Source organism: Vitis vinifera, chromosome 13 (assembly GCF_030704535.1).
Source record: "Vitis vinifera cultivar Pinot Noir 40024 chromosome 13, ASM3070453v1".
In the NCBI taxonomy this organism is placed as follows: Eukaryota; Viridiplantae; Streptophyta; class Magnoliopsida; order Vitales; family Vitaceae; genus Vitis; species Vitis vinifera.
Genome location: NC_081817.1, coordinates 3,082,392 through 3,206,863, shown reverse-complemented (window position 1 = coordinate 3,206,863; position 124,472 = coordinate 3,082,392). Strand labels below are relative to the sequence as shown.

The window sequence follows — 124,472 nt, the reverse complement described above, 5'->3', positions numbered from 1 at the left end:
TATCCAATTTGTCAAATTCTATCCCTTTCTATCATACTAATTTTTTGTGGAAGTCAAATTTCTTTCTAAATCAGGATCTTTACTTGATTAGTGACACATAAAAAGATAAATATCAATGATATGTTCCAATTGATAAGGTCTTTCAAAACCGTTAACCCTAATTGGTGTATCATCTACAAGGGGAGTAGTGAGACTATTAATCATCTCTTCTTATGTGTCCAATCACTTTGGGTTTTTGGCCGTGGGTTTTTGACCGAGGATAAATTGGGTTTGATTTTTTCATAGACAATGATGGATTGGGTTCAACTAAACAGTATTCACGATATAATGATGATTTCCTTCAAGTGTTTTGGGAATTCTAATAAAAATAAAACTCTCTAAAGAATTACGTGTCTCTCTTTGCTGTGGATTATATGAAGAGAAAGGAACACTAAGTTTTTTAAGGATACTTGGAGGACATTGGAATTGATATATGATTGGCTTCCTATATTTTTTTTTGGGTTTACTATGCAGACATTTTTAAACTCCTTCCTTTGAATGTAATTCAACTTAATTGGTGTAGATTTGCACACCTTAAGGTTGAGGCTATAAGGTCTCTAGATTCATTATACATGTATAAGCCTTATTTTATTTTTTTTGTATAGCCCTCCTTATTTAGAGGAGATTTACTCGGTTTTTTTTTATTAGGTTTGTACATATTATGAAGGACTTCTCATCCTTATTATGTTTTTCTATTTTAAAACAATTTTTCACTTCAAAAAAATTGAGATGCTGATTTTTCATATCATTTACAAGATTGAAAGTTTATATGATATACAAATATGAAATTACCATCCAAATTGCTATCTTAAGGTCATGTTGGATGTGCAGAGAGAAACCATACCCAAGAAATTATAAAAACATTCTGATTAAAAAGGATAAGATAATAACTATATTTAAAAAATCCTTAAGTTTTTATTTTATCCTTCAATTTTTTATTGAAAAATGTTATAAGATATGAATTAAAAAATTGTTAAAAAAACATTTTTATCCAAAAATAATAATGAAGATGATTAAACGATTTTGCATTTTCATTTTTGATGACACCAGTACATACTTTTTATGATAGTGGCTTCAGATAATGAGGAGACACAGACCTTTTTGACTGTTGGCTCTCCATCCCTCTATACTGCTTCAACATACATCAAGCTTATACCGCTACTATCATCAACTCCTGTGTTGATGAAATAATGGATATGATGAGTTTCTGTTTGGCTCCCCACAAAAGGCATATTCAATCCAAGAAAATCTTCAACTTATTTGGTTAATTTCTTAGGAATTTGCTACTAAGATTCTTAGATACATAGAAATGATAATAACCAAGAAGAATTAATTGATTTAAAAGATCAAATAATCCCAAATTTATAATGGAGAATTAGATTTTCAAACTGAGGATTAATCAAATAAACAGGGGAAGAATGGGGCTTGTAGTGGGTTCATTAATCTCCACTTTCAACTACCAACCTCAACCAAACAGCTTTCATCAAGTAAAAATCGAAAAAATTATATAAATAAATAAATAAAGTCCGAGGTAATTCCAAATTTCTGAGAACAAGAATCTCAGCAAAGAAAAAGTTCATTGAATAGAAAAATCGAAGTCGAAAATCAGAAGAAAAAAAAAAACAGAAATGTGAGATGGAATCAGTAGACAAAAGCGGGACGAATGACCCGTCATCTGTGGAAAGCATCTCTACGGTTGTCTGGCCGCTGCCCAAATTACTACTTTGAAATAGTAATCGGACTTTCTCTCTATGCACCGTTGCTTCATTATGAGAATCCATGAACAGGGCTTCTCTCAATCCACGCAACAAGTGCAAATTCATTAAAAAAGAAAATAAAAACAAACAAAGAATTAACATAATCATACGCATCATCGTCATCGCGAACAACAATTAATATGAGCTTGTAAATCTGGGCTCATATCAAGTGTATTTTTGGGAATGATTCTGTCATTGTGGGCAAACCCTAAGTCCAACGAAGAAAGATAAAGACGACAACGATGATTTCAGAGAGACGCCAAATCCTTCATACGAAGGCGGCATCTTCATCTTCATTTTCGCGTCATTTCCATCTTTCCTGCAAATCGGATCGAGCTGAAACCCCACTCTAGCCCTCTCTCTTTGTAATCACAGCCCATACCCTACACTCAAGAGAAAAAAACAACTACAAAACTGCAAAATAAAAAAACAGACTATTGAGAAAGGAAGGAGAGAGAGATGCGGCAGATTGGGTTTAGGGTTAGGGTTTTGCTGTCGCAGGCTGAGGAAGAGGTGATGAAAGTATGTATTTATACTAAAATATTGGGACTTTAGGGCGTTGTTTGGGCTCTGCGTGTTTTTTTTTTCAGAGATAAAAGAGATAATTTCCAAAAATTAATAATAATGCCATAAAAAAAGTGATAAAATTTAAATTTAAAAAAATTTCAAGCTTTAACAGCACAAAAATTATAAAAATTAAATTTAAATTAATAAATTTTGAAAACAAAAAAGGTTTGGACGTGGAATACATGGAGGGTAGAAGTGTAAAAAAGTGAGTTGGTCCACTTTTAAAAGAAAAATTCACTCGACTAAAAGTGTGTTTAATAGTAATGGTAAAAAGTATTTTTATTATTCTTAAGAATTAAAAAGATGAAAATTTTTAAGTTAAAAAAATAAAAAATAAAAAGGCTTTTTAAAATCATTATTCAACATACTCTAAATTTAATATAATGATTTATCATGGAAAAATCAAATCTTAAACTTCAATTTGATTTATTTTAAATTATTAATTGGATACACAATGTATAGCATATTTTTTAGCATCTTCGCAAATAATCACAATCACCCTCTAAATACACGACCTTCCGTCAAATGAGATATTATTATCATATTAAACTACTAACTTATAAGATTTGAGTTCACAATTTATATCATGCTCTCTAATAAAATAAGGCATATCGAAAGAAAATTGTGGGGTATGAGTGGCAGTGATCCCTTATAGAGGACATAGCACATTAGAGAGCGCCTTTAAACCAAGAATAGTCTTAGGTGGTGTTTGTTTTTTTACTTAATTTTAAATAGAACTTTAATACTTAATAGTATTAAATATTAGGTTGTTTGTTTTTGTAGTATTTTATTTCTATTAAGTATTAAAAAGTAAAAAAATCATTATGTTATTTTTTCTATTTAGTAAAAAGTTTATAATAAGTCATGAAAAAATAAAAAAACAAACAACCTAAATTTTAAAACTAAATGATTTTCAGCAAAAAGCCAAAAAAACAAACACCACCTTAGTGATTATCTTTTTGTGTCATTTACAAATGAACCTTTAAACACTATAGAAAGGCCATAGGTTAAACCTCATTGGTTGATGAGGTCCAATTAATGGGAAGTTTCCAAGCACTTATCAACTATTTTTATACTAATATTCTTATGCTCATAATGTCATACGGCAGTGGATGGTGGTGGATCCTTTAGCGCCAATACGCTCCCCTTCTCATGATTTAGTCGAAATGGGTTTGATACATGCACAATCTATCCCACCTCGATGAGCCTCCGACTCCATCTTTCAAGCCAAAGCCCTTAATGTCTCAAGAACTCTTCAGTAGGAGGGCAAATTATGATGGTGCACTAGGGCCATGTAGGATCTCGGGAACCTTGCTTTATATGCTCCAACAAACATAATAACATCATGTAGGACATCTCCGAGGAGTGTGGAAACCAACTGGAGAGGTCATATGGTGATACATACTTAAAGAACCCCCCACATCCGCACCCATACCTCACCTCTTCCCTCCCGCCCTTCACAAAATCAAAGACGTATGCGTTGACACCACCCTTACGAGTGGCGAAGTCAATACCACTTTGCGAGAGAGCAATCTAGTGTTGATCTTATATAAGGGATCAAGTTGATATTACCATATGGGAGTTTAGGTCAAAACACTTGTAATAATGTGAGTGGAAAATCATTTGATAAATACGACAAATGAAATAACTATTTTTAATGAAACCCTTAAAAGTCATAAGCATGTTTGATGATGTTTTTGAAAACTTTTAAAAAATAATTATTGAAAATAGTTCTTAAAAATAATTATTTAGAAAAATAGAAATTCTACTTTAAAACCAAAATTTAGAAAAAGGCTATTTCCATTTATTCTCTCCCTAAAGTCCATATGCACTTACATGTGATGAAAAAGAAAAGGTTTTTCAAAATATTCTACTTATTTCTATTGTTTCTCATAATACAACCTTATAATTTATTTAAAAAAATAACCTCCTTTTAGGATAATTTCTCAAAATACTCTAAAATGTGTTTCCACACGTTTACGTAAAAATAATTATAAACCAGAAACTCTCTAAAAATAATTCAAGTTTCATGCACTTATCAATAGTACATAAAATAATCAAATGTCGTACTTATATCATTAAAAGATAGTACTTGAATAGTAAAAAATACTACATTTGATCAAAAAGTACATGAAATGGTAATTATTTTTAGATAACTGCTTAAAATTTGTATTTTATAAACTTGGGTTCCTATTTTATCCTTTTTTTTTCCATATGACTATATGAAAACACACTTTTCCCGGCAATTAAATTTGAAACAAAAATCACTCACTCATATTTATAATCAACTCAAATATGAAAAACAAGATCATGACATTACTAATCAACTAACTAATTCTTAAAGTATAACCCCTATTCAAATAACTTCTTAGAAGTTAAAAAAAAAAAAAGGACTGTACAACCTTTTTTAACAAGTTTTTCACTTCTCTATTTCTTTTACTACTAAAAGCAAAAGGTTAGAACATCCCAATAGACCAACAAGGTATTCACAGACAAAATAAAATAAAAACCATCATCAAAAGAACCCAAATCTCTGCGTAGCTCTCTTCATCATTGTTATCCATGCATCATTTTAGTCTGAAAACATATAAATGTAACCACTGCAAGATCAAAAAGAATTGTTAAGACAACATCTAAGCTAGATTTTGTAAAATTCATATTCATCAACTACCAAATAGTCTCACCATCACATTCCCCACAAGAGTGAAACAATAGGACTCTTATCATTTGGTGAAGTTTGAGTTTTAATTATAATTGCATTGTATGAATACGGTTCTTATCAAACGGTTCAAAAATAAAAAATAAAATTTGTAGTACTTACATCGGAGATGCTGAAGTTAACGCTTTCTTTTACCCTTTTGAGTCTTCCATTGCTTGATTACGTACTCAATGGTCTCTACCAAACTAGCTTTCTTTCCCTCCTTGTAGTTCCAAAGTTCAGGAACTTCGTATCTCCCACTTGGATTGTACTCTTCCAATTCCAACAGTGCTTTGGTAACCGCCTTGTATGCTGCTTCACCTAAATCGTTTCTCAACTCTTTCAGCTCACCATCATCTTCATCGATCTGCATTCCTTGGTCATTATAATCAACACAACATGATGGTGAATGTAGAACTTAACAGGGCATTGGATACCCCCATGTTCATGAAACATTTTAGATTGTTTTCATACCATTTAACAAAAATATAATTCTGATAAAAAACATAAAGCCATCACCACAATCAATGGTAACATTAGAATGGCAACATATTCAAGTACCATGTATGTAGCACATTCTGGAGAATGAATTTATAAATTCAAATCCCAAGCAGTGCTGCAAGGTATCTATCAGATTTAACACTGGATTTCCAGAGAACTTGCCCTTCATTTATTTATTTATTTTGATAACTGGACCCAAACCTCATGTGCTGAGCACACCCACCACAATCAGTATCGAGTAATCCTAGAGTTCACAGCAGTAGGAATCGAACCTATGACCATGTACCTCTACCACACATCCCAGCATTCACCCTCACCAACTAGGCACCCTGACGGGTGAACTTGTCCTTAATTTATTGTACCATTCAAAATGAATCTGTTAGTTTTATTTAAATGCTGCCACACAGAAAAACAGTATTTAAAGGCAACTGCATGCTCCATAGAAGTAAAATATTTGCCTACCCCCATTGGTCAAATCCATGGAAGGAAGAATAATAAATATTCCTATCTAGCTGTTGACAGTATTCACATATTTGTTAATGTTTTCATCAATTTGAAAAAAGTACAATGATATGTCTAGTGTAGGTGCATAAACATGCCTGTAGACTTCCATTGATGATCTTAAAAGGATGCCAGGAAGAATCCTTTACTCTATGCTGCCATGTTGAGCACATTGTAGTATATATAATGGGCAAATCTCTGTTGGGGAACTTCTTTGAGCATGCATCGTGAAAAGGTTTCATATCAACCTCCCCCATTTTTTTAACTCCGAGCAACGATCTGCTATTTTGCATATCGTACAAACCCTGCAAGGCAGACCAGGAGACCATTCCATTTAGCACCTTGACTTGCACCTTCCATTCATCAGCATACTTTGAAAAATGAATTTTAGAAAAACAAAAAGGTAGTAGTGTATCAATTTGAATCCATTTGCAATTATTAAAGAAAAATATTTGCAGGAAAAGAGATCAGGAAGGTAAACTCATACACTTATCAATTCTTTACGGGCATTTTGCAATTCCCGGTTACTCATCTGCTCTTTAACTATCAAAGCCTCATTAATGCTTTGCATGTGTTGTAGGTCATCTGTCTTTTCCTCCAATTCTTTCCTAAGAGCAATGCACTGATCCTTCAATTCACTCATCATTGGGTTTTGATCTGTCAACTGCATCAGTCATACTCCACCAAATTGTGATGTTAACTTCTAACAGAAGATTATGACCAAATGAACATAGGAAAAGATCAATCAAGATCCCAATCTGAAATTTGCAATAGAGCAAAGCTAAGGAATGAAAGTAGGGAAAAACATAGGATCAGGTGAAAAAAAAAATTGCACAATTTGTACTCAGACATGTAATGATTGCTTCACTTCTAAGCAACCAAGGAAGCCAATGTTCTTTATGAGTGGACACATGCAAAAAACACAAGGGACAAATAGTTTTTCTAGCACTTGTACAAAAACAAGAATCAGTAATGTAGAGGGCAAAAGATCCACTCCAATATAAAACACAATCCTCAAAACCATTATCAATGAATTAACCAGCAATGTTATAGAACACGAGAAAAGGATTCAGCAAAGCGTACAACAAACTAGCTTTAGACCTTTAAAGTGACATTCTCTCATGCAGTTTAGGGGAGATTAGACCTGGTTGACTCATCAATACACTTGGAGAGGAGAAACTAATTTTTCATTTCTTGACATTTTATCATACATCACCGGTAGAGCCAGATAGGAGGAGAATATCAAGCATATATTTGAGCTAGTTTCATATGGGTATGGAAGTAGCTTAAGCTTTGCTTGGCGCTTTGAACATTCCTAAAATTCATTCTACATCCTGCAAAAGACTTTCTCAAAGCATTGAATGGGTTTTGAAGAAGGTATATCCATGGAATTTTATGGATCATATTATATTATGGGGACTCTATTGTATTCAAATGCTAAATATTGAAAATGAATTTATGGTCATAGGAATAAGTAGACAAAGATTCTACATTAGATTTACATATTGAGGCATAATTCTGAATGCTTTTTGGAACTTACAGTTTGAGATGAAGCTCAAGGAAATAGGGTTTTCCACTTTCAACATATATCTCAAGCATATTTCAATAATAGACAAGTAAAATTACCTTTTTTTTCTCAGCCATAAAAGTTCTCCACTCCTGGTCCAACTCTTCTGCCTGTTGCTGGAACACTCTGTTTTGATGTTCCATCTCATGCTTAAGCTTTGCATTTTCTAACTGCAACTTCTCCATTTCTAGGGACATTATTAATTATCAGACAAGAATTTGTGGAACAAAAACTAGGAAAGTCCAAATGCTGTGCAACTCTGTGCTAATTAAGACACTAGATTTTCAGAAATCAACTACATAGATTAAGAGGAGTGAAACACATAACATGAAGCAAAGATAAGAGACCTGTTTCACAAACATGTTCATGAAGCATGTTTTATTCAAAAACAAAGTTTCAGAAACAGAATCTGACATCCTAAAGCAGCTCGATTCTGGGAGAGGAGCAACTTCATAAGGTTGGCTCATTTCAGGTACTTGTGCTAGAGATATAAATACAGAAGCATACTATTAGATAGTGTACAGTTATTTTAGTTATTTACTTTTCTTTTCTTTTTCCTTATTATACTGTGGGTCCCACTAGCATGTATATATATACCCAAGTCCAATGTGTATTATTAATAGTTTTTAATAACAAAAATTAGGGATTTTCCCTTTTCTCTCTTTTCACATGGTATCAGAGCATAGGGAGAAAAAATCTAATTATTTCTAGTTTATCCGTGAATCAATTCTGGGAAACCTTTCAATGACCGTGTTTCATTCCGGTCACCTTCCTCATCTCCTAAGGCTTTCCGGTCAACCGTATTGCCATCAGAAAACCCTCACCGCCGGCGACTTTTTCCGACGAAGTCCTTTTCCGACATCGACCATACCATCAGGTACGCAAGGAGGAGATCTTCAAGTTTTGTTAAAGCGCCGGAGGGAGAATCTCAGTCACACACCGGCCACGCGCGTTTCTTCTCCAGTGGCCCAAACCTCACGCGCCTGCGCGTGAGGGCTCGTGGAGCACTTTCCGGCAACGCGCTTCCACCTCTAGCCTCGCCTGACGCCGTCTAACCACTCTCCATCTGTGTTTGTGCCATCCGAGCCCTACAAGTGCATTTTTTGGGTTTTTTGTCTCCGTCAGCCCTCTAAACAGCCTTTCCGGCGACCTCCGGTGACTTCCTCTCCACCCCAAGCCCTGCACGTGTCTTAGGAAGTGTTCTTCTACCCTTCCAATAGAGCCACATTTGTTTTTCTTTACTATTTGATCTCTCACAGCCGCGGATCCTCGGTTTTTCTTCTTTCAGCCACGATCTGAAGCCGTATTAGGGTTCTCTTCGATCCAAACATATTTCGTTCTCCAAATAAGTAGATATAGCTACTAAAAGTTCCATTTTTTCCTCTGTTATATCTTAATTTCCTATGATTACTTCGGAGAAATTGGTTGACAGTGAAAATTATTTGTCCTGATCTGCCTTTGTGGAGCTTTGGTTTATGGGTCAAGGTTATGAGGATCACCTTGTTACGCAGGAGGCGGATATCCTTGAGGTTGACAGAGTACAATGGAGGAAGATAGATGCACAGTTATGTAGTGTGTTATAGAAATCAATTGATCCTAAGATTCTGCTTCATCTTCGGGCCTACAAAACATGCTTTAAATTTTGGAATCAGGCGAAAGGGCTATACACGAATGATATCCAACCCCTTTATAAGGTGGCTTCTTCTATTGTCAATGTCAGACAACAAGACATGGATTTATCTACTTATTTTGGCCAGATTGTCTCTCTTAAGGAAGAACTCTTGACCGTGATGCCTCTTACTACTGATGTTGGGGATCAACAAACACAGATTGACAAGTTCTTCATGGTTCTTATGCTTATTGGCCTCCGTCCAGATCTTGAGACCATCCACAATCAGATTCTTGATAGTTCCTCCATTTCATCCTTAGATGATGTGTTTGCTCGCCTCCTTCGTATCTCCTCCACTCAAACTTTGTCATCTGATAACACTTCAGATTTTTCTCTATTAGTTTCTCAAACTAACTCTCGAGGAGGACGCAGTAATAACCGAGGTCAATGTCCTCATTACACCTATTGCAATAAGTTTGGCCACACTTGTGATCAATGTTATCAGTTACATGGGTGGCCTCCCCGCACTGCCCACATGGCCCAGTCATCTGATCCTCAACCGCCTCAGCCTCCGAGCTCCTCTACATCTCAGGGTATTTCCCTCACTGACAGTGAGTATGATGATTATCTCCTCTATCAGGCCACCAAGTCAGCTTCTGTTATTTCTATTGCCCAGACTGGTAATGCTTCTGCTTGTCTTACCCACACATCTTTTCTTGGACCTTGGATTCTAGATTCTGGCGCTTCTGATCACATATCTAGTAATAAGGATCTTTTCTCTTCTCTTACTACTATCTCTGCCTTACCTACTGTTACCTTAGCTAATGGTTCTCAAACTGTGGCTAAAGACATTGGTTTGGCACATCCTCTCCCTTCTCTACCTCTCACTTCTGTCCTTTATACTCCTGAGTGTTCCTTTAATCTTATCTCCATCAGCAAAATCACTCGTACTCTTAACTGCTCTATTACTTTTTCTGACAAATTTATGACCTTACAGGACCGGAGTACAGGGAAGACGATTGGCATAGGACGTGAGTCTCAAGGCCTCTATCACCTCACCTCGCCTTCAACTCCTGCAGTTTGCATTTCCACTGATGCTCCCCTCCTCATTCACAATCACTTAGGCCACCCTAGTCTATCCAAGTTCCAGAAAATGGTCCCTCGTTTTTCATCTTTGTCGTCGCTTGCATGTGAGTCTTGTCAGCTTGGGAAACATACTCATGTCTCGTTCCCAAAGCGTTTGAATAATCGGGCAAAGTCTCCTTTTGAACTTGTCCACACTGATGTTAGGGTCCTTGTCGGACCGCGTCTACTTTAGGATTTCAGTAATTTGTCACTTTCATTGATGACTATTCTCGATGTACTTGGTTATTTTTAATGAAAAATCGAGCTAAGTTATTCTCTATTTTTCAGAAATTTTATGCTGAAATCCAAACTCAATTCAATATTTCTATTCGTGTGTTACGTAGTGACAATGCCAGGGAATATTTTTCTGCACCATTTACTTCATTTATGTCCCAACATGAGATCCTTCATCAGTCTTTATGTGTTCATACTCCTCAACAAAATGGGGTAGTTGAACGTAAGAATCGACATCTTGTTGAGACAGTCCGTACTCTCCTTCTCCATAGTAATATTCCTTTTCGCTTTTGGGGGGACGCTGTTCTTACAGCATGTTATTTAATTAATCGTATGCCCTCATCTGTATTACACGATCATATTCCTCATTCCTTCTTTTCCCTGACCAACCACTTTATTTCCTTCCTCCTTGTGTTTTTGGTAGTACTTGCTTTGTTCATATTCTCACTCCTGGACAAGACAAACTTTCTGCCAAAGCCACAAAATGCATCTTCTTGGGATACTCCAGACTTCAAAAAGGTTATCGTTGTTATTCCTCTGAGACTCATCGCTACTTTCTCTCCGCTGATGTCACCTTCTTTGAGGACTCACCATTCTTCTCCACCTTTGAGTCTCTTTCTGTTTCTGAAGTCTTACTCCTTTCTATTATCTTCCCACCTGATGCAGTGCCTTCTCGCCCACTTCATGTTTATCATTGTCGTCATCATGTCGTTGTTCCTCCTTCTTTGGCCGAGGCACCTGCTGACTCACTTCCTATCCCTTTGGCTTCTCCTGCCCCGGCTTTGCCTCCTTCTGCTGACTTTCCCATTGCTCTTCAGAAAGGTAATCGATTTACTCGTAATCCTCATCCCATTTACAATTTTTTAAGTTACCATCAATTATCTTCACCCTATTCTGGCATTTGTTTCTGCTATATCTTATGTTTCTCTTCCCAAGAGCACCCCTGAGGCTTTTTCCCATCCAGGTTTGCGACAGACAATGGTAGATGAAATGACTGCTTTACACTCCAATGACACTTGGGATCTTGTTGTTTTACCCTCTGGTAAATTTACAGTTGGTTGTCATTGGGTCTACACAGTTAAGGTTGACCTTGATGGTTAGGTTGATCGCCTTAAGGCCCGCTTAGTTGCTAAAGGCTATACTCAGGTTTATGATTCTGATTATAGTGACACTTTCTCTCCTGTTGCCAAGATAGCTTCTGTTCGTCTATTGCTCTCCATGGCTGCTATGCGTTCTTGGCTTTTTTATTAATTAGATATCAAAAATGCTTTCCTTCATGGGGATCTTGCTGAGGAAGTTTATATGGAGCAACCACCGGGTTTTGTTGCTCAGGGGGAGTCTAGTTTAGTGTGCAGGTTACGCCGTTCTCTATATGGCTTGAAACAATCTCCTCGAGCATGGTTTAGCCGTTTTAGTTCTGTTGTTTAGGAGTTTGGCATGTTTCGCAGTACAGCAAACCATTCCGTTTTCTATCATCATAACTCTTCAAGACAGTGTATTTATCTGGTAGTTTATGTGGACGACATCGTCATTACAGGCAGTGATCAGAATGGTATTCAGAAATTAAAGCAACACCTTTTCACCCACTTTCAGACTAAAGACTTGGGGAAACTCAAGTATTTCTTAGGGATTGAAATAGCTCAATCCAATTCCGGTGTGGTTCTTTCCCAAATGAAGTATGTTTTAGGCATCTTGGAAGAAACCGGTATGTTAGACTGTAAACCGGTAGACACTCCTATGGATCCAAATGTCAAACTTATACCAGGACAAGGGGAGCCTTTAGAAGATCCTGGGAGATATCGGCGACTTGTAGGTAAACTGAACTACCTCACCATTACTCGTCCAGACATTTCTTTTCCTGTAAGTGTTGTTAGTCAATTCCTACAGTCACCATGTGATAGCCATTGGGATGTTGTAATCCGCATTCTTCGATATATCAAAAGCACACCAAGCCAAGGTGTGTTGTACGAGAACAGAGGTCATACCCAGGTTGTTGGTTACACAGATGCAGATTGGGCTGGCTCACCCAGATAGACGTTCCACTTTCGGGTATTGTGTTTTTATTGGAGGTAACCTAATATCCTAAAAGAGTAAGAAGCAAGATGTAGTGGTCAGATCTAGTGGTCAGATCTAGTGCTGAAGCCGAGTATCGAGTTATGGCTCTGGCAACATGTGAACTCATATGGCTGAAACATTTTCTTCGGGAGTTGAGATTTGGAAATGATGAATAGATGAAGCTCATCTGTGACAACCAAGCCGCTTTGCATATTACATCCAATCCAATCTTCCATGAAAGGACCAAAAACATTGAAGTTGACTGTCACTTCATTAGAAAGAAGATCGCATTAGGATGTGTGGCGACTAGTTTTGTCAATTCAAATGATCAACTAACAGATATTTTTACTAAATCTCTCAGAGGTCCTAGAATTAAATACATTTGTAACAAGCTTGGTGCATATGACATATATGCTCCAGCTTGAGGAGGAGTGTTAGATAGTGTACAGTTATTTACTTTTCCTTTTTTTTCCTTATTGTATTGTGGGTCCCACTAGCATGTATATATATACCCAAGTCTAATGTGTATTCTTAATAGTTTTTAATAACAAAAATTAAGGATTTTCCATTTTCTCTCTTTTCACACATACCTTTAGTATATGCATCATGCAGCAAACGTTTCTCCTCCACCACACTTTTGACATTTGCAGAGGCCTGATCATATAGATGCTCCATTTCTAGCAGCCTTTGGTTTCTGGAATTGATGTCTTCAGAGAGATTCACAAAAAGCCTCTGAAGAGTTGCAGCAGTTTTATTATACTTGTGCTCCATTTCCAACAACCTTTGATTTTTGTAATCTATCTCCTTTGAAAAGAACATAACAAGTTCATGTTGCTTCTTTAGCTCCTCTTTGTGGATGCATTTCCTCATGGGTTCATTGAGGTATCTCCTGCATAAGTGAAAACATAAATATTAAATGATCAAAAAATTTTGAATGACTAAGAAACAAAGAACAAAAACTTTGTTGGTTATCTATTAATTTTCTATAAAAGAAGGAGCTGCACCACTGTCAATTGAAGAGTTCTTTTCCCATCTCCCTGCTGCTGCCATTCATTTTTATTTGAAATACTACCCTTGCCCTTCCCATAGAAATGATTTGAAAAATGGAACAATATATCCACATGGGATCCTATAGGATTGGAAAGAGCTCAAACTGAAGAGTGCCACAAGTGACTGACTGATCAGGGTTTTCAATGCTCACATAAAGCTGATTTATTTTGTTTTATTTTTCTTTAAAAGAAAGAAAGAAGGAAATCTGGGGAGAAAAAAACTGCTGTCAAGTGTTCATCAATTTGTCAGAGGTAACTAGTGTTCATTGCCGGTGTTCTACTCACTAACCACTTGAAACACTTTCAAGATCAAATAAGTATCTTTTTACCAACATATTTATTCCACCTTCTCTTTAAATGGCAAGACCTAGTGATTATATAGCAGTGATTTACAGTTAAAACTATGACAGCGGGACTAGATTTAAGCAACAAGCAAGCAAATTTAAAGACCCAACTCACCCTTTTCTCAAAACACCAACTTGAAAGTATAAACATGATCAAGCAGGGAACCCCAAAACCCACTTCTGAATGAAACCAAACCATTCACAATCAAAATCCTATATACTTCATAAAATGTTTTCTAGAGATCAAGCACCACAATTCCGCTTGCAGAACTTCATATCATTCACAATCAAAATCCCCCACATTTCAAACCCTACATTTGACTCCCAATATATATATATATGAAGCATCGCAATTTCGCTTCAGAAGTTTATCTAAAACCTTCAAAATATCCAAAACCCCACAAATTCTGAAACTCCCAACAATTGAAACACAAAATCGACACCCCAATTTCCAAATGGAAAAAAAAATGACTTTCATCAAAAGGAAAAGAAATTATACCCCGGCTCACCGCAATGTGAGTTGTTTGAACTCATTTCTGCTTGACTTCTTGCAGATTTCAAAGAATTCGATGGAGAAAATGATGGTGGGTGCTGCATATCAGGAAAGAAACCCCCGAGGCTCAAATGGCACAAGTAGAGCATGCCATGTGTCAGGGGGAAGACTGAAAATAGTATAAGGGCCCCATCTGGATTTTGGGATGCCTCTTTCTTATTTATGCTTTTATCTCATTTTCTATCCAGTCCTCATTTCTATTTTTACCCTTTCTCAAAATTTTAAAATGATATTTAAAAATTATTGAAAAGAAATGGAAATATTAAAATAAATTATTGCTTCAAATTTTAAAATTTTTTAAAGGAATTTTGAAAAAGATAAGATAAGTATATATATATATAATAATTTAGTATTTTTTTTAAACAAATAATAATAATAAATAAATAAAAAACAAAGTATCCATATGGGTCAAGCATATATTTAAATTTTTTTTAATGATTTTATCATTTTTCTCCATCTCATTCTTGAATGTCTTAAAAAAAAATTAAGGATCTATTTGATAATTATTTTCAAAAATAATTATAAAAAAATTGTTTTTTAAAATCATTTTTTTAAAAAAAATTTATGATATTTTGTAAAATAAAAATTTATTTTGAAATCTAAATCATAAGATATCACAGAAAAGACGGTTGAGAAGGTGAAAAGGGGCACCTGACTGCAGAGCCCCTCCTTCAGTGGATTCAAGACGCAGCAAACCACAATGAAGAGGATGATACAAGAACAGACCCTGACAAGCCTCAAATTCATGCCGATTTTGGCCCGAACCGGAACCAAAAACAGGGGCTTTTGCCAACCCAGTGAGATACACTGTTTATTGTACCTGCAGAAGAATGACCAGCACCTAACTAGACCTACACTGCATGTCTCCCATCTGTTCACTAATAAACATAATACAAACTTCTGTGAAACTTTGGGAAGTCTGCAACTTTAATTTAATGCAAAGTTCTGGATTAAACATGGAACGGTCAAACAGATATGTCCACATTTCTTATACACATTGCTGAGTAGCTTCATACTAAATGTTAGCATGAATGCAGTCTCTTTCCCAGCAGGTTATGTCTCATGGGGAGAGAAAGCCCTACAATTTGAAAGTTGATGATTTACAAAGATAGATACTTAAAACAAGTTCAAGGATGTCATGAGACTGAAGCTCATTTGTCCACCCCATGACACGTCTTCCAGTTGTGGAGTACATTGCTTCAACTCAGCACTCACTCAGTAAGTTCCTGTAACAACATCAATATTTTCATATGAGAAAATTGCGGAAACAAAAAAAAAATACCGGCTTCTTTCACTTAAATCAAGAGGAGTTAGGAACTTACATTTGATTGTGACTCTAACATAGGTATAGGTTGAACATTCATTTTTAGAGAGAAAAAAAAAACATGCAGTGATAACTTCTGAAACAAGATTGAATACCACACAAGGATCAATGCCAAATTGTTCAATTGTGTATTCTTGTAGTTAAACAACTTCAGTCCAATCACTTAAAGACTCTTTTCTCAATACTTCAATTTGCATTCATCAACAACTCTGAATTCTCTCTACAGACACAGATATAACTTACATACCAACCTTTAATTTATCCCTCTCTTGTCTCTGTAAGTTTTCCACTTCCTCAGTATAAATGCAACTCCCTCTTGCAATGTGGCCTTCCTTCCTTCTCCATAGTTCCACAACTCTGAGATTATATACCTCCCACTAGGATTGTATTCATTTATTTCTATCAAAGCTGTTCTCACAGCCGTGTACACTTCATCACCCAACTCATCTCTTACGCTTCTCAACTTTTCATCATTATCATCTATCACCCCCTGAACCAGCAATTAGAGAAGTTTTAAGAAAATGATGACATAAAGGGAAGCAAGGAAACAAAAAGCAAGCAAAACAAGAAAGAGACATAAGGATATCTTGGAATTTGATACTTTTGACTTTGAATAGTTAGATGCAGCAATATCTACAAATGGGGTCAAGAAACATTGAGTGCCTTCTAAAGTTCATAAATTCTCATATGTCCAGTTGCCTGTCATCTACCAGCACGTTTGAGGTATCCTTAGTAACCAATTGGACATAAGTGAAACAATTAAACAAATCTTTATGAGAGAAAATAAGCAACCTGTGAAACATGACATTGAGCCCAAAAGACACTTATTTCACATACTGCAATATGTTTGCACAAGTATGTTGGGAGGACCATGTATAAGAATTGAAACCTTGCATGATGAGGATGAATATTCAAGATATATATCAAGAAAGGGAATTAGTATTAATTGTAATTAAAGTAGGATTATTATTACTTGGAATTAAATTAGGATTAATATTTGTTGGAGTCTAATTAGGATTAGCTAGTTGAGTTATAATATAATTAGAATTTGAGTCATGATAGGTTATTAGAGTCCTAGTAGAATAGGTTATTAGAGTCGTAGTAGACTTTGGATTTCTTAGAGAAGCCTATAAATAGGCTAATCAATGTAAATCAAAGGAATGAATTTTGATGAATAATATTATACTTTCTTTCATTGCAAGGTTGCAACTCTCAATGGTGAGACTCCATTGATTTTCTTCTAGGTGAGACTCCTAAAAGGTTTTCCATCTTTTCTTCATTGTTTCTTCTTTCTCTCTATTTCTTATCTTATAATTTTCTCTACCATAAAGTTTATTCCTTGTTCCTCTCCTTACACCCTAAAAACAAAACCCTAGCCCACCTACCCTTGAGTGTAGGCAACCATCCTAGGGTTGTCCTACATCAATTTTGGTATCAGAGCGAAAATTCTTGGCATGAAGACATGTGTAATTGAGGAGTAGAGCAACGTATGCAAACATGGTTGAAGGCTACAACTTTTTTATGCAGCCATTGGTGAACATACCAAGGCTAAATGAAGAGGAGGATTGGCGACGTACTAGCATCTTCCAAACTCGTGTTGCTTGTCAAGGGAGACTATGTACTTTGATTATTGATGGAGATAGTTGTTCCAATCTAGCTTCAGAGGAGCTTGTTGAGAAACTTAATCTAAAGACAGAAGATCATCCAAATCCCTATCAAATAGCATGGGTAAATGACGCATCTATTTTGGTGAGTTCTCGTTGTCTAGTGACGTTTAATTTCAGTAATAATTTTGAGTTATCAACATGGTGTGATGTTTTGCCGATCAAAGTTGCCCATATTATGCTTGGAAGACCATGGCTTTTTGATGAAAGGGTCCAACATGATGGCTATGAGAACACTTACACACTTGTGCGCAATGGGCGAAAGAAGATCCTTCGTCCAATGAAGGAAATTCCACCACATAAGCAACCAGAGGAAAAAGTAGCACCCTTGAAACTAAAAGAGCCATCAAATATTCTTATTAAAAAGCAAGTCGAAGTTACTAGAAAGGACGAAGAAATCATCAATGATGAATCCAGAAAGCAAGAGGTGATGAAACTAATCTTAGATCAACTAATAGAAGAGCTCAAAGAAGTTGAAGAAGTTTCAGAAGAATCGATGTTTGACTTCCCAAGGCCAAACATTATCGTGAGTGGTGGCAAACATGAAGAATCTGCTGAAATTTCTTTTGAATATAGGGAATTCAAGAATCTTATTCTTCCACAAAACAATTTACAAGAAGAGTGTAGGAAACAACTTCTCACAAATTTGTTGAAGACACATAATTATTTCGAGAATTATCAACTTGTTGTACAACATCAAAAAGTTTTTCGAAGTCCAATATTTGTCTTGAATGAAATTGAACAAGTTCAAGAGATCTTGAGATCTTGTCTTACCATGGGAAAGAGACGACGAAGAAAGAAAGGGTGGAAGGCATTGCTCGGAATTTCAATTGATCGTGGAAAATCACTAAAACTTGAGGTCGAGTTTTTTTCAAGTCAGGGGGAATTGATGAGGATGAATATTCAAGATATATATCAAGAAAGGGAATTAGTATTAATTGTAATTAAAGTAGGATTATTATTACTTGGAATTAAATTAGGATTAATATTTGTTGGAGTCTAATTAGGATTAGCTAGTTGAGTTATAATATAATTAGAATTTGAATCATGATAGGTTATTAGAGTCCTAGTAAAATAGGTTATTAGAGTTCTAGTAGACTTTGGATTTCTTAGAGAAGCCTATAAATAAGTTAATCAATGTAAATCAAAGGAATGAATTTTGATGAATAATATTATACTTTCTTTCATTGCAAGGTTGCAACCCTCAATGGTGAGACTCCATTGATTTTCTTCTAGGTGAGACTCCTAGAAGGCCTTAGTGAGACTCTAAGGTTTTCCATCTTTTCTTCATTGTTTCTTCTTTCTCTCTATTTCTTATCTTATAATTTTCTCTACCATAAAGTTTATTCCTTGTTCCTCTCCTTACACCCTAAAAATAAAACCCTAGCCCACCTACCCTTGAGTGTAGGCAACCATCCTAGGGTTGTCCTACATCATTGCAACTCAAACAAAAACAGGGCTAACACATTTTTCCTCATGATATGTTTATATAAGAACATTTCCTCTTTATATTCAGGTAAAAAGAACAATATCATGCCTGCCATACATGTAATTGAGAATTTCTGCAATGATTGCAACTCTCAGGTTGAAGCAAAACAGGCCAACAAGTGCAATGCACATGGCACCCATGCAAGTGCACAAGCATTTGTTAAAATAAAACATTAGACATCTTAGTCAAAATGAGACAAATAGTTAGCATAGCCAGATCTACCAAATTGATACCTGATGTTTCCCTTCAATCTCAACAACTTTAAAAGGATGCCATTCAGAATCTCTAAGGAATTCCTCCCACAAGGAGCACAGCTCCAAAGCTCTCTCCTCTGGTTCAGCCACACCATATTTTCTCTTGCATGCTTCATGGAATGGTTTATTATCAAGCTCTCCCATTCTCTTAACACCGATGTGAGCACGACCTGACATTTCTTTCAAGCCCTACAAAGAAAATATATTAGTCCTGCCTCACAAACTAGAGAACCCTGTTGTAAGGGGAAAAGAGCTTCAAGGAAATATCTTATAAGCGACAAGCAAAACTCTTCCAATTCAACTTTCATAATTTAGGTAACCTACATAAATTAAAGTTATAAAATGAAAAATGAAGTAGCAACAAAATAACTCACAATTCAACACAGATATCATCTCAAGGGTTCTTACACTCAAGGAATGCATAATGATGATTCATTAACTACATGATTTCTGATGTATTGATCTCCTAATTAGTAAGGATCATGTACACATTTTTTGTCATTCCATTCCATCAGAAATCACACCTCAATTATCTACATCATATAAATTACCTTATTAACCTTACAACTACTTTCAATGGTAAATGGTAAGCAACACAACTTTGCAACACAGCAAATGGCAGAACCCAACTTGATCATTGCATCTCAAAGCACATTTTTTCCCAGATCTTGTAAGGCCATCTAAAGTGGAAAATGACCTCTTGGTTTTCCATGTTTGCAATTGTTCAAAAAGAATAATAGTAAGAATAAGGTAATATGTAATAACAGAGACAAAAGAAACACTTACACTTATTAATTCTTTACGAGCTTCCTGCAGCTCATCATTGCTTTTACGTTCCTTCACTATTAGAGTCTGGTTCAATGCTTCTAAATCTTCAAGTTCTCCTTCCTTTTCTCTCAAAACTTTAAGCATTGAGTCCATCTTTTTCAGAATTTCCATATCACCATCATCACCCATGTGTTTCATGACATTTAATGTCCCCCTTAGTCGCTCAATTTCCAACTCCAATGCTTGTTTTGCATCCAGCTGTTTTTCTAGTTGAATAATTCTTCTATGAAGATTCTCCTTTTGCTTCTGAAATTGTCATGGTCACATGATGAATTATTAAATTTCTAAAGTCAACACAATGTTCTTGTTACCATTCAGCATCTGAGAACAATTCACAGACCTTCTGATCTTCTGCTAGTTTATATACTTTTTCGTCAGCTTTCTGTTGTTCCACGGCTGCCAATTGAAGAGAACTATTTTTCATAACATTCTGAAAGAAAGAAAAATCAGTATCACAAACTAACTAAAAAATTTCATATGATCATAAAAAAAAACTCTATCTGCAGCTGCAATACTTCTGCAATAAAGCCAATCAGTTTTCACCAGGAGTTGTTTTACAAAGTATTTTTTTAGAGAAGAAGAATGTGACAAATTCCCCAAGAATAAATTCATTCAAGAAAGAAATAAAAGCTAGTTGGAACACACCCTGACATGCACATGCTTACATGAAGACAAAACAGAAGTGTCACCACTTGACAGTTCACACAGATCTGAAAGAGCAAAAAAAAAAAAAAAAAAAAAAATCAGATTACCCTAGTTATTTAGTAATTTTTATTCAGATATCAAAAACGTTAAGATCAGATGGCTATGATCATCACATGGGTTAGGAACTCATCCTAAACAGTCTTGATGGCATGCATCATGTATTATATCCTATGACCAGATTGCTATTGACACCAACACCCAACAAACATGGCTGCATATGATAGGATTGTGTGTGTCCATGTGTATGTGTGTAATGTGTGTATGAATGGAAGCATACTGTTGATGATAGCAGTGCATCAGATACATAATCTCTTTGGACAATTATGCTCATTTGAGTCATATGGGAAACAAGACGTCCTCCCCTGCATTATATAGGAAACTGAGAGAGGCACCTATTATGGAATCAGATAGAAAAAAGAGAAGGCATAGCTTTCCTTGATCATGTCTCAAAACAACCTAGATCATGAGAAACATGCCATTTACTTCAACAAAGGTTTTGAAGTTGGTCTGCTGAAGAAGGAAAAGGAAGGTGCTAATCATCAAGAAAGAAAGCATTGATTCTGATCACATATGATCTGATAAGTTTCTAGTAATTGACAACAATTTTTGTCTTATCTGGTTAGTTGATGGCCTTCATCCCTGAAAGCTTTTTAGCAGTTATACTGAGACCCTCATTAGCGATATGCAACTTGGGGTTCAGTAAAGAATTGAGATATTAAACATTCAAAATAATGAATTATTCCAACTATATAGTTCCTGTTCAATTATCTTACTCTTACTAGGTAGGTTTTTATGTCTTAAAATTCATATCAGGTTGCCTGAATGTGGCAAAATTCAAGGAAAACAAGCTCCAAATAAGCATGAATACACCTTGGGGTTCAGTAAAGTACTGAGAAGTTGAAATATACAGAATACTGAATCTTCCTTCTATCTATACAATTTCCGTTCCCTTTTTAAGAGGTTTTACCTTTTAAAAAATCATATAAGGTTGCAAGAATGTGGTGAAATTCAAGACAAATAAGTTATAAAGAAGAATGAATAAGTACCTTTTCAATCTCTTCACAGAGCTTTTTCCTTTCATTTTCATTATGAGCCTCGCGTTTTTCCAACTCTCTCCCACGCAAATCTAGCTCTCTCTTATGAGATTCCAGTTGTAACTTAAGCTTTTCATGATCATTAAAAATCTTCTGGAAATGATCCCTTGCACTCATCTGTATCTTTCTTATCTCTGAAAATGTGAAAGTACTTAGCATAAAACAAATTATTCTACAATGTAAACAAGCATAGCCTAAGTTAATATCTTTTTTTGTTAATAAGAAACATAAACCATTTTTTCTAGAATGGCATGTACCAGAACAAGATAATACAGTATAAAAAAATTCAATTGATCAAATTTAAGCTAAAAATCTGCCTATAGAAAAATAAATTTAAGCTCAACTTCACCAAATATCATGGAAGTGCAGCTGAATTGCCTGGATGATGTGACACATGACATACAAAACAAGTGCCAAAGATTGTATTTTCTTGATTCAGTTCTGGTAAGTAAAGAAAAATAATCTTTAAGCTCAGTGCACACCTTCGTTATAAGCTTGATGAAGCTTATCTTTCTCCTCAATTAAATTATTAAGGGAGACCGAAGCTTCACTGACTATACGCTTCATCTCTTCTAAGTGCTTGTTCTTGACTTCAATCACATTTGTCAGGTTAGATACAAGCTTACTTTGTTTCCGAGCTTCTTCAGCCATGATATCAGAAATGGTCTTAAGATCTCCAATCTTGCGAAGGTGTTCTCCAATGATACTTGCTGCTTTGTAATCATCAGCGCGGGCAACCCAAGCATAAAGACCAGATCCTCGACCATTACTTGCAATCCAATCCTTCTTCCCATGATGATCTGCCTCATATTCCTTCTCAAAGGACATTGCATTATGTAACCCAGGCCAATCTTTATTGAATTCCACAGCAGCACATCCAGAATGACCTCGATAGTTCCATAGTGGATGAACTCTTATGGGGTTGAACCCTCTAGCTGTTAATTCATCTCTCAGCTTGGAACCACTTCCTCCTATATATCGCCCATCCCTCAACTCAGTTGGAATGTTAACCACAACTCCTGTCCAAGGCCACACGAACATTTCATCATGATCACAACCCAAAGGAGCCTCAGACTTAGGTTTTGATGGACCACCTGATGGGCCATCTACATCCATAATATCCTTCTCCAAGTATTTTGCCAATGCCAGATGATTTGCCTTATCTTTCATGCTTCTCTTTTCAGAACTAGACTTTCCCACTCCAATCGCATGCTGGAGGAGTTCCTTATATAAATAATCTCGCTTTTTCTTCTTCGAGCAATAAGGGCAAGAAAAACTTTCACCAGAGGTTTTAACATGGTGATTTCCATTCTTCAATTCCTCGTAGGATTTATCTTCATACTCTTCTATTTCAGATTCACTTATGTCCTCTTCCAAACTGTCATCTGACGAATTTCCCATTGTCACAGAAAGGAATCCTTTACAAGAAAAATCAAAACAAAAGCCAACTATTAAAAAGAAATACTTTTTTAGCACAAATAATTACTTATGTTGCAATTGGGAAATGAATTCTGAAGAACCAGAACATATAACAATAAAGTAGAAATAAAATAACTATCTTTATCGAAGATATCAATTGTCTTAAATCACAAATTATTAAATGAAAAGATAAATAAATTCAAACCAATTCATCCATAACAGGATGGATTTTAGAGTCTATTTTTGAGATTGAAAATGGTACTGCACCTGGGTATCAGGTTAAGAAGAAAACAAATATGCATAGAGAAATAAAACCCATACAGAGACACATGGTGATCACCTTTTTACTATTGAATAATCATGGAAACAAAATATTCTAAATGTGTGATCAAATGCAGAATTCTAAGATGTGTTCAAACAAATGGATACTTACTGCAACAAAAAAGAGTAGTTTGTGAGATGTTTCCTGTAAACCACCTACTAAAAAACATAGGAAATAAATTGCCTTTCAGCTTAGCAAGGACTTAAGCAGTATCTAGCATTTGAAATAAATACTTTACATGGTTTTCTTTCACCAACATATGGCACTAGATGTTCTGTTTGGTTGCTGGGAAACTAAGGGAAGGTAAAAAAAAGAAGCGGAACCACACATTCTTTGTTCCTGAAGAAACAAAAACACTACAGTCAACAAAGTCAAATAATACTAGAAGTATTGCTTGAGTTGGTTTTCTCCCTTTCCAAGGAAAAGAACACCAAAGGCAGACAAATTGAAATTGTGGAGGAAACCAATACAAGTAGGAAGTCAAACCCATCAGACCTTAATTTCACTTCTTTTTTTTTCCCAAATCTTTTCGACCCTGGTTTAGTCCACATTGCATATCTGCGGTTACAGATCACCGTTCTATACTATTTCCTTTCTTTTCCTTCCCTTGCTCTCTTGTTTTCTCATCAACCAAGCAGCATAAATTAAAACATCAAAGAAATTCGAAAACTATACAGTCCGAGTCTCATATACCTTAGCTGAAATGCATGTTCAGAGCCTAAAAAACCCACAAATCAGTGGGAAAATGAGTACATCAATAAAAGGAGCCCAAAAAAAAGAAAAAAACAACAACCTTGAGCTCCATAATTTGAAGCCGAAACAAAACAAAAAATAAATAAATTATAAAAAATTAAAAATTAAAAATGCAACTCAGAATGAGATCACTTGAACGGATGACTCCTTGTACCACATGCATGCAAAAATTGGAAAGCTAAAATGCAGAGAAATTACCTCAACTGCAAATAACTGAGTAGATCTGCCTTCAAAGATGGGATCTTTCAAGGCCACTTGCTTCGGACGTCATGAAATTGCAGAAAACTGCTTGAAACTTCGGGGAAACTAGGGTTTTGGGGTTTGAGTTTCAGCCATTGATGGTGGTTTAGGATACTGAGACTGGAGCAAGGCGACAAATATGCAAATTTCGAGTGCCTCTTGCACCCAGAAATGAAAACTGTACGCGCAGTTCAGCAGCGCGTTCTGCCACGGCCGACTATAACCAATATTCAAGTACGGTGTACCATTTCTTTTATAGGGAGAATTGTGTTTTGGGCCCAGCTGGGCCCAAAAATTAACAAATGGTCCATATATGTTACAGAATTAATAGAAAGGCTATGAGATATTGAGTGACCTATATACCCTTCAAATTTCCAAGTCAGATTGCTGTAAATTAAAAGGGAGAATTGTGTTAAATGTGAAATGTCATGTCACCTTCGCTTCTATCAGTACTCTCGATGAAACCTCTGAACTGAGCGGAGCTTATCAATGGCGTCCCAAATGGCGATCCTCTCCAGAGCCCGTAAAACCCTCCTCAAAACCCTAAACCACCACAACAATCCCTTTAAAGCTTCCATTTCCACCTTCACATTCCTCTCCCAGGAACCCCAACTCGCCGAGCCCAGCCTTCCCCCGCCATCTCCCACTCCACTTCCTCCCAACCCCGCCTCAGGGAGCCCGCTCTACAACGAGAACTGGCGGAGCCCCATCCCCCAGGCTCAGTCCATCATTCCTCTAGGATTTCTACACCAGTCCTCTTCGTCGCGGCTGTAGGCGTTGTCGCAGACGCTGGATGTGCCGAGCCTGATGAACGTGTTCGCCGACTGGATGACGTCGCAGCAGTGGGTGGATATGAATCAGCTGTTCGAGTTTTGGATTTGGTCGCTTGATAAGAATGGGAAGCCGAATAAGCCGGATGTGAACTTGTATAACCATTACTTGAGGGCGAAGTTGATGATCGGCGCCTCGGCTGGGGAGCTGCTGGATCTGGTGGCGCAGATGGAGGACTACGCCATCATTCCTAATACGGCGTCGTTTAATTTAGTGTTGAAGGCAATGTATCAAGCCAGAGAGACCGAGGCCGTCGAGAAGTTGTTTCAGCGATTATGATTCTTTTCTTCCGCTTATATTCGCAGTGTTGTTTTTATTGTTTTTCAAGAAATGTTTTAGTATTAATGTTGATTTTTGTCTATTTCTGAAAATGGAGCGTCAAAATTGTCTTTCACTTACCCCCATTTCCAGAAAATTAAGGTTGTTCCTTCTAGAAAACAAATTATCATTGAACTTTTTTTTCTTGGGAAATTGCATACACAAAATTTGAATATGATATGCTTGATTAGTGGAGAATGAAAATGAACTTGGTACCTAAGACATTTGCATGGATTTTTCCATTTTAATTTTCACATAAAATTGTTATTAGATGCCATGGATTTGTTAAAGCTCCATAGGTTAAGATATGGGTCAAGAATTTACAAAACCAGATAAGATTCATGCTTGGGGAGATTGGCCATAAAGAAAATTTATGAAGGTGACCGATAAAATAGTTTATTTATTAAGGCTTCATTAATGGCAAGATTTAATTACTGTTTGAGTTGAGGCTAAGATATGGGATAAGAATTTACAAAACAAGATTAGCTTCATGCTTGGGAGATTGGCCATAAAGAAATATTTATGAAGGTGGCTGATAAAATGGTTTAGAGAAACTCTCATTGGTGATAAGAAATAGGATAAGATAAGTAAACCTCTTGATTATTCGTTATAATAATCAAAGACCTCGTCATTTCTCATATCTTATGTTCAACTAATAGGATATGATAAGTGATGAGATAATTTATCCAACTTTTTTTTTAAATCTCATGAGATATATACATCCCATGGATCTGCCTATCAAAAAAAAAAAATATACATCCCATGGATCCTAAATTCGTTCCTCTCATCCATTTTCTTCATTTTTTTAATGGCACTTGGTATATTTTTTATTTTTAAAAATATCGAATACGGATATGCAATATATTTTCCTTTTTATTTTTCATTTCTTCTACAAATCAAACATGAGCATATTATAACATCTCTGATTGGATATAATGAACTAGAATATCGTTTCTATCCGATATAATATCCAAGAACATCATATTCTACATTGACAATGATCTTTAGGATATGTATATATTATCCTATCATGTTAGCCAAATGTAGTCAAAGTGTCTTGCAAAAGATGGTGAAACCTGTTTACGTTAGATGTTGGCTGTAATGGTTGGATATTATCAATGAAGTACATATTATTGACTTAGTAAGGAGCTTTCAATGGTAAAGATTCATGGAAGAGCATCAATCAAGGGTGGGATGAGTTCATGAGGTTCATTTCCTTCTCTTTGGGTGATTGGCGAAGAGTTAGGTTTTGTCATGATATATGGTGTGGGGAGTTGCTGCTGCATGTCCCCCAACCGATTTCTTCGGCGAGCGAGGGTTGTGAGCAAGTCAGAAATCAGAAAAGCCTTGCATCTATTTTATCATCATCATCATTTCAAAATCCAAATGACGGTGGGTGTAAATTATTTTCTCTCACATTTTGATTTGATCATATTCATCTTGGGTCATAGGAATGAAGCATGAGGTAAGTAAATTGAAGAAACTTACAGTGAATATTTTCGAAAAGATCTCCTATTAAATGACATTTCACCTGTTTAAAAATTCTTCACTTTATAATCTGGTTGTTGGCTGTATAGTGTAGGCAATAAATGGGTATGGTGGAGACGGTGAGATGCGGGGATTAGTTAGCACACTTATGATGAATAGGAAAGTAAATTGGGTTTCATTTTCCCCCTTTTCAGTCAGCCATGACATTGGGATGTGGTTAACCCGGCTATATGCACTCTTTAAGTTGTAGGTAGGTCGAATTCCTGCAACTGTACAAGACATTTACACCAACTGTACAAGGTATGTACACCAACTGTACAAGGGTGTACAAGGGTGTGTTTCTTAAGGGATTTCGAGTGATTTTTAAGAACTTACTCATTTACTTTTTCCAATCATGGGGGACATTCCTCACACTTATTGGTTGACAACATACTCATTGCATGCATTTTATTTGATATCTACCATGTTAATTCATTGTTTTATCTCCCCTACATTACTTATGCGTATGAACGGAAATGAGGGTTCATTTTTTCCTCATTTTCCCTCATCCACGAGGATGGAAACATTGTTGCCCCACTCATATGCACTTGTTCGGTCGTCCCTTTGGTGGATTGCATAACTATACAAGCCATTTACACTAACTGTACAATCCAAATGTGCTAACTGTACAAGTGTGTACAACCCTACCTATATTGAAGGATTTCAACTTTTTTTGAAAACAATCGTTGCTCATTTCCTTCTTTTTTTTACTAGGGGGACATCCCTCACAGTCATTCCTCATTTCTCTTCGTACACATTCAAATGCCTTATGGTAGCACACTTATGTTGCATAGGAACCTAAATTGGGTTTCATTTTCCCATTTTTCACTCAGCCATTTCTTTGGAATGTGGTTAACCCGCCCATATGCACTCCTTCAGTTGTATTTAAGTGGAATTGCTCTAACTGTACAAGGCCTTTACACTAAGTGTACAATGGTAATGTATTAAATGTACAAGGGTGTACAAGGGTGTGTATCTTAAGGGATTTCGAGTGATTTTTAAGAACTTGCTCATTTACTTTTTCCAATCGTGGGGGACATTCCTCACACTTATTGGTTGACAACATACTCATTGCATGCATTTTATTTGATATCTACCATGTTAATTCATTGTTTTATCTCCCCTACATTACTTATGCGTATGAACGGAAATGAGGGTTCATTTTTTCCTCATTTTCCCTCATCCACGAGAATGGAAACATTGTTGCCCCACCCATATGCACTTGTTCGATCGTCCCTTTGGTGGATTGCATAACTGTACAAGTCATTTACACTAACTGTACAATCCAAATGTGCTAACTGTATAAGTGTGTACAACCCTACCTATATTGAAGGATTTTAACTTTTTTTGAAAACAATCGTTGCTCATTTCCTTCTTTTTTTTACTAGGAGGACATCCTTCACAGTCATTCCTCATTTCCCTTCGTACACATTCAAATGCCTTGTGGTAGCACACTTATGTTGCATAGGAACCTAAATTGGGTTTCATTTTCCCATTTTTCACTCAACCATTTCTTTGGAATGTGGTTAACCCGCCTATATGCACTCCTTCAGTTGTGTTTAAGTGGAATTGCTCCAACTGTACAAGGCCTTTACACCAAGTGTACAATGGCAATGTACTAAATGTACAAGGGTGTACAAGGGTGTGTATCTTAAGGTATTTCAAGTGATTTTGAAGAACTTAGTCATCAACATTTTCCACTCGTCGTGAACATTCCTCACACATATCGGTTGACAACACACTCTTTCCACGTATATTATTTTATTTGTACAATGTTAGTTCATTGTTTTAGTTCCCCCACATTACTTAGGCGTAGGAACCGAAATGAGGGTTAAGTTTTTCCTCCTTTTCCCTTATCCACGATAATGGAAACATTGTTGCCCCAACCATATGCACTTGTTCGGTCATCCCTTTGGTGGATTGCATAACTGTACAAGCCATTTACACTAACTGTACAATCCAAAAGTGTTAACTGTACAAGTGTGTACAACCCTACCTACATTGAAGGATTTCAATTTTTTTTGAAAAAAATTCGTTGATGGTGGTGTTTACTTATTATTGGTAAGTGTTATGACAAACAATTTCTGTCTCCCTCTATTCGCCTTGTTATCTTGGGTAACAACACATAATTTCAATAGTCCAGTTTGTTGCCTTTATGAAAAACTCTCATTTGATGTTGATGTGAGGACAAATATCTTTGAGGTATCTAATTCAACAGCTTCATGCAAAATCAGATAGTTAATTCACATTCTATGGCTTTAGAGGTTTATTTTCTCTTAATTTTCATCCTTCCAATATTCTTAAATTATAAGTATGTTCACTTCTTTTGTTTGTAAGACGGATTTATGACTCTGCATCAATGGAAAATTATGTGCACAGTATGGAGTGACGGATAATAGGAGAACTCAAATGAGTACATGAGGGTGTCGAATTGCACCTTTTCCTTTTCGTTTTTAGATGAAGCAAATAAATGATCTTTTATCCTTGAACTAATTGTTTTTCCCTTTATGTGTGCAGGTGGGTTGATTCTTGAAGTGGGAGCTTTGTCACGATTAATACAAATACTTCAAAATAAGAGGCTTAACATCAAATGAAAGATGAGAAGAGAAAAACAAAGAAGTCTAGATGATCAAGATAGTTTATTTTATAAGAAGCCAATCTATGTTAAGAGTTGGATAATAAGATACCAACCTTCTTTTAAGTTTTTAGATTGTAACTATTTTCATCAAATAGTATCATATACGTTTCGAGACATGTAATTATGCATTTCATTCCAATTAAAATTCCAATGTATTGAACTTAAATTTTGGTTATTTCGTAGTTTGTCAGCACATGTTTCTTGTTTTTAAATTTTGTTTTTCCTCCGTTTATATTGGTTGTTGGACAAATAATGATTCATTCTCATTTCATGTCATTCTCCAAGTTTGCTGAAGAATTTCTTTACTTGATAATTTTATTAAGTCATTAAATACATTAATCATGTTTGTTAAGATAATTTCATAGCCCATATTTTTAATATTAAATTCATTTCATTAATTATTTACTATTTATATCTCTATATCATTTTATATGTACACCTTCATATTTATTACATAATTTTTATAGTCAATATTGTGTAGTACTATATGTTTGCAAAACTTTAATTATGAATATGTAATAAAGCAGTTACTAATTAAAGAGTAATAAAGATAAATGCCAGACTCAGCCGGTACTATAGAAATGTCGACCAGTTTCATACCCGTTTCACCAACATTATTTGTTAACTAATTATTTTAGTTCACCCGTACTCGATCGGAGCACGTTCGGCTTCTGAGAGTCCAACAGTTCACTTCAACCGGGAAGAGAATGCTTATGGATGCGTTATATTGGTTTCTGCCAGAATCGGCGAGCAGTTCACGACTGCAAACCGATATCCAGTCACCCAGTATTTATTTCATGGACAGAGACCTGGCAGCACATACTTAGCCTCGACCGGTAGTCAACCGATCATCGTACGGCCGTTGACCGGTCATAGACCGGTCTATGATAACCGGTCGACCGGTTGTTGCCCTTTCTACTTGCTATGAATATCGTTGACCGGATGTCGACCGGTCGATGGTAACCGGTCGACCGGATCCATCCTCGGTCGACCATCTACGGGTAGCTCATAATTAATTTAATTCCCTTGTCAATTTAATTAATTTGATTATATTTTTCCTCTTTAAGCCTTCATTTGATTTTTCCTCTTATTAGGAAATATATCAAAACTTGTTTTTAGGAAGTCAGCAATTACTTCAACCAATGGTACACATTTATGAATTTAATCCAAGTATGCCAACTCACTAATAAAATAGTTCCAAAATATGCAAATTTGTTAATTTTTTAATAGTTATTAATTCAAAAATTTTATGAGTTCTAAAACTATTTTGAGAACTCACATTTCATGAGAGAATGAAATATTTTTTCTTATATTGGATGTTCTAAGAAAATCAACTTGTTAAACAATGCAATGAAATGACTAATATTGGTAATGTGGGATTAGAATTTTTGGTTATGAGTCATCATCCTAGTTCTAACCAAGTGATCAATTCATTCCATTTTCTTAGGCTATGTTTTGTTATAAAAAATCTGAGTAAAAAAGTTGAGGAAAGAAAATAAAAAGAGAGGAAAAGTAGAAGATAATAAAAAAGTGAAGAAAAATAAAAAATGGATTTAAAGTCACTAAATTATTTTTATATATTACTTCAAACTTATTTAACTTATTTTAACTTTTCTACATTAAGATTAAATTAATTGAAATGCATAAATTTTTTACTAGTGAGAAATATAATTTTTTTTTCTATTTTCTATCATATAATTAAACATGAGAAAATCATTTTTCTTACCATTTTTCTTTCATTATTTTACTATTGATATCTAAAGGGCTCTAGTAACTATACCAACATTTAACATCCTTGCCTATCCTTCAATCTCAAGATGAATGCATGATAGTAAACAAGAGTCCTTGCTTGTTATAGTTTGATAAAAATCGTGAACCAATCTTGTATAGAAGAATGAGGGTGGCATTGTAAATGACCAAAAAAACATTTTCTGTCATAATCTAATACATCATTACAATGGAGCCTTGAAAAACATGACATTATGAAACAATACATCATTACAATCGAGTATCGCTGACAATAGCAACCTCCTCCATACGAGCCCCAATAATAGGTAGATGTCGAATAGGAGTGTCTGGTACTTCTTCAGTGCGATGGAATGACATGTCATATCGGGCATAGGGTGAATCATGCTCGGCCTTGGGAAAGTCATTCGCTGCATAGTCCGAGTGACCAGCAGTAGGGGAATGTACACTTCTTTCTCTTCGAGCATCCAATCTATGGATCAGACCACGCATGATGCCAAGCTGCTGCTGAATGCCCTTTTGATATGAATTTATTGCACATTCTGCTGCATAGTACTTCTCCAAGATTTCCTGTCACATGTTAACGAATTAGCATAGGCAAATTTAATTTCAAACTAGTTAAAAGAAAATTGATTAGAAGTTATTAACAATATAGCAATGATAACCAAATTGTAATGTGATTCAGATGGATTGAATGTGTAAAGTAACAAGTAGTTTTAGCGTACATCACCTCCGTAATGGCCATAGAAGAATGAAATGATTGTTGTAAGCTTCAACCTTGGAAGAATGGGCACTTGGAAATGGGTGTTATAGCAGTTATTGATGACCTGAAGAAACTAATAATAAAGGGAAAGGTCAATTGACTATTTCGACAATTAATCTGTTTGATTAATTTGGTAATGGTGTTCCATAATCATAGTTGTAAGGAAAAAATAAATGAAATACATAACAATATGGCATTTTAGGAAAACGCTTACAGTTTGGAAGCAAACACGTGTATGATCGATTATCCAACTGGCAACCAGATAAATTACTAGATAATAACCATATGGACAACGTGTGTAACAAGTATATCTAATTGAGGACAAATTGAAAGACAATTTTTATGACGTCTTAGAAATTGATGGCACATTGAAATAGGTGCAACCAAAAGATAATGCGATAACAGGACTAATTCACAACTTGGAAATAAATATAGGGGAAGTCTCGCTTTATTGAAAAAAAAAAATTTGTCACCCCAATACGTAAAATAATGTAACAGAAATTGTCATCCTTAATGAGGCTCCAAATAAGAAATGCTCGATAATGTAGACACAGAGATGGAATTAAATAACAACTAAAAAGAAACCACATTCAAAGTGCACTTTCAATTAAGTTGGTTACTAAAAGCAACTCTAAATAAGAAAAATTCCAAAATAGTGCATCGTGCCTATAAATAGGGCAATACATAAAAACGAGAATCAACAACCCCATACCATATACCATACAACAATACATAAAAATTTGAAGGAAGATTTTAGTATATTGTAGTACTTGATGCATATACAATATTTCTAACAAAACCAAGCATAGAGGTCCTCTTGCTATGAGGAGTATCCACCGAAAAACACTGAAATTGAGTCCTGATATTCAACACTAAAATTTTAAGTTTGGGAAAACCCAGCTTTTTTCATAGTTTTACTTCCAAACACTTAAGATCATGAGGGAGGAATAATTTTGCAGCATTATCACATCCAATGTCAAGGCAAAGGCAAATATCTTGTAAGTTCAGCAGATCAAAGTGATTGTGCCTCATCTGGAGCCCCAAGACTCGACCAACCTTCTAGTTAGGATGTCAATTAAAATGCATTTTACTTATTAATTGTGGTATTATTCAAAAAGGGGTATTTTTATGCTTCTTGAGGTGATGTCTTGCCCCTCAAACAGAATTTAAAACCCACAACACATAAATTCATTTAGCCATCAAAAGTTCTGATGAAACAAGATTCCTTTCTATATATGTAGTAAGCATGCAAGTACATATATTTATGCATATATTCAAAACGAGTATTAAAACACTTTCTTGTGCTCATGTCTCACACATGTCTTTTTCCGAAAAGAAGGTTCAAAACAGAATTTCTAAAACCACAAACCATATGTTCATTTTAGTTGTTAAAAGTTTGCAGAAACATGAGCTCTTTCCATATATGTATGTGCACAGCATGCTTAGGTAGAATATATGTGTTTATGCATATAACACCATAAACAAGGAAAGGAGCCATCAACTAGCTTACTTCTTTAACCCAAAGAGTCAATCATCAATCCTCACTGGAAAAGAAAATGAAAACAGAGAAGAATGACAACAAAAAAATCAACTAAGAAGAAAATTGTTCCTGTTTACAACATTGTAATAGTCCAAAGTTCCACTGTACATGAGCTAGGAAATTACACCACTCACAGATGTTTCAAACACCCAGATAGTTACCCAACCCAAATTCAATTCAAATGAGAGTTCTCTTGATTTTCTAAAAATTGAAAAGCAAACAAAAATACAATCAACCACCAAGCAGTTGGGAGGTGTGGATCTTGGTGGGCTGTTGGGGGTAAAATTACAGATTTACAAATCTCAACGTTAAACAAAAATCGGATATCTAATATCTATATCTATCATTATAATTTTTTTATGAAATGAATAGAAAAGAAAAGAAAAACCCTAATCCAACCATAATGGAAATGGATGATGAACTTGAGTAATCATGCTGGAATACAGAAAGAAGAGCTGAAAACAGGAGGCAAAACACAGACCAGGTGGGGGCCAGCAGGGTTACAACTTATATTTGCCTCATCAACGTTTGGAAGCCCAAGCTTTGGGGGATGTACGTATCCGGCCATCAGTGGCATGCACAAAATAGAAATAACTATCCTCGAACCTGTAACAGTAAAAGAGATATTTAACATGTCATAAAAAATGCTAAGTACAAATAAGATCCTATGATGATTTCCTTTAACAAAAACCCACAAATCAATAAAAAGTAATTCAATAACCTTGCTTTGTTGAGAGTGATACATGGCCTCTCTTCCTCTCGACAATCATCCAATTCTCAGAATTTGCATTGACTTCGTATAATACCTCATCCTGTTGCACAAGGAAAGGGTTATGTCATCCGTTCGAAAAATATGCACAACAGTTCCTCTTAAAGTCACATATCCCTTACAGTAAGTAATAGGATAATACCCAAACACAGTTTTAGATTTTAACAGCAAACACAAAATACCCCAACTTGAGTTACTATCTAATTTTTCTTAACATTGAACCCAGGTAAAAGAACTTCGGATATTGTGATCGGAGCATTATGACTTTCATAGATCAAGTGCTGGAGCTAGTGTTACCCTGGGAAAAGAATTTCATATTGTGAATAGAGCATTAAGACTTTCATGGATCGAGTGCTGGAGCTAGTGTTAACCAATTGAAAAATAGTGCTAGAGCTAGTTTTTAACTAAAAATATAATTATCTTGATGAAAAAAATTAAATTAGGATGCCACAGACAACTTAGTTTACTTTAGCAAAGTCGGAAAAAATGTGAAACATCAGTGTATTTAAGGATACTTCACTTGAAAATAAAATAGGAGGAGATTAATAGATAAGCCATTTTTTTCACAAATGAAATGACTAAGGCGATGATTTACCACAGCATGGCACAGACTTAGCTTGAGAGTGATCATGCTCTCAAAGTTAAACCCTAAGTACCAAAGGAACACCTGGTGTCCTAAATTAATCAATCATTTTGAGCAGTAATCTAGAATGAAAAGTTTTCTCACTTACATTGTTTTGAGAAACTGCATTCTCATCAAAATCCTTCAACCTTTCAACTCTCCATTTCATGGTTACTAGCTACCCAACTCTAAGGCCTCCTGAAGAAAGAGGAAGAAAACCAACTGCAAGGCACGGATCCATCACATGTCTCTGTAAAACAAGAGCACTCCTGAAGATTAAATCCTGTGTAGAACCCTCAGATCCAGCAGGTTCCATAGTGACAGGCGTATGAGCTCCGATTGTTCTATTACCAGCAATTCCATATCTGATGTTCAACACACTCTCTGGTTGTGGTGCATTGGCTTCATCCTGTGTAGAACCCAAATCCGGTGGTGATCGTCGACACCAATGGATTGACAGAGATGAAAAACTCCATCGTTTACACCTAAAATCGGATGGTCAGGAAACTCCAGATGAAGATAGGATTAGGGCATTCTTTGGGCGGAAACGAGGGAACACTCAAGAATGTGAAAACGCCTCTCAATTTTGGGGAAAACGAAATGGAAATCCAACGTCGATTTTGTTTTTAATCGGATGGTCGGCAAACTCCAGATGAAGAGAGGATTAGGGCATTCTTTGGGCGGAAACGAGGGAAACACTCAGGAATGTGAAAATGCCTCTCAATTTTGGGGAAAACGAATTACAAATCCAACATGGATTTTGTTTTTTTTTTTAACATCAGCCAGCAAAGGGCATTTTCGGCATATTATAAATTGTATAGCCTTCTTATCAATTTTGAGACTTTGTCTGGGTGTTGGGCTTAATTCTGTAACATATATGAACCATTTGTTAATTTTTGGGCCCAGTTGGGCCCAAAACACAATTCTCACTCTTTTATATATATATATATATAAAATTATAATAAAAAAATAATTATTTAAAACAGTTACTGATAAATTTTTAAATTTCAATCGGGTCATGAAAATTCATTGTATTAGTTAATAAGTATTTCACTGACTCATTCCAAACGAATGATTTTACAAACTAATATTAAGCAATTCAAAAAAAAAAAAAATATATATATATATATATATATATATATATAGAATATTAAAAAAATTCAATGTTATCAACACCAAATTCAAATGTACTTATTGGATTCTTCCTTAATATTTTTTTTTTCTTTTTACACTAAAACCTAAAAAATAAAAACTTATTATCCGTTTGATAATTATTTTCAAAAACAGTATTTTGTTCTCCAAAAGAAAAAAAAATACATTAGACAATAAAAAATTGTTTTTGTTTTATGTTTTTAAGAATATAGAGTCATAGTATTTTCATAAAACATCTTTTAGTTATTTTTTATTATTTTTTTATGATTATTTTAAAAAATAATTATATAAGTATATAAAATGATTAAAAATAAAATATTATATATAAAAATTATTTTTAAAATATTAAAAATATGTCAGAATCTTAAGCAAACTTTTGTATTACAAAACATTAGATAATAGTTTTCAAAAACTAATTTTCATAACTGTTTTTTAAAACAATTACCAAAGAAGGTCTTAGTCACCAACTTCGAACCACATAATAGTGATTACTTAATTTGCTATCCTACCTCATTTTTATACTATTAAAAAGGGGAGACATATCTATACTCATGCCTTTTTCTTTGCTTTGAATGATGTTTATATATATATATATGCTTGTAATGTAAGAATGGCCCTTTATAGCCTAGCATAAGCTCTAAGCTCTTAAAATTTGGCACAAGGGACTCGCTATTTATTTTAGGAAAGGCAGGAGAGAGTGAGGGGGTAGATCGGACTTTTCCATTTGGAGAAATGAAAGAGAAAGAGTGTTTCCTTACCATCATAAGCATATCATGATGATTACAAAATAAAAAATAAATATTTAATAGTGTGTTTGAATGTTTATTACAAGTTTTAAAGTTAACAAGTCATTAAAAATTCAATTCGAATAAAGAACTAAACATCATGTACCATGGACGTTTCCTCGAGCTTAAAGGTAAATTTTAGGTCCTTAAAATTGTAAAATTAAGATGCTCTAAATAAAAAATGCATGAAAATATTATAACATAGCAAACATTTCAATTGTGATTAAGAATTCATATGATTAAACCCTTAATTGTCATAAAATTAAAAAAAAAATGAAAAGAAAATCAGTTTTAAATCATTATGATTCATACTTTAAAGGGTTTTCAAAATCACAAGGGCTTTTGCTATAATCAATTCCAAAATTTTGATGATTTAAAACTTATAAAAAATAATTTTTAAGAAATTTATAAGAACCAATCAGTTAATTGAGCATGGGTGAAATAAGTTTTTAGCAGTAGCTAATGGTTGAGCATTGATTGATGGGAGCCTTGAGCAATCAACTAATCGCTCAACTGTTTGGTTCCAATAATCACCTATGTTATGTTTGGTTCATGAAAAATACTTAGAGAATAAAAAATATATATAAAGAAAAATGATTTTATTATATTTGATTTCACTATAAAAAATACAAAATAAAGTTAAATATAATTAAGACAAATAAAATTTTTATATAATTTTAAATTACTAATCTTCACATATAAGAATTAAATACACAAAATGAATTTGAAGTAAAATATAAAAATAATTTATTAACTTTAAATTTATTTATTTTTCCTTTTAATTTTCTTCTCTATCTTATTTTATTCACATTTTCCTCGATCTTTCTGAAAACCAAACATAGTGCTATAATTTCTCAAATGAGTAGTTTTTTGCCATTTGCCCGATTAATTGATTGAGCTAAAACCGTACCTAATGGCTAAATTTCACTCTAAAATTCATGTTTAAAGTTTTCTCGCTTCATTTATCTTATTCAGGGCTTTTTTCAGTTAAATTCTTATTTCTAGCATTATCTCAATTTTCTGGATCTCCTCAGGTTTTGCCTTCTAAGTTCGTTTGGAATTCTCAAGTTTCTTTCAAAGTGAAGTCCTTTGTCTGGTTAATGACACACAATAAGGTGAATACTAATGACATGCTACAAATGAGAAGACCCTACAAAGCCCTTAGTCCTGATATTTGTATCATGTGCATGAAGCATGGGGAATCAACAAATCATATTTTTCTTCATTGCTCCTTGATGATTGGGTTGTGGCATAGGTTATTTTAGTTAGCTAAGATGGATTAGGTCCCCCCGATGAGCATTTTTGACATAATGTCCATCAAATTTAATGGTTTTGGTTCTTCTAAGAAGGGGATAGTTTTGTGGCAAGCTGTAAGCATCGCTCTTATTCGGGTTGTGTGGTGGGAAAGAAATACGAAGATTTTTTAGGATAAAGCAAGGAATTCAGAGTATCTTTGGGACTCTGTTGTTTTCTTTGCTTTTCTTTGGGCTTTTTGTTCCAAGGTTTTTATGGGGACTCCTCTTAATGTGCTACAACTTGATTGGTTAGCGGTATGTACTTCATAAGGAATGGTCCTTTTTAGAGTGTTCGCTTGTTTTTCAGTGTAATTTACTGTAGTTTGGTTTTCTATGGTGGAAGGATTCCTCATCCTTATTTTTGTACTTCTTTTTATCTATCAATATATGTCTGTGTCGTTTCCAATAAAAAAAATATATATATATAGTATGACCTTTCACTGTTGTTGGAATTCCAGCCACAAAGATCTTTTCAGTTTTCGAATCCTTAGAACCGATGGCTACCTTGAGGCAATAAATCAGGCCATCAATTTAAGCATAAGCAAGGAATTTTACTCATCCAAACCACGGATCAAGTCTTCCAAGAACAATGGCAAAAACTAAAGATGTTCATGATGGCATTTTTTGACATAATAAAAAATTGTTAATTTATCATCTATTATTAATTTATGACAAGCTTGTAAATAAGACTACTAAAAAAGATTGACCATGGTTTACCATATGTATAAAAAAAAAAACATTAGAATACTTAATTGAAACGTATTGATCTTGTTATTCTAACCATTTGAAATGAATGGTAAAATCTAAATCGTTTGACAATAGTATAAATAATAGAATCAAGGTATTAAAAAAAATAAAATTAAGGTACAAAGCAACGAAACAAACTCGAGTATAAAGTAATGAGACCTAATTACGCGTATAACACATTATTATTAACTATTTGGCTTTATAGGGGTCAAGGAGACATAACACAATTCTTCTTGGAGGAGGATTGGTTTGCCCAGTTGATTGATCCTACCAAGAAGTTGAGGAAGATAGTAGACATACTCCTATTTTTTTTGGCAACTATTAACATGTTTTACTTATTTCTTAGTATCTCGATGTAGTTGTCTTATCTAAGGTATGGATCTTATAGAGAGGAGTATGAAAGCTAGCTTTTGAAAGCAATGTGAGTTATACATTAGTCGAATCCCTAAGATTTGAATGAGATATTGAGAAATTCATTCAACTTCAAATCAAGATTTTCTTTGTGTTTAGTACTGGTGGGCACATAGGGTATTGACACAAAAATGTTTAGGTCTCCCACTTGTGTTAGCTTTAATTTTTTTTTCTTCTGTTAAGGGTCATCTATAACTTTTTTGTTTTGAGCTAATCCTTTGCATCAAGGATATTATGTTAGATTTTTTAGCAAATTATCAAGGATTTGTACAGATATGGATGAATATGCTACTTGTGCAATACTAAAGGTGAGATATTTGAATATAAATAAACTAGGTTAGCCACATAATTTCCATTTATTTATGCCAACTCTCATATACCTTTTTTTTTTGTACCGGTGAAGTTTTGACCTTAGAGTGAATGAATGACTTACTTCTAGCTTTTTTTCAAGACATTTCACGTGTAATGGAAGCTCTAGAGGAATATTTTGGTAAAATGAACCTCCCACTTTAGGATATGAAAATAGAAGACTATTTTTTTGCTATTTTTTCTTACGAAAAGGCATACTAGTATGTTACAAACTAAGCATTATTCTAAATATTTATCATGTGAGGCCCTACTTGTACATTTGAGTTAAGAGAGTCTATCATATAGTATTGAATGGACGTTCTCGAAAAGAAGATACCAAAACTTTCGAAGATCCTAGAATCATGTCATTAGTTGGAATAGTGATCAAAACCTTATTTCAACCTCTAACTTAGCTATGTGCAAAGGAAGTATTTACATGTATGATATTTCATATCAATCTAGTGGTTGGTGAATCAGTTATTAAAGAATGAGCAACCGTATGGTTTAATTATTTGGTGGGATCCATAGATGCAATGGCTAGTGAACTGCTTCTTCTTTCCTTTTTAATATGTACCAATTCAATACCGTAAAAGTTACATAATTGAAAAATATTGTATATTAGCTGAATAAAATCTACTACTTTTCCATGGATAATACGAGTGTGGTAGATGATTTGATTCATTGTAAAACATGTCTACATAAGTTTTAAACCCTAACCCACAGGTTGTTCGGTTTTTTATACTTCATAATCACATGATCCATTATTTCACCATTTAAATTGTTATTATTCATAAATGATTTTTAGGATTTATAATATAATTTTTTTTTTTTATCTCCTTGTGTGAATGCCGTACTCCTTAATACATATCATATAATTATACTCAAAATTACTATAAATTTCCATATTTTAAAACATATCATGCAATTAGGAGATTATAAATCAATCATAATTAATGTAAAATTAAATATTTTAAACTTTGTTAAATTAATAGCATGGAAGTTGCACTTACACACACGCAGTAAAATAAAGTATGCGACAAACAACCGTATTTCTCCACGGGGTGCTGGGATTTCCCAAAACTCGTGCAGGATAATCCTAGCCCCTGAATGTGTCCATCCTTCCGTGTAGCCAAACAAACCCAAATTCCCCAACTCAGCTGTCTCGATATGCCAAGGCGCTTCTTCATCCGTCTGAGCGATTCACAGATCCTCCATTCTCAGTATCAGATTAAAGCTCCAAAGCGAAACCCTAGAATATGTTCCCTCAATTCGGAGCCACAGCAGAGACTCTGAGCAAAGCATCGACCTTGGTGTTCCGGATCGGTACGGACGCTCATCTCTACGACGACCCCGAAGACGCTAATATCGCTCCTCTTCTTGATAGCAAATTCGACTCCGAGAAATGCGAAGCTCTCAAGCGATTGCTAGCTCTCATCGCACAGGGCGTCGACGTCTCCAATTTCTTCCCTCAGGTCTCTGCCGTCTCATACTGTTTCAGTTCCTTGCGAATTTCCATTTACCCCCCTTGGACGTGACAAAATGAAACAAAATTTTAAGAATTTAGTTTCTCCTGTTTTCGTTGTTTTAATTTGACAGGTGTACGTTTGAATGTTGAGTTAGTATATTATCATTTTTCAGAATAAATACGAATTTATCGGTTAAAAAGAATGCTCTTCGGTTCTCCCATGTTGGAGTATATTCATACAGAAACGAGTGTTGGCACACTATTTTAGAGTTATTCATAAGCTTTATGTTTTATTGTTAACCGTCGAATAGGCTATTAGCTGAACTAATTTGATCTTGATCTTCGATTTTCAAATGGTATTACAGGTTGTCAAAAACGTGGCCTCACAATCACTGGAAGTAAAGAAGCTGGTGTACCTGTACCTGTTGCATTATGCTGAAAAGTATGCTACTCACAGTAATCTCTGGACCAACTCCTTCATTAAACGCCCCATTTTGAATTATTAATCTCCCTAAGCTATGAAACCTTATCTTTTAATTTTTTTTTGCTGGGACTTCTGTGAGCTTCCCGGGTTCCATCAGTTAAGTTTTACTGTATATAACACGTTCCATAGTTGGGTTTACATCAGGAAATGGCAAATACCTTCTTGGTAGATCTATCATACGGCAGTATGCCTTTGTATCAGGTTTATTAAGTTTGGGGATAGGATATAAGGTGTGCTTGATTTGATTCTAATCCTGGATGTTAATGCTTTTTACTCATAAAGCTCAGCATTTAAGGTGTTTAGTATTTCTAATTTGTACTCTGTTTTGTATTTTAGGCGTCCAAATGAAGCATTGTTATCAATTAATTGTTTCCAAAAGGACTTGGGGGATCCTAATCCATTGGTGCGGGCATGGGCACTCCGTGCCATGGCAGGAATCCGTCTACTTGTAATTGCGCCTATTGTTCTGGTGGCTGTGGAAAAATGTGCTAGAGATCCCTCTGTATATGTCAGAAAATGTGCTGCCAATGCTCTTCCCAAGCTGCACGATTTGCGTATAGAGGAAAACACTCCTGCACTTGAAGAGGTCAGATCAATTGATTTATTATTGTTGTTATTGTAGTAGGAGTAGTTGTTATTGTTTTTATAATAGTTATTTTTAAGGCATAGATCTCTTATGGGAGAACATAATAAAGTGGAAATGTTTGCATTTCCCACTGTTGTGCCTCATTCTTCCTAAGTGATGGTCTTTCTAATGAGTTGGAAGATATAAAAATTGGTGCTAGAGTGTATTTTCCACTGGATCATTTGATTGGCTTGATATTAGGGGGCTCCTGGCTGTGAGTTCCTTTGTGGTGCAACGAAGGAGGATCATGCACATTAGTGGAGTGCCACTATGGAGATGAGACTTTTTTTGGTAGTAGAGGGAGCATTCACTGAGGTGGTGGAGTCTTCTATGGCTTGTTTTGCTAAGTTCCTAGGTTAGTGCTCTTCCTCTAGGTTTGGCTTGGGGGTGGGGCTTCCCTCTTTCATATGAGGGTGGGTCTTATCCCTAGGGGATGTTCAGGAATGAAAAGAGGCCAAAGGAACCGTTTAAGGGGCTTGCTATGTCTATGTGGTGTAAGGAAGGGGGTCCTTTGAGAAGGATCCTTCAAGATGGCGGTTCAATGGAGTTTCCTGTGAATGGGATGCGCCACCATGTGGCCTCAAAGGCTGGTGAGTTGCGATAGGGCCAAGCGACAATAGGAGGAAGCACCACAAGCTCAAAGTTGGGATAGATCAATTTGATGAATGGTAAAAGAGCAAGCTTTGAAAAAGAAATTTTGCCCCTCTTAAGGAAGATGGAGGAGGAAAAGGTAGGAAGACAACGTCTTCATCCAAAACTAAGAGAAAGCTTTGGAAATTGGAATTTTAAGTGAAGTATATTGGCATAGCAAGGAAAGTAGGGAAGGAAAAAGAAGGTGGAAAGAGGGGTAGGAACTAGCTACCATCCCTCAATGAAGATTAAAATCTTGTTGTGGAATGTTAGAGGTGTTAATGATAGGTAGAAGCAAAAGGTAATTAAGTCCCTAATAAGAATGCAAAAAGTTGATGTGGTTTGCTTGCAAGAGACTAAGGTGTAAGAGATGTCGTTGCAACCGGCGAGGAGTTTAGGAGTAGGGAGTTTTGGAATCAAGGGGGTCAATCAGTGTATATTTTTTTTTAAGGATAATAGGTTGTTGGAGTTATGACAATTAGAGGTAGGAGCATTCTTTGTTTCCCATTGTTTTAAAAATTGTGAGGATGGTTTTACCTGGGTGTTTACTAATGTGTACAACCATGCCTTTGGGGGTGAACAAGATGATTTTTGATTAAAATTAGGGGACATTAAAGGGTTATAGGATGATCCTTGGTTTATGGAAGGAGGAAGGGGTGGGGAGGCATTTTAACATAGTCAGGTATGCAAGGGAAAGAAGTCGTGTTTGGGATGTCTTTTTTCATGAGGAGATTTTCGTATGTAATCGATGATCTAAACCTATGTGACCTCTTGTTGAATGGAAGGCCTTTTACTTGGTGTGGAGCATGAACAACTAATTTATGTCAAGGTTGGATTATTTTCTAGTGTCAAAAGAATGGAAGAATTGTTTTTGTGGGCTCTTGTAGAGTGTTTTGTCTAGGCTAGTTTCTGATCATTCATCTATTTTGTTAGATGGGGGAGAAGCGAGGAGAGGAAATTTTTTTCTTTTAAATATGTTAAAGTGGAGGGTTTCAAACACTTGATTAGAAATTGGTGGTTGGGCTACAAGTTCAGGGGTTCTAGCTGTTTTATTTTGGCTTTCGAATTGAAAGCCTTGAAGATGGGCTTAGAAGCTTGTAATTGGGAGGTGTTTGGAAATGTGTCAACCAAGAAATTAAAAGCTTTTAATAAGATAGTTTTTTGGGGTGCCAAGGAAATGGAAGCTCCTTTGGTTGAGGCTAAAAGAGTGGCTATATAATAAGTGGGCAAAGTTATAAGAAACCTCTTAGAGGCAGAAGTCGAGAGAGAAATGGTTGAAGGAGGGAGACAAAAATACAAAATTCTTCCACAAGATGACAAATACGCACAAAAGAAAAACTTTATGACTAAAATGAAAGAGAATAGGATTTGGTTATTTGATGAGGAGATTAAGGAGGGGGCGATTTTCTATTGAAGCTGTCTTGTTGAGTCCAGAGCCCTTGTATTAATGGGGTGTCCTTTGCTTCTTTAAGATAGGAGGAGGCTAGGATTTTGGAATTACCTTTTTCAAAGGAGAAAGTTTTCTCTACACTCTTAGCTTTGAATGGAGATGAAGCCTTGGGATTAGATGAGTTTACTATAGCATTTCGACAGTTGTGTTGGGACTTTGTGAAGAGTGAAATGTTGGGACTAAAGTTTAAATGCTACCTTCTTGGTTTTAGTCCCTAAAAAAAGGTAGAGTATAAGATTTGAAGGATTTTAGGCTAATTTGGTAGGGAGCCTATATAAATTACTAGCGAAGGTGTTAGCAAATAGGCTCAAGAAAGTGGTAGCTAAAGTGGACTTCAACTTGCAAAACTCTTTGGTAGAGGAGAGACAAATTTTGGATGTCATTCTTATTACAAATGAGGCCATTGGTTCATGGTTGAAGAACCATTCTAATGTTGTTTTATATGATCTTGACATTGAGAAGGCCTGTGTGTAAATTGATGTTTCCTTCTTACAATTTTGAAGAAAATAGGGTTTTGGCCAAAAGTGGATTAGGTAGATTAAATGGTGTATCTCTTAAGCCAGGTACTTAGTGATTGTTCATGTAACTCCTCCTGGCTTCTTTCAAAGTTATAGGGTTTGAGGCAAGGGTATCTTTTTTCCCCTTATTTATTCATTATGGTGATGGAGACTCTTAGTTGTCTTTTAAAGAAAATGGGGGAGGGAGGAAGAAATAAAGGTGCTTGGGTGGGGGTGTTGGGATTAAGCCCTTCAAAGCAAGACATGATATAACAAAGTTAAGACTTCACTGCCCTTAGGTTATCCATTTTATGTATTGACATTGATTTGAACATTCAACTCATATCATTTGCATTGTACATAACTTAGATGCATTAGGAGTTGCATAGATGATACAAGTCATGGGTTCCTTACAAGATGATGCGTTGTCTACAATCATTTCATGGATTTGGGCAATCCAGTAGAGATTGTAATGCACTACCTCCTAATTGGAGGGATGACTTGTCTTAACTGTCGGGATAAGTTTCCCATAGTGAGTGTACTAGTGTGTATGGTTACACATTGGATAGGACGTACAGTGAATCATGACATAAAACTGTCAATTGTCATGATTTACCAAACTTCTATATTGTGTAGACTCTCAACCTTGAGAGGATATTGAATCTATGCCGAAGTCAATAGGAGGTTTTGACCTATGGGTGAGACCTTAAGGTGGTCATATATTTCTATGGATTAGGTCACTGTTGGTAGAAGGTGGTAGCAATAGGTATTCTCAATAGAGTCACTATAATATCTCATGGGTATGACACAATGTATCCCTTTGGGCGATCTAAAGGACATGTGATCTAAAAGACTATGACTATAACATTTTCTTTAGTAGAAATTTGACATATACTCCTTGAAGTTAGAGTATGTCAATTGGTTATATGATGAGTTTGTGACTCAAGGATTGAAGAGGTAATCTTGATAAGTGATAACACTACCTTGTTAGAGTACGGATATGGGTTCATGGGGAGTTTGCATGTAGTGGATAGTAGGTCATGGACTCGAGCTTGTTCTTGTTGTTATTTACATAGGATACTGAAGTGCAGTTGAGTCTTTGTAGTGGGATGTTGAATCAACTTCAAAATTGGGTTTTGAGGGACCTAGTACTTATATGGGTCTCTATGGTTCTCATTCGAGCTCATATACCTTGATGACATGGTTTATGAGAGTTAGATTGACTCAAGGTTCACTTTTGTGTGTAAGGGCATTTAGTAATTACACAAAGGTGCACAACGGTTAGTGAACAAGGTCTCTGGATTGGGCTAATTGATTAATTAGATGACCTTGTGAGGTTAATTAATCAACTAGGACCCATTTTGGACTAAATTAAGTGACCAAAACCCTTAGTAGGCTTCAGTCACTTACGCCCATTTAGGGAATCCGATAAATACCCCCTTAGGGTTAGGGCTTCCATCACCTTTTGAGTTAGTCATCTTCTACATCTAGAGAAAGAGAGAGCCATAGCTTCCTCCCTTCCAAAGACCCACCCTTTTTGGAGTGCCAAGATTGAGTTAGAGCCATTAGGCGAAAGATCTTGGGTTTATGAAGCTTTCGATTATTATGAAACTACGTTTCATCGAAAAAATTGATTTAGGAATGTTCAAATCATAAGTAAAGTTTTCTAAAGCATTGTTATTTTAGATCCTTATGATAAAAATTGTATTTTTTGCTTTTGTTTCTAGGATCTAGAAGTCCTAGAGAGTATTTATGTACCTAACTTAAGCTTGGAATAGGGAATGAAGTGATCCAAGATTCCCTATAAGGGGTTCATTTTTAGTTATAAGATGAGAGGTAGAGGTGGCAAGGGGGTGGAAGTGTTTCACCTTTTGTTTCCTGATGACACCTTGATTTTTCTTTGTGAGGCATGCAAGGATCAGATGATATTTCTTAGTTGGATTTTAATGTGGCTAGATGTTATTTCTAGGTTAGAGATGAATCTGGAAAAGAGTAGTTGATTCTAATTAGGGGTGTTCTCTAGAAGTAAGAGAGGGTTATGGTGTAAGGGTGTGGAAGGCAATAAGAAGAGTATGGGGAATGTTCAAAAGGTAAAATTTGTTTTATTATGACAATAGAAGAAGGGTAAAATTTTGGAACGACTTATGATGCAGTTATTCCTCTAATGGTTTCTTTCTCGTCACTGTATGCTATAGCTACATCAAAGATGCTATAGCTACATCAAAGATGCTTGAGTAACAAATGTATGGGAGTAAGCCATTATGGGGAGGGAGAGGCACTGGACACCATGTTTCTCAAGGCAACTTTATGACTAGGAGTTGGATGGTGTTGAAGCATTTCTTCTGAGATTGTAAGGAAAATCAGTAAGAAAGGATGTTGAAGATAAGGTAGTGAGGATGGCCTCAAAAGAGTGACAACTTTTCAATTAAACCCTATTGCTCTTGATGGAACATGGAAGGTTAAGAGTCTTTTTTTCAATGGATATTATTTGGAATTCATGGGTTCCAATGATTTTTTTTTTCTTGCCTTGGAAGTAGTTTGGAAAATATAGAGCCATCAGATCAAGAGCTTAAATCCTTCTTTATGTGTAATTTTTTAGAGTAGGTCAAAGGGGGTTTAGAGGATGTGTCCATATCTATGGTAGATTTTGTCGATTGGTTTGGATGCAAGTATGGGGAGGGAGTGTCTCATTTCCCTCTTTTTATTGTTTGCCTTGTGTTGCCTTTGTAGATGTCCCATGTACTTTGTGTGTCCTTTTTTTGGTGCTTATTAATATATTGCTTTCCTTGCCTGTACAAAAAATATTTTAGCTAATCTCCTAAACAAGCGCCAATTTAATAATTTAGGGAGAAGTGTTTTGTGTGTTCTTCCAGATTACCATACCCCCTTGCTCTATGTTTCCTGTAAGGATATGCATGCTTGCTCTAGGATATTTGATTCTTTAGAAGGATGGCATAGCTCATGTCTTAATAAAAGGGGCAAAGTTAGATGCCCCTATCTTAAAGTGCCAAGTTGACACATTTCATGTTCTGAGTTTCTGAACATATAAGTGCAGATGCTGTGGAGAAAATGATAGAATGCTTGCATGTGTTGGAAACCATAATTCAAATGCAGAATTTTGTGAACTTATTCCTTTGTGCATGTATTGTTATTTTTCTTTCAGATAATGGTTCTGTAATTTGTTTATGAACTCTTACTTGTGATACTATGTGCATGTTTGTTAGTTATTTGTATATTCTGCAAGTTTTCCATTTTTATTAAAAAATATCTTTTAAACTTCTGAATTTTGTTTCTTATGCCTGCATTTTTCATCAAATGCTTCCATGCCTATAGCCTGATTACCACTCTCATATATGGTCATCTGCTAAATCTATGATATTTGAAAGGCCAGTGTTGCTTCCATTAATATGTAATATATTGTTGTTATGCAGATTGTTGGAATATTATTAAATGACCATTCTCCTGGAGTAGTTGGAGCTGCTGCTGCTGCTTTTACTTCTGTTTGTCCAAATAATTTGTCTTTGATTGGAAGAAATTATAGAAGGTTATGTGAGGTTCTTCCTGATGTGGAAGAGTGGGGTCAAATTCTTTTAATTGAGATCCTTTTGCGCTTTGTAATAGCAAAACATGGGCTTGTTCAAGAATCCATCATGTTCCAGTCTTGTTGTACTGAAAGTTCCCAATCTGAAAAGGATGGTTCAGATATTAATTCTGCATTTGAAGAAGACAATGGTGACACAGGTCGTGGTTTCATGTCTGAATTGGTGAATATGGTCTCCAGGTGTTATATTGAAGGACCGGATGAATATTTATCACGGTTAAGTTACATAAATGAGGTTTCCTCTGGATTAGATCGATCATGTTTTATGTCTGGCAGAGGTAATGATGATGTGAAGATGCTGCTGCAATGCACATCGCCATTGCTATGGAGTCATAATAGTGCAGTGGTACTTGCAGCTGCTGGTGTACACTGGATTATGGCCCCAAGGGAGGATGTGAAGAGAATTGTTAAGCCGCTCTTGTTTCTCCTGAGATCATCCCATGTCTCAAAATATGTGGTATTTTGCATATTTTTTTTTTTAAATTATTGGTTTGATGCTTTCTTTCAGTTTGATTTATTTAGTATTCTGCTTCTAGTTTTATTATTAACTGGCTTATGATCTCATGATCTGATTTATATATTGCATATGCCTTCTCTTTGAGGAGATATTGAAGTGTTGTTCTCGTGTATTTGTCATCATCTATTAGTGCTTTTTTGCTTCTAAGTTCCTTCAGCTTCTCATCTGTTCCATGTTTATAATACATGTTACCATTGTATCGAGAAACCAATATGTTTTATTTTATTTTTTATTTTATTTCACTTTTTACTTTTGGAAGGTATACTTGAATCATGAAAAAAACAAGTCTAGGGAGTGGGAAATGGCATGATGGCCAATAATTTAACAGAAAGAGGGAAACAGGGCTCCTGATGGAGTGAATTTTAGAGAGGAATATTTGTGCCAAAACAATGAATTAATCTCCACTTTGAAAAGTAATTCTCACCTTTTTTAAAATTATAAATATAACCTCAATGGGAAGTAAATACTTCTGTTTTTGTTTTTTTTTTTAGTATGGATGCTGAATGACTCATTAGAATCACATGATATGATCCCAAATGTGACATACTACCGATCCTGTTATAGAACTGCACAAAATTCTAGTAACTTGGGGTACCTGGTTAGAAGTTGGATCAAAATGTATGGAATAAGTTCAGTAATACGGGAGTTTCTGGGACTTGTGAGTTTTCAAATAATGTTTCTGGATGAGAGTGGGAAATAAGTGCAACTGTGCAAGAAGAACTCTCTTTAGATAAATGATATGCTGAAGGGATGGGTTAAATGGTATTTCCTGATTGGCTAATTGTTAGCCTTGTCACCTTGTTACTCATTAATACATTACTGAGGCTAATGACACAGTTAAACACATGCTTTAGTCTTCTTATTGTCTCATGGTATTTCTTTAATGATCTTGAGTATTGCTGGTCTTACCATGATCCGTGTTGGACGATAACAGTGCACATTTTCCAGTTTTCTCTAAGCTCTTTAAGGAGCTAATATTGGAATTTTCTTGGGTTCATGGTTTGAGCAATTCATATTGTACTAATTCAATGCTCAAAAATCTTCTCTTTATGCACTTACCTTTCTTCAACTTTCTGATTAAGTAAGATGGTAACTTTGATTAGTGCAGGTGCTTTGCAACATTCAAGTGTTTGCCAAAGCAATGCCTTTTCTCTTTGCCCCACACTTTGAAGACTTCTTCATAAGTTCTTCAGATTCCTATCAAATAAAAGCTCTGAAGCTTGAAATCCTGTCTTCCATTGCTATGGATTCATCAATTTCATCTATTTTTCAAGAGTTCCAGGTATCTTTTTCCTCTGTTTTATGTTTTTTTTCCCCATTGGCAGATTATGTTTTACTGCTTTTGTTAATGAAATTTTGACTTTCTTGAGATAGTCACTTATTGTGGGCAGAATGACAATCATTTAAAGAATGTTTCTGTGTTTATTAATTTTGAATTTTCATTCTCTTAGTGTCAGATTACGCTATCCATGAGTGTTTTGTTCTATTGAGAAAGAATGGCTGTTTCAGGATCAGGTCATCCTATTTGGTTTTGTTGTGTATAAGCTCTCATACTTATGACTAAACTGTATGCCATGTTATATCAATGCGTATTTTGGCATTTTGCATTGTCGCTTAATACAAACTTTGAAAAAAAAAAAAGTTGTGTGTAGTTGAGTTAAATCAAGTAATTGTGGGTAACTGGATGTATATCTGCTTGAAATCCGTAACTCCCTAAAATTTAATATTGTCAGAGTGGATGATCAAGGTTCAAAATTTCGGCTGATATTGGTATGACTCAACCAAGTTGTATTGGCCTCGGCCATCACCATTATGATATATTGATACCGGTAAACCAAGCTCAATATTTTGGTGAATAACAAAACAACTTGACCAACTCAGAGATGAATTGCTGATCTCAGCATGGTTCATGTGATGACTCTGAGACAATACCAAGATTGAGCATCCTGGTATTGAAGAAAGTAGTGATCGGAGGGATGGGCTGTGGAGATTAGGAGAGGAAGAGCATGGAAATGTAGAAGATTGGAAGGAGAGGGAGACAACAATATGCATGGCTTTGGGACCCTTGTTTGCATCTCTATGCTTCAACTAGATCCTTGGCTATATCCTTATGGTCTTCACTCTTCTGTACAGAGATGACATGGAGATGAAATTGGAAATGAAATGGGTATTTGGTAGAGCATGGATAATGCGTAATGATCCAATAGTCATTTGATGGGTATTTTGGTTTAAATAGGTAATAGGTATTTGATAGGAATTTGGGGTTCTATGAAATGGGTGATAGGTATTTGGGTTTATTTGAAATAAATAGGATATGGACATTGATATAAAAAATGGAAATGAATATAGGTTAAAAAAAAAGTGAATATGAAATTTGTAACAATATATTTATTTTTAAATGTGTTGGTTCAAATAAAAATAAAATAATAAAAATTTTATTTTTTATAATTGTTTTATATTGAGAAGAAAAATAGAGTTAATTTTTTTTTTAAAGTTGATTCATCATATAGAATGGTTGCATTTTCTAAAACTAGAAAATAAGTTTTAAATTTTTCAAAATACTTGTTTTTAAACAAACTTAGTGTAAAATATAAATTCATGTTTTTTTTCATCTTTATTTTTAAAATAAAAATAATTTTTATTTAGCAAGCTACAATTGCTATTTGTTTTCAACCAATAATTAAAAATTGATATTGGATATAAAAATGGGTATGATAATGTTTTTTATGGGGATGGACATTAATATTAATTGGAATTAAATTAGAATTAGTATTTATTGGAGTCAAATTAGAAGTGGTTAATTAGGTTATAAGAGAATTAGAATTAAAGTTATAATAGGTTTTTAGAATCCTAGTAGAATTTGGATTTCTTAGAGAATACTATAAATAAAGCTAATTGGTGTAAACTAAAGTATTGATTGGTGATCAAGTAATATTATTATTATTTTTTTGCAACTTTTGCAATTCTTAATAGTAAGACTCTATTGATTTTCTTCTAAATGAGACTTCTAGAAGGCGTTAGTGAGACTTTGAAGTTTCTATCTCTTCTTCTTACCTTCTTTTTCAATATTTCTTATTTAATTTTTTGTTGATATAAACTTCATCCTGTGTTCCTCTCCTTAACTCTAAAAGATAAAAGCTCTAGCTCTAACCCACCTATTTGATTGTAGGCAACCATCATAAGGTTATCCTACATCAGTTTTGGTATCAAAGCCAAAAGTTATTGGCTTGAAGGTAATGTAATTGAGGAGTAGAGCAACTTATGCAAGCATGAATTCAAAAAATACTTCTAACAATCAAGATGCCGCTAAAATACACTTAGAGGAAATATTTACCATACAACAATTCCATCAAGATGTTGTGATATAGCTAAATAGAAAACTTGATGAGATCATGAAGTTATTAGAAAAGAATAAAGAAAAACAGCCAATTCAAGATGAGATTGCAAGTCATCATTTCAAACCTCATTCACCGTGTGAAGAACAAGATAATTTTGTAATGGGAATTCAAAGAAGGGGCGAAATCTTTGAGCAAGATGATGATGTGACAACAAGGGTACACCTTCAAGCTGCTGAATTTTAGGGAAAATTAAATCCAACTACATTTTTTGATTGGATTATGTTAATGGAAAATTACTTTGATTGGTCTGTTATGCCTGAAAATAGAAAAGTTTGTTTTGTGAAGACAAAGTTGAAAGGAGCAACACATCTATGGTGACATAATATTGAGAATCAACTTTATAGAATTGGACAACCACCTATAGACACATGAGATGAGATAAAGTTGAAGATGAAGGAGCACTTTATCTTAGCTGACTATGAACAACTTATGTACACAAAATTGTTTTCTCTTAAACAAGGTACTGAGTTGGTTGAACAATATATGGAAGAATTCCATGAGTTGGGCATTCAAAATCAAGTGGGAGAGAGTGAGGCTCAACTTCTAGCTTGTTAGAAAGTTGGACTTCGAATGGAGATTTAGCTTGAGATGATAGCTGAGACATTTATACTGTAGATGATGTTTATCAACTAGCCCTTAAACTAGAAGAAGGGCTCAAATTTGGGGCTTCCAAGCATCCAAGTTCACAAATTGGAAGCATTTTCTCTAACCAAACAATGAGCAAACTGTTAAGCTTAACAAATTTCCAAACTTCTAATCATGTGCATGTTGGGGGTAGTAATCAACATGCTTCGAATGTGCCTAATAGAGATGCTAATGAAGGTAAAACTTCAATTAGTATTGGAAATAAAAATGTAGGCATGACTTCTTTAGGCTTTAAGTGTGGTGGGCATGGTCATTATGTTGTTGTGTGCTTAAGCAAAGGTTTATACTTTTGTGTTGAAGAGCCAGAATCTAAATTGGAAAATTATTCGAAGGAAGAGGAGACTCAAAATTAAGATGAATTTAGCAAAGAAAGTGATTACTATGATGGTATGATAGAAAGTTATAGTCTTGTAATGCAATGTTTGTTAGTTGTCTCAAAGGTGACAAGAGAAGAAGATTAGCAGTGTACTAGCATTTTTCATATATGTATCTATTGCCAGGGGAGGTTATATACTATGATCATTGATGGAGGTGGCGGTTTAAACATAACTTCACAAGAGCTTGTTGAGAAGCTAAACCTTAAAACAAAGAAACTTCCAAATCTATTTGGAGAAGCATGATTAACGATACCTCCATTCCAATAAGTTTTCGTTGCCTGTCACATTCTTTTTTGACTAGGGCTTTGAAGAGTTTGTATGGTGTGAGGTCTTACTAATAAAAGTGAGTCATATTTTGCTTGAAAGACCTTGTCTTTTGATATAAGGGCTCAATGTGATAGCTAAGAAAATACTTAGACTCTCATACACAATGGGGGTAAGGGGATCCTTCGTCCAATGAAAGAAGTTCTGATAGTTAAGAAGTCAAAGGAGGCCTTATGGAATATCCTTGATGAATTTTCTGACTTGTGGCTTGTAGAATTACCTAATAAACTTCTTCTTATGCATGTCATACAACTTACCACAAGTTTGTTGATGACACAATTATTTTGAAAACCACTAGTTTGTTTCACAATATTGGAAAGTCTTTTGAAGTTTGGTACTTGTCTTGCATGAAATTGATGAAGTTTAAGAGATCTTGAGATCCTATCTTATTGTGGTAAGAGTCAACGAAGAAAAAATTGCTTAGGATTTCAAAAAGGTGGAAGACATTGCTTAGGATTTCAATTAACTATGGACAATCACTAAAACTTGAGGTTAATTTTTTTTTCAAGTTGGGGGAATTGATGAGGGTGGACAATAGTATTAGTTGAAATTAAATTGAGATTAGTATTAATTAGAATTAAATGAGGATTAGTATTTATCGGAGTCAAATTAGGAATAACTAATTGGGTTACAGGAGAATTAAATTAGAGTCATAATAAGTGAGAATTCAAGTAGAATTTGGGTTTCTTACAAAACCTATCGATAAGGCTAATGGATGTAAATCGAAGTATTGATTGATGATTAAATAATGCTAGGTTTTTTGCAAGTGTTGCAATTCTCAATGGTAAGAGTCCATTGATTTTCTTTTAGGTGAAACTCTAAGAAGGCTTTAGTGAGATTCTAAGGTTTCCATCTCTTTTTCTTTTTTATCTTCTTTCTCTCTATATTTTTTATTTTATTTTTTGCTACTATAAACTTTATCCCTTATTCCTTTCCTTAACCCTAAAAGATAAAAACTCTGACTCACCTATTTGATTGTAGGCAACCATCTTAGGGTTGTCCTACATTAGTTTTAGTAGGAAATGCATATTTGCATTTTTTTTTTTATAAGTAAGAGAATGTATTAAAAGTGCAAAAAACACACAAGAGTACATTGGAAGTATATAAGGAAATGCATATTTGTATTGGTATTCAACAATTGGATCATAGGCTAGGTAATGGGTAGTGGCTAATTGGGTCATGATCAATGTAAAGAAACTTGTCTAATGATATGAAATTAAGATTATACCAGAGTTTAATTTGATTATAGTTTGTTTAAAATTAATTATAATTCATTAGAATACAATTATATGAACCATGTGAATTTAGTTTTATTGTTTTTAGCATAAAATGATATTACAAATTAATAATTACTTATATCAACTTTAAATCAAAAGTTATAATTAATTTTATGAATAAGACTAAAAATAAATTTAGCATAAAGTGATGAAATAAAAAGGTTTTTAATTCTTAATGTTATTATAGATCATTTTAAACACATATTTTTATAACTATTTAATCAAAGTTACACATAATAAATGTTTGTTTTGTTAATTTTTTAGTCTATCTAATTATATTTATTTATTTTTGATCAATTTTATGATTTTTTTTAGAATTTTTTGAGATTTTAAGTTAGCATAATTTGCTTATCGTCTGATACTAAATTGAAATGTTGAGACCTAGGGGTGTCGATAAGGTCATTTCATGGTTTTTGGAAGAAAAACTGATTGAACCAACATAATCTGTTCATGTAGCAAAGACCCAAACCCAACAGATTTGCATTGGACAACCAAACCAAAGCAAGCCCTTTGGGGTCGGTTTGATTCGGATTTTGGTGGATCAGTTTTTTTTAATAGGTAAACAAGAGATGCATTAAAAGCACCAAAAAGGAAGCGCACCAAAGTACATAGGATGTATACAACGGCCGCCAAAAGATGACCAAAAAACAAGAGGGAAACAAAAAACTACTCCCTCCCTTAGTGAGGACCCCATCAATCGATAAAGTCATAAAGGGACATAGGGCCAATTTCAAGACTTATTTTTAGCCTCTGGCCTAATTGAATTTTAAAGTAAATTTGTATTTATTTTGAGCCCAAAGCCCATTTAATTTGGGTTTATATTAAGGACTTCTTGCATCTCTTGTTATTAATCCCAAAGCCCATTTTAATCTTCTTCACCAAAAGTCCATTTGAATCACTTCTTTAAATTGAAGTGGCCTCCTTATACGTTTGTTCGAGATGCTGTTTTGCTGTAAATTGGTGAAACATGAAAAAGTGGATTAAGTAATGAAAAAGCCTTTTCTGGCTGACTGGCAGCAATAATAATATTGAGATGACCACCAATAGCAAAAAATTCTTTAAATGCCTAATACAAGCATTGCAAAGATAAAAAACTTTCAGCTCATGCAACACTTTGAAAAAACACACATTACATTAATGGCAAAAAAAAACCCTAAATAAAACATTTTTAAAAAATGGGTAAGGAAGGTACAGAGAGAACAAATTGTTCACTAAGATTACCATGCTGATCACCTTTTGAGAGGGAGACAATGAGGGCAAGAACTATCATGGAAAGATGTGAGCGGAGGGATCATGGAAAAAGGGATAGCAAGAGCATGCTTGATGCACTTCAAAACCCTAGCATAGATGAAAGAACCTTAATCACAAATAGTGCCGACCATCGGCAACTATGATCCCTTTCTCATAGACCATTGGAGATGATATGTGCCTCATGCATTTTTAATTTTTGCCGAGTGGAGGGGTGAGATTGAAAATGAAACAGCACCATGGATGAGAGATGAGAGAAACAGCATAAAAAATGAGAGACTGAGATGTGAGAAGGTTGGCACTTAAAAGGATTTACTATTTGCTTCAAGACGGATACCATTTTACATGGGGTCAGCTTGGTTCCATTTCTTATTATTATTTTTTATTCAAATTGAACCGATTCAATTGGTTTTTCAATCCCAATAATTGAACCAAACATTATTATAGTTCAAAACTGACGCGATTATGTTGGTTTGGATTTGTTTGGGTCAATTTGGTTGATTTTGTGATTATCACTTACATGCCTACTGAGACCAATGAGCCTTAGGACCTCTTGAGTCAAGGACTGATACCATGACTTTGAATCATGTGGATGATTGGAGAAACATCAGGATAACGTGTTTTAGTGTATGGCAATAGATAATGTTTCAGATTTCTTCTTTGGGAGGAATACAGAAAACATTAAAATTCTGTACCGCATTTGAAGAAAAAGAGTGAATTGGATGGAGCATCATGAAGACCCTAAGTTAATTTGTTCAATTTTCTGATACTAAACTTACCGTTTTTCTTATTCTTAAGCCTGAATAACAAGACCTTTTTATGCCACTGGAAAATTATTGGCTATTTTCTAAGATGGTAGGTAATAAGTTTGCATTCAACATTTTTATTGTTTGTTTGACTTGGTTATCTGTCATCAATTTTTCATTTTCTCATTGCAGACAATTATATGTGAAATGTCATGGCTTCTTGTGCATGAATTGATGCTTATCTTTTAGTGTATTGCTAGGATTATATTAGGGATCCCGACAGGAGATTTGCTGCTGATACTGTTACTGCAATTGGTTTATGTGCGCAACGACTTCCAAAAGTGGCAAATATATGCTTGGAGGGGCTTTTAGCTCTGACTAGAGAGGGTCTGTGACCAGCTACTTGTTTATTGTGATCTTTATAAAATTTTCATTTCATGTCTTTTGATGTGACACCCATTTTTTCAGAATATTTGATTGGTGACTTTGTCTGCATGGATGAAGAAACAAATATTTTGATTCAAGCAATAATGTCGATTGAAGCAATCTTAAAGCAAGATCCACCTGCTCACGAGAAGGTATTCTGATTTTGTTCCTTTTTTTCCCCGGTTAAGTTGTGGTAATGTGTTGATACTGTTTTGATTCTTTTATTCTGTCTGAGACTCTGAATATAAGATCTTTTAGATGTAACTGTCAAAAAGAACAAACTAAATGAATAAAGAGGGAACATGTGATGAATGTTGACTTTCCTTTGAGAAGGATTTTCCCTTCAATGATTGCAGTGGTTAATGACACAAGGGGTGTGTGCCCTCGGTGTTGCACTGCTGTTTATACAATTGCAGTTGTTCCCTTGGTCAGTGGGAACTTGAAGATGCCTGGTTCTATATATATATATATATATATACAAAAAACATATAATTTGTAAGATTCACAATCCTTTCATGAGCATAGGAAACTATAATTGACAACCTGTCTGGATACCTAGTGAAGTCCTGAAATATAAAAAAATACCAAGCACATCACATGAAAGGTGACCCAGACCTTGGAAATCATTCATCTGGTAGACTCCAAGCTTCAACTGGGCTCAAAGAATGTTTATTGATCCCATCCTGAGCCAGGCATTATGTAGCTACACCTTTATCACAAGCTTTCCATATCTCTATTAAATCAACACATGACTGTTAATCTCATTGCTAATGTGCCTTTGATCAAATTATCAGCTTGGACGAATGGAATTGATAATATTAATGTGTAATGGGAGTCTTAATATGGCATTGGTTGCATCAATCTATGAACAATGAATCATTGGTGATTACCATTATATAGGAAATCACTGTGAATTATATATTGATTTAGATCATTCACCAACATTTAAGAAAATTCTTGAGATTTCATTCTGATTGCATTAGTTACTTGTATGTGGCTTTGCTATATATCTTATTTGATATATTAAAACCATTTTTGGTCATGACACTGTTTCTGCATTTGTTAACCTGCCTCTTCTTTATATTTATTTTGAAGGTTATAGTTCAGTTGGTTCGTAGTTTGGATTCAATCAAAGTGCCTGCAGCCCGTGCAATTATTATATGGATAATAGGAGAGTACAACACTATAGGTGAGATAATCCCAAGGATGTTGACCACAGTACTTACATATCTTGCTCGGTGCTTTGCTTCAGAAGCGCAGGAAACAAAGCTTCAAATTCTTAATACTGCTGTCAAGGTATTATCAGCATGCTAACTTTTCCTCCTTTTTATTCTTCCTTGCTTTTTTCCATCTCTTATGTATACATCTGTTCAATTTCTCAAGAAAATATCTGTTTTGATTTCCATTGCCAGTTTGCATCATTCATAGTTAATGTTTTTGGCTGAAGTATTGAAGGCAATTTTAGTCAATTGGTGACAGTTTGTACAAATAACCAACCATGAATAGAGGGGCTAAGTCTTTGGTGTATTCAGTTTGTGACAGTTCATGAAGGGGGAATTGGTCCAGATTATAAACAAGGAAAAACTACCAATTTATTTAGTATAGCAGTGAACTTGATGCCTGGACTCTATATTTCTGTCAAGGAACATTAACAGAAGCAAATGACCTCCTGATTCAATGGTTAAATTTCCTCATGTTTTTAGTCATTAAATATTAGATTGTTAATCAGGGAGAGTGATGAAAAAGAAATACATGATAATACTTTGCTTATCAAACGAAGGAAAAAAAAAGACATGGTTATTCTAATACTTTTCTGTGAACTTAAAAGAACATGTATTCAATTGAAATTTGCATATATAGAAAGCACATTGTACATGCTTTCATGCTTATCTCCACAAACATGCATTTATTTACTGTTTATGTTGCCCTGTCCAAACCATTGGACTCTGCCACATGAAGTCCTTTCTATACCAACCAACCAAAAAAAAAATAAAAAAAATACATATCTGTCAAGTGAAATTCAGGCCTCTTTCCCAGACTATCCACTTTTATTTAGCCTCTAGGTATGACATCCTTCACAGTATGCCATACCTTACACATACAATAGTTTATGTTCTAGAAGCATCAGTTTGAGGGTAGTTGTGACATCAATCTTTGAGTATGTGCTTTTAGAAAATTTTTAATTGGATACACTCACAATTTCAGGGTTTTGTTTTAAACTGAACTCTTGTTGGATAAGAGTATTTCATGAAATTTAGTGGATAAGAGTATTTTGTTTCTCTATTGCATAAGATTTTGCAGTGTGGAGGCATATTTTACTGTCTAATGACTCAAGCTATATGGATTGAGTTAAGTGTGTAGTTCTTCTAAGTAGAGTTTTCCATGATTGAATCTAAAATGCATCAAGAATTTGTTTAGACCCACATGATTCAGTAATCAACTTGCAAGACTTGGTTAGAACTTTTCCTCCATAGAACCTATCAAAAAAAAAAAAAGAACTTTTCCTCCATAGAATTATTTTAGTGCTCCTGTTATAAGGCTGCAGCATTGAAGTTGTTCATTCCAAAAGTTGGGATACGTTGACGAGGATAGGGATGATAATTGGAAGGGAAAAAAAAAGTATTATTCACTTATTTATATTATAATTTCTGTTCCTTGTTATTGTCTTAATGGTAGATAACTTTGTTTCACCTTTTAGATTCTGGAGGCTTATAGAACCTGAGACGTTATTCTTAAACTGCTATTTCTTCAGGTCTTGTTGTGTGCAAAAGGGAAAGATCTGTGGACATTCAAAAGCGTTTTAAGCTATGTGCTTGAACTGGCCAAATGTGACTTGAGCTATGATGTTCGTGATCGAGCTCATATTCTTAAGGAACTCATGTCATGCTATTTAGGTCAAGATTTGGAGGAAGAAACAGATTGTTTACCTCAGAAGGACATTCCACAAATACTTGCAGAATGTATATTTAGGGGACAGAGAAAACCAATGTCACCTGAGCCCATTAATTTCAGGTTTTATCTTCCCGGATCTCTTTCTCAGATAGTTCTTCATGCAGCTCCTGGTTATGAACCTCTTCCCAAACCTTGTAGTTTGCTTTGCAATGACCTCCATCAGCGCTTGAATGTGGTTCAAGGAATTGAAGGATCAGGGGAGGGAGCCACTAACAGTGATTCCTATGAGACAGATGATCCTGACATGTTATCTCAATCTGCAAATGAAGAAAGCACTTCTGGTTATAGTTCTCAAAATTCTATTTCCAGATCCAGTGGCAGTGATGAGCCTGGGTCTGAAAGTGAAGATGATGATAATGTTGACCCACTAATTCAGTTTTCAGATGTTGGCATTTCTAATAAAAAGCAAACTGGAGTTTCACAGTCAGGCTCTGATAGTATGGAGGAATTGATGTCTAAGCAAACTCTTGAATCATGGTTGGATGAGCAGCCCGGTTTGTCAGACCCAAATCTGTCTAAACAAAGTCAAGTTCGAAGATCTTCAGCAAGAATCTCTATCGGCGATATTGGTGGAAGAGTTAAACCTAAAATCTATGGCCTCTTAGATCCAACTAATGGAAATGGTTTGAGGGTGAATTATTCATTTTCATCAGAGGTTTCAAGCATGTCACCCCAGCTTGTATGTGTAGAACTTATCTTTGAGAACTGTTCGGCGGAGTCTATGTCAAAGGTACTTCTGGTAGATGAAGAATCTAACAAAGGCCTTGATTCTGAAGACCAGTCTTTGGTTGCGACTGAAAGGTGAAATTAAAATACACTTGTTCAGGAGGTGCCATTTTTATGATTTTTGATTTCTTAATTGGATTGATACAAGTATTTAACTTTGAGGAAAATTGTGTTCATGCTGGTCATGTAGATTTAGATAATACCATCATCTGCTGAATAGACATTGGATACAACCATTGCAACAGCTAAGCCATGCATCCTGACAAAGCCTCTGCCCAATTAAAGACCATGATGTCTTTTGTAACTACCTCAAACCAAGGTCCTTTTAATCTTCTTCTCATCCTTTGAGAACCTTCATCTCTCAAATCAGACTACTTCTTAGAGGTGACATGGCTCATGCACTGATCTATGTTGCACATGTTCAAAGTATCATGATTCTGTCTTGTCATCTAAATTGTTTAGTGGGTGGGACCATTTAGGTGGTCCATGCCTTCAATATTTAATGATCGACGAGCATGAAGGTCTGAATTCTGATAATGATCTATAATCATAAATATCATCAAGTTTGAGAAACAATTGTTTAACTTAGAGCTGCATGAAATTTAGTTAGTCAATCAAACTTGGTTGTTTTCAAGTGAATGTGTTAAAGAAAAATGATGTTAGATGTAATTTCCATGAGTTTACTGGGTTGGGTTTGATTGGCTAAGCAATAATTTAAGTATCCAAGTTTTTTAGCTTCTAGGTCAACTTGGTTATTTTGTTGGAGTCAACCTCTGGGTCTAACTTTATCACTGTCCTTATTGAACGCTGAAAATGTTATTATCGAGCAAATATATTGTGGACTGTTGATTTGCCATTTTTTTTTTGTTCAATGTTTTAAGCTGAATTAATTTTCTTAGTTCTCAAATTGTGGTTGATAATTGATGGTCTGGGTCATCAGATCAGCTTGATTTTCTGGCTACTAATCCGATGGGTGAGATTCTCCAATGAATGTGAATGAGCTAAAGCGCTTTATAACTTGACTGTACGTTGTATGGCACCTGGCTGATTGTATGAGCAGGCTTATTTTTTACATCAAGATCTTTTAGGGCCTAATTTATGGTATGTGTTTTTTTGTCTTTTTACTGCAGCTCCATGCCATCTCAAAATGATGTGCCAAATTTAGTTTATATGGAAGAGATTGCATCTATAGAGCCTGGTCAGTCAACAAAGTGCATTCTCCAGGTTTGCTTCCATCACCATCTTTTGCCTGTGAAGCTTGCTTTGTGGTGTAATGGGAAGAAGTATCCTGTTAAGCTGCGGCCTGATATTGGATATTTTATAAAACCACTTCCAATGGATGTTGAAGTCTTTGTGAATAAGGAATCTCATCTCCCTGGAATGTTTGAATACGAAAGAAGGTTAGTCACTTCGTTTTTCAATCCATAGATAAGAAATCCTCTATCTATCAATCAATCAAGAACTGCTGATAACAAAATTTAAATTTAAACTGTCTTGCAAAACTTTAAAGTTTAAGACTTTTTAATTTAGGCGCTGTTCTATTGTAAAATATAACATGGTTATCTCCTTTATGTTTGCATCAGGAACATCAAGAACTGTTGATATCTACATGTAAATTTCCGACAGAAACTGTTTTGCAAAACCTTAAAGTTTAAACTTTTTGAAGTTGGGCAGTGTTCTTTTGTGAAATATAAGATGGAAGTTCAGTTTATGTTTTATGAATTTTCTAGGATCTCTAGTTTGTATCTCGGGGATCTTTTTCTTATTAATTTGGGGATAATCAGTTGTTCTTTCTTTGTTGTTGGGGTATATATGTTTTGTCGGACAGAAATTTGGAGTATTCTTGGAAAGATGGTAATTTCCCTTGCTCTTTCCATGATATTCTGTAATGCCAGTGATACATCATTTCAGATAGGTGATTGCGTTGGTCCAGCCTGAAAGACGAGTGGCAAAATATGATAATGTCTTCTCTTGGCAATTTTTTAATCAAAATAATGGTTTATCATCTGAGCTTTCCTTGTCTTTGTTCTTTGTTTTATTGGAAACATAACTTGGATTTTTTCTTGTACTGTGTGCTGTTGATTCAACTTCATTGAAAATTATGGGATTAAGGATAATTTTTTAATTTGGAATCTTAACATTGATTTTTCTTGTATTATGTATCATAGGTGCACCTTCACCGACCACATTAGAGAGATGAACAGTGATAAGGGTGATAGCTCACTAACAAAAGACAAATTTCTTGTGATCTGCAAGAGCTTAGCAGTAAAGATGCTCAGTAATGCAAATCTTTTTCTTGTATCTGTGGATATGCCAGTGGCTTCCAACCTTGATGATGCATCAGGTTTACGCTTACGCTTCAGCAGCGAGATCTTAAGCAACTCCATTCCCTGCTTAATTACCATTACGATTGAAGGTAATTGCTCTGAACCGTTGAATGTAACCATCAAAGTCAACTGTGAAGAAACTGTATTTGGTTTAAATCTATTGAACAGGATTGTGAATTTTCTAGTTGAGCCCTCTATCACCCACTTATGATTGAGCAGAGAGGTGAAAACTGTGGAATTGTCAATTATTTTGTGAAGAAAAAAATGGGAAGAACATGATTGATGTCGGTGTGCCAAATGAGTCATTGCATTGTTACTCTATTCCATCTATTGGAATATTCTAGGTGTACTTTTATGCTTTTGATTCCAAAAGCAAAAAAACTTTGTAATCTTGCTTTCTCTTCTGTGGAACTGTCTGGAGCATTTGCATTTTCTTGTTGGAAGTTAGCTCTTGTTGGTGTTGGTTTGGGAGGTTTATTTGTTTGAATGCTGCTACTGTTTACCGTTTTAAGAGGGGCATGTTGCGTTGGTAGGCCAAACTTGGAGATCTTTTAGCAAGTTTTCTAAACTCAAACTCTGTTCTGCTTAGTTAAATACTGGCTGGCTTTTCAATGTGGGTTAGCTGTGTGATTTTCCATATCGTGATGGTGTCTGCTCATCAATCGGTCTCTCATCCATCAATAGTCATTTCTGCATCAATTGCTTTGTAATATTATGTTTGCATTAAGCTTTTGTATCAAGTATCAACCAATGAATATGCCAAAAATCTCTTCAAAAGGGTAGTGTTAGACCCATCATTGTAACACACAGTATTAGTCTTTATATTTAGAATGTGCTAAAATCATCAAATTTAGAATACGCTAAAGGATCTTGATACGTAACAGATCAAACAATTAGAATACATATTGAGCTTATTGACACTCAGGCTGCTGGAAAAGTATTAACGTGCTTTGTGGAAACATGGTGTGACCGTTTCTCTGTCCTTGCTCAAATCTTGGATTTTTGGATTTGTAAAGCTTTATCATCACTTGCATCCGCTATTAGCTGCTCTGAAAGTGTGGTCTTTGTTTCGTCAGTTGGCTTACAAGGGCAGCAAGTATCGGAACTCAGGTTCATAAGGCTGAATTTCTACCATTTTGGTTGTAGGCGATTTTGTTTCTCCATTCAGGCACTCCATCATCAATCTTTTCAGTGACCCTGAACATGGCAATTGGCTATAAATCCATTCTAGTAAAGACTCCATGTCATCTGCAAAATCTCTCATGTGCCACTGCAGAAGCTTGGGCACCATAACCTTTTTCTTGTTTGTAAATCCCACTGATGCTTCCAGATACTCCAACTTTGCTCTCCCCAACTCATTCACAACATCATCTGGAGTATAGATCCTTAACTGCAAACAAATTTCTTTCAATAAACTTGTTGAGTTTTGTAAAAATAGTTGACAGAGGATCAAATTTGGTGCGCTTACTGCTGGTGAAGACCAACTGCCTCGGCATAGAGCAAATGTTACATTAGGTTCTGGATATCCCAGACCATAGGCATGCCGTAGTAGTATTTCTTTCTCATCCATAGGCCCCTAGCGATCAGGTATTAAGATGCATCAGGTGAATAAAAAGAGAAACACAAGAATCTAATCGGTTTTAGATTTTGATTTTGAAATCAAAACCTGTGCAGGCTGAAATAAAGATTCCATCCCAAAATTTATCCATCTTAAAAAAACGTCGTAGGATTCTGGTTACAAACTTTCTATTGTATGTAAATTGAAAGTTGGATAGATCTTCAAAGTAAAAATATTTTGAAATGGCTTGAACATCACAAACTATTGAGACGTTTGGTACTAGGATGAAATTCAAAACCTTAATCCTTAGATACAAAGATGAATACCCACATGTTTTGATTCACATGGGTGCCGGAGAATAAAATGCTCTATAGCCAGAGCATTCAGTACAATCCCACCCACATTCAGCACAGCCTGGACCAAGACAGTGACATCTTAGGTTAGCAAAATCAGTTTGGACAGAAGAAGTCATCAGTTGTGAGTGTTTCAGTACTAGTTTATTCTAAGTGTACAGATCTAAATGATCAGTTGCTCAATGTCTAATGTCTGGTTTCCTTTTCTTCTTTAGGATAATGTACTTCTGACTTACCTTGTTTAATAATCCCAGCAACTTCTCCTGCGTGGAAGGCAACCCATGTTGTAGAAACGCCTGAAAGTTAATAAAAACTGTGCACTTAGATTGCCATATGTTATACCTGTTTTTTTTGGCGTGGCTAGAGATGTCTTACAGTACATGCATTATGCTGGCATTGTAAATGTTGATCCAGAATGCTAGCTTCTGTTTGTAGGTCAAGAAAGTTAAGTCCAAAGTACAAAGTTCATGCATCAACACCCTGGAAAACATTTGAAGAAATTATTTTGTAAATAGCAGTCTAAACTATTATCATCATGTCTTTATAGACTTGGAGGGTACCTCAATTTTCCGATTTCTTGAAAACATTCAGAGATTCGACTAGTGTCTAATGAGCTTCTTGTGATCTGGACGAAGTTCTTGTAGGGACCAACTTCCCTGAGACTGCCATCTAAATCCTGTAGTATGCCATAAGGGTCAAGATTTGACGCCGTGACCTCATAGGAAAATGTTGGTACTTTGCTGTTGAATGATGCTTTTGAGATAAAAGCTTTGGAGGTCATGCAGGGGAGAGTAAGCCTTGGAACAGTAGCTGATCCCTCTGTTTCTAGTGATGCCTGGTTCATTTTGAGAAACATGCTTGTTAAGCACTTGACCAGTTCTTCTGAGATTTCATTTGGGCTCTCAGGGACACTTTCTTTGTCTGTCTGGCTCCAGTCTCGGCTTCTTCCTGTGTGTCTCCATTTGTCAGGTGTTTCTTCTGTTGACCACAACCCAGAACCGAAAAGGGACTTAGACTATGACTTATCATGTATGCCAGGCACATCAAATGGACTTGTTTGTGCATGGTAGACATGCTAGGAATCAGGTGTTATTACCATTGGATCTTGTGGAAGACATGCTTTGAGTTTCTGAGGCACGACCAAGAGACGCTTTTCTTTCTCTTATCAATTTGTATTTTCTGATTTCTTCACTGTTTTGTGACCCGTGAAGCTGTTTTAAACTTCTGAGCTCGGATCCATACTCAGGTTTGCACATCAACTGCTTCTGTTGCGACCTCCTCCATTGCTGCTGCTGTGCTTCCCTTTCTCTGTTCTGTTCCTTCTCTTGGTACAGGCACAGTTTCAGCTCCTGTACTTTTCCCTCTAGCCAAACGATCTCTTCCTCCACCATTGCCAGTTCTGCAAGCAGCACCTGAACCTACACCAATACAACCCAGCCTTAGTAAAGATCCAATTCCCAGGACAGAATCATAGACAACCAGCTTCCTCACTCTCCTGACCTCAACAGGAAGCAACGAGCAAAGGCACGAACGACACACAACAGGGCCGTGCAGCGCACACTGCAAAACCCTGTTGAGCCTTTGCTGCTCATCCAATTCACCTTGCAGTTTCACAACCTGTAGAAAACACAAAATGAGAATGAATTCAATCAGAATTCAGAAACCCAAAACTGAAAAACCACCAAACAGTTGCTCGCCTCCTCCTCCAGCTCCTGTCTTCTCTGCTGATCATCCCTGGGCTGCATCAGAAAGTCTTCGAATTTCATTATCTACACAAGGCAAAAGAGAACAAGCATCTGAATTTAAAGAGCCTCCGGGCAGCAGGGGTAGTAGTAATGAAAGTTAAGGAGGAGAGAGGGCCTCATCAAAATGGAGATAAAAGAGTTGAGTTGGAGATGTAAATGAGGAGATGACTTTGGAGTCTCTTGGTGGGTGGGTGGGCATTTAGAGGACGTGCCGAAGAGAAGAAAAAGGGAGAGGCGGCAAAAATGCATGAAAGGTAAGAGAGTTGCGGTGGAGAAATGAATTAAAAGGGTGGTGAATAGGCAGGAGTTGATCATCAAATTGAAATGGGATGTAGGGGAAAAGTCACATGAACTCTGAGGTGAGTGGATATGACGTGAAACCCATGAACAGTGTTGGGATGATTGGAGAGGCCCCCCAAGCGTTTGTTAGCTAGCTTACACAATTTGGTATATCAGCACCCTCATAAGTCAAAAAGAAAGGAATAAACGAAACAAAACATGCAGCTATAAAGAATAAAATTTTGTTTTTAAAAACAATTGAAAATTATTTTTAAAAACTATTGAAAAATAGTTCTCAAAAAATTATATTTTGAAAACTATTTTTAAAAATGTTGTCAAATAAATCCTAGACTGTGTCTTAAAAGCTTAAAAAAATAAAAATAAAGAATTAAATATTTTAAAATTGAAATAAAAAGTAATTATTTTTTAAAAGGGAAATAAAAGTAACGAAAAAGGAGAAAAACACAAAAACAAAATTTAAAAGGTAATTGTTGCGAAAAAGGTAAAAATAACACTCGGTCATGGGTAAAATAATAACACGCCGTCTGTGGGAATCGAACCCACGACCACGTGGTTAAAAGCCACGCGCTCTACCGGCTGAGCTAAGACGGCTATTTTTCTTAAAACGAGAAAAGAAAAAATTTAGATAAGTTCTGTTCATGGGAATCCGAGTTCGAACCACGTGTTTAAAAGCCACGCGCGGCTGAGCTAAAACGGCCAATAAGTTTTTTCAAAAATAAAAATAAATAAAACGTTATTTATTCTCTATGGTTTAAATTTCGGAAAGAAAACGCCGTCTGTGGGAATCGAACCCACGACCACGTGGTTAAAAGCCACGCGCTCTACCGGCTGAGCTAAGACGGCCGTTGGCTCTTTTAACAAAAAAAAAAAAAAAAAAAAAAAAAAAATCATAATCTGGTCTTATAAAAAAAAACCGTTAACTTAAATATTGTTTGAAATTCTCAGATACAACGCCGTCCGTGGGAATCGAACCCACGACCACGTGGTTAAAAGCCACGCGCTCTACCGGCTGAGCTAAGACGGCTTTTGAATTAGGTTTTACGGTCTATCAAATTTAATAAAATTAATTTAATTACGGCAAATGATTTTAGGAAGAGATTTCACCATTTAACACATTATGGTAATTTTAATCATTTTATTAATTAATTAATTAAATTGTAATCAAAGACAATAATCAATTTTACAAAAATACTACTTATAAGAGAAAAAAGAAATAAAATATCTTTATTTTTTATAATACTAAAAACATTTACCTCACAAATCACGTTGATTTACTTAATTAAATAATTTAATATTCATAAAATGATTTAATATTACAAAATAAAAGTTAATTTTTTCTTTTAAGAAAAAATATGAATATTAAATCTTTACTTTGCATTTATACCTATAAAAAAATCTGAAAATAATAAGAAAGTGGGAAAATTTTCTTTTAAAAGCATTTGATAAAAAGGTTATAAAGTTTATTTAGGTTATGTTTGATTTCGAAAAAGAAAAAAAATGATTTTATTATATTTAATTATATTAGGGAGAATTATATTTTGGGGGTAGATGGACCCTCAAATTAACAAAAGGTCCATATAACTCTTCAAATTGAGTTGAAGGATATGAAATAGTAACAGACAAATATATCCTTTAAGAACACATATAAAATATTTTATAAAATTAAGTTAAATAATTTTTTTTTAATAATTTTTTTTCAAAAATACTAAATTAAATAAAAGTATTTAAAAAAAATATTAAATTAAATTTTTTTAAATATTAAATTAAATAAATTTATTTTTTAAAAATATTAAATTAAATAAAAGTATTTTAAAAAATATTAAATTACATAAAAGTATTTTTTTTAAATATTAAATTAAATAAAAAATATTAAATTAAATAAAAGTATTTTTCAAAAATATTAATTTTTTTTTTCAAAATCAATAAAGGGCATTTTTGGAAATACTGAAGGATGATATCCTTCAACTCAATTTCCATACTTTCATTGGGTCTTGGGCTCAATTTGAAAAGTTACATGGACCTTTTGTTAATTTGGGGGCCCATCTACCCTCAAAACATAATTCTCCCATTATATTAATACAAAAAAAAGTTAAATAGAATTAAAATTATTAAAAAATTTATATATTTTTAAATAATTTAATCTTTATACAAAAGATTTAAATATATGAAAAATATAAATAATAAATAAAAATACTTTATTGACTTCAAATCTATTTTGATATTAATGATATTTTAAAAGTTTTTGTATTATGCATTAGAACGTGATATCTTCTAAAAGCATAAGTTGAGAAAAATATTTTTCATACTTTGACTTTCTAAAAATATTTTATTTTTGAAAACAATTAAAAATTGCTTTTCGAAATAGTTTTCAATTTTAAGAACGATGAATAGAAACGTTCCTTAACAAAGTCAACTTCTCTGGGTAATAAAATAGCTGGTAGACAAAGCACAAGTTGACCACTAACTTCTGGTTTATATGCCGCCATGGCGGCCATGAAAAGTAAATCCAAATACAATTTGGATCTTTAAACAACCATTCCATTCCCATAATATAAGAGTTTGTTGACCTTTTTTTTAATAGAATGAACAATTGAACACCTTCAGACTAATAAAAGACAATGGAGCATGAGAATCCGTATATCCACCAGCTCATACGGCAAACTAGTAATCACTTTCCTTCCATCCTCCGACCTGTATTTCATCTTTTTCCTCTTTTACCTGAGAAATCCAACAAACATCTACATCAACCAAACAATAAATAGGGATGTGTTCTCTTGATATCTTTTGTAAGCACATCATACATTAAGGATGATAATAGGATGGATTTTTTCGGATACCTATCCCATCCCGCGCTTTGTTTAAATTTTGTTTTTGGATGGAGATGGAAGTGGGTTTAAATAATCGGGACGGAATTCAGGATGGGCCTTACCATCCCTACTGTATGGCCTCATGTTACAAATGAAGACGAGAGCTAGAGTTGCATTCCCCTTTCCTTTTCACTCCTTTCCTTTTCATATAAATAAAGTGATTTGCTAATTGTAACTGCTAAAAGAGTAAAAATACCTTTGGAGTGAAATTGATGCCAACTCGAATCTCTCCACAGTAAGTCTGATCAGTCCGAACAACTCTGTACTTGCAAGGATGTAGCTCAGATTTTCCATTTTCCACTCCCAATGCCAACAGATCCTCCAAGTAGATCCTAATGAAAATGAGATGAAGCAAACAGAAATTTTCATTTATATTTTGCTTTTGTGATGTCTATGTTTCAAATGGAACTATTCTGCTCTTCACTAAACTTCAAGTTTTTAGTGTTGTGAGCTTTGAGATTGAATCTTCTCTCATCGCTTTGAGACCAAACCTTATCAGGGTTAGTAGATGCCGCATTAAGGGAACAAACTAATTTTTTATGATTGGGACAATTGCAAAATTTGTATATAGGTCTCATTTTATACTTTGGTATGATTCAACTAAAGCAATTTCATTGTTAAATTAAATTGGCAAACACCAGCTAGAGGCTACTAAGGACTCACGCTACATCTTAAATGGAATTTTCATCCCTACAGTATACATTGCATTGATACTATTTTCTATCATCAAGACCCAGAATTGATGGAATCCAGCTAAGCTCATATTGGTAATCATACCCTGCAACTAATCAGATGATAAAGTTGCAATACATACAGGAATATTTGGGCCCACTTTTTTGTTTGAACAGACTAAGCATCTGATATTTTGGCTAGCTTTAATATCATGCCCCTCGTGGAAACATTTATGAGAATTACAATAACCTTTCTCTATATACTGTGGCTATCTCTGATGTTTTACTTTGTTTCAGGCCTTTCTGCAATTTGAGATTAAACTACTAAGAAATTGAGCATATTGACAATGAGTTAACCAGTGTAGTAAGCTAAAAAATTTTAGGAGTGTCTTACGAGGCTTGGCCAAGGAAGTCATCAGCAGAGAAGGTGTCCTTGTCCATGATTTTCAGAACTAGCTTGTACTGGCCTTCGCCCCCTGGATATTCCACTCTGAATGTGAACTTCTCGTTCCACACTGGACTCCCGCCTTCGCCTGCGCCATTCATATATTATTTCTATAACTAGGGAGGTTGAAACCAGCAAAGTAGCATATATGAAACTAGAAACAGCAGTCCTATTGGCCTCCCCAATCCATGGAACTCTCTGTCTTTGATCAATTTATGCCTTGTTGGATATTAAATTTATCAAAAAGTTTTTTAGTCAAATTTTCTTCAGACATTCATGACTTAGAACTTGTTTGGAAACAGTGTTGATCAAATAATTTTTTAACTTACAGCACTTTTGTTAGTATTGCTTCATGTTTGAAAACAAACTAAAAATGTGTTTTGGCTGTGTTTTTAGTATTCCATTGTATAATAAAAAAGTGATTTTTTGAGGAATGATTTACCAAATGGATTTCTGAGAATCATTTTAAGTGATTTTCTAGATTTTGAGAAAGCTTTCAAACACCTGATTTGATTTTTGTGAAGACCTAGCAAACAAAACACAACTCAAATTTATCAAAAAAAAATTACCATGAGAGTTCATACATCCTTAAATTAAATGTCTGGATGATCCTCCTCTGTATCATCTCCATTATATGGAGTTGGAGATGCCTATACTGGCCAATCACCATTCGATGCTTACAATGCTACGCAACTTGATTTGGTCAAGGACTTTGCTATCATACTTCTAGAATCTAATATTATGCATCACACAGGCAAACATGGTGTACTGCTTTAAATATACACCGTGGATTGAATAGGATGATGCGAAAATGAGGAATATTGGGAGAAATTACAAACCTCGGGCGACGCTGCTCTTGCGCTCTTGATTTTTGTATTGAATCAGAACGTAGGGGTCCATTCCACCTGCAAATTATCAAACCATTCACCATTAGAAAACTTCAATCAAACTTCCAGCAAGAAGGAAAACGGAGAAAACGGAGACGCGCATTCAAATTAACTAATGAAAGAGACAAGGAGGAAGAAAAAGATCGCAATTTGATGAATGGATTGTTGTCAAGGAATAAGGGAATGAATAATGAATTTCTGAGAAGGTAGAAGAGAAAGGAATGGAGATGATATACCGAGGAAATCGGTATCCTGAAGGCCTCGGGCATCCAAGAGCAAAACCTCCAGCATGCCGATCGTCATTTCTCTGTGTTTCCCTCTCTTTTCTTGTTCTTGTTCTTGTTCTTGTTCTTGTTATTGTGAGTCGCATGGAGAAAGTCGTCTCAGAGGTTTTTTATAGAGAGAAGTTGGACCCGAAAACGAGTTTGGTGGGGTGCACGTGAGACCACCTGTTTTGAAATTTCATTACACAATTTCTTTGCTTTATTTTATTTTTATGAAATTAATAAATCAGAAAAATTTATATTATTCTAAATGATATTAGCGTTACCTCCTGATTCCATAGTCTCAAAAAGTACTTAAAAATAATTGTACTTTTTATTTGCTTTCCTGACCCCGACTCCCCGCTACGTTTGGTCATGCAGGCAATCGAGTTCTCTCCTTTATTCTACTTTCTTCGTCCTTCCATCAAAATAATGATTTTTCCAAAGAAAACATAGGGAGTCAAAATCACGTTTCCCCATACATTCGGTCTAGGGATATACCAAGAATTATCCCAGCCTATTAAATAGATTGGATTTTATTTTATTTTTCATAATTTCGATTTTACAAGTTGAAAACCTAATCAAGCCGATACAGTATATCATCCTAGTTCCAAAAATTGGAAATAAATTGAATAAAGAATTATTTATATATACATGAAAACATATATTTTAAATATATTAATTTTTTTACAATACGAATTTGGTGGATTATAATATTAATTTTCATAATTTTTTTATATTAGTAAATAAATTGAATTGATGTGTATTAAAGTACGTTTAATAATGATTTTAGAAAGTATTTTTAATCTTTATAATATTTAAAAAAATTTATTTTTCAAATATTAAAAATATTAGAAATACTTCATATAATTATGTCAAACGTGTTATTAATATAATAGTTTGTTTGATAGTGATTTTAAAAAACGTTTTCAATATTTTTAGTACTTGAAAATTTTTATCATTCAAGTATTAAAAATATTAAAAATGTTTTCTAAAATTCCTATTAAATGCATTCTAAATGTGGAGTTTAATTATTATTCATGTAAAAAATGCATTTGATGGTATTTTTATTTAAAATGCTTTTAATAGAAGTATTTTCTCTTTAGGAGAATCAGTTGTCAAATATTTCCATAGAAAGCATTATAACAATCAAACCTCTGATTTCCCTTTTTTAAAAAACCTTTTTAAACTAAAAATACTTTTTAAAAACAATATCAAATTATATTTGACAAACCAAACAATGACTCGATGAATTTAATCGACCATATAAAATTCATCCAAAAGATAAGTTGATGATCCTTGGCTAAATTTGAACTGACGACCAATTCTTAGGTCTCATTCATGCAACATGAAATATATGTAATGCATACAAAATATTCAAGGGAGAATTGTGTTTTGGGCCCAGCTGGGCCCAAAAATTAACATTTGGTCCATATAACTTCCATAATTGATGGAAAGGATATGAGATGTTAAAAGACCAAGATATCCTTCAAATTTCTATACATTACCTTTTAAGGACATAAAATAGTGATGGACTAAAATACCCAATGACCTTTCACATAAACTTTTTTTTTTTTGTCTTTATTACACCATTATTCATGCAACCATAATAATTCTATTTTAACAATTTGGATTTTTCATTATTTTATTTTTTTTTATAAATAATTGAATATCAACATTATTTTCTATTTTAAATTATAAATAAAGAAAAATTATGTTCGAAAGCTATTTTAAAAAATACTTTCTAATAGTAATATGATTTATATTTTTTATATTTTCTTTTTGAAAAAACATTTATTTAAAAAATGAAAACTATTTTAAAAAATAAAAATTGAAAACCTTGTTTAGTACTATTTTTTATATGAAAATAATAAAAAGAACTAAATTTCATTCATTAATTATCCATTTTTATTTTTTTTCATTAGTTATTTTAATAATAAAAAAAATATAGTATGTTTACAATTAAACAAAGAAATTGATCAATTATGTGTTTTTTGTGGGACTATCTTTTACATGAAAAATAATTAAATAACTAAATTATATATATTTATTACTCTTTTTAATTTTATTTTCTTTATTTATTTTTAATCGAAAATTTTAATATATCCATAATTAACAAAGTAATAAATCAATTATGCACATTTTAATCTATTAAAATAAATTAATTTCTAATTTAATAAATAAAATGAAATAAATAAATAAATTTGAGGTTATTTCTATTTTTTAATATATCTTATATCAATATTTTTTATGATTAAATAAAATTTTTATTTTTTATTTCTTTAATTCCAAAAATAAAATGAAATAAATAAATAAATTTAGAATTTTCTAACTGATCTTATATTCATATTTCTTATGGTTAAATAAATTTTTTATTCTTTTTTCTTTATTTCCAAAAATAAAAGGAAATAAATAAATAAATTTGGCTTAAATAATAGTTTTTAAGTAATTTCTTTGTCTTATTTTTAATTACATTTTGCATTGAAAATAAAATAAAATAACGTTTTTTTTAGTCATTGTACAAGGTATTTACACTAAGTGTACATGACAAATATACTAACTGTACAAGGGTGTACAAGACTATTATTTGTGAAGGATTTTAAGTGATTCTAAAAAACTTGTTTGTTTATTTCCCTTAACCAATGATAAATGACATTCCTTACACACATTGGTTAAGCATATATTCATCTCATGTATTTTATCTAACTTGTATATGATCATTTTAATAGGTACCTCACTTATGATGATTGTAAAACAAAATTATACAACAATTTTTTTTCCTTTTTAAAACCAAACCGATGCAAACATGGTTAACCGACCTATTGTTAGATATTCATAAAATGATGTATGAAATTTGAGTTATTGTACAAGGGTATTACACTAACTGTACAAGGGTATTACACTAACTGTACAAGACAAACTTACTAATTGTACAAGGGTGTACAAGACTACTTTTTGTTAAGGATTTAAAGTGATTTCGAAAAACTTTCCCATTTTTTTCCACTCAAATATTTTTTCCCCACTCAAATTCTCTCACTCAAGAATTGTTTCGAATTTTATTTTTAAATTTCATCATCAAATTTTTGTAATTGCATATTTTGTTTTTGTAGTTTTAGCAATGTTCTTTCTTTCCACTATTTTTTTTTTTTGTGAAATTTTATCCACATGAATCTATATTTAAAATTATAATCATATTTATCAAATTTTTTTACTAAGATTATCTTTAATTTTTTTAAATATATTTATGCTCATTTATTTAAAAAATGAAAAACTAATTTTTTTTGTAAACATGTTCTATTACCTTTCAAGTAAAAAATTAGATAAATTTCAAAGTCAATAAATAAAAAAATTAAATACCACTTTCAATAATTTTTAGATAAAATTTTATATAATATATTTTATTTGAAACTTAATTTTTAAAGTTTAACTAAAAAATTGTATTGACAATTTTCTTGTTGTGGGTCAAAATACTTTGCATTAGCCTATCTAGATAAGAAAAATTATTAATATAATATTAGAACTTCATATCTTAGTTATTTTTTTTCAACCAATTTATCTTTTTAAAAATTTTAAAATAAAAACATTAAAAATTAAAAAGCTAAAAAGATATATATATATATATATATATATATATATATATATATATATATATATAATAAAGTGAAGTGATAGTTAATTTTAAAATTTTTTAAAATATGGTTAATGTAGAAAATATAAAAAATAAGAGAAAAATATAGATGAAAGGGTAATATAAATTTAAAATAAAAAATGAAAATTAAACTAAAAGATAAATACATAAAGATAAAAAATATTTGGATGAAAAATCCCAAAATTTTTATCATTGCTTTTAATAAGAGCAAAAAGATTCAATATCTTTAAAAATGAAAAATAAAAAAATATTATTGTTTTTTATTTGACATAAAATAGAAATATATATTGGAATAAAAAGGAAAAAAAAAAGTTAGAAATGAGTAATATTTAATAGGGAATAGAAAAGGAAAAAAAACACAAAAAAAATTAAAATTCACACTCACTTGTAGGCATATAAGGGATAAGGGTATTCTAGGAATCAATGAAAGACAATATCCTTCATCTTAATTTTTATACTTTATTTGGGTCTTGGGCTTAAATATGGATGATTGAAGGACCAAATGTTAATTTTTGGGCCCAGCTGGGCCCAAAACACAATTCTCCCAATATTCAATCAATCAAACACAATAGATATGAAGGAATTCCAACCATGAAGCTTCGGACCTACCAAAAGAAGATCAGCAGTTTGCAACTATAAAGCTTTACACCCACCATAATAATGACTTCAAAAATTCAATACATTAAATCCATCAACAAAGCTATTTATGAAGAGGAAAAAAATATAATGGAAGATGTGAAGAAGATGAGTTTCCCATTTGACAAAAGTTACAATTCAAGGTACGAAGAAGATGAACCTCCTCAATGGGAAGAAAATCAACCTCTGACCCAAAAAAAAAAAAAATCATCTACCGTAGACAGATTAGTAAAAACAGTTGTAAAAATTGAGGACTGAGGAGATGGAGTTGGTCATGTTTGCTATGGCTTATTGTATTGAATTTGAAGAAAAGAAAGGTTTGTCCAGTTAAATGAAGTGCTTGGTTAAGATAGTAGAATGAAAATGCAAAAGGGCAATCCTGGTAATTGCAAGGTTATGTTAGGTTTCGAGAAAGTATGAGGAAAAATATAAGAAAAAGAAAAAAAAAGAAAAGAAGAAAAAAAAAATTGAAGTTAATTTATTTTTATATATGCTTCAAATTCATCCTACTTAATTAACTCTTCCATATAAAAATAAAATAATTAAAAAATACATAAATTTCTTTTTTATTTTAATTATATTTTGTTTTCTTTAGCATTTTTTATGGTAAAAATAAATGTGAGAAAATATTTTTTTTTTAATATATTAAATTTTTTTTTTTAATACTTTTCAAGAATCAAACACAACCCAAAAAATTACGCCACTTTGATAGCAGGCAGGGTGGGCAAGTAATTTGAACTTGATATCAGGTATAAAATTCGTGTAACATTTCAACATAGAGATTCATGAGCTTGGGATAGTTGTTCAGGCAACCCCACTTCAAACGTCTTTGAGTAGGCCCAAGTTTCTCAACAATGGTGAAGAAAACCCAACAACTTAAAACAATCAACCTATCTGCTGTCAAAGAACACCAATGTGTAATCTGATTCAGGTGAAAGTTTAGTCTACCACTTCAGTGTCCAATGGCCGCAATATCTGCTATTCCCAGTTCAACACAGATTGGGATCAGGCCAGGTTCTTCCAACATGCTAAATGCAGAAAATCCGTAGTAGGAGTGGTAAAGATCTGGCAGTTGTCCTGGGAATTTACTGAAACCACCATACTGGCATAGGAAAAGGAGGAACAAGATCAGAAGCTTGAAAGTTGTATTTTTAACGAAGAGAAAATCTCAGATATTCAGGTGATCCCAAGGACAAAGGAATAAAACATAAATATGGGACATTTTTAAAAAGGGTGAGGGCTTCAATATTGCAAGCATCATATCATTGCTTTCTATTGAAGATGAATCTTATAATGATTTTGCAAGACTCCAATTCTCATTTCTTACTTTTTCTTTTAGAGTCCAAGAGAGCATAAAGGTATGCCTAACAATTGATGGTGATAACCACCCTACTGCTTCATTCTTCAAAACTATTGGGCACAACAAATGATACAATGACTTGAATAGGGAGGATTTTTGTCACCGATTGTTGAGAGCTAAACCAATTTGAATAGAAATAAACCCAAGGCAGTTGCAACTGCAGGGTGTATTGAGGTTATAGATCTTGTGCTAGCTGAACTTAGATCTACTTAAGTAAGGAGCAATACCTGTGACTGACAAGTCAGCAGAAATCCATGCAAAGCTTTCTTGTCAATGAGTTTGTAGCCCCCTAAGATTCTTAGGACCCCTCCAACCCTATACAGGAATATTACCCTTATCAAGGCACAAGAATACAAACAAGCTCAAGGAACTTCTGAATGAGTGCTTTTACACTTACCAAAATGCATAACATGTGTCACTGGCCTTGTTGGCTCTTCCTTGAAATCCACCATCAGCTGCTTGCCTCTGCAGGAGAGAAAATAAGGGAGTGACGTTATTCTCAAGAGCAATATGAAGTACCTAAATCACCTAAAACTATATCCAACATGAACTGGATGCTCAGAAAGCAAATTGTTTCAAAAGTATTTACTCATTTTGCAGTTTCTGTTTGGTTTTGGACAGCAATTATGTCTATCTGTTGTCTAAAAATTGAAGGCATGTGGCTTCAGGGTCATTCTAATAGGAGATTAGATAAGAAAAATACACCTGCAAGCTCCAATCTAGCAACAGTGGCACGTTTATTATGGAAGATGATGAGCTTTTAGACAAAATATCATGTTCAATGAATCCCATCAGTTGGAGAGATGCAACAGCACAGTAAGTTCCACCACCTGTGCCACTAAAACAAATACTGTTGGTAAATATCAGGAGAGACAATTCAGCTCAAAATTAAGGAAACTATATATGGAGCAAATTTATGCAGCTACCTTTCTAAGCCAGTTTATGCAGATGCCTTTTTGTACCTTTCGGTAAGTAAAAAACAATATAAAAATGCTCTGACAAAGATCCACCAAGAACTGACTGGAATTGGTGATTGCTTCAAGACGAGTGTGAAGAGGGAGAAAAGAGGAGAGAGGGGAGAAGGGTGGGACAGGAAAGAAAGAAAATGCTAATTCATGTCAATGGAAACTATGCTTTAAGAGTAGAAACTCGCAACTTCACTCCTTATTAAATTGCCAATCCTAGGTGAGTATGAGAAACAGGTTGAATCCAACTTGTGTCCAACCTGAAGAAAGCAAGCTTGGGAAGAGAAATTCTAACCCAATTAAAGGTTGGAGTAGGCCTTGGGGAAGCCTTGAGCAATCGAACCCAAGAACTAACAAATAAATATGTTATTATTTTGCAAGTGTTTTGGTGCCATGTGAATATATTCATATATGTAAGACGTCAATCTTTTTTGTTATTGAACGAAATTTTGAAGTCATGAAAAGTTACATATGGCATTTGACATTTTCGGAAAGGCTAGGCCTATATTTATTACACTTTTGCTATATTTGCCCTACTACAATATGGAACAGCAAGGGTAGTAAATACAAAGGGAATAAAATGGGTTAAGGAAAATATGGAGCAAAAATGTATCAACTGGACTAGAAATTATAATAAAGGAATATATTTTGTTGTCACCTAATTTTATTATCATGAAAAAGGAATTTTTTTATCACATAAATTTATTATCATGAACAAATGATAATTATTAACTAATTAAGCAATACGATAAGTAGAGAAACCATCAAGGATTAAAAATAGCAAAGATGTGTGATTATAATATGTAAGTTCAAGCAGGCGATAGAGATTACCAACACAAGATGAGGAAAATTTTGTTTCCCTGATATAGACAAATCCTGTTTAAGTTAATTTTTCTTTAAATTACCAATAAAAGGTACAGATGCAACAGGTATGCCTTATATGGTCTACATTAAGATGTATTAAGAGATCACTGCTCTTACTCTGACTTCAGTGGTTATCACACGGATGCTTAAAATTCTGTATTATGTAGCAGCTATACCATTTATTCACAAATTTTGGGACTACTGGACTGCAAGCATACGTCCTATTCAATTGAACATATCACATCCACCAAAAAGAAAAAGAAACATCATATCATCCATTTCAAAATTTTAGCAATACCCTGGGTATAAACTCATGCAACCTTATTCATATGATTTCCCTTGCAATGTCCCAGAGTAGTCGTTTTGCATATTTGGTAACAGTTTAATAGAAGAAAATATTAAAAGGAAAGCTTACAAAATGGGCAATATCCCTGATGGGGAAAAGTCTTTTAAAGTCTATTCAAGGAAGAAAGGGAAGACAAATAAACTTTAAGGAGAATTAATATTAATGAAAATTAAATTAGGATTAGTATTTGTTGGAGTTAAATTAGGATTAGTTAGTTAGGTTATAACATAATTAAAATTTGAGTCATAATAGTTTATCACAGTCCTTATAGAGTTTGGATGTTATAATAAGAATTAGAGTCATAATAGGTTATTAGAATCCTAATAGACTTTGGATTTCTTAGAGAAACCTATAAATAAAGCTAATCGATATAAATCAAGGGAATGAATCGATTGATATTAATAATACTATGTTTTTCTCATTGCAAGTGTTGCAATCCTCAATGGTGAGACTCCATTAATTTTCTTCTAGGTGAGACTCCTAGAAGACCGTAGTGAGACTCTAAGGTTTCCATCTTTTCTTCATTGTTTCTTCTTTCTCTCTATTTATTTATTTTATTTTTTCTTTACCATAAACTTTATTCCTTATTTCTCTCCTTACACCCTAAAAATAAAAACCCTAATCCACCTATTTTGAGTGTAGACAACCATCCTAGGGTTGTCCTACATCAATCCCAACCATCCCTTTTTAGGTTTTCTTTTATAGGTGAAAAATAGAAAATGTATTCATAAAGGTGCCAAAGAAAAATGGGATGCTCTCATGTAAACATGATGTATGTGAATCACACACAGAAAATAAAAAGGAAACCCAACCCCAGCAACATCTAATTGATGCCCAATCTGTCAACAAAATCCAATAAAGAAGGAGAGGAAGGGAGAAACCTCTCATTGGACCACACAAACAAGGTCCTTAAGAGACCATTTTTCACAATTAGACCACTACATTCCACCCCATAAAAAATCTTGGTATTGTGCTTTTTTTTTTTTTGGATTGTGCTCTTGCCAGACAGTTCAGAACAGCCATAACAGAATTAGCATCCAAACCATCTTACACTGGGCACCTACAAAAGTTCCGTGTCAGCTAAGCAATACCTCTCTAACTGAACTGGGGAGGACCCAATACACTCCTTCAAGAGAGAACCAAGCCACAGCTCAGAAACCATTCACAATGGACCTTATAACCCAACTACTTATATCTTCATATCACAGCAAAATAACCCAGATAAATAATCATTTGTATCATTTCTAACTAATGCAACTTACGCCAGTCCATCAAATCTTGCCCTACAAACCTGTTGTTAAAATAAGATTGAATGTTAGCATGCAAATGTGCAACAAGAAAGTATCTCCATCAGTTAGATCGTAGAACACAAAAAAGAACAGTGGATCTCAAACCTTTTTTTTTTTTTTTTGATAAAAAAAAAAAAAATCTAAAACATCATATCGCAAATTACAGAATTAATAAAGGTAGAAGTTGCAAAATATCAATTAGCCACCTGTACATGCACAGAACAGAGAAGACAGATCACACAACAATACAGAATTCCTATCCACTCACCGTGGGATTCTGAACCAGGAATCAACCCAAAGCCACCATCATATGACTGAAAGAAAACAACAACATTTTTAATCAAATATAAACTGATATCATTAAACGAAAGACATATAGTCTGATTGCTAGCTTTAATTGCAAAGGATGGCAGCATGCTAGAACGTCACACAATAGCAGTGCGCTTGTTTTACAGACCTGGCAATTCAATATATATTCCTTTGCTTTCTCCTTGTCCATACCACTCCAGTTCTCCAGCATAGAACATATGGCAGCTGATACAATGAGTAGCTAAACTGATTCATTGAAGAGCATCTAAAAATTTAAAGAGTGTAATGGCACACCCATGGCATTTTTTTTCCTTACCAGCACAAAATACAAATCTGAGATCTGTCTCTGCCCCAACATGGGTGGGCATAAAACTGCCACCAACAGAAGGAAAAATAAGTTGGAGAATCAGTCCAATAACAAGGCCAGGGAGATCAACCATGAAATATATTGCTGACTAATGGAAAGGTTTAGAGAGCTCCATATGGCTTTTAATGACCTTAATAATATATCATGATATAGTGTGGCAAGTTACAGAAAACACAATGGACTTCAGATATATTGTCATGATCAAGGACATCTAGATGACTAGGAGTATAGTTAAAAGAGAGACAAGTTGATCTGATTTGGATACAACATACAGAATATAATTTCAGCAAACCTAGGAACAGTGAATTGGGTAGCTAAGTAAAGCACAGGATTCTATTACATGTGTTGTTTACTTTTGGGCATAGTCTTTATAGACAAGATTATAGAAACAGTAAATACTAAATTTGATTTTTTCCCCCCAATTGTGGAGAGTTACTAAGCATCAAAATTCTTAAGGACAAAGAAGACTGGACAAAACATATGGAATGCGATTTTAGAAAACCTAGAAACAAAAACAAAATCTTAGTAAATATTAACAACGAAAACATGACTAACAGTAAAAATTTTCACCTTTGGTTTATCATCAAAGACTGAAGCAGATGTTGCCTATAGAATGTAACTGATCAATCAAAAAGAAGATACAAAGGCGTGTGTGGGTGGGTGGATGTAGGAGGAGGACTAGGCTGAAAAGATAACTAGAATTTCACATTCCTTAAAAGTTTGCTATTCAATGAGTAACTATAATATCAGAGTTCATTAACAACCATGCCAACACAGGATGTCATTAGGGTCTATGTCTAAAATTAAACTATGTATACTGCCTAGACTATATGCCCAAGTCAACAAGTAAAACTACATATTTAATTCCATGATTCAAATGGCTATTATTTAGAAGAAGGGAAAAATCAATTATACACTCATTCCAGAAATTTACAGTGATTTTTGATTTTCAGAAAGAGGTAGAGGTCCAAGAACAAGAACTGCAAAAGCATACCTCCCATCAGGCTGTTGAAGGTTTCTCATTGATGTCAATATTGATTTAGAGTTAATACATGAGAAGTTGTAGCCAACAATCTTTAGTATGGCTAGGGCACAGTATGTGCTTGCCAAGTGACTGCCATTGTGAATCAATACCTACATGCAGATTAAGCAGGAAAGTTTTATCAAGGAATGATACACAAAATTTGTAAGTTATGTTGCCTAAATCAAAACGCTTCCTCGAGAAAAAGTGAGTTAGAAAGGACATAATTAGAACATAACATGTTCTCCAGTCATACCCCTTTATCATCCCGAGGAAATTGAGAAGATCTGGAACCATGGAACCCAAAGAATTGTCCTGCAGCAACCCAAATATTCATTTGATGATTCTACAATAGACAGATATAGTGTTTGCCAACCAAAAAAATTAAAACTGTTGATTTCTCAGTGAAAAATTGCTTGCCATTGTTCAGTTCAGCTTCATTTCTTGGATGAGCTTGCAAGGACAAAACCCAACTGGAAACTTCCTCCTTGTCAACCTATTACTCAAACTGTGTCAGACCGAGCTAGGAAAATAAAAAGTTCAAAAAAAGAGAGGATGAAATTAAATTGATGGTAATGGAGATGATCGTCAACTGTCATTGCTGAAATAGTGAAGCTTTGAAGTTTATAGTAAATTCAATATGACATGTTAATTTGCCTAGCTTAGCATTTTAATTTTATTTCCCCCAGATCCTTATTCGCCATTTTCCTTTCCTTTTGCCTGTTCTTCATAAATTCTGGGGAAAATGTTGAGAATCATTCTTTTCTCTAAATTGTTTTTAGCATTTTCCTCTCCTTTTAATTCTGTCTGAATCCAAATTTTTGGATGCCTACCCAACACATTATATCGTTTTCCAGAAAAAAGTAATGATGCACATTGACAGAAGATACGAAGTTACAAACATGACATCCGGACTATGGCTGCGTAGAATTGAATTTCATTCAGAATCTCAATTCTGTGGAATTCGAAATTATTTCCTTTAAGTGAAGCTCGGGGTTTCTAGAACCTTAGTTCAAATCCAAAAGTATACGCATTTCTAATCACGAAAATTCCTCGCACCAAAACAGCATAAATCAAGGACCAAAACTTGAGTTTCTTTTATTTTCCAAAATTATCCCGGCAGCCAACCGAAAAAAGGAGAGAAGAGTGTAAATCGGGGAAGAGTAGGGTGCTTACCTCATCTAGCGCACCTAAGATGTGAAGGCCAGAGATGGCGAAGTAGGCGAGAGTGAGGCGATTGATCTCTTGGCCCTGGTAATCTGAAGGCAAGAGCTGATTCATCATCTGCAAGAAAACGACGTGTTTCTCTCTGTCGAAGAAGGAGGAAGAGCTCCGCAGAGAGTCCATGGCGGAATTGTACGGACACGTCTGGATCTGAGCGAGCAAGACGATTACTCCTCAGTGCCCTGGCTGCTTAGACCGCTGCAAGTACGGCCGATATTCCCAGCTTTATTTTATTAAAATGTTAAATATTTCAAATATTTTTTTTATAAATAATTTTTTTTATGCTAAAAATACTTTTTATAAGCATTATAGAACGTACTTTAAATTTCCAAAGAAACGACACAATCGACAGCTAGGATGAAGGTCTGATGAAATCAAATGGTGGGCCCCGAGATTAAGAAACACAGAAGTAAGAATCAAGTCCAAAGAATGGAATACGAATTGTAAAGCAAACCCACAAAATCAAACGAAGGGTCGATGCTAACCGTAAACAAGAAAAGTGAGGAAGGGGTCTTTATTTTTCTTCTATTTCTAAAAAATACGAACTTGTTCTTTAAAAAAATTATCACAATTTAATTAAAAAATAATGTTTCATATTTAATAAATTCTTCATTTATTTATATATTTATTATTTTTTTACAAGAGTTGAATACTTATTTATCTTATTAAATATTATATATCATTTTTTATTTATTTTGTATTTCTTGTATTTTTATTTATAAAAAATTATATAGCCTATATGATTGTCTTTTAACTAATTTATTTAATTAATTCTTCATATATTTATGCATTTATATTATTATTATTATTATTATCTTGATGTAATTTACTATTATTAAATATATTTTTTTGGATATAAATGTTTTTCAATATTAAAAAAAATTATTTCTAAATACAAGTGAGGACTTTTAGGGAAAAAAAAAGCTAAAAAGGATGAAGGCTTATTAATGATCATTGTTTTCTTACCAACATAAAAATTTTATTATTTTTTAAATTATTTCAAAGTTATTATTTGTTGTAGATGATGTTTGGTTCTCAAAAAATAATTAAAAAAGAAAAAAATAAAATATTTTTTTAATATTTGATTGTATTATATATAATATTTTAAAAAATCAAATATAATAAAAATTAATTGAAAATTTATTTATTTTCAAATGATTTCATTTTGTACCAAAGAATTAAAATAAGCGAAATAATATAAAAATAATTTATACATTTTTGAATTTATTTTCTATTTTTATTCTTTTTTTTACTTCTATTTTTCTTTTCTTTATATTTTCTTTGTTGGTTTTTTCTTAAATATATATATTTAATTTTAAAGAAACACTTCCGTTGAAGCAAGCTGCGCCCGCCCTGAGGGAACGACAACGTCTAGCTGCGCTTTCTCAAGATGGGAAAAACGAGAAGGCCGCTCACAGACTCACAGTGACAACTCAAAAGTCCTGAGGGATCTCCAGAATAGCTCCATCACCCAATCAAAGCGCAGTTCTCTCATACTAATTTCATCGAGCATTTGGACTGCAATATGAAAGGCAACAAAGCATCGATCTTAACAGCAGCTGAGAGATGCAAGGTCTCTATAGTCGAGAACAGAGCATATAGATGGTTGGCTCTTATTCATTTACAGGATGTTCTGATATTTTTGAGTTGAATGCTCGCAGAATATATTGGCGTCCAATTGGCAAGGTAGACTCAACACCATCAAAGCCGACGCCAAAGGAAGGTGCACCTTATTCAAATATCTGGGTTGTTTGTGATTTTTCGTGATACTGAAGTTACTTGTATAAACCTCGGTTTTAATTTATATGTAAAAGACTGTGTATTGGGCAGCTGATTGTTTTCAAAATTGTATATGTTTTTGTTGTTTTAGCAAGGCGGACATCTACTCTTCGAAGGTTAATTACATGGTCAAGAGAGGGAAGCCGTACATTTGGGTACCTGACAATGATTTGCATAATGTGGTATGGCTCTCTTTTTAATGGGGTTTAACTGTTTTTGATTTTGTAAAAGATTTTATTTATTTGTGCGTTTGGATGATTTGAAGGATTCGAGGGTGTTTGGCTGTTTGATGAAAATCCAAAACCCATAACCCAAAACCCAACTAATTAGAATTAATGTTACGACTTATAAACCCTGCAGTTTTGTATGATTCCCATGGAGAAACCAACCATGGAAACAGAATGATTTTATGTTTGTACTTTGTAGAATTGTTTGTTTGGCAAGATACAGTGCATTGGGTGATTCTGTTCTGTAACAAATTACATGGCATTTCAATTATGTCCTTCAGAGAAGTAATTCAGGCAAGTATTATTTTCCTAGGAATTGGGACAGTATTGGTGTTCTGTAAGATGCACACATATTCTACCACTCTCTAAGCCCTCTCACATTCAATGGTATTGAGAAGTGTATCATTTTCTCCTGGTAGTTTGCAGTGTAGAAAAACTTTAGTTCGGTTCCCAAGAACTACTAATGAAGTCTTCCCCTATCTCTCCGAGTTATCCATTACATTTCCCTTTGTTTTGGTTCTGCCTCCTACGGTTGATGTTATGGGCTTATGGGTACAATGAGGATATCCTTGTTCTGAAAGCATGTTATTAGTAGGAAGTTTGGGGAGGAAGAAGGGGGATGGTGTACTAGGGAAGTGAGGGAGGGGTTTGGTGTAGGATTTTGGAAGGAAATCAAGAAGGAAGGGTCTCTTTTGCAAAACAAAGTTGTATTTTCTGTGGGGGATGGTAGAAGAGTGAAATTTTGGAAAGACAAATGGTGTGGGAACTTTGCTCTTTGTGATTCTTTCCTCTCTTTGTATGCCTTAGCGGCTTCTAAAGAGGCCTGGTTAGTGGAGTTGTGGGACTCATCGGGAGAGGAAGGGGGTTGGAGCCCTAGGTTCTCTAGGTCTTTCAATGATTGGGAGGTGGAGGAGGTGGAAAGGTTACTTGTGACAATACAAGGAGGCTTAATCCTAATTTGGAAGATAGGGTGCTGTGGAAAGAGACTAAGGACGGGATTTTTTTTTGTCAAATCTCTATATAGTGCTCTAGATTCAAGAAGTGTTGTTCAGTTCCCAAAGAGTGTTAGATAGTGTACAGTTATTTAGGTTATTTACTTTTCCTTTTCCTTTTCTTTCCTTATTGTATTGTGGGTCCCACTAACATGTATATATATGCCCAAGTCTAATATGTATTCTTTACAGTTTTTCAATAACAATAATTAGGGATTCTCTTTTTTCTATCTTTTCACATGGTATTAGAGCTTAGGGAGAAAAAAACCCTAATTATTTCCGGTTTATCCGTGAATCCATTATGGGGAATCTTTCAGTGACCGTGTTTCATTCCGGTCACCCTTCCCATCTCCTAAAGCTTTCCGATCGACCGTATCGCAGTCAGAAAACCCTCACCGCCGGCGAATTTTCCGGCGACATTTTCCGGCGAAGTCCTTTTCCGACACCGACCATACCATCAGGTGCGCAAGGAGGAGATCTTCAAGTTTTCTCAAAGCACCGGAGGAAGAATCTCAGCCACGCGCTGGCCATGCGCGTCTCTTTGCCGGCGACCTGAATCTCACACGCCGGCGCATGAGGGCGCGTGGAGCACTTTCCGGCCACTGCTTCACCCTCCATCTTTGCTTGTGTCATCCGAGCCCTGAAAGTGCATTTTTTAGGGTTTTTTGTCTCCGTCGGCCCTCTAAACAGCCTTTCCGGTGACCTTTGGTGACTTCCTCTCCACCCTAAGCCCTGCACATGTCTAGGAAGTGTTCTTCTACCCTTCCAGTAGTGCCACATTTGTTTTTCTTTACTATTTCTTCTTTCAGCCGCGATCTGAAGCCGTATTAAGGCTCTCTTCGATCCAAACATATTTCGTTCTCCAGATAAGTAGATATGGCTACTAAAAGTTCCACTTTTTCCTCTATCATATCTGGATCTCCTATGATTACTTCGGAGAAATTGGTTGGCAGTGAAAATTATTTGTCCTGTTCTTCCTCTGTGGAGCTTTGGTTTATGGGTCAAGGTTATGAGGATCACCTTGTTACGCAAGAGACGGATATCCCTGAGGTTGACAGAGTACAATGGAGGAAGATAGATGCACAGTTATGTAGTGTGTTATGACAATCAGTTGATCCTAAGATTCTGTTTCATCTTCGGGCCTACAAAACATGCTTTAAATTTTGGAATCAGGTGAAAGAGCTATACACGAATGATATCCAACGTCTTTATAAGGTGGCTTCTTCTATTGTCAATGTCAGACAACAAGACATGGATTTATCTACTTATATTGGCCAGATTGCCTCTCTTAAGGAGGAATTCTTGATCGTGATGCCTCTTACTATTGATGTTGGGAATCAACGAACACAGATTGACAAGTTCTTCATGGTTCTTACGCTTATTGGCCTCCGTCCAGATCTCGAGACCGTCCGCGATCAGATTCTTGGCAGTTCCTCCGTTCCATCCTTGGATGATGTGTTTGCTCGCCTCCTCCGTATCTCCTCCACTCAGACTTTGTCATCTGATAACACTTCAGATTCTTCTATGTTAGTTTCTCAAACTAACTTTCGAGGAGGATGCAGTGGTAACCGAGGTAGAGGCCAACATCCGCACTTATTGCAATAAGCTTGGCCACACTCATGATCAGGGTATTTCCCTCACTGACAGTGAGTATGATGACTATTTCCGCTATCAGGCCACCAAATCAGCTTCTGTTGCTTCTGTTGCCCAGACTGGTAATGCTTCTGCTTGTCTTACCCACACATCTTCTCTTGGACCTTGGATTCTAGATTCTGGCGCTTTTGATCACACATCTGGTAATAAGGATCTTTTCTCTTCTATTACTACTACCTTTGCCTTACCTACTGTTACTTTAGCTAATGGTTCCCAAATTATGGCTAAAGGTTTTGGTTTCACTCATCCTCTCCCTTCCCTACCTTTCCATTCTGTCCTTTATGCCCCTGAGTGTCCTTTTAATCTTATTTCCATCAGCAAAATAACTCGCACTCTTAACTGTTCTATCACTTTCTCTGATAAATTTGTGACCTTGCAAGACCGGAGTACGGGGAAGATGATTGGCATAGGACGTGAGTCTCAAGGCCTCTATCACCTCACCTCGCCTTCAACTCCTGCAGTTTGCATTTCCACTGATGCTCCCCTCCTCATCCACAGTCGCCTGGGCCACCCTAGTCTATCCAAGTTCCAGAAAATGGTCCCTAGTTTTTTATCTTTGTCGTCGCTTGCATGTGAGTCCGTCAGCTTGGGAAACATACTCGTGTCTCGTTCCCAAAGCGTTTGAATAATCGGGCAAAGTCTCCTTTTGAACTTGTCCACACTGATATTTGGGGTCCTTGTCGGACCGCGTCTACTTTAGGATTTTAGTATTTTGTCACTTTCATTGATGACTATTCTCGATGTACTTGGTTATTTTTAATGAAAAATCAAGCTGAGTTATTCTCTATTTTCCAGAAATTTTATGCTGAAATCCAAACCCAGTTCAATATTTCTATTCGTGTGTTGCACAGTGACAATGCCAGGGAATATTTTTCTGCACCATTTACTTCATTTATGTCCCAACATGGGATCATTCATCAGTCTTCTTGTGCTCATACTCCTCAACAAAATGGGGTAGTTGAACGTAAGAATCGACATCTTGTACTCTCCCTCTCCATAGTCATGTTCCTTTTCGTTTTTGGGGGGACGCTGTTCTTACAGCATGTTATTTGATTAATCGTATGCCCTCATCTGTATTACACGATCAGATTCCTCATTCCCTTCTTTTCCCTGACCAACCACTTTATTTCCTTATTCCTCGTGTTTTTGGTTGTACTTGCTTTGTTCATATTCTCACTCCTGGACAGGACAAACTTTCTGCCAGAGCCACAAAATGCATCTTCTTGGGATATTTTAGATTTCAAAAGGGTTATCGTTGTTATTCCTCTGAGACTCATCGCTACTTTCTCTCCGCTGATGTCACTTTCTTTGAGGACTCACCGTTTTTCTCCACCTCTGAGTCTCTTCATGTTTCTGAAGTCTTACCCCTTCCCATTATCTCCCCACCTGATGCAGTGCCTTCTCCCCCACTTCAAGTTTATCATCGCCGTTCTCATGTCGCTGTTCCTCCTTCTTTGGCCGAGGTATCTGCTGACTCACTTCCTATCCTTTCAGCTTCTCCTGCCCGCTCTGCCTCCTTCTGCTGACTTACCCATTGCTTTTCGGAAAGGTAATCGATCTACTCGTAATCCTCATCCCATTTACAATTTTTTGAGTTACTATCGATTATCTTCACCCTATTCTGCATTTGTTTCTACTATATCTTCTGTTTCTCTTCCCAAGAGCACCATTAAGGCTCTTTCCCATCTAGGCTGACGACAAGTAATGGTAGATGAAATGACTGCTTTACACTCCAATGGCACTTGGGATCTTGTTGTTTTACCCTATGGTAAATCTACAGTTGGTTGCCGTTGGGTTTACACAGTTAAGGTTGACCCTGATGGTCAGGTTGATCGCCTTAAGGCCCGCTTAGTTGCTAAAGGCTATACTCAGGTTTATGGTTCTGATTATGGTGATGCTTTCTCTCCTGTTGCCAAGATAGCTTCTGTTCGTCTATTGCTCTCCATGGTTGCTATGCGTTCTTGGCCTTTTTATCAGTTAGATATTTAAAATGCTTTCCTTCATGGGGATCTTGCTGAGGAAGTTTATATGGAGCAACCACCTGGTTTTGTTGCTCAGGGGGAGTCTGGTTTAGTGTGCAGGTTACGCCGTTCTCTATATGGCTTGAAACAATCTCCTCGAGCATGGTTTAGCCGTTTTAGTTCTGTTGTTCAGGAGTTTGGCATGCTTCGCAGTACATCAGACCATTCCGTTTTCTATCATCATAACTCTTCGGAGCAGTGTATTTATCTGGTAGTTTATGTGGATGACATCGTCATTACAGGCGGTGATCAGAATGGTATTCAGAAACTGAAGCAACACCTTTTCACCCACTTTCAGACTAAAGACTTGGGGAAACTCAAGTATTTCTTAGGGATTGAGATAGCTCAATCCAGTTCCGGTGTGGTTCTTTCCCAAAGGAAGTATGCTTTAGACATCTTGGAAGAAACTGATATGTTAGACTGTAAACCGGTAGATACTCCTATGGATCCAAATGTCAAACTTATACCAGGACAGGGGGAGCCTTTAGGAGATCCTGGGAGATCGGCGACTTGTAGGTAAACTGAACTACCTCACCATTACTCGTCCGGACATTTCTTTTCCTGTAAGTGTTGTTAGTCAATTCCTACAGTCACCATGTGATAGCCATTGGGATGCTGTATCCGCATTCTTCGATATATCAAAAGCACAGCAGGCCAAGGTGTGTTGTACGAGAACAGAGGTTATACCCAGGTTGTTGGTTACACAGATGCAGATTGGGCTGGCTCACCCACAGATAGACGTTCCACTTCCGGGTATTGTGTTTTTATTGGAGGTAACCTAATATCTTGGAAGAGTAAGAAACAAGATGTAGTGGCTAGATCTAGTGCTGAAGCCGAGTATCGAGCTATGGTTCTGGCAACATGTGAACTCATATAGCTGAAACATCTTCTTCGGGAGTTGAGATTTGGAAAGGATGAACAGATGAAGCTCATTTGTGACAACCAAGCCGCTTTGCATATTGCATCCAATCCAGTCTTCCATGAAAGGACCAAACACATTGAAGTTGACTGTCACTTCATTAGAGAGAAGATCGCATCAGGATGTGTGGGGACTAGTTTTGTCAATTCAAATGATCAACTAACAGATATTTTTACTAAATCTCTCAGAGGTCCTAGAATTAAATACATTTGTAACAAGCTTGGTGCATATAACATATATGCTCCAGCTTGAGGGGGAGTGTTAGATAGTGTACAGTTATTTAGGTTATTTACTTTTCCTTTTCCTTTTCTTTCCTTATTGTATTGTGGGTCCCACTAACATGTATATATATGCCCAAGTCTAATGTGTATTCTTTACAGTTTTTCAGTAACAATAATTAGGGATTCTCTCTTTTCTCTCTTTTCACAAAGAGCATCATTTGGAGCCCTTGTGTTCCTACCAAAGTGGGTTTTTTTGCTTGGGAAGCCTCTTGGGGTAAGGTGTTAACTTTGGATCAACTTAAAAAGAGGGGGTGAACTTTAGTTAATATATGCTTTTTTTGTTGTGCGGGAGAAGAGTCTATGGATTATATTCTAATTCATTGCACCAAGGCAAGAGTTTTGTGGGAGTTATTGTTTGCTCTTTTTTGCGTAATGTGGGTTCTTCCTTATTCGGTTAGAGATACCCTTCTTGGTTGGTGTGGTATCAACATGGGCAAGAAGCATAGTAAGGTGTGGATGGCAGCCCCCTTATGTCTTTTTTGGGCGGTTTGGAAGGAAAGAAATAGAATTGCTTTTGAAAATGAGGAGCTTTCGATTCATAGGATGAAAAATTCTTTTGTTTGAAATTTTTGGTTTTAGACTAAGTCGATTGTGGATGAAGGACCTCTTCCTTTAATTAGGTTTTTTGATTGGTTGGGTTTTAGATGAGGGCTGGTGATTTTTTGTATCCCCTCTTCCTTTTGTTCTTGCTTTTTGGTGCCTCTTGTATAACCAACCCCCTGTACGCTTTGGGTCAGCCTTAAGGCGCCCTTTATTCTAATATATTTTTCTGTACGTTTACTTATAAAAAAAAATATCCCTGTTCTGAACTCACTTTTGAAGAATCTTGTGTTCCTATTGATGCAGAAATGTTAAATTATAGCCAAAGAACCATGTTTCCACTGTCACCAACACCCATCTCTATCACCAGTAACAAAGCCATTGGACCTCATTTTCCCATCCATGCTAAATCACTATCTGACATAAAACTTTGCAAGGAATGATTTCAATACTTGCCTCATGTAGTGAAATTGAAGGAGGGCCACACTCTTGACAAATCACTGCAAATTTGGATCCTATTGCTCTCTTTTTCCAAACAAATTCACGCACACATGCGTGCATGCACACACACACACACACACACACACGATCTTCTTTTTTTCTTCCCATTCTCCATCTTACATTGGTTATTTTTCTCCTCATACTCCTTACACATTCTAATAATATACTTGTTAACCTCCACTTGTTTGGTGGTAGTACAGTTTGCAAAAACTACCTAGTTGGTTTTTATTATTTTATTATTCTTTATTTATTTTTATTTTTATTTTTACCTTGTCACATTTAAGCTGATAAAAGTCATTCTGATGAGAAATTTGTTTGGTTGGCTACTCTCTGCATGCTATAATTTAATTATTTCTTTTTTCTCGTAGAACACCATCATTGATGAGCGTGGATCATTTTCTGTGGCCAGTCCCTACCCAGGTCCACTTGCAAACTTACTCAGATCAATGAAAAAGGTAGGCATAAATATTAGAATTTTATGGTTCGGAGTTGCACAGTAATGTAAGGATTTGGCTCTATTTAGCAAGTATCCTAGATATGAAGCCTAGACTTTACATAGCTGAGTTATTTACGTTATACAGTTGCCAGCTCGTGTTGCTCTGACTGGGGATGTGGTGCCTCTTAAAGACGAAAAGGTAAATTTATTCTCACACTGCACTCAATGACTATGGAAATCCTGCAATCCTGCTCAAGCTCCTAATGATAGTGCTAACAATGACTTAGAAAAGTTTAAATATCTCTGTAGCATTTTTTTCGTTTTCTGTAGTTTAGAGGTGAGTGGAAACTTGATTGATTGTTTGAAATATCAATCTTTTGTAAACATGACAAGAAGGCACTATCATAATTTGAAATTTGAAATTAAATAATGTGCAATAGAGAAAGTTTAGGGACAAGCTTGCACCTAGTTAGAATATGTCTACTTACATAACTCTTATATGGTGATATGGGAGTATGTTTGTGTTTTTCAACTTTATTCCCTGGTTGAAAGTGAATGGAGAGTGGCTTTATAAGGAACCAAAAATAAAACATGGGATCTCCTCTTTTTTTTTTCCAGTCAGTGTTTGAGAATTGTCAGGTTAGGGGAGCTAATGTGGATAGGGGGTTTCTTAAGTGTATCAACAGCATGGAGAAAGATAGCATGAAAGTTAGAAGAGGTGGTGGATACTCTTTCAAAGATGGGAGGGGACAAAGGGTCTGGGCCTGATGGTTTCTCAATGGCCTGGGCTTGGGAGTAATGGAATTTTTCTTGGACTTCCATGCAATTGGGTTCTTTAATGAAGCCTCAATGCCTTGTTGATGGCGCTTATTCCTGAAAAGGGTGGAGCAGAAGATATAAAGGATTTTAGATCAATCAGTCTTGTACAAGGCCTGCATAAACTTTGGCAAAAGATTGAAAAAGGTGATTGGAAAGGTGGTACCAGATTCCCAGAATGCATTTGTTGGGGGTGGGGGGTAGGTAAAATTTTGGATGCTGTCTTGGTTGCCAATGATGCCATAGACCTAAGGACAAGAAGCTCCAAGGTAGGTTTAGTGTGCAAACTGGACACAGAAAAACTGAAAATTTCTTCTCTGGGGTATGGAAAAAATGGGTTTTGGGTAAAGGTGGTTGTGATGGATACATTTCTCTACACAGTGAGACTTGTGCCATTGGTCAATGGCTCCTATAGATTTTTTTTCAGAGCTTTAAAGGTTTGCAGCTGGATGACCCTCTTTCCCCTTGTGGGGACTAATTCTGGAGGGATAAACAGGTCAGGGATCAAACTTTAAAAGGAACCTTTCCACTAGGAGGATGGAGGTGATGGTTGCTGAGGCTTATAGTTCTGAAGGCATCTTGTGAGATTACAAGCAGCAGAGGAAGACAGATTAAGGCGGATGGAGGACAAAAATTGGGAGATTTAGAGTGAAATCTTTTTATAACTTACGTACTAAAGAGACAATTGTTTTCCCTGCTTATAACTTGTGGGTAACTGGTAACTAGTGCTCCTATGAGGACTTGGTTTTTTGTTTTTGTGTGATAGGCAATGTTGGGGGAAATGTTAATCATAGACCTTTTTATAAGGAGAGAATGGTTGATGGTGAATAGGTGCAACCTTTGCAAAGCCAATGCGGAATCAACAAATCACATCTTGATTCACTGCAGTAGGACTAGACAGCTTGGGTTTTGTTGCTAAATATTTTTGGGCTGCAGTGGGTTTTTGCAGAGTCAACTAAGGAGCTTCTGCTAGGTTGGACATTGTGAGTGAATGGCCCACTTTTGCTTATTTTGGTGCCTTTAGAGGGGGGCTTAATGACTGAACCTTTAATGAGGAACAGAAGTTAGATGAAACTGTAGTAGATCCTCATTATGTCCCTTTTGGAGTCATCTAGTTTCCCTCTAGGGTTGGCTAATTGTACATTGTTGGACTTTACGAATGGCATAACTTGTGGATAAAAATTTATAGGTTTTATTTATTTTTATTTTTATTTTTGTTGGAGTTTGTTTTTTGGTGCCTCTTGTATACTCCCTATGTACATAGGATACACCCTCTTTTGTTATGTGCCTTAATTTAATTCTAAATTAGTCAATAATTTTTAATATGACAATGAATCCTGGTCAGGTTGCATTAAGAAATTAGAAAGATTTTGCTTTATTGTTTGATTTTGATATACAAATATACAGGCTCTAGCCTTAAAGGTGATTAGTACATTAGAAGTTAACTTCTTAATAGATAATTTTTGTTTTCTTCTTTCCAAAAGCTTGATGTTGTTTCAAATAGTTTGACTGAAACCTTAAAATGTATTATAAAATATAATATGACTCCAACCTTGTTGATACTTCAAAAAAAGCTCCATAAACATAACCCTCCAGCTTGCTGATCCATATTTTGTCATATTGTTTGCTATCTGGTCTCAGTTCAAAATTTCCCAAAAAAGCTTAAGAAGAATTTCCTGTGGGGAGCCCTTGGCTAAAGTGGTATACAGTCTGCACCCTTAAGAAGGTTTGAGGCTTGGGGATTAGAAATTTGCTTGTCCTTAATAGAACCTTGTTAAGTAAATGGCTTTGGAGGTTTGTAGGCGAAAGCAATAGGTTGTGGCAGCAGGTAATTTTGGATGAATTCCTGGTATTGGAGTCCAAGTGGTTGCAGGCTTTGCATGGCTATTAGGAATGGGTGAGATGTTGTCAAAAGCTTTACTAGTTTTATATGGGGCATAGGCAGCATGCTAAGTTTTGGGTTGATGCATGGTGTGCAGGAAGGTCGTCTTATGATGAATTTTTGACTCTTTTTGTTTTGGTTTCATATTGAGACACTTCATAGCTGGTTATTGGAACTCTGAGGGTGGCAAGGTTTCAAAAAGCTTCAACCACTAGGAGTGTGAGATGATGGTTGCTTTTCTGGCATTCATTTATAGCTACAGCTTAAAGGAAGATGGGGAAAATTCTTTACTTTAAAAAATGTTCTTGAAAAGTTGGTTTTATTTTTTTGGTTGAGTTTTTTTACTAATTTTCTGTTTTCGAGGAAGTCATATTTCTTCGGGGCTTTGTGGTCTGGTGTTCTTGCTCGTGACCCTGTTCCTCCCCCCAAGGGATGTGCATGTGTTTTCAGCTTGGGAAGTGGCCTGGGGCAATGTTCTCACCTTTGATCAATTGATTCCAAGGGAAAGGATCTTGGGGGATTGGTGTAACTTATGCAAGGGAGACGAAAGGTTAGCTAATCATGTTCTGCTCCACTGTGGGGCAGTTGGTTCTCTCTGGATTTTGCTTTTCTTTGTTTTGGCATATCTTGGGTGATGCCCTTGTTGGCGTGAGAGTCTTTGGGCTGTTGGAGGGGCAGTTTATTTGTTAAACAGCTCAGGAAAGTTTGAAATATGTGCTCTTTGTTTTTTCTCTGGTGCTTATGGAAGGAGTGGAATAGGAAAATCTTTGATTTGGTGGACCCACTGGTTTTGAGGCTGAAAGACTACTGTCTTATGTCTGTGTTCTCTTGAACCAGTATGGAAAGGAAGCTTGCTTCTTTTATTTCATCAAAGTGTTGTTGGCTTGCTGTCTTTTTTTCTTTGGATGCCCCTTCCTCTTTGGCATATTTTAATAATATTTTTTGTATTAAAAAACCTCTAAAATTCTATCTTAAAAGAAATCTAAAATTTCTTGTCCTTCATCAATAATCTTTCATACTGAGAAATGGGCAACTGTTCAAAAAAGTTGGTCTGGAACATATTTTGTGAGATCTATCCCCATCTTCATAATTATTGTAGCATTAAGTCTTGTTCCTAGAAGAGAAAGGCTTGTCCATATTTGTCTTCATTGTGAGGCTAAACCACGCCACAGATTTGGTTGTGCTTATGCATACTGGTTTTGCTTGATTTTATTGTAAAGCTTTTATTGAAAACCTAACCTTGACTATATATCTTCTTGTTTTTTACAGGTTCGGTTTGCTGAAGAAAGCCTTAGAGAAATGATATTGTCTGAACAAAAAGCAATAAGCGAGTTCAGTTATTCAGTTTCTGGTATATTAAGTTCTTCAGGTCCTTCTTGTCCACTTCGAAGTGAAAACCTTCAGGAATTACTGGATGGAGGTGAACAACATGTGATTTATAAGTTCAATCTAAGGTAGGCAACTTTCATGCAGACTGTTTTCATCTGGCACTCTTTGTACAGAGTTTCTTTAGTAAGTGAATGTCATGATTATCCTTGTCATTGGGTGTCATCCTAGTTACTTGGATGACCTATCGCTGGCAAATCATGTAAAATTTTATTAAAACCTGTTAGTCCAGATAGAGGTTCAAGTTTCGTAATTTGAGTGTGCTGAAGGAAATTTTTTGTCATTTTAATTCGCACAGAGTTGTTTCTCATCTCTTATCAAAGTACCAATTTAGCTTTTCATTTTTTTGTTTTTCGCTGTCAAATATGTAATAAACCTGTAATAATCAACTCACATCTGATTTGCATTTATCAACTCGAAGAAAGCAAAACCAAGTGTTTTTCTGTTAAAATAAAAATTGAACTCTTAATGAACGCAATCTCATTTATCTCTGCTGTGAGTTATATATCATGAAATTTGATATGCATGCAGCATTATGCATATGTAGAATACATTCTTGTAAATGATAACAAGAAGAAACCTTTTTATGGAGAATGCATTTATTAATCTCCCAATTTGATATCTAAATGTAGTTAGTTAGGGAGCTCAACAGGATTCTAGAGAAAGACAGTCAACAAGTCATCGATTTTCTATTTAATCTATTTGGATCTAGCACAATTTCTGTACGATATCTCAAAGGAGGACATGCATGTGTGTACTTTTTATAGACAAGTACTGTATTATTTTATATTTTGTTGACATTAGTTTGTAAGCTTAGATTTTCACTGTGCATCCAGCTCATGCATGTTTATAGATGGCAATGGAGGTACTCATGAAGTAAATTTGGAGAATTTCGAAGCATCCAAGGCTGATATTTTATGTAAGACCCTTCTCACAAGTATGGTTAAAAGGATGATTTAACTTTCTGCTCTTTGTATTGGCATTCATTTTTTCCTCACAGAAGTAATATCTTTTTGTGTGTGCACTTTTTAATTTACTCCCTATATTTGTCTCATTGTGTAGCACCCTTTTCTGCAAATATAATCAATGGCATTAATCAAAGTGAAGTAAGGCGCAGAGCCCTACTGCTTTTTTGTTTTGTTTACAAGAATGCAAACGCCAAGGTAAGAAATTAAATATATGAATTGGTATGGTAATAATATTACATTTATTCCATTTGATTGTGTATATTTCTTATGTACTACATGTCAAAAAACCAGTGGATAGAGGAGAATTAGGATCATTTTATGCGATAATAAGTGTTGATAACAAAAAATTATGTGATAATGATAACCTTTTCTTTGTGTTGGCTACATGTGTAATAGCTTAGGAGCTTTTCGACTTTAGTCTACCAAATTTGAGTTAACTTGAGTTTTTATGGTGGCTTTATACTTAGAAGTTGGGAGTAAATGTGTCATTGCTTAAATGCTGAACGCAGGACAAGTAAATTTTCTGGGCTTGTAAAGAAACAAAAAGTCCATCTCAGCATCTACCCATTCAGTAATGTAGATCTACTAGTGTAAAGCCCCTTCACTGACATTGTAATAATGAGACTTAATGCCAACTTTGCAGTGGCATGAACTCAACTGAACATGGTTTTTGCTCAAATTATTTGACCTGCATATCCTCTCTGAATAATTCAGGAATATGTACCAGAATCCATGCATCATAGTCTTTAGGTGTTTTGGGATCTAATTTTCATCCGCCTTGATAAGTGTTTGCCCTTGTGACATGTACCCACAGGTTTACAAATTGTTTTCTTCCTGTGATTAGTTTTAAAAGTACCTTATTTTTAGTGATGAAGAATGCCTGTGAGCCTACAAGAAGGGAAAAAATTATAGGTATACGGTTTAATGGTCATACAGATGCACACTTATCCCAGAAAAACCCTTGGTACATAAAACTAGCTCTATCAAATCTCGTACAGACTTGTGTAGGTGATGAGGCTTAACATGTTTGGAGATCGGAGGATAAGTTGGAAGTGTAAATCCAGCAAGGAGGTTAAACATCAGATCTCTCTTGTCAAATTGATAAGGTCCGGTGGAATCTCCAAGCACCTACAATTGAACTGAGAAATTGAGGAGATGAGACTTGCCTCCTGCAATCTCTGGTTTTCTAATGGTTCTTTCCTGTGACCTTGAACACAAGGGATCTGATTATCACCCAAATCTTGCTGTTTTGTATTCTTGGTGCGGATGTTATTACTCCTACAACCTAAGCTACTACTGATTTGTTGTTTATTATTGAATATGCGCTACTTTGAATATTTCCAAGCTTGTTATTTTGTTCACTAAGCATCATAATACTGAACCGTCTTCTTATACAATGAAATGACAATCCTCTGCTGTTGTGTCAAGGATGCCTACGTGCTCTCTATCGATCGGAAAGGATTTGATGTGCTGGGAAAGGTTCCTAGTCCACCGATGAAGGATGGATTTGGTGAATACCAATGGAAGGAGTTCCGGTTCACGTTCAGGGAAGAGGCTCGCAGTGTTGAAGCATTCTGCAGCCAACTTGTTGAGATGGAAGAAGAGGCTCTGAAGAATGTTTCAAGTTACAGTGGTCTGGGATCATAATTTGCAATATCTCTAGGCATTTTATAGTTGTCTGTTCTATGTATTATTTTTGGTTTCAAAAGCAAAATAATCCAACAATTTCTCTCTAAAGTGCAGTTTAATTTACTATTGACTTTTATGGTCTGACATTTCTCTGGTTTGCATGAATTTCTTTTCTAGCTTCCTTCAAGTCATATGTGTGTGGTCATATGAGAGAGAGATGGGGTTTGGAGTGATAGTTTTGTAGGTAAACTACTTTTTTAATTGACATTGTTCTTAAATTAAGCAGATTACTTCCAATATGAGAGACTAAAAAGTAGGATAAGACAGTAGTAATAAGACAGTAATTAAGAAGAAATTTTGCTGCAACAGTTCAGCTTTGATCAGCGATCATTAAAGGGAAGACGAAAAGGATAAAAACTAGATATAGGAAAGAGAATCAGAGAGAGACCCTGAATCAAGTAAATTCCATGCCTAACAGAAATTGTAAGGGAAAAACAAAAACAAAGACAGAATCTGAGCCCCAAAGAGCAAGGCAAAATCAAATCACTGTGATCACCACCAATTTTGGAGCATAGAAAATTTAGTCAACCTCTTCAATCTTAGGCCCTGCACCACTGCCACCAGCAGAAGGGCCATCATCGTCCATGGCACCAGCGCCCGCATCAGGACCACCAGCACCCTGATACATCTTTGCGATAATGGGATTGCAGATGCTCTCCAGCTCCTTCATCTTGTCCTCAAACTCGTCTGCTTCTGCAAGCTGGTTACTGTCCAACCATTGAATGGCCTGTTCAACAGCATCTTCAATTTTCTTCTTGTCTGCTGGGGGAAGCTTGGCACTGATCTTCTCGTCTTTGACAGTGTTCCTCATGTTGTAGGCGTAGTTCTCCAAAGCATTCTTAGCCTCAACCTTCTTTTTGTGCTCCTCGTCTTCAGACTTGTACTTCTCAGCCTCCTGGACCATATTCTCAATCTCTTCCTTGGACAACCTTCCCTTGTCATTGGTAATAGTGATCTTGTTCTTTTGGCCGGTGGTCTTGTCCTCTGCAGAGACATTCAAGATGCCATTGGCATCAATGTCAAAGCAAACAGTGATTTGAGGGACACCCCTGGGAGCAGGAGGAATGCCAGAGAGTTCGAATTTGCCCAACAAGTTATTGTCCCTGGTTCTTGTTCTCTCACCCTCATAAACCTGGATCAAGACACCAGGTTGGTTGTCTGAATAGGTAGAGAACACTTGCTCCTTCTTTGTAGGAATGGTGGTATTCCTTGGAATCAAGACAGTCATGACACCACCAGCAGTCTCCAAACCAAGGGAGAGAGGGGTGACATCCAACAACAGTAGGTCTTGGACCTTCTCATTGCCTTCACCGCTCAAGATTGCAGCCTGCACAGCAGCACCATAGGCCACAGCTTCATCAGGGTTAATGCTCTTGCAAAGCTCCTTCCCATTGAAGAAGTCCTGCAACAATTGCTGCACCTTGGGGATTCTAGTAGACCCACCAACAAGAACAACGTCATGGATAGTGCTCTTGTCCATCTTAGCATCCCGCAGACACTTCTCCACAGGCTCCATACACTTCCTAAATAAATCCATGTTGAGCTCCTCAAATCTGGCACGGGTAATAGTTGAATAAAAATCAATACCCTCGTACAAAGAATCAATTTCAATGGTAGTCTGAGCCGTTGATGAGAGAGTTCTCTTTGCCCTCTCACACGATGTCCTCAATCTTCTAAGAGATCTGGCGTTTCCAGTAATGTCCTTCTTGTGTTTCCTCTTAAACTCCTGAACAAAGTGGTTGACCATTCTATTATCAAAGTCCTCTCCTCCAAGATGGGTATCTCCAGCTGTTGCCTTCACTTCAAAGATACCCTCTTCAATAGTGAGAAGAGACACATCAAAAGTGCCGCCACCCAGATCGAAAATCAGCACGTTCTTCTCACCAACACTGGTCGCCTTCTTGTCAAGACCATAAGCAATAGCGGCAGCTGTTGGCTCATTGATGATACGCATCACATTGAGGCCTGCAATAACTCCCGCATCCTTGGTGGCTTGACGCTGAGAGTCATTGAAGTAGGCAGGCACTGTAACAACAGCGTTCTTCACAGTTGAACCGAGGTATGCCTCGGCAATCTCACGCATCTTAATCAGAACCATGGACGAGATTTCCTCGGCGGCAAACTGCTTATCTTCACCCTTATAGGTGACTGTGATCATGGGCTTGTCACCAGGACCAGGAACGACCTTGAATGACCAGTGCTTGATATCACTCTGAACCGAGGCATCAGAGAATCTTCTACCAATCAAACGCTTGGCATCTGCAATCCATAAGATCAAACTATTAAATCAGGAACAAGATCAAAAGAGTTTTTAATCTGATTCTAGACGAATTCAAATTTTCAATCACATAAAACAGGATCCAAGATAAGAGTTAAAAAAACCTAACAATTAAACAAATAAATAAACCTTAATTTTAAATAATAAAAAAATAATTTTAAAAGTAGCATGAAACATAAACAGAAAGGGCTGTTTAGTTACAGTGTTAGACGGAAAAAAAAACCAAAAAAAAAAAAAACAAAAAAACAAAAAATCAAAAACAAATCTGTAATCACCACATCGATAACCTCTTATCATCTGCTTCAAATATTAATTGTCAAACGAAAAAAAATTGACTTTCATGATCGTCAACCAAAATCATTGGAGAGACAAAACATTTGATTTTACAGAAGCAGATCAATGGACCAAAGCAACCATACATAGCATAGATCACAGATCCAAAATCCCTACACAACAACAACGACAAATTTTCCATTCACACAAGATCTAAAATCCAAATCTCATATCCATTCCTATTAGATCTAAAATTCACATTTTGATTCTTATAGGATCCACCCTGAAAACGAAATCTTATAAATCAAAGAATGGCAAACAAAGCTTCTAATACAAGATCCAGTCGGAACCACAAAAACCAAAACAAAACTAGATCTTAAAAACATACCGAAAACAGTGTTGATCGGGTTCATCGCAACCTGGTTCTTGGCCGCATCTCCGATCAGCCTTTCCGTATCAGTGAAAGCAACGTAAGACGGCGTCGTTCTGTTCCCCTGATCGTTGGCTATGATCTCCACACGGTCGTGTTGCCATACTCCGACGCACGAGTACGTCGTGCCGAGATCGATTCCAATCGCCGGACCCTCTCCCTTTCCGGCCATTCTCGCACCGACTGAAAAAATCGACGACTAAGTCGAACAAAATAGAAGGAGATATTAAAAAAAAATTGAGAAGCAAAAAGTCTGGCCGCTAGGTTTTGTGAGGACATGTGAAGCCAGGCTTGGTATATATAGCATTTTAATTGTAAGTTTCGAGAATGTTCTATGGAGTATTGATCTTAAGCCGTTGATTAGAGGAATTTGGACGGTTGAGATTCATCCACAAACTATGCAGGAAAATTATTATTTTACTTGTAGAAAAGTCTGTTACGCTTAGGTTTGAGGTTAGCCAATGGTAGAGTTCCAAGTGTCCATCTGGAGTCGGCAGAGAAGACCGCCCTGTGTGGTGGCACCGCAGTCAAAGTGGAACAATGATTGCTTGCGTCAGAAGAAAAACTCTCTGCGTAACATGCGTGGCACATTATTGCTATGGCCTTTTTTTTCATTTTTCTTTTTTGGAAAAATTATTAGTTGTGAAAATGCTTTTTAAATTGCTTTCGAATTCAATCACAATCATTATGATCATAGGTAAAAACTAAGAATTTACGCACCGAACTTTGGATCTGGCCACAAGAATGATTGGTTTTTTTTTTTTTAATTAATTAATTTATATATATAATATTTTATTTTCTTTAAAAAAAATTCATGATTAAAATGATTAAAATAAAAAATTATATATATAAATTAATTAATAAAAATTTTTAATAAAAATATTAATTTATATATATATATATATATATATATATATATATATATATATATATATATATATATATAATTATACGACTTTATTATTGTATTGTATTTTTTTAAATGATTTAATAAAATATTTTTATGTACTTATAATGAATTAAATAATTTATTCTAATATAAAAATTATCCACTTATAATAATTTATAATTTAATAAATAAACAAAATATTTATATTAGATAAAATTTGAATTCAAATATATATGAAATAATATTTTATTTAAATTAATATATTTTTTCATATTTGTAATATTCATTTTTTTTTATAACAGGCCTCTCAAGGATTTTTTTTTTATGGGATTCTATTTTTTTAATTCTTTTAAAAAATAATTTTCACTTTTCAAATATATATTCTCAAATATAATTTTATTATATTTTAATTATACTTGTATTATACAACAGAAAAATGATTTTTATAATTATCTTGAATCACTTCAAATAATTTTTTAGGTTTTTAAAAATAATTTTAAAATATTTTTTATAAAAAAAAAAAAAAACCCCTCTTCTCTTTGCCACTATTCAAATCATTTTCAAATGATCTATTTATGAGAAATTTTATATCAACTTTTGCTATATTGAGATCAAAATGACAAAATGGCATACCAATTTTTGCAATATTAGAAGATACTAATCTATTGACATGGTGGGGTTTGAGATTTGAAGGGGATGATAGAAAGAAAATGGGCTGTAGAATTGGTTAGATGGATTAGACATTCAATTTGAAAGTTGGCACACCTATCATCATGTATGATGTTTCTTAATCCCTAATATATCACATAATTTGAGCATGATGTATTATGCTTCACAAAAATTCGTCATGGTTGGTGTCCTTGATATGGGAAATATTTTGGGGATTAGACCCTGTTTTCATCATGGATGGTTACTCAAACCCTATGTTTGGTTTTGAAAAATTAGTGGGGAAATATTAAAAGTTGGAAATGGAAGAAAAGAAAAAAAAAAAAAAAACTAGATTTTAAGTGAATAAATAATTTTTACATGCTTTTTTGAACTCATTTCACTTTGTTTTCTTCTTTAGTATAAAGATTAAACAATTTAAAAATGCAATTTTTTTTAATTAATTTTAAATCAATTAATTTTCTAATTTGAGAAAATCGTGTGTGTAGGTCCTATAACCAAATATCGAAAAAAAAAATGGATTCTACACAACTCCACACACCTAATTGAATATTGACTAACTTCAATTAACTCACCAACCATTCTCTAATATTCTCTAACATTTCCTTTTAAACTTAGGAGAAAGATTTCTATTTTGAGTTTGTTTCTCAAATTCTAAAACTTATATTATGTTTGGTCCTAGAAAACATGAGGGAAAATGTCAGAAAAAGAAAATAAAATGAAAAAGTAGAAAAATTGAAATAAATAAATAAATAAATAATTTTATATGCTCATTCAAACTCATTTAACTTATTTTTCATTTGTAAAGATTAAATAATTCAAAAATGTATACATCTCTAACTAATTTTAATTATATTTTATTTTCTTTCTTATTTTCCATATTGAAACTAAATATGAGAAAATCATTTTTCTTAGTATTTTTTTTTCATTTCTTAGTAATTTCTTGGAACCAAACATAACCTTAATACTTGAAATAACTTTAATTAAAATATTTGGCATTTGGTCTAAAGGTGGTACATGTCTAACACCAACTTGTTTTTGTAATACAAATCTAGTTTGATGTGTTTAATTATGACATGTAAAACATGATTAGTAGCAAGTATGATTGTATGAAGATTATCTTACCAAATTATCGATGGTCTTGGTATGAAAACTCCATGCTCATCAAGTAGTGATTAAATCCAAGTAACCTTTGCCACTAAATTAGCCAAGCTCCTATACTCTTTGTGCTTGATCTTGAAATAATATGTTGTTTCTTTGAATCCCAAGTTATCAAGTTGGATTTCAAATAGATATAAAAACCATACGTTGAGTGTTTGTCATTAGAGTTTGAGCCTCAGTTAACATCACAAAACTTACCAATTCAAGATTAGTTGATATTATGAAGTGCCAATCATATATTTATTGTACCCCTCAGGTAACATCAATATATGTTTGACATCCTTTTAGTGAGCTCATAAAGGATTATACATAAATTTGACAAACCTTATTTACACTGTAAGAGATTTCATACCAAGTCACTACTACATACTGCAATGCATCAACAATTGACTTGAGACTTGTAATGAGATCACTACTAAACTCATAAAATTGAAGATAACTTCTCATTGGTGTAGAAGGCTTGACATATGATATTAAACCGAGATACAAAGCTCAGGTTGGTGACTTGTTAATGCTTGAATGCAAGCTCCTCATAAACTAGTGTTTATAATTTAACAAGGTATATGTTATTATCCTTTCAAGATTACCTTTGTCATCCTTAAGTCTTAGATCTTTCTATTATGTATTTCTAAGAGTATATATCAAATTTCACTAAAAGAATTACTACTACAACAAATTTCATGATCACATATCATTAGAATTACTCATGGGTATACATTGTCTCAAATCTATGAGATATCATGGTCCCCATTTTCAGAATACTATTGTCACCTACCTTAATCAACAATGACCTAATTCATAGGGAATATATGACCACTTTAGGGTCTCACCTATAGGTAAAAAGGATTAAAGACCTTAGCATTAGCTCAATATTTTCTTAAGATTGAAAGTTCATATAGTATAGTAGCTTAGTAAGGGTCATGAATACCCGATAACCAATTTCATGACTCATTACAGGTTTTGTTCAATGTGTAACCATATATATTAGTATACTTACCACGAAAACCCCATCTCAATAACCAAGACAAGTTATCCATTCAATTAGGAGGTTGCATATTATAACCTTAAATGGATTGCTTGAGTCTATGAATTGGTTATAAACATCTTATTTACTTGCAAGGAACTTATGACTTGAATTTTTTATGTAACTCTTAATGCATCTAAGTTATATATGATGTAAGTGATGCAAACTTGAATGCTCATCATACATAATGTATAAATGAGAAATGAAAGTAAAACCAAAATCATAATATAAATATTAATAAAATTCATTTATTATTACATCATGTCATACTTTTAAGAGCTCTATTCCAACATTTATGATACACTTTATTTGAGATAAATAAATGTTGCTTATAATTTTCTTCACTTGTATTGCCAAAAAGTAATTGACATCTAGCTCCTAAATATTTTTGAGTAAATTCCTTATGCAAAGCTTATTCTTAGAATTGAAATGATTGGGCATCGCTTCTAGTTATTGCTATATCATCTATATATATTGAGACAATGATTGATGTAGTATGTATAAACAATGATTGATCTAACTTAACACAAGCAAAACCAAGGGCATACAAGGCTACTGCAAACTTCCCAAACTAAACCCAATGAACTTTCTTTAGTATATACAATGCTTTATGAAGCTTGCAAATAAAATGAGACTGTTTAACATCGACTAAGACAAATAGTTGCTACATAAATGCCTCCTCTTGAAACACATCAATCAAGAATGCATTATTAATATCTAATTGATACTCTTGTTACCCTCTAGACAAAGCTATTATAAGAACAACTTTAATTGTTATTGGTTTAATCATAGGACTAAAAGTGCCATTAAAATCAAAACATGCTACTTAATAAAACCTTTTGTTATCAATCGAGCCTTATACTTTTGTATTGTTTTGTTTGAATTCTTTTTCAATTTTAAAACTCATTTACAATCAATAGTTTGCTTTCCTAGATGTAAAGACACCAAAGACTAAGTTTGATTGTGTTGTGATAAAGTTCTTAAAAGCAAGACATAATGTGACAAAATTAGACTTGAGCTTCCGCTTATCTATCCATCATTTGCGTTGATTTTGATTTGAGTATTCAAATTCATATCACTTGTATTATACATGACTTAGGTACATTAGGTGTTGCATAAAAGATATAAGTCATAAGTTCCTTGCGAAATGATAAGTTGTTCATAGTTAGTTTATAAATTTAAGCAATTTAGTGGAGATTGTAGTACACTATCTCATAATTAGAGAATGACTTATTTTGGCCATTGAGATGAGTTTCTCATGGTGAGTGTACTAGTGTGTATGGTAACACATTAGACATGACCCACAGTGAATCTTGATAAGAGGATCTTTAACATAAAGATTGAAGAAGTAATCTTGATGGATTGATAACACTACTCTATTTTGATTATGGATACCAATTCATGGAGAGTTTGCATGCAATGAATAGTAGGTTATGAACTCGAGTTTTAACTCATTATAGTTTCATAGGATACTGAAATGTAGTTGACTTTCTTTAGTGGAATGTTGACTTTCGAGTGCTTAGGATCGCTCAAGCAAGCCATATCACTAAAGTGTCTGAGGCACTAAAGCGTGGGTAAGTTGGTTCGAGTGGTCATGTTGATTTTGCCAAGTTTTTCACACAATTTTAATTGAAAAACCTTCCAAAACTGAGACTCTTCAAACTTTTACCTATAAATACCTTCCTATTAACCCCTTGAGGATTATAGAGATTGTATAGAGATTGTTTAGAGACCTTATTTTCTTTAGAAAGAGTCTCCTAGTGAGAAAGCTTAAAGTGCCACACTATTCCTAATATTTCATTCAAAGATTAGATCTTTAAAACTTAGATTGAAGACCTTTATCCCTTTGGCGAGATTGAAGTGATCCGCTGGAGCAATTGAAGGTTGCTGCGTTGTGGATGTGAATCAAGTTATAAATACTAGAGAGTAAGTATTTAGTGTAAAGTGACAAGATAAATCTATGTAACTTGATTTGTATAATGGATTTAGATTAATAGGTTTTAGACCTTATGGTTTTTTTTATCTCCACAGTTAGTATGAGAGTTTTTTATGTAAAAAATCATGTGACTCATTGTCTATATTTTTATATTTGATATTTTATTTGAATTGTTCATAATTCAAAGAGTTGATTATCTCTAACATCTCATAGGGTAAAAGAATTGAGTATAATATATAAATCTTTATTGAATTTTTTAAAATCACCAATTCACCCTCTTTCTAGGTGTTCCTTATTGGACTTTCGGTTTTTCAAAAGGTATGACATCTGCATTTTATAAATCTATTATTTTGCTTCAATAGATTTCAAGATGCCTATGATAGAAAACATGCACCCTATATTATCTAAGGCCAAAGAAAGAACTAATCCAGAGTTCCCAACAGAACATCGTATGATATAAACTAAAGTGAATCATTAAGAAAAGGATGAACCTCTGTGTGAGGTGGGGATCAAAGAATCTTCCACTAATGGCAAACCAAACTCTACTACCAACTTAGAAAAATAAAGAAATTGAGACTAAAAAGAAGATTTAATTTGAATTGAGTATTGAATAAATTAGTTAATTCATTTGAACAAACAACATATTTTTAATAAGTGGCTTAACAACCTTTCTTACAAAATTTAAAGTAAGCCAATCATATTATGACACCGGGATTCTATACAACTCAACATACCTGATAGGAAACTACACTAACTTCAACAAACTGGTTAATCACTCTTTAACAATATGAATTAGTAAAATAAGATGGATAAAGTTAAATATGTAGAGAAAAAATGGATCAAATCTTTATTATAAATATAAGTAAAAACCTTAATTCATAATTATATTCATATTTTCATTTTATATAAATATGTTTATATTAATTTCATAATTCATCGTAATATTTTATTTTTATTTATTTATTTATTTTTTGCAATCTTATAATAGATTTTCAGATATTTTATTTTGTAAAACTCATCCATGCTCCAACCACTAGTCATATTGACTTGGGGTTGTGGTCCTCCCAACGAGCACGGGCTGGGGCTTGTGCTTGAGAGAGGGCCCGATTATTTCAATTGAATTTGATTAGTTCTCAGGCTGAGCCCAGTCAAAATTTGACTTCTCAGGCTCTCAGCATTCTGAAGGCGAGGGAGCATCCAAATGGGCTGGGCCATGGGCTACATTGTATTGAATTAAACAAGTTCTTGGGCCGAGCCCGATCAAAATTTAGCAACCGAAACCAAATGCCCGGCCCGTAACCCTTTCACATTCAGTGACACGTTTACAACTTGAATCAAAGCCTAGAATATGGACTGAGCATGTCCGGCAAAGTTTAAAATTTTACAGTGAAAGGTGAGCCCACTGGGTCTCATATAGCTTGGGCCCATTAATGAGGCAATACAAGTTTGGGTTAGGAGTGTAACGGTCCGCTTGCAAAAGAAGCCTATTTCAAGATGGGCTTGAACCACCCTATTTGGGCTGACAATAGCTCTGGATCGACCATGGATGTGGATCGCACGACTGGTCTGGACCTATGAATTCCATGGATCAAGCACAAAAGAAAATTATTAAGTTTGATTTTCAAATAAATATTTGAATGTTAGGCAATCATTATTATTTCCTATTTTGCAATAAATTATTGAATGATAGACATATCAATATTATTTTCTATTTTTTGTTTTTAAAAAATTGAAAGTTTTATATAAAATGTAGAATTTTTTACACAAAAATTATCTAGTATAAATAAAATATATATATATAATTTAAATTTTGCTCCCATAACTTGATGACGATGATAATATAAAATGGTTGATGATTATGAAAATTTTCTCAAATGTCTCAATAAAATTGGACGAAGGCCCTGAAAATTTTATTTTCTTTATACCACATACACATTTATCATTTTTTTTCCATATGTATTTTATAGAATTTGTAAGATTTTATGTGGCACCATGTATAGTTGATTGATGATAGAACCAAAAAAAAAAAAGGAAAAGGAAAATTATAGATCAAGACAAAGCATACATAGATCCATGATTAAGTGAAAGTACCACGAGCTTCATCAACCATCTTTGTCTTAAAAGAATAATAATAAAAAAACCCTAATCCATTCACCAAATCAATGGGATAATGAACAAATTTTAATTAAAAAAACGAAAAGAAAACCATGTTGGAATCTGGCATAGAAGCATCTTCGCAAAGATGATGATGTTCACGTGAGCACTATGAAGGATGGGGTTTGTCAGCATGTAAATTGATTACATAGTTTTTTCATGGTGGCACGTGAGGATGGGAAGATGAGAGAGAGAGAGAGAGAGAGAGAGAGAGAGAGAGCAATTGAAGAAGAAATAATGAGAGGAAAAAAGCTGGCAGTGGGTAAGCTTCCCTTTCCAACTATGTATGTGAAGAAGAAGAGTTGCTTTTTACATGAAAATGAGTTAAAGATATATATTCTGATTAGATAGGGAATTAGATTCCGACACCACCAACCTTAGTTTTCTGAATTTCTAATTCTTCTTCTGATCTTTTCATCCATCTTACCCTAGTTGCATGCACGAACCCATCTCCTTCAAAAATTAACTTACACTTTTTCATTTGCCTGCCATGGATCACAACTCTTATGTTTGTATATATTCATTGCATGGAACCCCCACGATTTGCGGCCAAGTTAGGGCTAGAAGAGGACATAGATGGTTCAATCCCAGCTCATGGTTTGGATCAAGACAGCCATGGTTCAATCAATGCATGAAGATGCATGTACCCTAAAAGTAGAAAGTGGACATAGTTGAAAAACATTAATTTAATTTCTGCCTAAAGAGTCAATTTAAAACCCTAATATATATGTATAGGATATGTACTAGGTTGCTAGAATCTTGGCTAGCTAGTGACATCAGTTGGTGAAATTCTCTTTTTCGAAGAGCCAATTATTGGATGCTAAATCACTGTGTATGACAATGAACAATATAAGCACTTATCAAACTAATTACCTTTAGGATTCGCACTGAAAAAATGGAAACGCGGCATGTCTAGTCGGTAATCAGCTGAGTGGGGAACGAGAGGGCCTCCATGGGTCAGGACAGACTGACTCAACAGATAACCATGGGGACGGAATTCTACTCAGTGACACGAAAAAAGGAGATCTGAATGTGTTGGTGTTCACTCGTATTAAGGCATGTTATGGACACTAAATGATATGGACATAAGTTCCACTTTTAAGCAAAGGGAAAACGCGGGACCAAGCAAAAAAGTGGCACTCAGTTAGTTTTTCCATGGGCTAAGAAATACTTCGTACTCTATCCAAAGGCGTGTGGGAAATAGTGCAATTTTCAGCAAGGGGAGAAAAGGAATTTCAAAGGGAGAGAAGTATTTGAAGAGGAATATTTAATAGTTCTCTTTTTGGGATCCTCTCTAGTGAGTTACATGCCAATAGTAGTGTAAAATCAAGAATTAACTTCCACATTTCACGACAATTTGACTATGCTGCGATGCCAAAGGCATTGTTGGAGGACTAATATTAAGAAGAACTGTGGTGCTGAATATTGGGCTTCCGTGATTAATGGAGTTGAGATCAAACCCCTAATCAATAATTGAACTTAGAATGAAAAAATGGCTTGACACTGTGAACAGTGGATATATAAAGCAAAGCCAGTGCATTATCCAATGCCGTAGCTTTTCAGAGCACATGGCTGATGGTCAGGTGGGCAGCCTGAAAGACATGAGATCCTGCACCCTATTTCACTTTGCCTATGCCATTAATCTTCTGTAACACACTTCCTAAGCCTACCATAATTCATTGTTTTGAGTTAATTCACAGCATGTTGAAAGCCGAAATCGAGTCATGTGCTTCTATACAATCAATTTTCCTAAAAAGTTTAAGCTCGATTTGGGTTCCCATGACCTGAAATTGGGTTACGTTTAAGCTTGTAAGATTTGGAATCATAATATATATGCTATATGGAGTGGGAAAAAAACAGAAGGTTATATAGAAAGATAGCAGTGAGGTGGGATAGCAGCAACAGTGATGTAAAGTTTGAGCTGTGTACAATCTACAAGTGAAAGCAACTTGGTCTTCTTTGAGGAAGAAGCTAGCTAGCAACTGAGGCTAAAATAGGAGACCCATAACAAAGGGGCTATCTAGATTGTTGTACTTGGTGTTTGGACCACAGTCTTCTTTGCCAACGGAAGGTTGAGACAGCAGCCTGAACTTTGCTTTCTTTTCAGCCTTATCAGTGAAAATTTTAACAAATATCCATAAATATAACTAGAAGAATTCGAGGTTGGACTCTTTCCCATGCTATAATGACCAGAATGTTGAAACAGTTTTTATATTGTACTGTTGGAGGTGGGAACTCAGTTCCTAGGTCGTAAATCTTAAGTCATGTTCAATTTACTTTTTGGACTTGGGGGGTTGTTAAGCTTAACTCACAATTCACACTAGGCCATTCTTTCTACAAGTGGCTGTAGTAGAGGTTGACGGCACCAATTAGGAAGAAATTTGGGACCAAATTGGCTTGTTTGGGTTGAACTCGGTGATATGGGTGCCCTACTCTTGTCGTTTGATTGAATGTTCCACTTAAACAAACACTTTCTAAGACCAACTTGTGACCTAGTTATAACTTATAACACGGGAAGACGTCTTTTACGGTTTGTGACTCTGGTCATCGATCGGTCCCACTAGGGTGACATCTGTGAGGAGCCATTACCATCCCTAAACAAGCTTTAATAATCTATGGAAAAGTGGTTTAACACAGCCAATTTCCTTCAAGATTAATGCAATGCATGGCCACAATTAAGAATTCAAACAAAAGGAAAGAAAAATCCCTACAAAACAATTGAGTTTTGCATCAAAGTAGTTCGCAGGTGAAACATGAGGTTTTGATGTATTTTTCACTTTTTATTGGGGGGATGATTTCACTCAAACCACCAAACCCGACAATTTCGATGGGTCCTACGAAAAGGATGATGGGTAATGGCAAAATCATACAATAATAATAATAAAAAGAAGCCATAGCCAGGACCCCAGTCCATGCACCATAAATTCATAATGCAGCTAACCAATCCTTTTCCTCATCCTGCCTTTTAACTAAAAAAATTGAAGTTATGACTCTTCAAGAATGGAATCTCACGCCAAAAACAATCATGTTTGAACTCAACACCATTCAAATTCGTGCCGTGTTCCTCGTGCACACCATGTTGGTGTTCAATATTGACCATGAACATGAACATGAACATGAACATGAATTAAACCCACTTAGCAAAATCAAGAATCATCACTGCAAATAAATTATCAATGGCATAGAGCCAATGTAGATCGAATCACAGATATCCGCGCTTTTCTCTTGAACCGCCATGGACCGCTGCCTCAGTGGGGGTACATTCATGGAATCATGGATTAAAATCTCATCATCTTCAACCAAGATTTGATGCCAATTGCATAATCCAAGACCCCCAAAGTCCTCTTGAAAACCCTAACACAAAATATGTAGGCCTCATGTTTCAAGTGGGGACCCTGGAAATATGTGGGATGAGACCATTCCATGCTTTTTTTCACCGACCCAAGTATATATATTCTTGTTGGGCTGGTGTGGGACCCTGTGGGATCTGACGTGGCACGTGGGAAAAGTAGGAATCCCCCGACCGTGAGCATCTGATGACGACCACTCCCTTCACTCCACAACCGGCGGCTCAGCCCACCTCTTTCCTTTTTTCTTCTTCTCCTTAGCCATGTTTTGATAGTTACCTATGTGACTGTTAACGTACAATTCTATAGAGGAGGATGTATGATCATTATCCGTAATGAAAAGGAAAGTTTGTTCTGTAAATTATTTATATGATTATCCACTTAAATGGGCTTTGTTATTTCAATAATTACAAATATGCACTTGAATGATTATATTATTAGAATTACTTTTTTTTTTCAAAGACATGATATAAGAAATTGATTTCTTTATCATAAAAGGTCGAGTTTGAACTTTTCTATTTGTCATTTTTCTATCTATAAACCCATGAGTAAGAAGATTGATTGCTTCTAATACTTATAACATAGACAATTTTGTGATTTCCGAGTTAAGAATGCCTTTAACAAAGAAGGGTATTCAACATCTCTAGATGTATATATGGAAACCATCTGTTTGCATTAAGTTAAAGAAATTAAAATTTGGATTTACTCTGAGTTTCCTTGCATGGATTTTGTACGGATTCAATATTGGCAATATGCAGAACTTTAAAAGGAAAAAAAAAAAAAGGAAAAATCATTGAGACAAACCTTCATTGTCAAAGGGAGCTTGCTATTTAATCTGCAGGAGATGCTAAAGTGCCCTCTTGGCATTATTAGCATGATGATTCAGAAAGGTTTATCGTATTTTATTTTATTTATTTATTTATTTATTTTTTGGAAAATACTAATTATTACTTTATTATTGTTCTACATGAAGAGTACTGCATGAATTTCACCTGATAAAAAGCTTTAATTAATTCAAAATAAAGATATTAATTATAATTAAGAAATTAAAAAACTTTTGTTGAATAAGGAAAGGTAATTGCATTTGCTTAATAACAGTACCAATGATATTCGATCGCCTTTCACACTTCTGGCAAAACACCATTGTCGAGTTGGGTGTAACTGTGTAAGCTTGTAGGCACCGGCAGCCAATTTTGTCCTCCAAAGTAGGTGAAGATTCAAACAATTCAAAAGCAGTAAAATTGTAATTTTGAAAAGCACAGAGGGCAATATGTATACCCCACCTTACATATATGATGCACGTAAAGCAACAACCAAAGTATATATATATATATAAATAAATAAAAATGATTTCATGATTTTCCATGCAAAAAAAAGGAAAAAATGCCGGAAACAGACCAGGGAAAGAAAGGTACATTCGATAGTGACACGTCCACTAGAGAGGCTTGCTTTTTGATTTTTACTTCTATTTTGATTTTCACTTAGGGTTCTTCAGTCCTCTCTCTCTCTCTCTGTGCATGGTGGCTTAAATTGTTTTTTGATTTTATCTCTGGGCATCGTTAAAAGGGCATCAAAAAGAAGCTTACAGGTTAAGAAATTTAGTCTCCTTCAAACCCTAAAAATTAATAAAACAAAAAGAGAGGAGTGGGAGAACAAGAACAAAATAAATAAACAGCCCCTCCTTTATCTTTCCATCTCTCCTCTTTCTCTCTTTCTCTTTCTCTCTTTCTCTTTCTCTGCAACTCCCCTTATTGATGTGATTCTCCACCATATCTCTAAAAACCCATCAACCTTTACAAAAGAGAAAGATCGAGAACCATGGTTTTCTCATCCGTTCCGGTTTATCTAGATCCACCCAACTGGCAACAGGTGAGGTTTTTCTTCAGTTTTCTTTGCCTAGCTTCTTCACCAAAAAAGCAAATTAAAAGATAAATATTCCTGCCCTTTTTTAATCTCTTGTTGAATATACCAGATATTTGATTTTTCTTCTTTGGCCTTTTAATTTCACAGCAAGCAAATCATCAACCAGGAGGGAGCAATGACAATCCCCATCTTCCACCGCAGCAGGCGCCCCCGCCGCTGCCTCCAGTTGGCGGAGGAGGCAGTGGCGGTACTGGCACAATCAGGCCTGGTTCAATGGCCGATCGGGCTCGGCTAGCTAAGTTGCCACAGCCGGAGACGGCACTGAAATGTCCTCGATGCGAATCTACCAATACTAAGTTTTGCTACTTCAATAATTATAGCCTCTCTCAGCCTCGTCACTTTTGCAAGGCGTGTCGGCGCTACTGGACTAGAGGAGGTGCACTAAGGAACGTGCCTGTAGGGGGAGGTTGTCGGAGGAATAAGAGAAGCAAAGGCAATAGATCAAAGTCTCCAGTCACTGGCGAGCGTCAGGGTGGTTCCAGCTCCGCCAGTGCAGTTCCTTCCAATAGCTGCACGTCTGATATGATAGGCCATTTGCCCCCGCCACCACCACCACCCCAATTATCCTTTTTGCCCCCTTTGCATCACCTTGCTGACTACGGGGCCGGGGACATTGGCTTAAATTTCGGTGGAATTCAGCCACCTGTGGCAGTATCGGGTGGCGGTAACAGCGGAACTGATATAGAATTCCCGATTGGTAGCTGTTCAGGTGGTGGTGGGCCAATTTTATCAGGTGGGCTTGCCGAGCACTGGAGACTGCAGCAAGTGCAGCAGTTCCCTTTCTTGGCTGGATTGGAGCCACCTTCTGGGTTATATTCATTTGAGGGTGAAGGTACTGAGCCACCGAGTTACCTAGGGGGATCGGGCCATCTTCGAGCTAAGGCCTTGGATTCTGGAGTTACTCAGATGACCGCGGTGAAGATAGAAGAAAATCAAGGGTTGAATTTATCAAGGAATTTTTTGGGTCTTCCAGGAAATGATCAGTACTGGAGCGGCAATACATGGAATGATCTCTCTGGTTTCAATTCTTCTACCACCAGTCATCTCTTATGATTTTAATCTCTCTTCATCTCCATAAACCCTACCCAATCTTCCTTTTTTTTTTTTTTCTTCCTTTAATTACTACAGGTTCTGTTAAAGCGAAATCAGCTCAAAGATAAAAGACTTTCAGTCGACTATCCTAACTTGCGAGTTACTTCCAACCCAATTAAGAGTCCAAGAGGGTGAAATGGAGAGGATGGATCAATGAAGTTGTCTCTTCAAGATGTGGCAGAAAACTTAGAAATGGTAGGCTTTAGTTCATTATCATTTATTTCTTTTTGTTTATCTCTTTTCTTGTATTCTATGGTATGTTTACAGAAGTAGGTGTATGTGTTCGTGAAGTTCAGTATCTAACATGAAGTGCTAAATTGTTGTAATTGATCAAATGCACTGTACTTGTTGAGTTTGATTCAAGTGGTTCTATGGGAATGTGTTTAGCCATCATGCTTCCTTACGCATTACTATTAGCTTCAGATGAAGAAGTCCCGGGCAAAATCAGAAGCTGGTATGCTGAATCAATGAACTTGTTGATGAATATTCAAACAAAATAATGCCAATTGGAACTCTTGATCTATCTCAGATGTCCATGAAAGGAAAAAAGTTGGCTAAAATCATGGTTCATATTTATATATTATATGGCCATCAAACTGGTTTCAATCATCCACTTCTTAAGCGCATTATTTGAGTGGGACGTTAGTTGTCAACTGATCAGTTGTAAATAGGCAATGAGGTGTGACTTGTGAGTGACCCATCTTTAAGGATGAAAACTATGGCAGTAAAGAATCAGTTCTTGGCAAGTAGAGTGATTGCAGAACATGCCTAGCCTGACTTCATGAAATATTGTAAGACTCACAATCTCTCTCATTTTGCAGACTACCACCTATCACAAAGTGTGTAAGTATGAAACCACAAGAACTAGTTCCATATTGCATTTTAGGCCAATACACTGAACAGTTCCTTTTCTGGTTTCAATGGTTCAGTAGCTTCTGCTAGAAATTTCAAGTTCATGAAAACTGGGTTATCCATGCCTGGCTTCGTCAGCACCAAGCTTGATATGAGACATTGCTGGCTGGCTGGCTGTACCCTCGGTTTCTTTAATCATCTGTGTGGAAATTCCAAATTCCCAGACACCTCTTGGTCTCATGTTTTTAGGAGTTTTACCTGAGGAAGTTAATTTTCACCTGTTCAAGAAAACTGTTCAAGCAAGCACCTCTCAGTTTGTGTGTGCCCATGCTATAGACTTAGACTAGCGAGAGGAAGAGAGAGAATTTTACAATGATTTTGTAATTATAAGACAAGGAAAATCAAACATATGAGACGTACTTATTTGTTGCTTTGCAGTGACTTGAGTGAAAGTGGTAGAGATGGACAAGAAAAGAAGCTAAGAAGCGGCCAAAATTCCACTCAAAACCATGCAAATGCCCAAGCAAAGACCCAAGTAGGATTCTCGAATTTTGTTGGAGAAAAATAACGTAAGACCACACCCTACATAGGTCAAAAGAATCTTTCTTTTCCTATCTATAACCCCAGACCTTGTTCACCTTTTGTTTGATTTGGGTTCCCTCTATATTTTCATCCGACCAAAATATTAAAAATTAAAGTACAAAAAAAATCTCTAATCCCATCTCAAACAAATCGTTTTTAAATAATCAGACATATATTATTATTATTATTATTATTATGATGTCACAGATTACGATCCATATGGTTGGTAGTCTAGAGAGAATAGAATCTGGTTTTTGGATTTGCTTTTTCAGTAACCAAGGCCGTTTAGTAACAAGGAATAAAGCTAGCAAACCAGGAAACTTCCCGTCAAAAAGCAAACACCCTCTCTCTCTCTCTCTCTCTCTCTCCCTCTCTTCAATTGTAACAATTTAAGCAGATAGTGAGTTCGAAAATTGTATGTCTATATAAATGGCCAAATGGGTATTTGAAGAAAAGGAAAAAGAACATAAGTGGAAGAAGAGCTCGGAAATCCAAGCTGTGTATGCTCATGTTGATGCCCACATGAATCGGCGTGAGATGTTCTCTCTGTTTCCATGGCAGCTTTGGCTTTTGAGATGTCCTTGTTAGTTGTCATGCCTCTCTCTTTCTCTCTCTCTCTCTCTCTCTCTCTATCTCTCACAGATTCCAATCCAAGCTCTCACCTCTCAGTCCTCACGTTCTCCCACATGTGCTCAATCATATATTTGTGCCAGATTCTCCATTTCTAGAAACCTGATTGGGAGATAATGAAATTGTACAATATGATAATAAAATACTGACCACTGTAAAGTTTTACACTCACTGTGCAATTCTCTCTTTTGTGTTTTGGACATGCTTTGAAAAAGATATACATTGTTGGTCCTATTAACAATAATATATATAAGAGTAATGAATGATTTTTTATAAAACTTTATACTCAAATTCTCACAACACTCCTAATTTTGTAAAGCATTATATATCATACAATAAAGGTTTAGCTATCATGATTACAGAATATATATTGACATTGGTAATTAAGACACCTTATATACTCCCCTAAGACCACCATTAATCAATCAATTATCAAGGGCTTTGAGCATCCAATACCAAGAAAAAATGGAGTCAAAAGTTGGCATAACACCACTAATTGGGGACTGCTCAAAAAGTCACCTTCAAGCTTCTGTTTTTGATGATCCTAATCATGGTATGTTAGTGTTTCGGTGCCAGCTTTTGACTCCATTGCTTGAAAAAACGGAAACAATGCAGTGGTATTTTGCTCAAGCAGATGATGATGAAGAAGTTGCAGTGCTCTGAATATATTTTTTTCACTCCTTCATGATCATTGCATCCTATTTGCACAACACTCCTATTTTCAAAATGAATTTATGCCCTGAAAAAGTTATTCCTCAACTTTAAGCATGCAGTCATGGTGGCCAAAAACTAGCAACAATTACTGTTTGTTTCCAACTTTTTGTGTCCACAAAAAATGCAAAAACTAGCAGTGGGATGATGAAAATTAAAAGCAATGTAGCCAATTACAATCAGCATATGAAAAGCACAAGCTAAGGAATATTGTAGTGTAAAACTGGTCTGGAATGCAAAGCATTATAGTATAAGACAAAGTGCTTTGATGAATATGATATGATGTCTGGTCTTATGATCATCAGTAGGTCAATTAAAATTTCAACGGCTTCTCAAAGAGGCATCCCACAGCAGTTCCCTAGATTGATATTTCATTACTTTTGAATGGTTCTCTTTGTAGTCCTCAAGCTAATATCTAGGGGTGTAACTAGGTGGAATTGAACCTGACCCTACCTCAGCCTCGCCAATGTGATTATTGGCCGGGATTTGAAAAGCTGGGTTGCATTCAGGTTGAGAAATGTTAGTCCCAATGTCGTTTGAGTTGGCAGGCTGCCTAAATAGATCTGTCTGACAATCTAATTCAATCCGAAATAAATTCAAACGCAATGTAATTGAATACATTTACGTGTATTATATACTATTAATAATTATTGACTCATCCCAAGACTTATACCGTGCCTAACCATACACACTCATCCCAAAATCATTTCTCAGCCGTCGTTCTCATTCCAACTAGTGTTTCAACAGTCATTTTTTCCGAGGAGCAACATTGTCGCATACGTAACAGTTAACTTAAGGTTAATTTGAGAATTTGCAGGTTTAAATTAACCAAGTTCTTGCAGTTGAATTAAAATCGGATACCTTGAGTTGAATGTTAAATTACTCGATGCTTGTTCAACTCACTGTTTGTTGCAGTTGTACCACAAAAAAGAAAGAAATTAAAAGAGAAACAATAACAAATAATAATCTGAACTGTAGTCCTCCAGCAAAGTTAATTTGCCCATTTTCTTAAGAAAACTAGCCAAAGATTCACAAAATCAAAAGAATAGCTCGGTAATTTACTCTACAAAATAATTCAATTACGACTAAAAGGTTCAGAAAATTTAGCAAAAATGAGGTCATATTCTGTGATTCAATACCGTAATTCTTTGAGGAGAGATCTGATAGCCTTCCTTAAAATTCAAAGTTGATGTTAATATACCAATAATGTGTCTCCACATCACTCAGCTGAGCCATTACGACATAGGTCCAAGGTTCCACAAATAATAGAAAACTTTTTGAGTACTTTTCTTCAAGAATCAATTTCTAAGGTCCATCATGTCATACTCCCAAAAAGCAGCGGCACGGGAGGCCTCTTCATATTGTGAATTGTACAGTGATGAGCTCCCAAAGTCTTCTCATAATTATCCTCTAAGTTGCATATCATCAAAAACCTTAGTAGCCTTTGTTATGGTGGCTTTTGCATGTGTGTGTTCTTTTTTAATTCCTCATGGAGGACCAAGATTAGAGTGGGGTTGATTGATTTTATTCGAACTCTTGCCTTACATCACCTACCAAATATAATCATAAGTGGAAGGTTGCGTGATGGAGCACTTTCATTTGGACGTATACATAAGGCTTGTTTTTCATCAATATTAAATTTTGCAATAGAGTGAAAGAGGGAGGGATGTTTGACCAATCTTGAGAAAAATGACACTGCACTTTTCCAAAAGTATGTGATGATTTTTCCACAAATTTTGTACACATTACATTCCATTCCATTCAGAAGATAGTAGCATATATCAGGAGACCCATCAATGATTTTCCAATACAACACTGTTTGAACTTTCCCTTGTCTCATCACATGGAGAAAGACCCACTTCCATTTGAATGGAAGAAAAACAAATATTAAAGAAAATTTCAAAACCCGAAATCAATTTTCCCTATTTGCATCAAAATTCAATTTCATATACTGTCGCACTTACCTAGCTAGGACATCAAAAACCTCATAATTTTGTTCATCTAACCTTTATGCATATAATTGCAGGCTGAATGCATTGTTTGATGGCAACATCATTAGGCTATAAGCATTGCACGTATCATATTTGCAGTCATGATTTTGATTAGCTTTCTAAACTAAAGATTCGATGTGGCCTTCTAATGGGGCAATTGATGTCACATAAAAGTTTAAAGGTGACATGGTCCTCCCATTTTGATGATTTTGGCGTTTCTAGGGCATCATTTTTTCATGTTTAATTACTCAGTCAACTTTTTCAGTACATATCCCTAGTCTTTTGTTGGACCCCCAGTGTTTAATTTGAGTGTAATTAAAAAAAATTATATTTGTGCATTCTTCCTTTAATCTCCAAGAAAAGGGTATATTTTCTAATTTTTTTCCTTGATTACCATCTTGAATCATTCATAATCTTGAACAGAAACCCTCAACTACCATGAAACTTGTTCATGGCTAGTGGGTAAATGATGTGGACGTTAGTGCTAACTACTATGTGGATTAGATTCTTCTAAGCAACAGGTAATTTTACTGAACTCATCTGTAAAGCACTGAGCTTTGACCAAGGGATGTGGACCAATGGAATGCCATGTATGTGATTCATGTTCCCTGTCATCTCAACTAATTAGTGAAACCACAATTTGCTAACCAATCATTCAATAAAAAACAAGGGTAAGATCACTTAAAAACAATCAGGAGTCGCGTGGAGTCGTTCTGTGATGTGGTGCGAAATGATAGGCCTTCTTGCCGTGAACGTGTGGTGATATCCACCGCGTTGATGCAGACTTAGTTTTCATTAAACAACAATGATTCTGCTGCGAGACATTAGGGGCCTACATTATTTGCTTTCTATCATTCATGTCTCACTTTAATCTTGATGTTGATAACCCTTTAGATTTTCTATTAAGATTTGACAACTCATTTTGTTTCATAATCCTTGGAAAAGAAATGATAATCCAAAGAGCTCGACCGTGTGAATGAGTCTGAGCTCATGTTAGTGGTTGATGGAGGGTTAAACACAAAAGGTAAAGTGTCTTTCTTTATAGGCTTCTTCCATTTTTAATTTGGGGTCGTACACTTTTTGCTAATTCGCTGTCTTTTGGACCTATATGAGACCAATTTCGATCCTACATGAAATTTGCCTCCACTGTGAGTAATATTGCTCAATTTGAACTGCATTTTAGGACAAACAAATCCAATAAGTTATTCATGTTCCAAAGCATTTTCCCTTCAAAATTGTCCTGAAAAAGTACTATGGTGTCTCTTTTAGGGGCTGTTTGGTTTAGCACAAATATGCTATATACTCGTATAAGTTTTTGGTTAATTAGGATATTGTAAAGCTGATAAAGCTACCACTTTATACCATTTTTGTCCCAAGGACACATAACGCTCTCAGATGGTACACTTTATTGCCAAAAATTGTGGTG

General features: G+C 35.0%; 10 protein-coding genes and 4 non-coding genes across 16 annotated transcripts; 3 read left to right on the top strand and 11 right to left on the bottom strand.

The window, feature by feature from the left end:
• Positions 1 to 1,665: 1,665 nt before the first annotated feature.
• LOC132255010 (small nucleolar RNA snoR143) lies at positions 1,666 to 1,856 on the bottom strand. Its single transcript, XR_009467546.1, has one exon. It is a non-coding gene; the product is annotated as a small nucleolar RNA snoR143 (small nucleolar RNA).
• A 3,123-nt stretch (positions 1,857 to 4,979) lies between these two features.
• On the bottom strand, positions 4,980 to 14,738 carry LOC104881133 (factor of DNA methylation 5). The gene is made up of 6 exons (XM_010660257.3): positions 14,546 to 14,738; positions 13,244 to 13,542; positions 7,690 to 7,817; positions 6,551 to 6,727; positions 6,162 to 6,368; positions 4,980 to 5,428 (listed from the first exon to the last, which is right to left on the bottom strand). Exons 1-6 carry the CDS (start codon positions 14,686 to 14,688, stop codon positions 5,201 to 5,203), a joined length of 1,182 nt encoding a protein of 393 aa, XP_010658559.1. The 5' UTR covers positions 14,689 to 14,738; the 3' UTR covers positions 4,980 to 5,200.
• A 787-nt stretch (positions 14,739 to 15,525) lies between these two features.
• LOC100244410 (protein INVOLVED IN DE NOVO 2) lies at positions 15,526 to 24,914 on the bottom strand. 2 transcript variants are annotated; one of them, XM_010660256.2, is made up of 9 exons: positions 24,650 to 24,914; positions 22,440 to 23,375; positions 21,910 to 22,091; positions 20,824 to 20,868; positions 20,499 to 20,588; positions 20,117 to 20,404; positions 19,310 to 19,519; positions 16,175 to 16,413; positions 15,526 to 15,825 (listed from the first exon to the last, which is right to left on the bottom strand). In XM_010660256.2, exons 2-8 carry the CDS (start codon positions 23,356 to 23,358, stop codon positions 16,177 to 16,179), a joined length of 1,971 nt encoding a protein of 656 aa, XP_010658558.1. In that variant the 5' UTR covers positions 23,359 to 23,375; positions 24,650 to 24,914; the 3' UTR covers positions 15,526 to 15,825; positions 16,175 to 16,176. The 2 variants fall into 2 exon arrangements, with proteins under 2 accessions (XP_010658558.1, XP_002278500.1); XM_002278464.4 differs by lacking the exon at positions 20,824 to 20,868 and having other exon boundaries at positions 24,650 to 24,913.
• Positions 24,915 to 34,225: 9,311 nt separating this feature from the next.
• On the bottom strand, positions 34,226 to 35,836 carry LOC109123639 (trafficking protein particle complex II-specific subunit 130 homolog). Its single transcript, XM_019224008.2, has 3 exons — positions 35,555 to 35,836; positions 34,776 to 34,866; positions 34,226 to 34,660 (listed from the first exon to the last, which is right to left on the bottom strand). Exons 1-3 carry the CDS (start codon positions 35,612 to 35,614, stop codon positions 34,485 to 34,487), a joined length of 327 nt encoding a protein of 108 aa, XP_019079553.2. The 5' UTR covers positions 35,615 to 35,836; the 3' UTR covers positions 34,226 to 34,484.
• Positions 35,837 to 41,229: 5,393 nt separating this feature from the next.
• On the top strand, positions 41,230 to 64,331 carry LOC100251289 (AP3-complex subunit beta-A). The gene is made up of 11 exons (XM_002278532.5): positions 41,230 to 41,655; positions 42,014 to 42,090; positions 42,469 to 42,718; positions 48,766 to 49,392; positions 50,561 to 50,734; positions 57,728 to 57,854; positions 57,936 to 58,045; positions 58,989 to 59,189; positions 60,646 to 61,646; positions 62,702 to 62,971; positions 63,740 to 64,331. The coding sequence occupies exons 1-11, from the start codon at positions 41,440 to 41,442 to the stop codon at positions 64,107 to 64,109; spliced, it is 3,423 nt and encodes a 1,140-aa protein (XP_002278568.2). The 5' UTR covers positions 41,230 to 41,439; the 3' UTR covers positions 64,110 to 64,331.
• A 308-nt stretch (positions 64,332 to 64,639) lies between these two features.
• Positions 64,640 to 67,964, bottom strand: LOC100246148 (uncharacterized). Its single transcript, XM_002278551.5, has 9 exons — positions 67,507 to 67,964; positions 67,310 to 67,426; positions 66,906 to 67,227; positions 66,370 to 66,787; positions 66,190 to 66,289; positions 66,046 to 66,105; positions 65,787 to 65,870; positions 65,367 to 65,474; positions 64,640 to 65,288 (listed from the first exon to the last, which is right to left on the bottom strand). Exons 1-9 carry the CDS (start codon positions 67,573 to 67,575, stop codon positions 64,980 to 64,982), a joined length of 1,587 nt encoding a protein of 528 aa, XP_002278587.2. The 5' UTR covers positions 67,576 to 67,964; the 3' UTR covers positions 64,640 to 64,979.
• A 408-nt stretch (positions 67,965 to 68,372) lies between these two features.
• TRNAK-UUU (transfer RNA lysine (anticodon UUU)) lies at positions 68,373 to 68,445 on the bottom strand. Its single transcript has one exon. It is a non-coding gene; the product is annotated as a tRNA-Lys (tRNA).
• A 179-nt stretch (positions 68,446 to 68,624) lies between these two features.
• On the bottom strand, positions 68,625 to 68,697 carry TRNAK-UUU (transfer RNA lysine (anticodon UUU)). The gene has a single exon. It is a non-coding gene; the product is annotated as a tRNA-Lys (tRNA).
• A 108-nt stretch (positions 68,698 to 68,805) lies between these two features.
• Positions 68,806 to 68,878, bottom strand: TRNAK-UUU (transfer RNA lysine (anticodon UUU)). Its single transcript has one exon. It is a non-coding gene; the product is annotated as a tRNA-Lys (tRNA).
• Positions 68,879 to 70,307: 1,429 nt separating this feature from the next.
• LOC100259835 (16 kDa phloem protein 1) lies at positions 70,308 to 73,168 on the bottom strand. The gene is made up of 5 exons (XM_002283449.4): positions 72,961 to 73,168; positions 72,677 to 72,742; positions 71,787 to 71,925; positions 70,918 to 71,053; positions 70,308 to 70,572 (listed from the first exon to the last, which is right to left on the bottom strand). Exons 1-5 carry the CDS (start codon positions 73,025 to 73,027, stop codon positions 70,516 to 70,518), a joined length of 465 nt encoding a protein of 154 aa, XP_002283485.1. The 5' UTR covers positions 73,028 to 73,168; the 3' UTR covers positions 70,308 to 70,515.
• A 4,825-nt stretch (positions 73,169 to 77,993) lies between these two features.
• On the bottom strand, positions 77,994 to 85,258 carry LOC100241042 (geranylgeranyl transferase type-1 subunit beta). The gene is made up of 11 exons (XM_002278573.4): positions 84,970 to 85,258; positions 84,214 to 84,289; positions 84,050 to 84,108; positions 83,767 to 83,906; positions 82,722 to 82,777; positions 82,554 to 82,630; positions 82,365 to 82,410; positions 79,338 to 79,462; positions 79,030 to 79,097; positions 78,860 to 78,947; positions 77,994 to 78,374 (listed from the first exon to the last, which is right to left on the bottom strand). The coding sequence occupies exons 1-11, from the start codon at positions 85,138 to 85,140 to the stop codon at positions 78,225 to 78,227; spliced, it is 1,056 nt and encodes a 351-aa protein (XP_002278609.1). The 5' UTR covers positions 85,141 to 85,258; the 3' UTR covers positions 77,994 to 78,224.
• Positions 85,259 to 86,318: 1,060 nt separating this feature from the next.
• On the top strand, positions 86,319 to 101,193 carry LOC100263308 (uncharacterized). Its single transcript, XM_002278591.5, has 9 exons — positions 86,319 to 86,590; positions 86,679 to 86,740; positions 86,888 to 86,978; positions 94,299 to 94,385; positions 94,512 to 94,565; positions 98,334 to 98,518; positions 99,287 to 99,369; positions 99,513 to 99,613; positions 100,847 to 101,193. Exons 1-9 carry the CDS (start codon positions 86,543 to 86,545, stop codon positions 101,063 to 101,065), a joined length of 930 nt encoding a protein of 309 aa, XP_002278627.2. The 5' UTR covers positions 86,319 to 86,542; the 3' UTR covers positions 101,066 to 101,193.
• Positions 101,194 to 101,391: 198 nt separating this feature from the next.
• On the bottom strand, positions 101,392 to 104,481 carry LOC100254725 (heat shock 70kDa protein 1/8-like). The gene is made up of 2 exons (XM_002283496.4): positions 104,047 to 104,481; positions 101,392 to 103,366 (listed from the first exon to the last, which is right to left on the bottom strand). Exons 1-2 carry the CDS (start codon positions 104,258 to 104,260, stop codon positions 101,628 to 101,630), a joined length of 1,953 nt encoding a protein of 650 aa, XP_002283532.2. The 5' UTR covers positions 104,261 to 104,481; the 3' UTR covers positions 101,392 to 101,627.
• A 12,425-nt stretch (positions 104,482 to 116,906) lies between these two features.
• Positions 116,907 to 118,670, top strand: LOC100258172 (dof zinc finger protein DOF3.6). 2 transcript variants are annotated; one of them, XM_010660261.3, is made up of 3 exons: positions 116,907 to 117,134; positions 117,276 to 118,206; positions 118,317 to 118,670. In XM_010660261.3, exons 1-3 carry the CDS (start codon positions 117,084 to 117,086, stop codon positions 118,346 to 118,348), a joined length of 1,014 nt encoding a protein of 337 aa, XP_010658563.1. In that variant the 5' UTR covers positions 116,907 to 117,083; the 3' UTR covers positions 118,349 to 118,670. The 2 variants fall into 2 exon arrangements, with proteins under 2 accessions (XP_010658563.1, XP_002278642.1); XM_002278606.4 differs by having other exon boundaries at positions 116,908 to 117,134; positions 117,276 to 118,670.
• The last annotated feature ends 5,802 nt before the right edge of the window (positions 118,671 to 124,472 follow it).

Excerpts from the sequence above, each read along its gene's own strand:
- LOC104881133 (XM_010660257.3), bottom strand. The coding sequence starts at position 14,688 with ATGCTCTACTTGTGCCATTTGAGCCTCGGGGGTTTCTTTCCTGATATG. Across the intron at positions 6,369-6,550 it reads CCCGTAAAGAATTGATAAGT|GGTTTGTACGATATGCAAAA; the intron begins GTATGAGTTTAC and ends TCTGCCTTGCAG. Across the intron at positions 5,429-6,161 it reads TCATCAATGGAAGTCTACAG|ATCGATGAAGATGATGGTGA; the intron begins GCATGTTTATGC and ends CAAGGAATGCAG.
- LOC100244410 (XM_010660256.2), bottom strand. The coding sequence starts at position 23,358 with ATGGGAAATTCGTCAGATGACAGTTTGGAAGAGGACATAAGTGAATCT. Across the intron at positions 19,520-20,116 it reads CTCGTAAAGAATTAATAAGT|GGCTTGAAAGAAATGTCAGG; the intron begins GTAAGTGTTTCT and ends TTTTCTTTGTAG. Across the intron at positions 16,414-19,309 it reads AGATTGAAGGGAAACATCAG|GGGGTGATAGATGATAATGA; the intron begins GTATCAATTTGG and ends TTGCTGGTTCAG.
- LOC109123639 (XM_019224008.2), bottom strand. The coding sequence starts at position 35,614 with ATGAAATGGAGAGTTGAAAGGTTGAAGGATTTTGATGAGAATGCAGTT. Across the intron at positions 34,867-35,554 it reads ATGCAGTTTCTCAAAACAAT|GATGAGGTATTATACGAAGT; the intron begins GTAAGTGAGAAA and ends CTTGTGCAACAG. Across the intron at positions 34,661-34,775 it reads ATCACTCTCAACAAAGCAAG|GTTCGAGGATAGTTATTTCT; the intron begins GTTATTGAATTA and ends TTACTGTTACAG.
- LOC100251289 (XM_002278532.5), top strand. The coding sequence starts at position 41,440 with ATGTTCCCTCAATTCGGAGCCACAGCAGAGACTCTGAGCAAAGCATCG. Across the intron at positions 42,719-48,765 it reads ACACTCCTGCACTTGAAGAG|ATTGTTGGAATATTATTAAA; the intron begins GTCAGATCAATT and ends GTTGTTATGCAG. Across the intron at positions 62,972-63,739 it reads ATGTTTGAATACGAAAGAAG|GTGCACCTTCACCGACCACA; the intron begins GTTAGTCACTTC and ends TATGTATCATAG.
- LOC100246148 (XM_002278551.5), bottom strand. The coding sequence starts at position 67,575 with ATGAAATTCGAAGACTTTCTGATGCAGCCCAGGGATGATCAGCAGAGA. Across the intron at positions 66,106-66,189 it reads ACAATGCCAGCATAATGCAT|GCGTTTCTACAACATGGGTT; the intron begins GTACTGTAAGAC and ends ATTAACTTTCAG. Across the intron at positions 65,871-66,045 it reads TGCTGGGATTATTAAACAAG|GCTGTGCTGAATGTGGGTGG; the intron begins GTAAGTCAGAAG and ends GTCTTGGTCCAG.
- LOC100259835 (XM_002283449.4), bottom strand. The coding sequence starts at position 73,027 with ATGACGATCGGCATGCTGGAGGTTTTGCTCTTGGATGCCCGAGGCCTT. Across the intron at positions 72,743-72,960 it reads TCAGGATACCGATTTCCTCG|GTGGAATGGACCCCTACGTT; the intron begins GTATATCATCTC and ends GATAATTTGCAG. Across the intron at positions 70,573-70,917 it reads GCATCAATTTCACTCCAAAG|GTAAAAGAGGAAAAAGATGA; the intron begins GTATTTTTACTC and ends TGGATTTCTCAG.
- LOC100241042 (XM_002278573.4), bottom strand. The coding sequence starts at position 85,140 with ATGGACTCTCTGCGGAGCTCTTCCTCCTTCTTCGACAGAGAGAAACAC. Across the intron at positions 84,290-84,969 it reads TCTTAGGTGCGCTAGATGAG|GTTGACAAGGAGGAAGTTTC; the intron begins GTAAGCACCCTA and ends TTTGAGTAATAG. Across the intron at positions 82,778-83,766 it reads CTTCAACAGCCTGATGGGAG|TTTTATGCCCACCCATGTTG; the intron begins GTATGCTTTTGC and ends TGTTGGTGGCAG.
- LOC100263308 (XM_002278591.5), top strand. The coding sequence starts at position 86,543 with ATGAAAGGCAACAAAGCATCGATCTTAACAGCAGCTGAGAGATGCAAG. Across the intron at positions 86,741-86,887 it reads AAAGCCGACGCCAAAGGAAG|CAAGGCGGACATCTACTCTT; the intron begins GTGCACCTTATT and ends TTGTTGTTTTAG. Across the intron at positions 98,519-99,286 it reads ATTTATAAGTTCAATCTAAG|CTCATGCATGTTTATAGATG; the intron begins GTAGGCAACTTT and ends CTGTGCATCCAG.
- LOC100254725 (XM_002283496.4), bottom strand. The coding sequence starts at position 104,260 with ATGGCCGGAAAGGGAGAGGGTCCGGCGATTGGAATCGATCTCGGCACG. Across the intron at positions 103,367-104,046 it reads CCCGATCAACACTGTTTTCG|ATGCCAAGCGTTTGATTGGT; the intron begins GTATGTTTTTAA and ends TATGGATTGCAG.
- LOC100258172 (XM_002278606.4), top strand. The coding sequence starts at position 117,084 with ATGGTTTTCTCATCCGTTCCGGTTTATCTAGATCCACCCAACTGGCAA. Across the intron at positions 117,135-117,275 it reads ATCCACCCAACTGGCAACAG|CAAGCAAATCATCAACCAGG; the intron begins GTGAGGTTTTTC and ends TTAATTTCACAG.